A 144,179-nucleotide genomic window follows, 5' to 3' on the forward strand; every position below is an offset into this window, starting at 1 on the left:
ACACTTTTGCACTGGCATTGTCTATGTATTCTACTTGTTGGTAAGATTAAATATATATATGATCTTTTTAATAAATGGTGGGCGAGGGAGATAAGATGCAGAATGCTACAAAATGAACCAATCCCTCTTCCCATAATACAAGAGTGTTTTGAACACTGGTGTACTGTACAAAACGTTCTTATATTATGGGACGGAGGGAGTAGCTATTAATGTAAGTACATTGATAGACCACGTTCAGTCCTTACAAGAGGACTGTAGAGCTAAACCTCTTCAAAAGCATTGGGTTGATTCTAAATTTATGTAAGAGTCCATACGGATCTTATAATGTCCACCAAATGGACGATTACGAGGCTAACATGTGCAGTGATGCTACCTAATCAAACAGCTATGGAAGTAAGTATGGTCATACAGGGCAAGAGGTACTCACAAGAGCAATGTAGTGTGTAGTATAGTTGCGAGATTCTGTGATCCCTTGAGAATGAATGTTCTTCTGCTAACAGTTTTCGTACAAGTGAGACATTAAGGAAAATGCAGAAATGTAGTTCAAATTGTGATGTGATATCATAGACAGTACCTTACGTTGCAGCCGAGACCAATGTGTAACAAGATTATTCCAGTCACCGTCGGATAAATGTAGCACCGAAGACTTTACAGAAATTTCGTTCAGAGGCTTGCCATCGAAGTGCGCTTGCCTCAGGTAGGAACGATACTTCATCAACGAGTGCTTGAAAAGGGCAACCAACCCTTGCTCGTCATCACAATCCAGTTTGCTCCTCGCCTATTTAAAAGAATGAAATCTTGTGTCTTCTGTCAGCAGAAACATATGTAGTAATGACCATGAATAACATTACTACATTACTTACGCGTAAGTTGCAAAGGAAGACTGGAAATTGTTCTGTGTCTGTGGTATAATCTTTCCATGAAGGAAAGATGCGCACAAAGTTCCTGACAACAACATAAGCTTCGTCTTCTAAACTGGGAAGAAATGGAATAGGGGTCCTATTTGCTGCAATTGGGGCTCTCTCTGGTTCGAAAAGGGATTTGGCAACTGGATTTGGTGTACTCTTTGCTGGAATGGGGGTTTTGCGTCGTACAGCTAGTGCTATGTCAACTGGCATAATCATACTGTTTGCTGCAGTTGGGGTCTGCTGAGTTGGGGCATCAGAAATGACCAGTGTAGTAGGGGTAGAGTCTGCTAGAGTTGGGGTATTTTGTGGGTCAGGTGATATTGCAACTACACCTAATGGGCTATTTGATTTATCAGGTGCCACTACCTTTTCCAAATACTTTGCTTGTGATCCTCCACGATCAGCAATCGCCCTCTTCCTTTTGAACGTATGATACACAAGAATAGCATTTGAATGGATAAATATGGTATGATGACAGATGGAATATGTACTAAAAATGGATAGGCAGGGCGTATTCACATACACGATGTGTAAACTAAGCTAATGGCAGTTCAACAAAGTAGAAGTAATGCAAAACATCAGTTGCAAGATATGTGTGAGCAATGTAACCTTGGAAAGTTAGAGCAAGTACCTTGATGGGTGAATAAGATAGGGCATCTTCCTCTGACTCCTCCACTAGGGAGCTACATTGACTTAGGTCTCCCTCTAGCTCAGAATCACTGTTAGGATCATATTCTGAGCATGAATCTGTAGGTGGAGAGCGTTTGCATTGCATTACATCCAGACTTGATTTCAGTCCCTTAATGCCAAGTTTGACAGCCATGGCACTGTTCTGCTTTATTCTTTTCATGCGCGCAAGCTCATAATCATTATGATGTTGTTCAGAATCTGAGATTCATGAAAACATAAAAAGTAGTCAGATTATCTATGGAATGCATTGCGGGTTCAACTCGGAGAGTGTCTCCCTATAAACCCCTGCATATGCAAAGTTCACCTCCCCAACCATGCTAGCCAGACCGCACACAGAAATACAAACCCCTTATGTCTCTATAACAGGCAGGCACACATTTCAAAACTGAAGTAGGAACATTAGAATCATATGAAATTTGTATTTGAACAAATAAACTAAGCAATTATGAGTGGCGTAATGTTTAGCTTCAAGGGTGGAGTGTTGGTAGTGCGACACAAAGCAAGTAGGCAGATTGTATTCCATGTAAAAGATCGAAACCTATGTAAAAGCTGGAAATGACACTTTCTTTCTATACAATGCAGTGTTCGTTACCCACACATGATGGAAGAGATCACATAGAGAAATACTATTCACTCATGTCTACAGTTCCAGTATTTAGAAACAGGGTGGTCCACCCTAAAAGAATATTGACAACAAATATGACAAGGCAAGCATAGATGTAGTGAATCAATCATTTACTTGTGAGCTTACTAGGACAAGTATGCAGAATTGTAACTGCAGTAAGAGACTGTCCAAAATCTGAATGAAGAAGTTTGTCTAGCACTTATTGTTTGCAACTAATCGACGTGAATAATTGGATATTATATCGAATGAGTAAGAAAGACAAGTAAAATTGTCAACAAACCTGGCTTGTAGTAGTAATCTGGGTCAATGTCACTACGACCAACAATCCAAAATGACTAGTTTCTGTTCCGAGGGCCGGAATTTTGAAAACCCTGTGAACTTTAGAGGTACTAAAGATTACCGAAATACATCTGAACCGTTAAGTGTAGGTAGCACTGAGCACACAACAAACCCTAATGATAGTCCTGCCTAATGAGTAATGAATCAATTAGAAAATGGGTGATGAGGAGTGGCTGCTGAGTGTTGAGGACGTATCTCAGGATAAATTGGTTTGGCTTGGTGGGTGCTGCACGCCTGAGCCCTGAACGGACTGGGAAGGTAGGCATGGCGGCGCGCCCGGGCAGCGGTGACGCTGTTGGGCGAGCGGCTCCTAGCCTCCTGTTAGTCCGGCGTCTCCTCCTAGAGTCATGCCGTCCGGGGACGGCAAGTCGCCGGCGAGGCAGGCGGCTGGGGGCGAGTAGAGATCGGAAGCACGTAGCAGAACAGAGGGGAATCGGGGCCTGGGACGACCCAAAATCCCAGGGTGGGCCGGCCCACCGTGGGCACCCTATAGAGATACACACCCGGGCGACGAACATCCATTTTCGAAACTAATTTAGGAACATTTAGCTGACCAATTAAACAACTCTGTTTTAATAATATCAGATTCGTATTTGAACAACTAAGCTTGTTTAGCTTGATGGGTGGAGCAGTGTTATTATGACACGAAGCATGTATTCTGATCGTATAGTGATCATTAAAGGGGGAAACTCTAAGCATATTTTTTTTAGCAAAAGAGGGTTTCCCCTGCGATTTCTATTAAAGAAACCACCACAGAACCAACATGATCAATTAAAACCTAAGCATGATCAATTAAATTGTATTATGGCTGTGCCATGGCAGATTTGAAGCTGCAAACCGGAGAAATGATATTTAGCATCCATTGTTTGCTTCGAACTAAGAACTAAATTCTAAGAGCTGAAAAGAAAGTAGAGTAACCAAGTTAAGATCTATTTTCTGGTTGAGATCAAAAAGTTGAGGAGATATGAAGTACCACCTCTCTTGCGGCGCCATGTAGGCATCGGGGGTGCAATGGCCGTCGGTGGCGTTGAAGCAGATCTGCGATGGTAGAGGGGTGCATCGGGGGATAAGTCCCGTTGCGGTGGAAGAGAAGGTCGTGTGAGCGGCCCCGGCAAAGAGGACGACGGTGCCGATGAAGTGAGAGGACGCGGTGCAAGGCTATTGGTCCGTCGCCATGGATGAGAAACGTCCATCTCTAGCAGTGGACGACGCGTTCTTAGTAGGCGCTCAGGCATGGTGGAGGACGGTGGCGATGGATGTGGTGGAGGACGGCGGCGATGGATGGGGTGGCGGACGGAGGCTGGTGTGGGGATGGGGTGTTCTAGCGCGGACGGTGTATGAATGGGAAAATGGAGGGAGAGGTACGGGGAACCATGTTTTTGGGACGCGCCTGTCTGAAATATGGGAAAGTTACGAACTTAGCCCCCGTTTAAAATTTGGACGTCTCGTCGGTTGGGGATAGGATGGTAATCTTGCATCTCGCCAATATTTGCCTAGAGCGATTTCGGGCGAGGAGAGGGTGGTTGGCGCCCATGGTGTATGAACGGGGCTGACAGGTAGGGCGGTTGTGTCATGTCTGAGTGAAGTTACAAACCTGCCCCTATTGAAAATATTTGCCTACATCGATTTCGGCCGAGTCGAGTTTGTTTTGCCGCCCACCGTGTATGAATGGGGAATGGAGGGAGAAACAGAGGTCTTTCGGACGAGCTTGAATCAAATGAGTTTTGCCGCCCATGTTTGACGCCCACCGTGTCGGAATGGGCTCAGAGGCGGTCGTGTCACGTCTAATTGAAGTTACTAACCTACCCCTATTTAGAGCAGTGGAAATCGGGCCAATGGATTGTCTGTGTAATGGGTAGACAGTAATTTCCATCTCCCAAACACTTGGATTCGGGCAGCCGACGTGGGAGTGGACATTTTGCTACTTCTTTCGAATTTTGGGACAATAAGCATCGATGTTTACCCTGGCAACTAAATTCGAATCCATTTTGTATTCCTATATGAATCTTTATAAATCATTCTATGTGTTTTATATATCTTCAAAAGGATGACAAAGATGTATTCCACTGTCATATATGAATATGGTTTACAAATGCCGATACTCAAATTAAGAAAATAGAATCCAGTTTAAGGTGAATTTGAATATTTGGAACACTTCATGTCCAACTCAAATGTCACACGCAGCATAATGTGTACTCCCATTTAGATATGTACACAAGCGATGTATCAAGATTCAAATACCGAGTCAATCAACCAAGAATGTACAGAACTAACAGACATATAAACACTTATAGAGTATATGGATCAATAATATCAACTAACATACATAAGCCAGGCCGCTGTACTTTTTTTTGGCTACAACAACATCCTTTTTAGCCAGCATCTTGGCCCTTTCCGATGCGTGCCACTTATGGTCCATCTATACTACTACTATTGCTGAATGCACATTCAGCCCGATTGGCATATTTGTAGGTCTGGCACAGCAATCCAAATGAAATGTCTCCGAGTCTTATCAATTAATACAGACTTGTGCTCAAATAAAATTACAAACCAAAAAAACAATTATTACATGATCTCTAAAACAAATGGTTTGATTGATTACATGAACAGACAACAAAAAGGTTATTCAACCATGGAAAGAACATTTCACCTATGATTTACCAAGTAGGAATTTAATTTCCTTTTTTCCTTCAGGACCTTAACAATCTGGTCAGTCTCAGCTTGCTTCGTTTTGAAATCCACCAAATATTTAATGGTTGTCTTGAGTACTGCTTGTGATTGTGCTATTTGCTTCCTCAACATGTCAACTTCATCTCTAAGTGCAAAAGCAGAATCTCTTTCTACCACTAGTTTAACCTCTAGAGCATCAGCAGTTGGCAATTCATAATGCACGATTGGGCCGGTGCCACTGCTGTGGGATGATGCAACGTCCATGGGGACCTCACTCTTTGATCTTGGGCTAACCTGTTTTGCCATTAAAGTTCCGATTGGATTCAGAAAAGTTGAAGTTAGCAAAACATCTCAACTGGGAGTTATAACAGCAAACCAGTTAAACAAACAAGGAATTAAAGAGTTTCAATTGGATGCTGAAAAGTAGTTATTAACATCATTGTAACCTGCTGTTGCAGCAGCAAAGCAGTTAAACAAACAAGTAGATATTTAAGTTAAGGCAAACAGGTAATTCTTAACAGTAAGTATCAAACACATAGATAGGCGCAGTCTACAATATGATTAACAGGCTATGCCATTATGTAATCAGTAGCAAACTAAATTAAGCCAAGCAACATAATTGAACAATTTTGCAATAAGTGGCTAACTAAAATTCCGAGAAGTAGGTAACTGAACTTATGCTAGTTCTTTGTACAGGCACACTGCAACTTCTTTTTCGCTTACAAGGTTGTACGAAGGAGTCCATGGCATCAATTGCTTGGATACGCATTCCCAATACTTCTTTCTTCCCACACTGCATGGGTAAGTCGAATGGTTAATCTGGTAAGATGGTGCGTCCTTGATATGTTATATGAGGACGTGTAGTTAGACTAGTTGTAGCCAAACACATCACACTGGCTTTTACTATATATTTCATGCGATTACTTTTGGCATATCGAGATCTAAGCAATCTACAATAGGATGAAAAGACTGGCATCCTTCACATTATTGGTGAACTCAGTTCATAGAAACAAGCAATTCAACCATTCTGTGGGTAAATCAAAAGCGCCACTGGAATATTTTTCACTATCCAATCATACACGCAAAAAGGGGCGACGCCACCATAGGGGCTAGTATGGGCGGCCACCTCAGGTGGTTGGAAAGTGTGCACATAGTTTGAGTCGTCCAGGTTGGCCCATGCTAGTTTTGTTCGTCCCAACGCACAAGAAGGCAATGTAAAAAATGAAGAAAAATGTTTCAATTTGGATGGGCCAATAACATAAGTGCAAGGCAGGCCCTATAGCAGGCTCGCGGCCCAAACGAGCGCCTCCCATATCGATCGACAGCAGGAAAAATCCCAATTCATTCGCTCCAGCCTCTAGTTTGGTTCGCTCCTAACCTAGCCACTGCTGGACAGACCGACACATCACTTCCTCACGCCCTCGTTGGAGGGCGGTCGTCGGGCTTCAAGCGAACGGAAGGACAAGAAGATGAAGATCCAACCCTGGGTGTAGCCTGCATGGGAGGCAGCGGCGGCAGCACGGGCATGGCATCGAGCTTGCGCAAACGGACAGTCGCAGCTTGCAAGAGTAGCATGCACAACGAGCAGGTACATCACATCCCTGATTATATCTAATTGAACTCTTCAATTTCTGGCTAATAGTTAAACCTGACGGTGTTGTAAAACTGCTTGTATGTAGGGAATCTATGGGAAAATGAAACCAATTTCTACTTATTTTATAACTCCCCCAATCAATACTGAACTGACTGAATCTGATGTATCTAATCAAGTTTCCGGTGCAAACATACAAGTTCATGTTGTTCTTGAGCCTGAAGTGTCTAATGAATAGACTGCTAATGAAGGATTTGATGCAAACATTTTACATGCTCCTGGTGATGAACATATAGTGTCTAATGAGGGATCTAATGCAAGCATTTTGCAAGCTCATTGAAGGATTTAGTGTCTAATGATGATATACTATGTTGATAGAGACAGAGATTTGCAGGCATTGATGACAAGCAAATTATACTGCATTTTCATAGCTTGAGGAAATGTCGAGGCCATCTACCAGAAAGTCCCCGTATCATGACAATATAGCATAAATACTTTTCTAATCTATTTTTTGAAACTATTGGCATACTCGTGCAGGATAGATATATTGATATGCAGTTTGCGCACTGGTTATACGTGCAATTACACTTCGATATTTTCAGCCAGAGAACGAATAATTCAAGCTGGTACAGACCATATTTGTAGTCCTTGTACACCATGTTGCATTTTGTGTTTTTTGGTGCTTGCATCATTTAGTGTTTATAATCTGAACTACTTTGGATCATTAGCTGGTTTTCAAAGTGCATGTAGCTTCACATTTCTCAAGTTATGTTGATTTCCGGAGTGCAAGTGCCTTCGTATTTTTTAAGTTAAATGTTCGCCCCTGGTAACTTGAATTCATGGATCAGCCACTGCACACAAATCATACATGAATGCCAGTACGAATTAAATGAAATGCAGGGACTTACGCTAGCTCATTGTACATGCTCACTGCAGCTCTGCTTGCGCTTGGGATGTTCCATGTACAAGTCCATGTTACCACTTGCTTGGATGTGCAAGCCTTGTGCTCCTTGCATCCACCTCTGCATTTTTGACACGACGAATGGTTGATCAAATAAGAGGAATCGACCTTGATGTTGTACCGGAGGACAGATACTTACAAGGTTATATGGGCGTGCAGGATGTGTACCGGATCCCGTTGCGCCGTCATGCTTCGCTAAAAATGGATTTACTTGTTTCAGATGATATCTCCAGAAGAAATAAGAGTTAAAGTCAGAGTTGCATAGGCGTGTAAGCTAAGAGAGCAGTGATAGGATATCCAAACATCGTCGGAACAGTGCACAAGGGAGTGATGTGTGGATACCTAGTTCGGGCCAGCGTTTGGGCATGCTCGCCTAGCTAGAGTGCGGGTCACTTCAGAGCCGTTGAGGGTGATGCGCTGGCTGGCCGCGCACGAATGCAGATCTTGAGTGGAAGTGGAGCGCTACGATGCGGTGGACGAGACCATTGGTGAAGCCCCAACGGCCTCGGGGGGCGGAGGTGCGACGATGTGCTCGGTGAAGTAGCCCCGGTGAGCTGGGAAACGGCGTCGGTGAAGCACACCTGATGCGGTGGAACTCGGTGTCTGTGAGGTACGTCGGTTGCGGCGGCCGATGTTGTCGGTGGACCACCCGGTGCGGTGGACGAGGGCGTAGATGAGGTAGCTCAGGTGCGGTGGTGAAGCGCGACCGTCGTCTTCGTCGTCGTCGTCCGGCACAAAGGTGGGGAACGGTGGGGAAAGAGACGAGACGAGGGGCGATTCGAGGGTTGGCGGCGAATTAGGGATTTGAGCAATCTGGGCGCGGAAGGGGACGGTGGAGAAGAGAGATTTTGCAGGGCTGGAATTGGGGGCTCCAGATATTTCAATCCGAAACGTGGAAGCGCGAACTTATATTGTCGTCGTGGCGCCGAAGCATAGTCCTGTCGGGGTGGTCGCATGTGTCGGACGGACGCGTAGCACCCAGCCACCCACCCCCCTCCCCCCCCAAAAAGGACGATGACAATATAAGTTCGCGCTTCCATGTTTCGGACTATGCTTCGGTGCCTTAAGGCACCTGCCTTTGTGTCCATGCCATGTGGGCCCAACAGGTGGCTGGCCCACATGTCAGTGACCCAAAGGCAGTTGCCTTTAAGGCACCGAAGCAGCGTCCACCCCGACACAACCCTGGTCTGCCTGGTGCACCTACATTTGAGAATGCAAACGAATCTTCTTTCATTTCCAAACGAATCTGTATGTATTACCATGCCCGCGTTTTCCTTGCAATAATTAGTCATTCGAAACGAGATACTCCATCCGTTCACTTTTGTAAGTCGTTTCAGACAACTTAAAATGAAGTTTTGCACATTGTCTGAAATGTCTTCAAGGTCTTATAAAAGTGAACAGAGGGAGTACTATAAATTAATTAATCAGGAGTTATTTGAAAAAAATTCGAAACGGTACCCACGCTAACGTGGATTAGAGTGTGTGTCACATAATTAGTTATTTGAAATAGAGTGTGTGTCACGTAGTTAGTTATTTGAATTAGAGTGTGTGTCACGTAGCAATCTCCAATTCTAACGTGGATTTCGCATTTCACCGTATCCACGCTACTTTTTTAATACAAATTCATATGTATATGATGAACACCATGGTAGTGAGAAAACTTTTGGATGGATTCAAACATATGGCCTACAAAATAGCACAACAAACTGAGTCAATGTCAACTTTTCGAAACTTAGTATGGCACGAATTTGAAATAATTACCCGTATGCCTTACAATGTACACCGAATTGAAACATCGATATTAAGTCTCGTACTATGTACATTCAAATGTTGTTTTTAGCCCCCAAGCACAAACGCTACATACTTCTTGTATCGGTCAATCTTCCTCTCCTAACCACCTTAGGAAGCTATCGGTTTGCAACACACGTTCATTCTTTCTCTCCATGTTTCGATCTCTAAGTCTCTCAACTACACAACCCCTTTTCCACTCTGTTACCAAATGTACTTACCTCACACACCCGCCATTGCACCCCATGCCGAGCTCTCTCTCTCCCCCTCTCCCTCTCACCCTCTCACGCTAAATACATGCATTGCCTATCTAGCCCCCCAACCTCTCGTGCACATGCACGCACGTTGTATATCTAGGTCACTCCCTCGAGACTGCCTCACTCTTTCTTCCGCACGGCGGGCCACATTCGCTCAATCTCGCTCTCTTTATCTGAGTCTCGTTTAACCTCATTTTCTTTCACACACAAATGATATATCTCCCTGTTCGGGCCTCGATCGACACACTCTATACTCTCTCACGCAGATTGTCTATCTAGGCCAGTCCATCCAAGCCGCCGCCACTCTTTCGACCTCATGGTGGGCCACACTCACTCAATCTCTCTCTCTCTCTTCGTATGTCTCGATTGACCTCGCTCTTTCTCGGACAAAAACGATATATCACCATGTTTGAGCCCAATTCGACCTATTCACATTGTATACTCTCTCATGCACATCGTCTATCTAGGTCACTCTCTCCAACCCGTCTCACTCTTTCGATCGCATGGCGACCCTATGTGATCGGTTGACCTTGCTTCCTCCCACCACAAAATATATCTACACGTCTGTGACTGGATCATCTCTCAAGCTCTATCTTACAACCCTCACCCTTTCCAAAAAGCTCAATCGGACAATATCTCTCCAGAGCATATATATTTGTTCAATGAATGTCGGACCACACTCACTTTGTCTCTCTATCTATATGTCTCTCGATTGACCTTGATTTCTCACACCGTATCTTACACGCGTTGAAGCTACTACCTCTCCACCCCTCGCAAAGCCGGAGCTATTTACATTGTGAGGGGCACTCTAACCTTGGATTAATTTGTGTAGGCATTTGTTCCGGTCGGTTTAGATTATATTTTTGTAGCATTCGGCCCACAACTACTCCAAACACCGTTGCAACCCACGCAACTCCCCTAGTTGATTTCCCTCTGGCTCGGTCATCGCTCTCTCGCACGTCCTTTCTCGCCTTCAACGTCGCACCATGGTATTATTGAAAAAACTATGTTGTTCTCTTTAATTATTATAAATAAGCTACAAAACTACACACCGATAGTCTACTTGGAATGGAACAAATTTCGACCCACAAATTAAAGTGCTACAAACTACACACCGAGGGGCCCACATGTCATGAAAAAAATTTGGACCCATATACAAATTAAAAAATAAAGGACGAGGATCGAACATGCGACCGGGCCTTGAAGCCGCACGTCAATAGGCAACATACGTAGAATAGCAATGTTTGTTGTACCCCCTCTGTTCACATAATGTTTTTATATTACCGCAGCCTAATTAATGGATAACATGTAATATTATTTTTAGTACTATTCGCCTTCACTTACTGGTGGGTTCCATGTGTGCTCTCTCTCTCCCCTCCCCTTCTGCGTTTAGACGCACGGGCAAACATGAGGAACTCGCGGGCGATGTTGCCATTGACCATATCTAGACGCATTCACAAGTCACGGCACCAGTTTCACGTACTAGCAGCACTAGTCAGTGTGTATGTGCAATGCATGTTAATTTGGAAGTATATTAAGTGCATGCGGATATTAACTACTAGGATATTATTTGCGTGTTGTCATGTGATTAGCACTATTTTTGGCATGAAATTAACTGCATGCTAAACGTGTTGAGCGCTCGACATTGAAGCAGTCTAGGCCGTTGGATGACAAGGAATACATGTGGCTTGATGACGTTTTATATTTAATTTGATACGGCTCTAGCAGAACATTCAATCGATCAAACCATACATTTCGTTCAGTCTGACTCCGACTTTAAATTATACGACGATTGATATAAAATAAATGGAAATGATAAATGTTAGGATTTTAAGCATGGCAATCCGAACGTTTTTCATGGAAAATTTAGATTACAGGCGGCGGCGGGGGCGTCTCGCGATGGGAAGCGGCTCCTCTGCCGTGCTTTGTGTATCGTCGGGCCACTGACCGACGGCGACGACGACGTCTTGCGCCGTTGTTGGCGTACTCCTGGACGTTGGCCTAGCTTCAAGGAAGGCCAAAACGTTCTGGACTTCGGAGCGAGTCAACTAGCTAGAGGAGGCGACTGGAGTTGGTGCAAGGAAGCGGTCGACGGCGGCCATCCATGTCGCTGAGGGGGGCACTGGCACCCGCGCGGGGACAGGCGCTGTCAACGGCGCGGCGGAGACATTCGTGTGCACGGGCACCGGCACGGGCGCGCACGTCAGTGCACGCACAGGCGCATGCGCTAGCAGGTGCACGGGCACCAGCACGGGCGTGCGCGTCAGTGCACGCGCAGGCGCATGCGCTGGCAGGTGCACGGGGATGGGCGCTGGCGTAGTCGGGGCGACGGGAGCCGGAACGGGAGCGGGGACATGCGCGGCGTCTCCCCGCAAGGCCAATTCAAGCTCGTCCCAAAGCGCCTTATGTTCTTGAGACTCCGGCTGGGTGTCTTCCTCAGGAAACTGGAACACTAAGGGCAGACCAACGTGATGCGGCATGGCGTACGTTTAGGTCAGGCTAGTTGGAGGTAGACGACAGGAGAATCGGAGAGGAAGAGAGAGGATTGTAGTGATACCGGGTAGTGCGGGGTTGATTTTAAACTGCGGCACCGGCAACATTAAAAGTGGGAGCAGTTGGGACGACGGTGGGCGACGGAGCCTGGTTAAAGGGCTCGCCTCCCGGTGAGCCTGCACAGCGGTCTGCTCGCATGCCTCCCTGACAGCTGGCGCAGCGGTCTGCTCGCACGCCTCCCATCGACTCACGCGCTTACTCGGATGGCACCTGCTGATGAGAAGCGGGGACTCGTGGCAGCATGTAAACGCCCACGGTTTCAATAGTGAAAGCGTTCGCCTTAACATGACAGGTCTTTGTTCCAAAATACCTTGGCTCTTCATTTGTGCAACTTGTCATAAGCAGCTTGTCTCAAATTGAAGAAAAAACTTACCAAGTAATATTTGTGCCATATCACGTGACCATGCTTAGTTTCAAGAATTTATGCTCACTTTTGGATTTTCTGAAATTTAAGATCCAGGATTCAAAACAATATCATAACCTGCATCATGCAATAAATTTTCAAGTCGTACATCTGTCCTGTTGTATTTCTTAAGAAAGGATTTGGTTAAACATTTTGCTTAGTTAGACTTCAGACAAGTTATATATGCAGAGTAAAAGGATAATCCCTCCGTACCAGTGCATTGCATGATATATTAACTCAAGTACTAGGCACGAACAAACGGGCTCAATTCCGTAGTAGTAGTACGTACTAGGCAATGCAGTTGACGGGTGACCTTGACGAGCGGCGACCGAGGAAATTGAACCATGCTCGGCACGGTAGGTAACGTTGTCTAGTTACTAAAGCATCCCTCCGTTGTTCATCGGTAGTCATTATGGACCGGGGACATGAGGGGAATTTCCTAGGGCTGGAATTCTGGCCACCAGATATTTCGACTGAAACGCTGAGGCTCGACTGGTTGGGGTTGCCTAATATGCATACCACGCATGCCACCGAAGGACACGGGCCCAGTTTTTTTAGGATCAACACGAGCCAAGGTCTGGCTGGTACGCCATTGGATCCTACCATTCGAGAATACGAAAGGAACCTTTTAAATTGCCGAACGAATCTATGTGTATTACAATACCCGTATTTTCCTTGCAAATACTAATCTCAACGTGGTAATTGATTTATGACAAGTTGTTGAATTAGAGTGAGTTTGTGATATAGTGATCTCAACGTGGATTTCACATTTCATGGTATCCCTAGTAAGTTCTCCAATGCAAATTCAAATTTAAAAGATGAACACTATGGAGGTGAGAAAACTTTGTATGTATCAAGCATATGACCACACACACACACACAGAGACACACACGCACGAACACAACAACAATCCAATAAGTATAGTGCATCTATTTTTCCAAACCATGCATGTATGACACGAATTCAAAAATACTCCTTCTATTCCTAAATATTAGTCTTTTAGAGAGTTCAACAAGTGACTACATACGGAGCAAAATGAGTGAATCTAGACTCTAAAATATGTCTATATACATCCGTATGTGCCAGTCCATTTGAAGCCTCTAAAAGACTAATATTTAGGAATGAAGGGAGTAAAATGTAAGACATCCATGGTCCTTAGTTCAATATTTAAAATGAACATGAAACTAAAACATGAATATTAAGTCTAGTACTACAGTACATGCAAATGTTGTGTTTAGGCGGAGGTATGATTGTCGGGGGTCAACCCCTCGACCTTAGATAAAATTGTGGAGCTCTGTTTAGGGTTGTTTAGATTATATTTGTCCCCACCCTCCCAATCACCGATTGGTTGTGCACCCCCACCCCTCCTCCCCGGGAGAATATCATGTGCCCCCATACCTTAGATGCTATATGCCGATACGAGTTGCTTGGAGCTTGTAGATCTGAGATATAGCAGCTCACATGATGTGTCTTAATATTTTTGCAGGAAACCTTGATGAGTTTGAGAATTGCACACAATTTCTACAAAAACTACTTAGATGCCCTTTGATCCCATATCCAACGACCTCGAAGCTCGTATCACCGTAGCATCTAAGATGAAGGAGGACATCATATTCTCCTGTATGTAAGAATATCATGTGCTACCACACCTTAGATGCTTTGGTGATACAAGCTCTTCGGAGGCGTTGGATTTGTGACCCAACACCTCCTCGGTGGTTCGAATGGTTTTTTGCAGAAAATCCCCAAAAGAGTTCCGCCACTGCTTACAAGCACAAAGACTGCTCAGATGCCATTGGATCTCAGATCAAACGACCTCCAAGCTCGTATCACTGTAGCATCCAAGCTGCGATAGCACCTTATGTTTTCTCGCACGGGAGAGTATGAGGTGCTCCCGCACCGTAGATTCTATGGTGATACGAGTTCACTGAGATCTAACGGCCCATAGTAGGAGGTTTGAATGTTTTTGCAATATACGACTGATAGAGTTTGGGAAATGCGCATAAAGTACAATTACTACGCATGTGCCATCTGATCACTGATCATACGACCTAGATGCTCATATCACTGTAGAGGGTAATTAAGCTACGAGGAGCACCTAATATGAGCACCGGGGAGCCGTTGGATCAAAGATGCAGCGGCACACATGAGGCCTAAATGTTTTATTTGCAAAAAAACCTTTGGAGAGTTTGGAAATTACGCATAATTACAAATACTACTCCCAACCTATTGGATCTCACTTCCAACGGTGTAAAAACTCGTATCACCATAGTATCTAAGCTGCAGGGTGGATGTGATATTCTATGCCGCTGTCATTTTTGTTCGTAAACTTGCAAAATACGTGTAACTCGTGCCATTACTTGTCTAATCGCGCAAAGTGTTTGTTCAAAAAAACCATCCGACACTGAAATATCGGAACAACACACGGGGATCCCACTTGTCATTAATCAAATTTGGACCTAAAACTAACAAATCTGAAAGACGAGATTCGAACTGGCAACCTGGACTACGAAGCGTAAGTCAATAGCCTGAAAAAACGAACGGTTGTTGGCTTTGTCCCATAACTTGATTTTATACAGTACTTGCGTTGAGTAGAGTAGAGGGAGTGCCTCGTCAACACTTGCATGACCGTTGTCTCACTTACTGGTGGGTCCCAGGTCTGCGATATCAATCTCTCTTCTCTCCATCGTCTAACCTTTGCATGGGCACACACACGAAGAGCGGCGCTAGCTTGCCGTGGTGTTATTACAACTAAAAAAGTCTTGGAAAATAGAAGAATCGCCTAGAACAAGAGACGTTGTGGCTGGTCGAGACGGAGCTAACCACATCTATCCTTCATGCCATGTTTGCATGATGAAGCTGTGTGGCTAGTGGGGTGTTTTCGACCGACTGGCTGGGTCCCGAGGTTGAACCATAGGTACTACGTCTAATATAGTATATTTTTTCACGCACATTTTTCCTCCGTGCCGAGACGTGGCACACCCTACCACACGGTTTCGGGGTCCTCCCGGGTGGTGCACGCATATATTCTTCCTGACGTGGGACGCCCTACCGCGTGTTTTCTGGGTCCTCCTCGGTCGTAGCGCCGAAGCAAGTAAATGAGTCATCAAATCACGAAAGACCACCTTTCCCGCCGAGTACATCAGTGAAGCACGGTGGCTAGCTAGTTGGGCTAGTTCGACCGATTAGCTAGGCCACCGCCACATTTGTTTTTTCACCCCTTTTTTATCTACTTGCCGGCAAGTAAATTCAAATATCCACCGCGGCGTTGCTCTGGTGTTTGGGTGCGGCAGGATTTTTAATTTTTTGATTGACGGGAGCAGGCGCGGCAGGATTTTTAATTTTTTGATTGACGGGAGCAGGCGTGGCAGCAATTAGTCACGATGACTCCGCGTGTAAAAACCCACTGCTCCCTGATGTGAGAAGTCGTCGACTGGTGTTTTACCGTGGTGAAAACCAAAAGATTCCCCGCTCCCTCCGCCTTCCCGTTGATTGCATTGCCTTTCAGCCGTTTCGCCCCCTTTGCTTCCTCTCCCCATTGCTTCTACCTGGTGCCATGGCGGCGCAACAGATCACGGAGTCCGAGGTGAGGCGCTTGACACTGGCTCCCGTTGACCGGGAGCGGGTGGTTGCACCCTACATCACCAACGTCATGCGCCTCGAGAAGCAGAGGGACTTCGGTGGTGTTTAGGTGCCCTCTGCATGGGCATGTCCATGTCTCGGCGCAACATGACCGGTGGATCAAACTCAGACGGTGCAGATTAGTCACTGTAGCACAAATCGCGTGGGTGTGTTTGGTTGCATTCTCATCTCAATATAGTTGTTTCCTCTTCGTGTATTTTTGTCAACCTACTAGTGTGGACTCATGCACCCTTCATGCACTCTGCCAAACACCCAAAAGTGGGTCGAGAAGGGAACTTTTGCTCCCATCCCGTGCACCCTTCATACACCCTGCCTAACACTATTCGTGCTTCATATGGTTCATGTTTCTGGAGTACTGTAGCACCGTACTCTTCGTGCGCTGTGGACCTAGTTCTGTTAACATTGATCTCACCGTTCATTCTCGACCGAACAGTCGAAAAAGCGGTACTATGTTACATATAGGAGTAGTTGACATGCGCACAACATCATTTGTTATCGTCATATCTTACTACACTAGCAACAAGATTGTGTAGTACTGACGTATGAACCACTGCACATGCCTAGTAGTAGGAGCACTGTGTATGTTCAAGTGGCTGCTGTGTTTCGCACTCCTCCGTCGTAAGAGTGGAAACACTTATTGTAATCATTTTTTTCTTCAGAAAAATAGTGGACACGCTCTACCGTGCGGATCCTCCTCCAGCCATGCACTAAATTACTCACTTTCACTGACGTGTGGGATAGCCAACACCTGGGTCCACCAGCCATGCACTAAATTACTCCGTAGTAGAGTGACGGTAGACTACCCCAATCGAACCACTGCAGTAATGCCCAATGAGCCATCAAATCACAAAACCCCCTCCTTTCCAGCAGTAAGTTGGACGGATGAAGCAACCATCATTTCACTCTTCTCTCTCAGCTTTCTCTCTTGAAGAAAACCCCCACTTGCTTCGCTTCTTCCTCATCTCGTTCCTCCTTTCACTCTTCTCTCTCAGCTTCCTCTCTTGGATGGACGCCGGAGCACCGGCCGATGTGATGTCTATGGCTCTGGCCAAAACCGTCGAGGCTCATGGTATGAAGAAGCGCAAGCACCCCGCCGAGACTACCGCAGACAAGCTCAAAGCCATCGCCCTGTCCAAGCCCCCCTCTCCGGGATCCCCCATTAAGCAAGTCCAGGTAATGTCTCTTGTTGACGATCTTTTTCTCGATCTTGATCGTGTTTTTTCATCTAACACGCAATACTAGTACTGGTAGTACAACTTTCTGGGTGATCTTGCATGTGATTTTAGTGTGCCAAATGACGGTTCTAAATTCCTCTTTTGACCAAAACATGCAAGAGGTTGACACTGATTTCTTATAGACTACTTTCAACTACTCCCTCTGTCCCATATTTCTTGTCTTAGATTTGTCTAGATACGGATGTATCTAATACTAAAATGTGACTTGATACATTCGTATCTAGACAAACCTAAGACACGAATTTTGGGACAGAGGGAGTACTTTATGAACATCAATGCTACCTTTTAAGAGGGTATATTTGCCTCAGTAACTTGTGTTATGGATATTGCATGTAATCCCTCTGCTCTCATGCCTTTGAAGACATGTTCTAGTGTCTTTGTTCACTCATTTCTGTGCGTATATGTAGTCATATATGGAGTATAATATCAAAAATCATCTTATATTTCTGAACAGAGGTAGTAAAAAATATGGTTTCTGTTTGAATTAGAACCAGGTCCGCGGTGGAGATGAAGTTCTCAAAGTCATGCCGTGTGAACTGGAAGACCTGATGATGAGTTCTGTTGCTGAACTATCCAGCTGCTGTGTCCTTGTCGCCACGTGTCCTGAACTAGTGTTTTCCTGTAGCATTGTTGTCAGGCGTGTTCTCGAGGCTGTACTTGACCACAACAATTTCCTGGCTCTGCCTTCGATTACGAATGGTGTGGTTCTTGTAAAGCTTCCCAACAAATCTGATGCGGCCTGTCTTCATCATCATGTTTATGAGTGGAAAGACCACTCTGTTAGGTTCTCCAAGGTTGACAAGATGGCGATGGTGCATGTAGACATCTCACACGAAGTCCATGGCCTAGTCAGTTATGCGGGGTTCATCCCGTAGGTCGGTGGCAAGAAATAGTCTGCAGAGTTTAGTTAGTGCAACTTTGCTTGTCTGTAGTAAGTACTATTGTTCAATACTTGATTTGTGTTTGTGAACCCTGTATTGTTTATTAGTACTGCCGCTTTTGGTGTGTGGTCAGTCCTGAGAACGGTCTATGTTAATGTCTGTCCACTCAATTCAGTCTGTATATTTTGAAGTATCCAGATCATATTTTTTGTGAGGACGGTTTATCAATTATGGTCACACTCCAATATCTGTATGCATTGCAGGGTTTATCGCACCCACCAGGATTTCCAGTCCCATGGATGTTCGGTCCATACGATTTGTCACTACCTTTGGACTGTCCTGCTTATGGGAGTAGGCGGGGCCCCTGCATGCCACGCGTAGTTGGGTGATCAATCTTCTGTTTAGTACTTCAACATAGTGATTTCCTGGTAAGGATTCACTTGTGTCACATCAAGTAAATCTTATTGATTTACTGTCTCAATCTTATTGATTTAATGTCATGTTTTCTTTCTTTTCCTGCAATTTTACGATGCAGGTTTTGCCATGTGACATTCATCATAGAATAAACCGTTTGGTTTGCTCTACGATGGCTATTTTTGCAGGTTTCACTTCTTATGTCGTGTCAGTAACGAAGGCACTGTCCATCACTTATATTACTGGAAAAAATTGGATCAGTCTGTTGTCTGAGTACAAGCTGAATCCCTATGATGAACTGCAGTTTGGTTTAACAAAAACGCCACAATTAGTCCTTCTCGCGTTTAAAAGAAATGAAGAAAAAGACTGGATCACGGTCACGGATCCTAGTCAAGTTAGAAAGCTGATCATAGCAGAGCAGACACAATCGCTGCTGTCTCGCACAGATCGAGCACCGACAGTTGCTCTAGCACTGACAGCGGCAGCAGCTCAGTCTGATCCAGCTGAGGATTGCGCACTGACCGCATCAGCGGATCAGTCTGATCTACCGGAGGATCGGGCATCGACACCGGCACCTGCTCCGACACCGGCACCAGCTCTACAAGGAGCACCATCCCTGGCAGCAACAGCGACTTCGGCACCTGCACCAACACTTGCACTTGCATCTGCTCCGGCCCGTGCAGTTGCACCGGCAACAGACTAGGCTGCAGTTCGCACTTCATATACCAAAGTCCTTACAAAAACCGACATGTCCACCTTCTTGGTAAGCATTGGCCGCCCAAGTGCTTCGTTCTTTTTTCTTTCCATGTTGTTTCACATGATTCACTGTGTTGATCTAACTGTTTGGATATGTCTTCTTGTTTGCAAATAGAGAATTCCTAGAGCAATGAGGGAGTTGTTCAACAATCCGGGCGACCGCGGCCAAGTTTCTCTTACCATGCGCAGCCTTGGTGTGAATGAACCTGCTCAATATACTGTAAGTACAAAGGATGGTCGCATGATGATTGATGCTAAAGGACGGTCAATGTTCAAATCTAAATCATATCTTGCGGTAGGGGGTGATGTAAAAATCGAACTTTGTTGGCAAGGAGAGCTGGTCCAAATCAACTTTGAAATTCTTCAGTAGCAGCACGCAACTGCCGAACTGATCCATCCTCCGAGAGATTTTGATGTAATAATCTGGCATGGTGAAACAAGTGTCCTGTGTGTATAAGTAGTACGACAATATTATTTATCACATGGTATATCGTTGATAGAATCGCAACTCTGATTGCTGGTTAGGAACTGTCGTTCGATTTCATTCCAACAGCTGCCGTGCTTTATTCAATTTTGTGTATTCGCCTTGCGACAGCATCTAAAACCAGCGCCGTACCGATCGCTTGCAATATGAAAAGCGCTGAGGTAGAACACATGGGCCCCCAAACATGCAGGGTCAGCCCGCGGCCCAAAGTCTAGAACCGTGAGCCTATCTGAGTATTATATTCTCAGCTGAACCCCATAAAAAAAGCTGAACCCCCATAATGCCCGTGCGTTGCAAAGGGAGTATATTTCTCGGCAAGGTGAGCCCGTGATATAAAAGATTTGTATATTTCTTTACAGAGGGAGTATCTCTCTGTCAAAAAATATATTTATGTGTAACTAGTTACTTCTGTCTTTCTACTTCCTTTCGCTAATATGTGGGGCAACCTGCAACGGGGTCCACGTGCCATATGCACAAATTAGAGTGCACAACTTCACGGTAGACACACCCCGGTCGTAGCGCCGCAGTAATGCCTAATGAGCCGTCAAATCACAACCCCCTTTCCAGCTTTAGCAGTAAGCTGGACGGACGAAGCGACAATATTTCACTGGGCCTGAATCCCCTTCTCCCTCATCTGCTTGTTCAAAGAAAACCCCCTCTCGGCGATTGCATAGGGTTTTCTCATGGAGAACTAGGTACGAATTCTTCATCCATCCCCGATAAATCCAAGTACCATGGTGGCAGGTAATCCTAGGATGACAGCCACCGCCGTTGATGCATTTTTCTTCCTACTGAATCTAGTGTGTTTCATTTGCAGTGCCCAAAGTGCGAGTACCCTACATGTTTCTGCGCCCTCGGCGAGACGCCACACTTGTTCCTTCTCATCCTAATACAACATTTTGAAACGCGCACAGTATGTTCCTAGAATCCTCTTTTCTATCCGGGAGGGTGGGTTTTTTTTTGAATATGCTGTGTTCTCATATTATTTTTCCTGCAGTGTATTATTTGCTCTGCCAGAACACATGTACTCAAGATGCTCGGCCTTGCCGTAACTGAATACACTAGTTTAATGGTCACAATGAAGACAAGCCATGGATATAAGTTCCGAGTTGGGTTCATGAACCAAGAAGATCGCTGCTTTTTTTATGGCCGAACTTGGATAAACTTTCTCAAGTGTTACGGACTGAAAGCTGGCACACGAATCTTGATGGAAATAGCAGAACCTGGTCTCATCTTCACTGCGATCTTCCACCCCGACATTGTTCCAATTGTTCATCCATGTTAGTTTTGTATCTGGTTCTTTCTTGTTGCCTCGATTACTTCTTAATCCACCTATTCTGTCTAACTAATCACAATTTAACTTTATAAGTAGCAATGAATCTCTCACGAAGATGCTACTTTTAACTAATATTTTCTTATAATTGGTGGAACGTGTAGGTTTTTTCAGAGTTAAACAGTCTGCTCATTTGTTACTCTATAATAACTCGGCTGTTACTAATGGCACTGAAGTTGACTGGATCGACATCCACAAGTTCCTACACTTTATTGATCGTCTTGAGGTCCTTGTGGGGCGTTTCAATGGTGGAAGGCCACGTGGGATATGTGTGCCACTGCTGCACTCATTGAACAGGTCCAACTGTGTCGAGAAACTTATGGTATGAACTGTTTTCTGTTATATATGTTGTTCATAAACTATTGCTTATACACAGTTTTACAGCTGTGATCTTCTTGAAACAGGAACTGCCGAGTTCTATTGTTCCTATATAGATGCCTGACCATGGTCGGGTCAGACTTGCGCTTGGTCACAACATGATGTTTATGTCGACCTACTCAATTCCCCTTGGAGGTGAAAAGATACTTATTCATGGGTGGTCTCAAATAATGAAGGCCCGTCCATCTTGGAGAATAGGACAGAAGATTATGTTCATGCTTTTCCATGGCTCTAAAGCGAATATCCTATTTATTGACCATGTTGCGAGATGAAGCCACTTTTAGAAGGTTGTGGATGTACGGGGTGGCGCCTGGGCCTTGTCCTGGGGCTTGGCGGCCTCACCCTTGGTTAACTGTAGGCAAAGTAGCACTGTTCGAGGCGTGCTTTGTACGGTTGAACCTGTATAAGTACTCATACTGCTTTCAGCTTTGGTTGTTAAGTGCCCCTGCTGGTTTCAGTTAAGGTTGTTAGTACTCCTGCTGCTTTTACAGTCTGTCGTGTTTCTTCAGTCCTATCTTCGTCCAGCCGCCAAAACCAAACCAGCGCCGGCGGGGCCGCCTGCTTCCGCCCCCCACGGCTGGCTGCGCCTCAGCGCACGCATGGCCGCCCCACCGTCTCCAAAATCGTTAACACCGACGTCCTCCACGCGCTTTGGTGCGCTTGCCGCGGCGCTGCCCTCTCGCATTGTCAACATGGTCAACAAACAACAGGAATCGGCAGAAGTACGTGGAGAGGATGACAGTAGGGGCCCACCACGTCAGCGTATGGAAAAATAAAATGCTTCCTCCTAGTGTTTTCCTAACATCTGGGACCCACGACATTGTGAGCGTATATAGTCAATAGACAAGAGAACAACACAAGATCGGCTGACACCTGGGACGTAGCTACTCGAGCAGTATTTTTTTGTTTGGTATTGTTGAGACGGAGTAGGGTTTGAACTGGGCTGTGGCCCGTCTTGCCCAGGCTTATATTTTATGTTCACCATGTGACCAGCCCAACTATTTTTTCTTTGTGAAAATGAGCCCAGTTTATTTTTTCTGAAGAATACCCAATCCAGGCCTACTTATTTTTCTACGCCCTGATGGGCTGCAACTCTTTCAAGACGCCAACAAATCTTGAAAGTAATATGAAATGGGTTGTAAATATAAAAACAGATGACAAATTAGCAATTACTTTATAATTTCTGAATTTTTTCACATTTTCAGATTCCTATTTCACTGGGCATTAACCTAAGTTAAATATATCTTCAAAGTACTTTAAATCTGGCTCGACATTTCGGTATTAAAAATAGTTTGGAACCCACAGAAATATGCGAAATTGGCCCTGGCCAAACAAAAAAAACGACTGCAATAAATTGCATAAGAAGTTGCCATAAGCTATATATAAATTATTAAAAAAAGAGGGAGTGGTATGACTTGTGGGCCTGTTTAGTTGACGCCTATGCAAGATTTTTTTAGTTATTATATACATCAACAAATGATTCTAGCAGACGTAACCGTTGGATGTCAATCCAACGACCGTCGTGTTTCTTCAATCTGTGATCTTCTTGCTCCAGCCGCCAAAGCAGCGCCGGCAGGACCGCCTACTCATGCCTCCCGTGGCCGGCTGTGCTGCCGCGCAGGCCTCAGCGCCCCCTACTACTCCCACCACTGGCTAGGGCATCCCTGTACTCACCCGCACCCCCTGTTATTCTATGGCGACGGCAGCCTCACACCGCAGCCGAACCGGTGAACCCTCATACTCCTCTCCGCGCGGGCTTCCACTGCCGCGTCTTCCCCTGCTCCACATCGTCCCCTTCCTAGGCCTCGCCGTCGTCCACCGCCGTGGTGCTCTCGGCGCGGCGTGGTCAATGTGGTGAATGACCGACTTCCATCGGAAGAGTACTGTACGTGGAGAGGCTGACAGCTGGGTCCACGGTAGCCGCAAGGAAGTGCCTCCTTATTACATGGAAAATAATTATTCCTCCACCTGATAGCAGGGACCCACCGGACGTGCCACCAGTATTTCGTGAAAAAAACGTTTCCCCCTGACTGTTGGGACCCACAGGACGGGCCACCGTATTTCGCGAAAAAAACATTCGCCCCGCTGTCAGCTCGGACCCACCGGAAGTGCCTCCTTATTACGCACAAAAAAATGAATACCCCCTGGTACCTGGGACCCACCTTGGTGGGAGGCTGACTTGTGGGCCTACTAAGTTGACTGGGACGGAGGCCTTTGTCAAATTTAGTCAATATATGAATGATTCTAGCTCCAGTGACCGTACGATGTCCATCCAACGGCCGCAGTGCTTCTTCAACCTCTGGTCTTCTTGCTCCAGCCGCCCAAAGCAACGCCGGTCGTGCCGCCTGCTCATGCCGCCCGTGGCCGACTGTGATGTCGCGGAGGCCTCACCGCCCCTTACTACTCCCACCGCTTGCCAGGCCATCCCTCTATGCACCCACACCCCCTGTTATTCTGTAGTGACGACAGCCTCACACTGCAGCCAAACGAGTGAACCCTCATACTCCTCTACGCGTGGGCATCCATTGTCGCGTCTTCCCCGGCTCCGCGTCGTCCCCTTCCTAGGCCTCTCCGTTGTCCACCGCCCTGGTGCTCTCGGCGCGGCGTGGTCAATGTGGTTAAGGAATGGCTTCCATCAGACGTGGACTGTACGTGGAGAGGCTGACAGCTGGGTCCACGGCTGCAGCAAGGAAGTGCCTCCTTATTATGCGCAAAATAATTATTCCTCCACCTGACAACGAGGACCCACCGGACGGGCCACCGTATTTCGTGGAAAAAAGTTTCCCCCTGACTGCTGGGACCCACCAGCTACATCTTCGCACGCAAGGAAGTGCGTCCGAAAAAAACGATTCACCCCCCTAACTGCTGGGACCCACCAGCTACATCTTCGCACGCAAGGAAGTGCGTCTGGGCAAAAAAAATGATTCCCCCATGACTGCTGGGACCCAGCAACTACATCTTCGCACGCAAGGAAGTGCGTCCGGGCAAAAAAAAAACAAAATGATTCGCCCCCCCTGACTGCTGGGACCCACCAGCTACATCTTTGTAGGCAAGGAAGTGCCTGACAGTCGGGACCCACCTAGTCGAAGCGTACGTAGCGTTGTCATTCTGGTCGCGAACGTGTACATACATATATACTGGTCGATGTAGAGGCGCGCACGTGTCGTAGTAGAGGCGCGTACATGTCGTAGTAGAGGCGCGCACGTAGCATGTACACGTACGTACGGCGGCCAGGGTGCAAGAAAGAAAATACAGCCACGTACATACATACGGGCAGGGTCTCGAACGCCTAATCGCGCATACGTACGGCCAGGGCTCGTGTACATGGCTGGGTCGGAATGGAGAAACATCGTCGTCGTCGTGTTCATGGGGAGGCAACGGAATGTGTCGTGTTCATGGGGAGGCAACGGAATGCGTCGTGTTCATCGGGAGGCAACGGAACGCGTGGGAGCCAACTGGCTGGGTCGGAACGGAATGCGTGGTCGTGTTCATCGGGAGGGCTTGGACGGAATAGGCGATGGAAACAAGGCCTAGCGTACCGCACAACAGAGGAAATAGACCTCCTACGTTCGGAACGGGGTCCTGTTGATCGGGAGGGGTCTGGCGTACCGCAAAACGGAGGAAACGGACCTCCTACGGTCGAAACGGGGGTCCTGTTGATCGGGAGGGGTGTGGCGTACCGCAAAACGGACGAAACGGACCTCCTACGGTCGAAACGGGGGTCCTGTTGATCGAGAGGGGTGTGGCGTACCGCAAAACGGACGAAACGGACTTGTGTTGGAGCGCTACGGTCGAAACGGGGGTTCTGTTCATCGGGAGGGGTGTGGCGTACCGCAAAACGGGACTCCACGGGATACTGTTCATCTCCACCGTCGACCTCCTCCAGCCTCCACGGGCTACCGTCGACCTCCTCCAGCCTCCACGAGCTCCTGTTCATCCAGCCTCCACCGCGCGCTACTCCACCGGCTACTGTTCAACCACCCCTCCACCATCTACTGTTCATCCAGCCCTCCACACCACGGGGTCCTGTTCAACCACCCCTCCACGGGCACCCCTCCACCGTCTACTGTTCATCCAGCCCTCCACCACACCACGGGGTCCTGTTCATCGAGAGGCAATGCCACCGCTCACTGTTCATCCAAACCCCCCGCAACGCTCACTGTTCATCCCAGAGGCAGCATCGATCGGCTTCAGTTAGCAGCAGTAGCGAAGGAATCGCTCGATCGGGTTCAGTTAACATCCATCGATCGATCGCTCGGGTTCAGTAACGCGTAGCCTGCAGTGCAATCGCTCGGGTTCAGTTAGAGCCCAACGCATCGCTCGGGTTCAGTTAGAGCCAACGCCTCGCACACACGCGGGTACAAGTACGAGAGAAACGCGCATCGCTCAGCCCCCGACCTCCCACCGTAACCGGGAACTCTCCTAAATTTTCCTCCCCCTCGCTTCTACCATGGTTTTTTCCGTCATGGACGGCCCAAAGAATGTCATGCAGCTGCGTCTCCGGCCCACCCAGGACGAAAAGCCCATTTTCTGTCATGATTTTTTTGTCATAGAAGTAGGAGCCCACCACATCTATGATGATACCGGGTTTTGTCACAATTATCGTCATAGAAAGTGCCATATGTATGATAGAAATTTTATTTGTTCGGCCCAAAATGTCACGGATGTGTCTTTTTTTGTAGTGATAAATGGATCACTGGAGCTTGCTGATACGTCTCCAACGTATCTATAATTTTTGATTGTTCCATGCTATTATATTATCTGTTTTGGATGTTAATGGGCTTATTTTTACACTTTTATATTACTTTTGGGAGTAACCTATTAACCGGAGGCCCAACCCCAATTGTTGTTTTTTTGCCTATTTTAGTGTTTTGCATAAAAGGAATATCAAAGGGAGTCCAAACAGAATGAAACCTTCGGGAGCGTTATTTTTGGAACAAACATGATCCAGGGGACTTGGAGTGGACGCCAAGAAACAATCGAGGAGGCCACGATGCAGGGGGGCGCGCCCACCCCCCTGGGTGCGCCCTCCACCCTCGTGGGCCCCTCATTGCTTCACCGACCTACTTCTTCCTCCTATATATATCCATATACCCCGCAAACATCCAGGAGCACCATGAAACCCTATTTCCATCGCCGCAACCTTCTGTACCCAAGAGATCCCATCTTGGGGCCTTTTCCGGAGCTCCGCCAGAGGGGGCATTGATCACGGAGGGCCTCTACATCAACTCCATGCCCCCTCCGATGATGTGTGAGTAGTTTACTTCAGACCTTCGGGTCCATAGCTAGTAGCTAGATGGCTTCTTCTCTCTCTTTGGATCTCAATACAAAGTTCTCCTCGATTCTCTTGGAGATCTATTCAATGTAATCTTCTTTTGCGGTGTGTTTGTCGAGATCCGATGAATTGTGGGTTTAAGATCAAGTCTATCTATGAACAATATTTGAATCATCTCTGAATTCTTTTATGTATGATTGGTTTATCTTTGCAAGTCTCTTTGAATTATCAGTTTGGTTTGGCCTACTAGATTGATCTTTCTTGCAATGGGAGAAGTGCTTAGCTTTGGGTTCAATCTTGCAGTGCTCGATCCCAGTGACAGAAAGGGAAACGGCATGTATTTTATTGTTGCCATCGAGGATAAAAAGATGGGGTTTACATCATATTGCATGAGTTTATCCCTCTACAACATGTCATCTTGCTTAAGGCGTTACTCTGTTCTTATGAACTTAATACTCTAGATGCATGCTGGATAGCGGTCGATGTGTCGAGTAATAGTAGTAGATGCAGAATCGTTTTGGTCTACTTGTCTCGGACATGATGCCTATATACATGGTCATACCTAGATATTCTCATAATTATTCGCTTTTCTATCAATTGCTCGACACTAATTTGTTCACCCACCGTAATACTTATGCTATCTTGAGAGAAGCCACTAGTGAAACCTATGGCCCCCGGGTCTATTCTCCATCATATAAGTTTCCAATCTATTTTATTTTGCAATCTTTACTTTCAATCTATATCATAAAAATACCAAAAATATTTATCTTATTATTGTTATCTCTATCAGATCTCACTCTTGCAAGTGGCCATGAAGGGATTGACAACCCCTTTATCGCGTTGGTTGCGAGGTTCTTATTTGTTTGTGTAGGTACGAGGTGACTCGCGCGTGGTCTCCTACTGGATTGAGACATTGGTTCTCAAAAGCTGAGGGAAATACTTACGCTGCTTTACTGCATCACCCTTTCCTCTTCAAGGGAAAACAAACGCAGTGCTCAAGAGGTAGCAAGAAGGATTTCTAGCGCCGTTGCCGGGGAGATCTATGCCAAGTTAAGACATACCATGTACCCATCACAACTCTTATCCTTCGCATTACATTATTTGCCATTTGCCTCTCGTTTTCCTCTCCCCCACTTCACCCTTGCCGTTTTATTCGCCCTCTTTTCTGTTCGCCTCTTTTTCACTTGCCTCTTGTTGCTTGTTGCCCTTATGGCTTTACCAAAAGGTGTTGATCCTCACCTTAGAAGGTTCGAAGAAATCGAAAACAACGTTAGAAGTTTTATGTCCTTGCAGTTTGAGCATAATAATTTCTTTAGAAATGAGCTTAAAGAACAAAAAGGTTTTATCGGTTTCATGAATAAAGAGCTCGATGATATGTATAAGGAATTTTATGGTTTGAAATCTCAGTTTTCTCATCTTGAAAAATTAATTGCCCAAATCTCTGATAAGCAGGCCACTTTAGTTAATAAGATGGCCGCTAAACTAGAAGAGTTAGATAATAAGGATGAAGATCTAAAAGTGATTTATGTGTCCCCTATTAAATCTTTGTTTTGCAATATGAATCTTGATAATGATGGGACTGGAGATGAGTCAACTTTAGTTAGAAGGCGTCCCAATGAATCGGAGTTTTTAGATCTTGATGCAAAAATTGTTAAAAATGGGATTGAAGAGGTCAAAACTTTAGATAGAAAAGAACCCACTATCTTGGATTTCAAGGAATTTAATTATGATAATTGCTCTTTGATAGATTGTATTTCCTTGTGGCAATCCGTGCTAAATTCTCCTCATGCTTCTAGTCAAAATAAAGCTTTTACTAAACATATCCTTGATGCTTTGATGCAATCTTATGAAGAAAAACTTGAGTTGGAAGTTTCTATCCCTAGAAAACTTTATGATGAGTGGGAACCTACAATTAAAATTAAAATTAAAGATCATGAATGCTATGCTTTGTGTGATTTGGGTGCTAATGTTTCCACGATCCCAAAAACTTTGTGTGATTTGCTAGGTTTCCGTAAATTTGATGATTGTTCTTTAAACCTGCACCTTGCGGATTCCACTATTAAGAAACCTATGGGAAAGATTAATGATGTTCTTATTGTTTCAAATAGGAATTATGTACCCGTATATTTCATTATTCTTGATATAGATTGCAATCCTTCATGTCCTATTATTCTTGGTAGACCTTTCCTTAGAACGATTGGTGCAATTATTGATATGAAGGAAGGGAATATTAAATTCCAATTTCTGTTAAGGAAAGGCATGGAACACTTCCCTAGAAATAAAATTAAATTACCATATGAATCTATTATGAGAGCCACTTATGGATTGCCTACCAAAGATGGCAATACCTAGATCTATCTTCGCTTTTATGCCTAGCTAGGGGCGTTAAACAATAGCGCTTGTTGGGAGGCAACCCAATTTTATTTTTATTCCTTGCTTTTTGCTCATGTTTAGTAATAAATAATTTATCTATCCTCTGTTTTGGTTGTGTTTTTTTGTGTTTAATAAGTGTTTGTGCCAAGTAGAACCGTTGGGAAGACTTGGGGAAAGTCTTTTTGATCTTGCTGTAAAAAACAGAAACTTTAGCGCTCACGAGAATTGATGCCATTTTTTATTGGAGAGTGATATTTAATTATTTATTTTTGAAGATGATTAATATATAAATTCCTAACGTCCATAAATTTATTTTAGAATTTTTGGGGTTCCAGAAGTTTGCGTTAGTTACAGATTACTACAGACTGTTCTGTTTTTGACAGATTCTGTTTTTCGTGTGTTGTTTGCTTATTTTGATGAATCTATGGCTAGTAATAGTCTTTATAAACCATAGAGAAGTTGGAATACAGTAGGTTTAACACCAATATAAACAAATAATGAGTTCATTACATTACCTTGAAGAGGTGTTTTGTTTTCTCTCGCTAACGGAGCTCACGAGATTTTCTGTTAAGTTTTGTGTTGTGAAGTTTTCAAGTTTTGGGTAAAGATTTGATGGATTATGGAACAAGGAGTGGTAAGATCCTAAGATTGGGGATGCCCAAGGCACTCCAAGGTAAATCCAAGGACACCAAAAAGCCTAAGCGTGGGGATGCCCCGGAAGGCATCCCCTCTTTTGTCTTCGTTCATCGGTAACTTTAGTTGGAGCTATATTTTTATTCGCCACATGATATGTGTTTTGTTTGGAGCATCTTGTATGATTTGAGTCTTTGTTTTTTAGTTTACCACAATCATCCTTTCTGTACACACCTTTTGAGAGATACACACATGAATCGGATTTTATTAGAATACTCTATGTGCTTCACTTATATCTTTTGAGCTATATAGTCTTTGCTCTAGTGCTTCAGTTATATCTTTTAGAGTATGGTGGTGGTTTTATTTTATAGAAATAATTGATGTCTCATGCTTCACTTATATTATTTTGAGAGTCCTTTAGAACAACATGGAAATTTGCTTTTAGGCATACTAAAAACTTTCATATAAGTGCATTGAATACTAAGAGAAGTTTGATACTTGATGGTTGTTTTGAGATATGGAGATGGTGATATTAGAGTCATGCTAGTTGAGTAGTTTTGAATTTGAGAAATACTTGTGTTGAAGTTTGTGATTTCCATAGCATGCACGTATGGTGAACCGTTATGTGATGAAGTCGGAGCATGATTTATTTATTGATTGCCTTCCTTATGAGTGGCAGTCGGGGACGAGCGATGGTCTTTTCCTACCAATCTATCCCCCTAGGAGCATGCACGTAGTACTTTGTTTCGATAACTAATAGATTTTTGCAATAAGTATGTGCGTTCTTCATGACTAATGTTGAGTCCATGGATTATATGCACCCTCACCTTTCCAGATTTGCTAGCCTCTCTAGTATCGCACAACTTTCGTCGGTACCATACACCCACCATATACCTTCCTCAAAACAGCCACCATACCTACCAATTATGGCATTTCCATAGCCATTCCGAGATATATTGCCATGCAACTTTCCACCATCCCATTTTTTATGACACGCTTCATCATTGTCATATTTCCATGCATGATCATGTAGTTGACATCGTTGTCGGTGTCAAAACCGGCGGATCTCGGGTAAGGGGTCCCGAACTGTGCGTCTTAGGCGGATGGTAACAGGAGGCAGGGGACACGATGTTTTACCCAGGTTCGGGCCCTCTTGATGGAGGTAAAACCCTACGTCCTGCTTGATTATTCTTGATAATACGAGTAGTACAAGAGTTGATCTACCACGAGATCGGAGAGGCTAAACCCTAGAAGCTAGCCTATAGTATGATTGTATGTTGTCCTACGGACTAAAACCCTCCGGTTTATATAGACACCGTAGGGGGCTAGGGTTACACAAGGTCGGTTACAAAGGAGGAGATATACATATCCGTATTGCCTAGCTTGCCTTCCACGCCAAGTAGAGTCCCATACGGACACGGGGCGAAGTCTTCAATCTTGTATCTTCATAGTCCAACAGTCCGGCCAAAGGATATAGTCCGGCTGTCTGGAGACCCCCTTATCCAGGACTCCCTCAGTAGCCCCTGAACTAGGCTTCAATGACGATGAGTCCGGCGCGCAGTGTTGTTTTCGGCATTGCAAGGCGGGTTCCTCCTCCGAATACACCATGGAAGAGTTTGAATACAAGGATAGTGTCCGACCCTGCAAAATAAGTTCCACATACCACCGTAGAGAGAATAATATTACCACAAATCTAATCTGCTGACACGTTTTGGCAGCATGACATCACGCCACGACCCAGTAATTATTTGAACTGTTTTCCTTTAACCAGCCCCGCACATAACGCGAGGCGGTTTCTTAACACGTCTTGTCAAAGCAGAGATCGTGTTTCCCCTTATTACGGGATTCTCATCAATACGGACGTGGGTAACCCAACCGCGCCATCAATTACGGCGCTTGGTGGATAAGCGAGTTTTACCAGGCTAGTGGGGGCGCATAATTTAGTCCGCCCACGCGTTCTTCCTCCTTGCTCAACCATTCTCACGCACTCAAGCTCCAGCGCCCAAGTCTGCATCTTCCTCCTCAACTCTCTCCAAAACATGTACGGAGCGGGAGGCAAGTGGATGGCCTCCTCCGTCACGGAGGGGCACATCAAAAAGTTACGCGGAGCCGGATACTTAGCCATGGATATCGCGCACCGGCTGCCAGCCGCGGGGCAGGTCATCCCTACCCCAGAACCTCACGAGAGGGTGGTCTTCCTCCCCCACTTCGTCCGCGGACTGGGGTTTCCCCTCCATCCATTTGTCCGCGGCCTCATGTTTTATTATGGGCTGGACTTTCATGATCTGGACCCGAACTTCATCCTCAACATCTCGGCGTTCATCGTCGTGTGCGAGGCTTTCCTCCGCATCCGGCCCCACTTTGGCCTGTGGCTGAAGACCTTTAATATCAAGCCGAAGGTGGTGGGCGGCCAACAAGCGGAATGCGGCGGAGCCATGGTGGGCAAGATGCCCAACGTTACATGGCTCAAGGGCTCCTTCGTGGAGACCATAAAGGGGTGGCAATCGGGGTGGTTCTACATCACCAAGCCACGCGACACCAATTGGGTGGCGGCCCCCGAGTTTCGATCCGGATTCCCCACGCGGCTCACTTCCTGGAAGGAGAAGGGCCTGTCCTGGGGTTCATTGGTGGAGCTGGACGGACTCCAGAAATGTATCTGGAACATGACAAGCAAGAAACTCAAGCTTGTCAACATAGTCCAGGTCATGCTCTTCCGCCGGATCCTCCCGTGTCAACAACGGGATTTCAACTTATGGGAGTTCGACCTGGCCCAGCACCAGACTCTAAGCGAGCTCTTCGACACGACGCATAAAGACGTCTGGAGGGTGCTGTTCAAGGGCGCCGAGGTCCCTCCCTCTCTTACCGAGGACCGCGGGCTAAGCGCGAAGCGCCCTGCGAATCCGGTAAGTTTTGTACATCTGGTAAGATATTTATTTCCCATAGCTTAGCCATGTGCGGGGTCTGAGTTCCCATGCCCTTGACAGGACTGGGTGGAGGCATCGGAGCAGATTAACTGTCCGGCCCCCCTGCCCGAAGACACCGCGGACGCTCTCCTGACGGAGATGCTGATTCCGGCTCCTTATAAGGTGCCGGAGAAGACCAAGAAGAAGGCCAAGGGAACCCGAAAGAGTTCCCGGCGCCAGGTGGTATCGGACTCATCGTCCGATAACTCCGCAACGCACTCCTCCCATGAAGACGAGGAGGAAGATGAAGATGCTCCCCCTCCAGCCGGGGGAGACAAGAAAAGGAAGGCCGCCCCAACTGGGGAGGCCGAAGGGTCCAAGAAGGGAAGGACTCTTCTTCCGGACTGCTCCACCACCGCCGCCGAAGGCGAAGACGAGTGGCTGCTCAGGGCCAAGCCCCTGGCGAAGTCGTAAGTATTCGGATACCAGAGTAACTCCTAGCATACCGTTGCCGCACTGCTTTTTCCTAACGCCGAATATGATTATGCAGACCGCCCCAAGCCCGTATCGACGTATCTTTGTCGGACGGTTCCTTGGACTCGTCGGATATGGATAGCGATCCACTTCTGACCGCCTCCTCCCCCTGCCCTACGGACAATGCCAAGGTATTGTCTCAAGGGGCACCGAGCCGGGGGGAGACAGTCCCGGAGGCGCCTCAAGGCGACCTTCCGGACTCCAGGAGCAAAGGGAGCAAGGCTCCCGGGGGCTCCAAGTTCGGCTCTCAGCCGAACACCGCGCCGGAACCTCCAGTGGTTCCGGACTCGGGCAGGCGGCTCCCTTCCCAAAGGGGCAAGACGCCCGTGCCGGTGACCTCTGTCCATCCAGAGGCACCGGACAACCTGCTGGGAGCGCTTCGCGGCGCTTCTACCGACGAAGAGCACCGCACTATTATGAGTGCGGTGATCAAGAAGGTTCAGTCCACCAAGAGCGGACTGACTAAAGCCTGTGCCAGCCTTCTAATAGGCTTTGAGGTAAGTATTTAAAATATAGGAAAAATGTTACCGCATAGACAGTAGCCCCTGATGCTCTGTATGGTGTTCACAAAGAAAAGCTGAATAGAGGATCAAATAATACCTGCATGAGTCTAATATAAGTATGTCTATATGCGTATGCAGGCTTCGTTGCTGACCTCTGCCGCACTGACTGCGGAGGTCACCGCACTGAAGCAGGACTTCGAGGGGTCCGAGAAAGAGCTCGGCCTTGCTAAGAGGCAACTCGAGGAGGGCAAAGGTAAGTAATACCTAGTATATATATATATATATAAAAGATGCGATTGCAAAATGACAGGATCATCATGAATTTGCCAGGGGCCACGACCGAAGTGGCAACCCTGAAGCAAGCGCTGTCCGAGGCCGAAAACAAAGCGGCCCAGGAGCGCACCGAGTGGGAAAAGCAAGAGGCACGGGTGGACGAGGTGCAGCAAGAGCTCCAAGCTCTCGTGACGAAGCACGAGGCGTTGGAGCTTGACTCGAAGATGCAAGAGTCAGAGCTTGCCGCGGCCCTTGAGAGCGCAAAGAATGCCAAGGCTGAAGCCCAGAAGGCCCTCCAGGAGATTGAGGCGATGAGGAAGATAGCGGTGGGTAAGGCATTCAATATGCAGAGCAAGCATGTGCACGTAAATTACTTGTTACTTACCCGAGTCCGGAGCTCTCCAGGAGCATTCACAGATTTGCCCCGCAGCATGTCGGATGCCGCAAAATTTTACTGGGCCGAGGAGGGAAGCTCGATGAAGAAGTTGTTCTGGTCCCAGTATACCGGGACTGAACACCCGGTGCCTATGAGCGACCAGCTGAAGCAATTGGTCGAGCTACACAAGGCGGCCGAACAGGCGATGAAGGGCTTTATAGTCCGGATGTGGCCTGGCGACGCCCTTCCCAACAGCTACTTCGGCCTGGTGAGGTGGCTTGTGGATGCCTGCCCACAGCTGGAAGTCGTCAAGCGGTCTGTCTACATCGAAGGCGCACGCCGGGCTTTCGCCCGTGCGAAGGTGCACTGGGCCAAGATGGACGTCGTGAAGCTGGTGAAGGAGGGGCCGCCGCAGGGCAAGGAGCATCGCCACCCCGAGATGTATTATGAGGGTGTCCTAAAGGGTGCCCGTCTTGTAGCGGACGAGTGCGCGAAAGATGTAATATTTGAATGAACTTGCTCGTGTGATCCTGTATTATGAAAACTTGTTCATATGCGCTATGCAACGCTTGTTTGAATTTAAAACATTACCTTCTGTTCGGCTGTTTATCAAATCTGAGAGATGGCTAGTCATCGGCTTCTGCCCCCATGCCACGAGTGCTGGGGTGTTCGGGATAAACCTGAGCACTCTTGTTCCCATTTTTGGGTCCTTCGAGGGAGGTGCTCAGCACAACGAACAAGGCAATCGGACTATAATGCTTTATCACTCTCACTTAGCCATAGAATTCTATAATTTTAAATTTTGGCGAAGCCCCTAGTATTCGGAATTCCGAATTCGGGGCGCTATACACGCCTTAAGCCGGACAAAGCCGACTCCTCGCTCTAAGCGGCACAAGTCTTTAGGGACTCGAAACCTCTCGAACAGTGACCAGTCTCTCACCTTATCATGACAGTCAATTTTAGCTTTCTCTACTGAGGTGCTTAGCCCAGTAGAACCGGGGTACAATCGCAGTAGTTCTCCCAGTGCCACCTTAGCTGATATAGAGGAACGTAAGGTACCAAAACATGGGAGCCGGGCAAACCCAACTATTGACCCAAGACATGATTCGGAGCTGATGCATATAATGCTATAAGTTCGGGGTGCCGCACTGTCGAAAGTGTTCGGACTTCTCACGCCGTATTGTGGGGTATGCTTAAGCCCCTAGCGTATTGGCCGTACCAGAGTGTACGGGTGCTGGATGTCATGAATGAACACACACACACACACATATATATATATATGAGAAGAATGCAATAATAGTCTTAGTGCTATGCATTGTTTATTCATAAAGGTGCGTTAAAGCAGAATGATACAAGTAGTGCGATAAGAAAAAAGTAGGACTATTTGAAATGTCCCCTCCAAGGGCAAGCTGAGGTATGGTATTAAAGCAAGTATTTCACTCGTTATCGTAATCCACCTGGGAGTTCCGTGGTGCGATGTAGCTTTCTGCCTCCTTGGTTGCTGCATCATGTGTCCGGCAATCATGCTGCCGGACAGGGTTTCCAGAGATTAAAGTCCCGAAAGAGAAAAATAACAAAGCGGGAAGCCCCTAGTGCGGTTGAGCCGCGTCCTGGGGCGTGCCGTAGTCATGCCCCCCTCCCCACCTATGCCCATGGTATTTTTAATGCGTAATTATGTACGCATGGCACGGATTTCGCTGTTTCGCTGGGACCGGGGTGGGGGCCGCATTGCTATGCGAGCTCGGAACGTGCCAGGCGGTCTTGTTGCCGATTACCCCGGGCACGCTTGAAGGTGTCCGGGTCTTGAATCGCCGAGCTGGTGGATTGCCTTAAGAGGCTGCTTTGTGCTTCTACTGCGAGGGCCGCAGTGTGCTCCTCCATTCGGAGAGAGCGCTCTGTATTTCCATTGACTGTGATGACCCCTCGAGGTCCTGGCATCTTGAGCTTGAGATATGCTTAGTGCGGTACCACATTGAATCTCGCAAATGCGGTTCGCCCGAGCAGTGCATGATAGCCACTGCGGAACGGGACAATATCGAAGATTAACTTCTCGCTTCGGAAGTTATCCAGGGATCCGAAGACCAATTCCAGTGTGACTGAGCCTGTGCAATGGGCCTCTACACCTGGTATGACGCCTTTGAAGGTCGTTTTTGTGGGTTTGATCCTTGAGGGGTCTATGCCCATTTTGCGCACTATGTCATGATAAAGCAGGTTCAGGCTCCTACAGCCATCCATAAGGACTCGAGTGAGGTGAAATCCGTCAATGATTGGGTCTAGGACCAGTGCGGCAAATCCGCCATGACGGATACTAGTGGGGTGGTCCCTACGATCGAAGGTGATCGGACAGGAGGACCATGGGTTGAACTTTGGGGCGACTGGCTCCAACGCATATACGTCCCTGAGCGCACGCTTCCGCTCTCTCTTGGGATGTGGGTTGCGTATATCATGTTCACCGTCCGCACTTGTGGGGGGAACCTCTTTTGTCCTCCGGTGTTCGGCTGCCAGGGCTCCTCCTCGTCATCACTATGTGACTCCTTATCTTTGTTTTTGGCATTTAACTTGCCGGCCTGCTTGAACACCCAACAATCCCTGTTGGTGTGGTTGGCTGGCTTGTCGGGGTTGCCGTGTATTTGACACGAGCGATCGAGTATATGGTCCAAACTGGACGGGCCCGGAGTGCTTCTTTTGAATGCCTTTTTCCGCTGACCGGGTTTAGAGCCTTTGAATCCGGCATTGACTACCATATCCTCGGTATTGTCGCTGTTAATGCGGCACTTGTGTTTGTTGCGACGTGACCTGCCATTGCCATCCTTGGTATCTGAAGTACCATGGTTCTCTGATATGTTATTGCTGCGAGCCAGCCAGCTGTCTTCCCCCCCACAAAAGCGGGTCATGAGTGTCGTGAGGGCTGCCATAGATTTCGGCTTTTCCTGGCCAAGGTGCCGGGCGAGCCACTCGTCGCGGATGTTGTGTTTGAAAGCTGCTAGGGCCTCCGCATCCGGACAGTCATGATTTGGTTTTTCTTTGTTAGGAACCATGTCCAGAATTGCCTGGCCGATTCCTCTGGCTGCTGAATTATGTGGCTCAAGTCATCGGCATCTGGTGGTTGCACATAAGTGCCCTAGAAGTTGTCGAGGAATGTGGCTTCCAGATCTTCCCAACAGCCAATGGATTCTGCTGGCAGGCTGTTGAGCCAATGCTGAGCTGGTCCTTTGAGCTTGAGTGGGAGGTATTTGATGGTGTGTAGATTGTCACCGCGGGCCATGTGGATGTGCAAGAGGAAGTCCTCGATCCATACCGCAGGATCTTTTGTGCCATCGTATGATTCGGTATTTACGGGTTTGAAACCCTCAGGGATTTGGTGATCCATTACTTCGTCTATGAAGCATAGGGGGTGTGCGGCGCCTCTGTACTGGGCTATATCGCGCGCAGCTCAAATGAGTCTTGTCCGCTGTGTTCGGCCCAGCCGGATTTACTTTTACTGTATCCGGCGTGACGGTTATCGTCTCTCATAGTGGCACGCCCTCGTGATCCATAGATTGATCTTGCGTGTTTTGCTTTGTCCTCCAATACGTCTCGCAGGTCTGGCATATTTCCCCATGCCTTAATATTTTTATTTGAATGGCGTCGGGGTGCGGGCTGAGCTTTTGGCTGGAATGCCTCTCTGTCGCGGCCACGAGGTGGCCGATCAGCCGCGTCATACGCGGGAGATGTAGGTTTTGGTGCTTCCTCCTCCAGTTGGGGTAGCAATTTGCGCTTTGGGTTATTCTTGGAGGGACGTTCGAGTTTATATTCCTCGGCCGCAAGGACTTCAGTCCATCTGTCGGCTAGCAAATCTTGATCAGCTTGAAGCTGTTGTTGCTTTTTCTTAAGGCTGTTTGTCGTGGCTATAAGCCGGCACTTGAAGCGCTCTTGTTCGACGGGATCCTCAGGCACGACGAATTTTTCATCGTCGAGGCTTGCCTCATCTTCGGAGGGAGGCATGTAATTATCATCCTCCGCCTCTCCATCTGCCACTCTCTCTGGAGGGCTGCTTCTCCATCCTCCTGCCCTAAATCTTGCTGGAGGGGATTGTTGTCGTCTTCGGCACTGCCCGGAGTGCTATTATCTCCTGTGCCGGGGTCACCGCTTTTGCTTTGGCGAGACTTAGAGCGGCGCCGCCGACGCCGGCACTTGGGTTGCTTCTTGGAGGGGTCATCCTCCACTGTCTCGTCGCCATTGCCTTCTTTGGGTGTGTCCACCATGTATATATCATATGATGAGGTGGCTGTCCAGTGCCCTGTGGGAAGTGGTTCCTCTTTGTCTCTCGCATCGTCGTCCATACCGTCGATGTCTTCCGAGTCGAAGTCGAGCATTTCGGTTAAGTCGTCGACAATGGCTACTAAGTGGGTGGTGGGTGGGCGACGAATTTCTTCGTCATCCGCATCCCAATCCTGCCGGAGATAGTTCGTCCAGGACTCTCCTGACAAGGAGAGAGACCTTAATGAGTTCAGTATGTCGCCGAAGGGTGAGTGCTGAAAGATATCCGCAGAGGTAAACTCCATGATCGGCACCCAATCGAATTCGATAGGCACGGGCGCAGGTGGTTCGGAGTCCGTGGCCGAGGAAGAATCCGATAGTTCGGCATCCCGGCTCCCGTGAAGGGTAAGGTCGATCCTCGGCTCGATCGTCGCTGAGAGTACGGCCTCCGTGGCAGGGTCTATCCACCCGTCCATGGATGGCGTGATTGGCTCCGAATTGAGGGTCGGAGCAGTTGCCGGTGCGATCTCCTGAACACTGTGCGATGGTAGAGCTAGATCATGCTCATCGAGACCGTGTAGCGCACTTGGCAGGGGCTCGAATCCGTCGAAGATCAAGTCTCCACGGATATCGGCCGTGTAGTTTAAGCTTCCAAACCTGACCTGGTGGCCAAGGGCGTAACTTTCGATCTGCTCCAGATGGCCAAGCGAGTTGGCCCGCAGTGCGAAGCCGCCGAATACAAAGATCTGTCCGGGGAGAAAAGTCTCACCCTGGACTGCATCGCTATCGATGATCGAAGGAGCCATCAAGCCTAATGGCGACGACACAGAGGAACTCTCAATGAAAGCACCAATGTCGGTGTCAAAACCGGCAGATCTCGGGTAGGGGGTCCCGAACTGTGCGTCTTAGGCGGATGGTAACAGGAGGCAGGGGACACGATGTTTTACCCAGGTTCGGGCCCTCTTGATGGAGGTAAAACCCTACGTCCTGCTTGATTATTCTTGATAATACGAGTAGTACAAGAGTTGATCTACCACGAGATCGGAGAGGCTAAACCCTAGAAGCTAGCCTATGGTATGATTGTATGTTGTCCTATGGACTAAAACCCTCCGGTTTATATAGACACCGGAGGGGGCTAGGGTTACGCAAGGTCGGTTACAAAGGAGGAGATATACATATCCGTATTGCCTAGCTTACCTTCCACACCAAGTAGAGTCCCATCCGGACACGGGACGAAGTCTTCAATCTTGTATCTTCATAGTCCAACAGTCCGGCCAAAGGATATAGTCCGGTTGTCCGGAGACCCCCTTATCCAGGACTCCCTCAATCGTATTTGTGGCAAAGCCACCATTCATAATTTTTTCATACATGTCACTCTTGATTCATTGCATATCCCGGTACACCACCGGAGGCATTCACATAGAGTCATATTTTTTTCTAAGTATTGAGTTGTAATTCTTGAGTTGTAAGTAAAAAAGAAGTGTGATGATCATTATTAGAGCATTGTCCCAGTGAGGAAAGGATGATGGAGACTATGATTCCCCCACAAGTCGGGATGAGACTCCGGACGAAAAAAATAAGAAAAGAGGCCAAAAGAAAAAAAAGAAAGATGGCCCAAATATAAAAAAAGAGAAAAAATGATAGAAAAAGATAGAAGGGACAATGTTACTATCCTTTTTCCACACTTGTGCTTCAAAGTAGCACCATGATCTTCATGATAGAGAGTCTCCTATGTTGCCACTTTCATAAACTAGTGGGAATTTTACATTATAGAACTTGGCTTGTATATTCCAATGATGGGCTTCCTCAAATTGCCCTAGGTCTCCATGAGCAAGCAAGTTGGATGCACACCCACTTAATTTCTTTTGTTCAGCTTTCTTACACTTATAGCTCTAGTGCATCCGTTGCATGTCAATCCCTACTCACTCACATTGATATCTATTGATGGGCATCTCCATAGCCCCTTGATATGCCTAGTTGATGTGAGACTATCTTCTCCTTTTTGTCTTCTCCACAACCACCATTCTATTCCACCTATAGTGCTATATCCATGGCTCACGCTCATATATTGCGTGAGGATTGAAAAAGTTTGAGAACATCAAAAGTATGAAAGAATTGCTTGGCTTGTCATCGGGTTTGTGCATGATTTAATATTTTGTGTGATGAAGATAGAGCATAGCCATACTATATGATTTTGTAGGGATAACTTTCTTTGGCCATGTTATTTTGAGAAGACATGATTTCTTAGTTAGTATGCTTGAAGTATTATTATTTCTATGTCAATATTAAACTTTTATCTTGAATCTTTCAGATCTGAACATTCATATTATCTGTCAACGTATCTATAATTTTTTATTGTTCCATGCTATTATATTATCTGTTTTGGATGTTAGTGGGATTATTTTTACACTTTCATATTATTTTTCGGACTAACCTATTAACCGGAGCCCAACCCAAATTGCTGTTTTTTTGCCTATTTTAGTGTTTCGCAGAAAAGGAATATCAAACGGAGTCCAAATGGAATGAAACCTTCAGGAGCGTTATTTTTGGAACAAACGTGATCCAGGGGACTTGGAGTGGACATCAAGAAACAATTGAGGAGGCCACGAGGCAGGGGCGTGCCCTCCACCCTCGTGGGCCCCTCGTTGCTCCACCGACCTACTTCCTCCTCCTTTATATATCCATATACCCCGCAAACATCCAGGAGCACCATGAAACCCTATTCCACCGCCGCAACCTTCTATACCCAAGAGATCCCATCTTGGGGCCTTTTCCAGAGCTCCGCCAGAGGGGGCATTGATCATGGAGGGACTCTACATCAACTCCATGGCCCCTCCGATGATGTGTGAGTAGTTTACTTCAGACCTTCGGGTCCATAGCTAGTAGCTAGATGGCTTCTTCTCTCTCTTTGGATCTCAATACAATGTTCTCCTCGATTCTCTTGGAGATCTATTCGATGTAATCTTCTTTTGCAGTGTGTTTGTCGAGATCCGATGAATTGTGGGTTTATGATCAAGTCTATCTATGAACAATATTTGAATCTTTTCTGAATTCTTTTATGTATGATTGGTTTATCTTTGCAAGTCTCTTTGAATTATCAGTTTCGTTTGGCCTACTAGATTGATCTTTCTTGCAACGGGAGAAGTGCTTAGCTTTGGCGGTGCTCGATCCCAGTGGCAGAAAGGGAAACGACACGTATTGTATTGTTGCCATCGAGGATAAAAAGATGGGGTTTACATCATATTGCATGAGTTTATCCCTCTACATCATGTCATCTTGCTTAAGGCTTTACTTTGTTCTTATGAACTTAATACTCTAGATGCATGCTGGATAGCGGTCGATGTGTGGAGTAATAGTAGTAGATGTAGAATCGTTTTGGTCTACTTGTCTCGGACGTGATGCCTATATACATGATCATACCTAGATATTCTCATAATTATTCGCTTTTCTATCAATTGCTCGACAGTAATTTGTTCACCCACCGTAATACTTATGCTATCTTGAGAGAAGCCACTAGTGAAACCTATGGCCCTCGAGTCTATTCTCCATCATAAGTTTCCAATCTATTTTATTTTGCAATCTTTACTTTCAATCTATATCATAAAAATACCAAAAATATTATTATTATTATTATTATTATTATTATCTCTATCAGATCTCACTCTTGCAAGTGGCCGTGAAGGGATTGACAACCCCTTTATCGCGTTGGTTGCGAGGTTCTTATTTGTTTGTGTAGGTACGAGGTGACTCATGCGTGGTCTCCTACTGGATTGATACCTTGGTTCTCAAAAACTGAGGGAAATACTTACGCTGCGTTACTGCATCACCCCTTCCTCTTCAATGGAAAACCAACGCAGTGCTCAAGAGGTAGCACTTGCACACTTTGTTAGCACCTTTTGGATCGACAAAACCTTCTGGTTGCATCATATACAACTCTTCTTTAAGATATCCATTAAGGAATACAATTTTGACATCCATTTGCCAAATTTCATAATCATAAAATGAGGCAATTGCTAACATGATTCGGACGAACTTAAGCATCGCTACGGGTGAGAAGGTCTCATCGTAGTTAACTCCTTGAACTTGTCGAAAACCTGTTGCAACAAGTCGAGCTTGTAGACAGTAACATTACTATTAGCGTCAGTCTTCTTCTTGAAGATCCATTTATTCTCTATGGCCTGCCGATCAACGGGCAAGTCAACCAAAACCACACTTTGTTCTCATACATGGATCCCATCTCAGGTTTCATGGCCTCAAGCCATTTTGCGGAATCTGGGCTCATCATCGCTTCCTCATAGTTCGTAGGTTCGTCATGGTCAAGTAACATGACTTCCAGAATAGGATTACCGTACCACTCTGGTGCGGATCTCACTTTGGTTAACCAACGAGGTTCAGTATTAACTTGATCAGAAGTTTCATGATCATCATCATTAGCTTCCTCATTTACCGGTGTAGGAATCACTGGAACTGATTTTTGTGATGAACTACTTTCCAATAAGGGAGAAGGTACAATTACCTCATCAAGTTATACTTTCCTCCCACTCACTTCTTTCGAGAGAAACTCCTTCTCTAGAAAGGATCCATTCTTAGCAAAGAATAACTTGCCTTCAAATCTGCGATAGAAGGTGTACCCAACAGTCTCCTTTGGGTATCCTATGAAGACACATTTCTCTGTTTGGGTTTGAGCTTATCAGGTTGAAGCTTTTTCACATAAGCATCGCAACCCCAAACTTTAAGAAGCGACCACTTGGATTTCTTGCCAAACCATAGTTCATAAGGTGTCATCTCAAAGGATTTAGATGGTGCCCTATTTAACGTGAATGCAGCCTTCTCTAAAGCATAACCCCAAAACGATAGCGGTAAATCAGTAAGAGACATCACAGATCACAACATATCTAGTAAAGTATGATTGCGACGTTCGGACACACCATTACGCTGTGGTGTTTCGGGTGGCGTGAGTTGCGAAACTATTCGGCATTGTTTCAAATGAAGACCAAACTTGTATCTCAAATATTCTCCTCCACGATCAGATCGTAGAAATTTTATTTTCTTCTTACAATGATTTTCCACTTCACTCTGAATTTTTTTAAACTTCTTAAATGTTTCAGAGTTATGTTTCATTAAGTAGATATACGCATATCTTCTCAAATCATCTATGAAGGTGAGAAATAACGATATCCGCCGCGAGCCTCAATGTTCATTGGCCCACATACATCGGTATGTATGATTTCCAATAACTCTGTTGCTCGCTCCATTGTTCCGGAGAACGGAGTTTTAGTCATCTTGCCCATGAGGCATGGTTAGAAAGTACCAAGTGATTGATAATCAAGTGATTCCAAAAGTCCATCAGAATGGAGTTTCTTCATGCGCTTTACACCAATATGACCCAAACGGCAGTGCCACAAATAAGTTGCACTATCATTATCAACTCTGCATCTTTTGGCTTCAATACTATGAACATGTTTATCACTACTATCAAGATTTAGTAAAAATAGACCACTCATCAAGGGTGCATGACCATAAAAGATATTACTAATATAAATAGAACAACCATTATTCTCTGATTTAAATGAATAACCGTCTCGCATCAAACAAGATCCAGATATAATGTTCATGCTCAACGCTGGCACCAAATAACAATTATTTAGGTCTAAAACTAATCCTGAAGGTAGATGTAGAGGTAGCGTGCCGATGGCGATCACATCGACTTTGGAACCATTTCCCACGCACATCGTCACCTCGTCCTTAGCCAATCTTCGCTTAATCCGTAGCCCCTGTTTCGAGTTGCAAATGTTAGCAACTGAACTAGTATCAGATACCCAGGCACTACTACGAGCATTAGTAAGGTACACATCAATAACATGTATATCAAATATACCTTTCACTTTGCCATCCTTCTTCTCCGCAAAATACTTGGGGCAGTTCCGCTTCCAGTGACCAGTCCCTTTGCAGTAGAAGCACTCAGTCTCAGGCTTAGGTCCAGACTTGGGTTTCTTCACTTGAGCAGCAACTGGCTTGCTGTTCTTCTTGAAGTTACCCTTCTTCCCTTTACCCTTTTTCTTGAAACTGGTGGTCTTGTTGACCATCAACACTTGATGCTACTTCTTGATTTCTACCTCTGCAGCCTTTAGCATTGCGAAGAGCTCAGGAACCGTCTTATCTATCCCTTGCATATTATAGTTCATCACAAAGCTCTTGTAGCTTGCTGGCAGTGATTGAAGAACTCTGCCAATGACGCTATCATCAGGAAGATTAACTCCCAGCCGAGTCAAGTGGTTGTGGTACCTAGACATTCTGAGTATATGTTCACTGATAGAACTATTCTCCTCCATTTTGCAGCTATAGAACTTATTCGAGACTTCATATCTCTTAATCCGAGCGTTTGATTGAAATATTAACTTCAACTCCTGGAACATCTCATATGCTTCATAACGTTCAAAACGTCGTTGAAGTCCCGGTTCTAAGCCGTAAAGCATGGCACACTGAACTATCGAGTAGTCATCAGCTTTGCTCTACCAGGTGTTCACAACATCTGGCATTGCTCCTGTAGCGGGTTTGTCACATAGCGGTACTTCCAGGACGTAATTCTTCTATGCAACAATGAGGATAATCCTCAAGTTACGAACCCAGTCCGTGTATTTGCTACCATCATCTTTCAACTTAGCTTTCTCTAGGAACGCATTAAAATTCAACGGAACAACAACATGGGCCATCTATCTACAACAACATAGACATGCAAAATACTATCAGGTACTAAGTTCATGATAAATTAAAGTTCAATTAATCAAATTACTTAAGAACTCCCACTTAGATAGATATCTCTCTAATCAAATAAGTGATCACGCGATCCATATCAACTAAACCATGTCCGATCATCACGTGAGATGGAGTAGTTTTCAATGGTGAACATCACTATGTTTGATCATATCTACTATATGATTCACGCTCGACCTTTTGGTCATAGTGTTCCGAGGCCATATCTGCATATGCTAGGCTCGTCAAGTTTAACCCGAGTATTCTGCGTGTGCAAAACTGGCTTGCACCCGTTGTATGTGAACGTAGAGCTTATCACACCCAATCATCACGTGGTGTCTTGCCACGACGAACTGTAGCAACAGTGCATACTCAGGGAGAACACTTATACCTTGAAATTTTGTGAGAGATCATCTTATAATGCTACCGCCGAACTAAGCAAAATAAGATGCATAAAGGATAAACATCACATGCAATCAATATAAGTGTATGATATGGCCATCATCATCTTGTGCTTTTGATCTCCATCTCCAAAGCACCATCATGATCACCATCGTCACAGGCTTGACACCTTGATCTTCATCGAAGCATCATTGTCGTCTCGCCAACTATTGCTATTACGACTATCGCTACCTCTTAGTGATAAAGTGAAGCAATTACATGGCGATTGCATTTCATAAAATAAAGCGACAACCATATGGCTCCTGCCAGTTGCCGATAACTGTGTTAGAAAACATGATCATCTCATACAATAAAATTTAGCATCATGTCTTGACCATATCACATCACAACATGCCCTGCAAATACAAGTTAGACGTCCTCTACTTTGTTGTTGCAAGTTTTATGTGGCTGCTACGGGCTGAGCAAGAACCGTTCTTACCTACGCATCAAAAAACCACAACGCGGTATAGTGATTGCTTTTTGATCTTCAGAAAGAACCCTGTTCATTGAATCGCATTCAACTAAAGTTGGAGAAACTGACACCCACGAGCCACCTGTGTGCGAAGCACGTCGGTAGAACCAGTCTTGCATAAGTGTACGCGTAATGTCAGTCTGGGCCGCTTCATCCAACAATACCGCCGAATCAAGAATCAACTAGTGACGGCAAGCAATATGTATATACCCACGCCCACAACTCCTTTGTGTTCTACTCATGCATATAACATCTACCCATAGACCTGGCTCGGATGCCACTGTTGGGGAACGCAGTAATTTCAAACAAATCCTATGCACACGCAAGATCTATCATGGTCATGCATATCTACGAGAGGGAAGAGTGTTGTCCACATACCCTCGCAGACCGTAAGCGGAAGCATTATGACAATGCGGTTGATGTAGTCGTACGTCTTCACAATTCGCCCGATCCTAGTAATGAAAGTATGGCACCTCCGCAATCTGCACACGTTCAGCTCGGTGACATCCCACGAAATCTCAATCCAGCTGAGTGTCGAGGGAGAGTTTTGTCAGCACGACGGTGTGATGACGGTGATGATGACGCTACCGACGCAGGGCTTCGCCTAAGCACTACGATGATATAACCGAGGTGGATTATGGTGGAGGGGGCACCGCACACGGCTAAGATAATGATCAACTTGTGTATCTATGGGGTGCCCCCACCCCCGTATATAAAGTAGTGGAGGTGGGGGGAGGGCCAGCCCTCTATGGCGCGCCCTAGGGGAGTCCTACTCCCACCAGGAGTAGGATTCCCCCCTTCCAAGTAGTAGGAGTAGGAGAGAAGGAAGGGGAGGAGAGGGGGAAGGAAAGGGGGGCTGCCCCCACCCAATTCGGATTGGGCTAGGGGGGCGCGCCTCCCACCTTTTCCCTTCCTCTCCTCTATTCCACTAAGGCCCAATAAGGCCCATATACTCCCCGGGGGGTTCCGGTAACCTCCCGGTACTCCGGAAAATGGCTGAACTCATTCGGAACCATTCCGATGTCCAAACATAGGCTTCCAATATATCGATCTTTACGTCTCGACCATTTCGAGACTCCTCGTCATGTCCATGATCATATCTGGGACTCCGAACTACCTTAGGTACATCAAAACACATAAACTCATACTACCGATCGTCACCGAACATTAAGCGTGCGGACCCTATGGGTTCAAGAACTATGTAGACATGACCGAGACTCATCTCCGGTCAATAACCAATAGCGGAACCTGGATGCTCATATTGGTTCCTACATATTCTACGAAGATCTTCATCGGTGAAACCGCACAACAACATACGTTGTTCCCTTTGTCATCGGTTTGTTACTTGCCCGAGATTTGATCGTCGGTATCTCAATACCTAGTTCAATCTCGTTACCGTCAAGTCTCTTTACTCGTTCCGTAATGCATCATCCCGCAACTAACTCATTAGTCACATTGCTTGCAAGGCTTACAGTGATGTGCATTACCGAGAGGGCCCAAAGATACCTCTCCGATACTCGGAGTGACAAATCCTAATCTCGATCTATGCCAACTCAACAAACACCATCGAAGACACCTGTAGAGCATCTTTATAGTCACCAGATACGTTGTGACGTTTGATAGCACACCAAGTGTTCCTCCAATATTCGGGAGTTGCATGATCTCATAGTCATAGGAACATGTATAAGTTATGGAGAAAGCACTAGCAACAAACTAAACGATCATTGTGCTAAGCTAACGGATGGGTCAATTCAATCACATCATTCTCTAATGATGTGATCCCGTTAATCAAATGACAACTCACGTCTATGGTCAGGAAACATAACAATCATTGATTCAATGAGCTAGTCAAGTAGAGGCATACTAGTGGCACTCTGTTTGTCTATGTATTCACACATGTACTAAGTTTCCAGTTAATACAATTCTAGAATGAATAATAAACATTTATCATGATATAAGGAAATATAAATAACATCTTTATTATTGCCTCTAGGGCATATTTCCTTTAGTCTCCCACTTGCACTAGAGTCAGTAATCTAGATTACATTGTAATGATTCTAACACCGATGGAGTCTTGGTGCTGATCATGTTTTGCTCGTGAGAGAGGCTTAGTCAACGGGTCTGCAACATTCAGATCCGTATGTATCATGCAAATCTCTATGTCTCCCTCCTTGACTTGATCGCGGATGGAATTGAAGCGTCTCTTGATGTGCTTGGTTCTCTTGTGAAATCTGGATACTTTTGCCAAGGCAATTGCACCCGTATTGTCAAAAAAGATTTTCATTGGACCCGATGCATTAGGTATTATACCTAGATCGGATATGAACTCCTTCATCCAGACTCCTTCATTTGCTGCTTCCGAAGCAGCTATGTACTCCGCTTCACACGTAGATCCCGCCACGACGCTCTGCTTGGAACTGCACCAACTGACAGCTCCACCATTTAATAAAAACACATATCCGACTTATGACTTGGAGTCATCCAGATCAGTCTCAAAGCTTGCATCGACGTAACCGTTTATGACGAGCTCTTTGTCACCTCCATATATGAGAAACATGTCCTTAGTCCTTTTCAGGTATTTCAGGATGTTCTTGACCGCTGTCTAGTGATCCACTCCTGGATTACTTTGGTACCTCCATGCTAAACTAATAGCAAGGCACACATCAGGTCTGGCACACAGCATAGCATACATGATAGAACCTATGGCTGAAGCATAGGGAATGACTTTCATTTTCTCTCTATCTTCTGCAGTGGTCGGGCATTGAGTCTGACTCAACTTCACACCTTGTAATATAGGCAAGAACCCTTTCTTTGCCTGATCAATTTTGAACTTCTTCAAAACCTTATCAAGGTATGTGCTTTGTGAAAGTCCAATTAAGCGTCTTGATCTATCTCTATAGATCTTGATGCCCAATATATAAGCAGCTTCACCGAGGTCTTTCATTGAAAAATTCTTATTCAAATATCCTTTTATGCTATTCAGAAATTCAGTATCATTTCCGGCCAACAATATGTCATCCACATATAATATCAGAAATGCTACAGAGCTTCCACTCACTTTCTTGTAAATACAAGATTCTCCAAAAGTTTCTATAAACCATATGCTTTGATCACACTATCAAAGCGTATATTCCAACTCCGAGAGGCTTGCACCAGTGCATAAATGGATCACTGGAGCTTGCACACTTTGTTAGCACCTTTTGGATTGACAAAACCTTCTGGTTGCATCATATACAACTCTTCTTTAAGATATCCATTAAGGAATGCAAATTCGACATCCATTTGCCAAATTTCATAATCATAAAATGCGACAATTGCTAACATGATTCGGACGGACTTAAGCATCGCTATGGGTGAGAAGGTCTCATCGTAGTCAACTCCTTGAACTTGTCGAAAACCTTTTTCAACAAGTCGAGCTTTGTAGACAGTAACATTACCGTCAGCGTCAGTCTTCTTCTTGAAGATCCATTTATTCTCTATGGCCTGCAGATCAACGGGCAAGTCAACCAAAGTCCACACTTTGTTCTCATACATGGATCCTATCTCAGATTTCATGGCCTAAAGCCATTTTGCAGAATCTGGGCTCATCATGACTTCCAGAACAGGATTACCGTCCCACTCTGGTGTGGATCTCACTCTGGTTGACCTACGAGGTTCGGTAGTAACTTGATCAGAAGTTTCATGATCATCATCATTAGCTTCCTCATTTACTGGTGTAGGAATCACTGGAACTGATTTTAGTGAAGAACTACTTTCCAATAAGGGAGTAGGTACAATTACCTCATCAAGTTCTACTTTCCTCCCACTCACTTCCTTCGAGAGAAACTCCTTCTCTAGAAAGGATCCATTCTTAGCAACGAATAACTTGCCTTCGGATCTGTGATAGAAGGTGTACCCAATAGTCTCCTCTGGGTATCCTATGAAGACACATTTCTCCGATTTGGGTTCGAGCTTATCAAGTTGAAGCTTTTTCACATAAGCATCGCAGCCCCAAACTTTAAGAAACGACAACTTGGGTTTCTTGCCAAACCATAGTGCATAAGGTGTCGTCTCAACGGATTTAGATGGTGCCCTATTTAACGTGAAGGCAGCCGTCTCTAAAGCATAACCCCAAAACGATAGCAGTAAATCAGTAAGAGACATCATAGATCGCACCATATCTAGTAAAGTACGATTACGACGTTCGGACACACCATTACGCTGTGGTATTAACTTCAACTCCTGGAACATCTCATATGCTTCATAACGTTCAAAACGTCGTTGAAGTCCCGGTTCTAAGCCGTAAAGCATGGCACACTGAACTATCGAGTAGTCATCAGCTTTGCTCTACCAGGTGTTCACAACATCTGGCATTGCTCCTGTAGCGGGTTTGTCACATAGCGGTACTTCTAGGACGTAATTCTTCTATGCAACAATGAGGATAATCCTCAAGTTACGAACCCAGTCCGTGTATTTGCTACCATCATCTTTCAACTTAGCTTTCTCTAGGAACGCATTAAAATTCAACGGAACAACAACACGGGCCATCTATCTACAACAACATAGACATGCAAAATACTATCAGGTACTAAGTTCATGATAAATTAAAGTTCAATTAATCAAATTACTTAAGAACTCCCACTTAGATAGATATCTCTCTAATCAAATAAGTGATCACGCGATCCATATCAACTAAACCATGTCCGATCATCACGTGAGATGGAGTAGTTTTCAATGGTGAACATCACTATGTTGATCATATCTACTATATGATTCACGCTCGACCTTTTGGTCATAGTGTTCCGAGGCCATATCTGCATATGCTAGGCTCGTCAAGTTTAACCCGAGTATTCTGCGTGTGCAAAACTGGCTTGCACCCGTTGTATGTGAACGTAGAGCTTATCACACCCAATCATCACGTGGTGTCTTGCCACGACGAACTGTAGCAACAGTGCATACTCAGGGAGAACACTTATACCTTGAAATTTTGTGAGAGATCATCTTATAATGCTACCGCCGAACTAAGCAAAATAAGATGCATAAAGGATAAACATCACATGCAATCAATATAAGTGATATGATATGGCCATCATCATCTTGTGCTTTTGATCTCCATCTCCAAAGCACCGTCATGATCACCATCGTCACCGGCTTGACACCTTGATCTTCATCGAAGCATCATTGTCGTCTCGCCAACTATTGCTACTACGACTATCGCTACCGCTTAGTGATAAAGTGAAGCAATTACATGGCGATTGCATTTCATACAATAAAGCGACAACCATATGGCTCCTGCAAGTTGCCGATAACTGTGTTACAAAACATGATCATCTCATACAATAAAATTTAGCATCATGTCTTGACCATATCACATCACAACATGCCTTGCGAAAACAAGTTAGACGTCCTCTACTTTGTTGTCGCAAGTTTTATGTGGCCGCTACGGGCTGAGCAAGAACCGTTCTTACCTACGCATCGAAAAACCACAACACGGTATAGTGATTGCTTTTTGATCTTCAGAAAGAACCATGTTCACTGAATCGGATTCAACTAAAGTTGGAGAAACTGACACCCATGAGCCACCTGTGTGCGAAGCACGTCGGTAGAACCAGTCTCGCGTAAGGGTACGTGTAATGTCGGTCTGGGCCGCTTCATCCAACAATACCGCTGAATCAAGAATCAACTAGTGACGGCAAGCAATATGTATATACCCACGCCCACAACTCCTTTGTGTTCTACTCGTGCATATAACGTCAACGCATAGACCTGGCTCGGATGCCACTGTTGGGGAACGCAGTAATTTCAATAAATTTCCTACGCACACGCAAGATCTATCATGGTGATGCATAGCTACGAGAGGGAAGAGTGTTGTCCACATACCCTCGTAGACCGTAAGCGGAAGCATTATGACAACGTGGTTGATGTAGTCGAATGTCTTCATGATCCAACCGATCCTAGTACCGAAAGTACAGCACCTCCACGGTCTGCACACGTTCAGCTCGGTGACGTCCCATTTATGTTGTGACGTTTGATAGCACACTAAGTGTTCCTCTGGTATTCGGGAGTTGCATGATCTCATAGTCATAGGAACATGTATAAGTTATGGAGAAAGCAATAGCAACAAACTAAACGATCATTTTTCTAAGCTAACGGATGGGTCAAGTCAATCACATCATTCTCTAATGATGTGATCCCGTTAATCAAATGACAACTCATGTCTATGGTTAGGAAACATAACCATCATTGATTCAACGAGCTAGTCAAGTAGAGGCATACTAGTGACACTGTTTGTCTATGTATTCACACATGTACTAAGTTTCCGGTTAATACAATTCTAGCATGAATAATAAACATTTATCATGATATAAGGAAATATAAATAACAATTTTATTATTGCCTCTAGGGCATATTTCCTTCACTCCATTCATATAAAGAGCTAATATCAAATAACCTCTTTTCACCAGCAAGTTTGAAATCATAATTGAGTTCTTTTATTGCCCAATATGCTTTATGTTCTAACTCAAGAGGCAAATGACAAGCTTTTCCATAAACCATTTTATAAGGAGACATACCCATAGGATTTTTATAAGTTGTTCTATAAGCCCAAAGTGCATCATCTAATTTCTTAGACCAGTTCTTCCTGGACCTATTGACAGTCTTTTGCAAAATTAATTTTATTTCACTATTGCTAAGTTCAACTTGACCACTAGACTGAAGATGATAGGGTGATGCAATTTTGAGGTTAACATCATACTTGGCAAGCATTTTACGGAAAGCACCATGAATAAAGTGTGAACCACCATTAGTCATTAAATATCTAGGGACTCCAAACCTTGCTAAAATAACTTCCTTAAGCATTTTAATAGAGGTGTTGTGATCAGCACTACTGGTTGGAATGGCTTCTACCCATTTAGTAACATAATCAATAGCAACCAAAATATGTGTATACCCATTAGAGGAAGGAAAAGGTCCCATGTAATCAAATCCCAAAACATCAAATGGTTCAACAACAAGTGAATAATTCATAGGCATTTCTTGACGCTTACTGATATTACCTGTTCTTTGACATTCATCACAAGAAGAGACAAACTTACGGGCATCCTTGAAGAGAGTAGGCCAATAAAATCTAGATTGCGATACCTTGTGAGCAGTTCTATCTCCAGCATGATGCCCTCCATAAGCCTCAAAGTGACATTTCCGTAGGATTTGTCCCTGTTCATGCTCAGGTACACAACATCTAATGATACCATCTACTCCTTCTTTATAAAGATGTGGGTCATCCCAAAAGTGATGTCTTAAATCATAGAAGAATTTTTTTGTTTTGTTGGTATGTAAAGCTAGGTGGTAAATATTTAGCAACAATGTAATTAGCATAGTCAGCATACCAAGTAGTACTATTAGCAACATTTATTGCAGCTAACTGCTCATCAAGAAAACTATCATCAATAGGTAGTGGGTCATCAAGCACATTTTCAAGCCTAGACAAGTTATGAGCTACAGGGTTCTTAGCTCATTTTCTATCAATGATGTGTAAATCAAATTCTTGCAACAAGAGAACTGTCGGCGTTCTGGAAACGGGGGTCCCCAGATTTGCCTGCCTGCGGCGTGGCTCGAGTGGGGGCCCAGTGCGGCCCAGCTTCATCAGCTCAAGCTCAAGACCCTCACAAGGGGCCAAGCCTTATGGGGTGGATGATGGGAGGCTTCCTCAGGCGCAGCCTCATCAGGCAGGCTCGCGAGGAGGCGGAGAGATCAAGGCAGGGGTGCCTCGTGAGGAGCCCGTGACGCAAGCCATGATGATCGAGATTAGGCGGGCGCCAGGCGGGCGCCGGCCTGCGCAGTGTCCTTGTTTCCCCTTCGGTGCAAAGGGAGCAAGCACAAGCCAAGGCATCGGGCAAAGGTTACCATTCCGGTGCAACGAGACCAAGACCAGCAGAGCGGCATGATGGAGGTCACCGTGGAGCCCAAGACGGCGTCATCACTAGTGCTTTAGGCAGCCGAAGACCACCTTTGGTCAGGATAACTTGTACTAGTTGTTCCCCTTCAAAATGGACAATTGTTGGCGCCCTTCCCGCTCATTATTTGGGAAGAGGACCAAGGCCTCTATAAATAGGATTAGCCCCCGAGGAGGAAAGGAGAGAGAAAAAAGAGAGAAAAGAGGGAAAAGAAGAGAGAGAAGAGAAAGAGAGATCCAGACCGAGTAGGACACACCGCACCAGCTCAAGAACACCTCTCGCCTGGCCGTTCTTCCCCTATATTGTTCATCATCAGCCCCTGAGGCAATACACCACACCACACACTGGAGTAGGGTATTACACCACATCGATGGCCCGAACCAGTATAAACCTCGTGTCCCTTGAGTGTTCTTCTTTCCGGCCTAGATTTCTTGTGAGTCATAGAAGCGCGAGTCGGTAGGGGAAAGATCTCCGTGCGCACCCCAGAGTTCGAACCTTAAGGGTCTGCCGGAACCCGAAGTCCGACATTTGGCGCGCCAGGTAGGGGTGCGCCGGAATCTTTCTTCCGCTGTTCGCATGTGATCTTCTGTCGTGTCCATGGCTGACGCTCGTCGGGCTCGTGCCGGGCTGCTCTCGCCACCCGCGTCGCCCAGACGGCGCCCGTGGGCGGACGCCCTTGTCGTTCCCCGTCTCCTTCCGCCAACGCTGCCACCGGCCCGGTGGGGAACGAGCAACAGACCTCGTCGCAGCATCCTTCGGTGCGGCGGGAGGGCCGCACCGCAACCCCGTCACTGACTCCAGCCGGTTCGTCGTCCCACGCCCGTCGCGCCCCCACGGACGCATGTGCTGCGCTGCTCCTGGCAAGAGAGCTCCTGCACTGCCGCCCCGTCGATGACCTCTACGAGGACTGGCTCGCCCGCATCACCGAGCTCGTCAGCGCCACAGGGGGCTCTCCTTTGTCGTCCTTCTCGCTGCCTCGCTCTCCATTCCGCGTAGGGGGCAAGGATCAGGAGGCACCTCTGCCACCTCCTCCCCAAGAAGGCACCCTGGCTCCAAGGTACGCAGCCCCAGGGCGAGACCCTCCACGTCCGGCGCCTGTGCGGCAAGAAGGGAGCTGCCAAGAGATCCCTCGTCCCCAAGAAGGTGCTCGCGCGCTCCCAGCACCGGTGCGCCAAGATTGCGTCCCTGTGCCTCCACGCCGAGACCCCGCGCTGCTCCAAGCGGCGGCGCGTGGTAATCACCAGGAGCAGGCCCAGCACCCGCAAAGGGCGCCGGTGGCCACAGCAGGCTGCCGCGCCTTCACCCCCGAGCTACGCGGCGTCACATGGCCAGGCAAGTTCAAGCCTGATCTGCCCCCTCGTTATGATGGCACGACGGACCCCGTGGAATTCCTACAGCTCTACGAGCTGGGCATCGAAGCCGCCAACGGAGACGAAAAGGTCATGGCGAACTGGTTTCCCATGGCGCTCAAGGACGAGATGCGCACGATCTCCTCTTGGAACGAGATGCGCACTCGCTTCATCGCCAACTTCCAGGGCACTCGCGACCGGCCCCCGGCCATAAGCGACCTGCGCCGCATCAAGCAACAGCCAGGGGAAATGTAACGCCCTCGATGCGGCTATATCTCCCACGTGTCGAAGCACGACATAGAGGCATAACCGCATTGAAAGCAATGTCACAAGTGAGGTGATCTTCACACAACCCATGTAATACATAAGGGAAAAAGATACATAGTTGGCTTACAATCGCCACTTCACACAATACATGAATAAAGCATTACATTCATCCAAATACATGCAAGGTCCGACTACGGAACCAAAATAAAAGAAGACTACCCCAAAAGCTACACAGATCCCCGATCGACCCAACTGGGCTCCACTACTGATCAACTGGCAATGGAACAATATAACGAACACGAACTTCATCGAGCTCCTCCTTGAGCTTGGTGCGTCACCTTCACGGTATCATCGGCACCTGCAAGCTGGTTTTGGAAGTAATCTGTGAGTCACGGGGACTCAGCAATCTCACACCCTTGCAATCAAGACTATTTAAGCTTATAGGTAGGGTAAAAGGTATGAGGTGGAGCTGCAGCAAGCGACTAGCATATTTGGTGGCTAACATACGCAAAAGAGAGCGAGAAGAGAAGGCAAAGCACGTTCGCGAAACTATGATCAAGAAGTGATCCTAGAACAACCTACGTCAAGCATAACTCCAACACCGTGTTCACTTCCCGGACTCCGCCGAGAAGAGACCATCACGGTTACACACGCGGTTGGTGCATTTTTAATTAAGATAAACTTTAGGTTTTCTACATCCAGACATTAACAAATTCCCATCTGCCCATAACCGCGGGCATGGCTTTCGAAAGTTCAAATCCCTGCAGGGGTGTCCCAACTTAGCCTATCACAAGCTCTCACGGTCAACGAAGGATATTCCTTCTCCCAAGACAATCCGATCAGACTCGGCATCCCGGTTACAAGACATCCTCGACAATGGTAAAACAAGTCCAGCAACACCGCCCGAATGTGCCGACAAATCCCAATAGGAGCTGCACATATCTCGTTCTCAGGGCACACTCAGATGAGCGCTCCGTACAACTAAAACCAAACCTTGAGTTTCCCCGAGGGGGCGCTGCACAGGGCTCTAGTTTGGACTAACACTCAGAGGAGCACTGGCCCAGGGGGGTTTAAATAAAGATGACCCTTGGGCAGGCCTACCCAAGGGAAAAAAAGGCTAGGTGGCAAATGGTAAAACCAATGTTCGGCATTGCTGGAAGAGTTTTATTCAAGGCGAACTGTCAAGGGGTTCCCATTATAACCCAACCGTGTAAGGAACGCAAAATTTGGGAACATAACACCGATATGACGGAAACTAGGGCGGCAAGAGTGGAACAAAACACCAGGCATAAGGCCGAGTCTTCCATCCTTTACCAAGTATATAGATGCATCAATATAATAAGAGATATGGCGATATCCCAACAACAATCCATGTTCCAACATGGAACAACTCCAATCTTCACCTGCAACTAACAACGCTATAAGAGGGGCTGAGCAAAGCGGTAACATAGCCAAACAACGGTTTGCTAGGACAAGGTGGGTTAGAGGTTTGGCTTAACAATATGGGAGGCATGATAAGCAAGTGGTAGGTATCGCAACATAGGCATAGCAAAAGAGCGAGCATCTAGCAAGCAAAGATAGAAGTGATTTCGAGGGTATGGTCATCTTGCATGAGATCCCGCAAGGAAGAAGAACGAGTCCATGAAGAAGACAAACGAACGAAGTCGAACGAATCCTCACAAACGCGATGTTACCGGATCCAAACCGAAGAAGCAACACCGGAAAGAAGCAAACAACATAGTAAACAAACATCACATAAGCATGGCACGATGCACAACCAAGTATGATGCATGTCCGGATTAAAGAGGCATGGCATGGCAAGGTGCACAAGCAATTCTACAAATTAAGTGGAGATCAATATGCAACGAGTTGCATATTGACGAAACAACACAACAAGTTATTTAGTTCGATCTTGCTTATGTACTCAACAATATTCAATGTCGTTTAGCATGGCAAGGGGGTGAAGCAAAACAACACTACCTATCTAGGCAAGTTTAAATGAGGCCGGAAACAACGAACAACAATTCCGGTAAATCCCCATATGCATATATTAGGTTTGGTACTGTTCTACCCTAAACCATATTTTAGTTGTTAAACATGAAAAGTGATGCCACCATGTTAAACTAGGCATTTTTCTACCCCATTTACATATAAAGTTTGTTAAATTTGGAGCTACGGTTATTTAGTTATGAATTAAATCATTTTAACATTGCATAGGAGCAAATTTGAACAAACAGCATTTTAAACATTTTAAACATAGATGAAAGTTGCATATTATTAAACCAGACAAAATTCTAAGCAACTTTCATATTAAGTTTGTTTTAATCCGATGCACGGTTATTAAGTTATTATATGCATGAAGTTTAGGGACCTTTCTGTAAAACAGCAGTTTTCTGGATAAAAGCTAAATTCGTAGATCCAAGAAAAAAACATGAATGGGCCGAAATTAACAGGTCCAGAAGTGCACAGGGGAGGTGCTGGAACTGGCCTCACCCATGGGCTTCGGCCCAGGACGATGGAGCAGTGGGCCGGCTGGTTCGCTGGGTGGTGCTGGGCCAGAGGCGTGGCTGCGGTCCACGTAGGCGAAGGAAGATGCGGTCAACGCGGCGCTGCTGGAACTGGGCTTCGCATGAGGCAGAGGAGGGGGTCAACGCAGACGGTCGAGGGGACTTGTCGCTATTCGTCGTCGTTTCCGTCCGCAGAAGCAGAGGCCGACGACGAGGACTTGCAGCGGCGTCTAGGCGGGTCTTGGCGCCCGGAGGAGGTCCGGCCGGTCTTGGAGGAGATCGAGGCGCGGACGGCAGCTTGAAGCAAAGGGCGACGGTGGAGGAGGAGGTCGGGACGACGTGGAAGGCACATGAGCTCGCGACGACTAGGTCGAGCTGGGGGAGCTCGGGCCTCAGGTGCGGGAGCAGAGGGGATCGAGGCGCCGTGGCAAGGGAATGACATCAGCGGCGGGGAAAACTTGGCGGCATCCATGGACGGCGGCGCGGTACGGTTCTTGCAGAGACACGGTAGAGAGAGGGAGCACGCGGTGAGAGAGAGGAGAGAAGGATGGGGAAGGGAGAGGCAGGGGCGCAGGGAGCTGCTGGACCGGCGACTGAACTCCGGTGAGTCGCCCCTGGATCGGGACGAGGAGGTTGTGGCGCGGGACTGGTCCTGCTGGTGGTGCTCGCTGGCTGGTGGATCGAGGGGATCCGCAAGAGAGCACTGATTGGGGGGGATTGGATGGATCAGATCTGGGGAAATCCCGAGAGAGTGGCGGCGACGCTAGGTAAGATCCCTAGAAATTAGGGATTTGGTCTCGGTTTAGACTAGTATATATAGCGGGTAGGTTAGTCTAGGGGCTATCTCGTCCCTCCGATCGTAATCAGACGGACGGAAAAAAAATATGTTAGGAAGTCCAATTAACAAAACGGAGACGTTTTGTAGATGTTTGGGGTTGATCCGGATTCAACGGTGATGACTGTCCGGGTCGGGTTCGGGTAAGTTTCGGACACACGCAAGGTGTTGATGCACTGTGCAGATTGGGTTTTGGGGTCTGGCGGTTGACAACGGACTGTGCAAAAAGCTTTGGGCTGAGAAGAGAGACAGGCCCGGCGACTGTTTCCGAAGACCGAAAACGTCCGACGTTTGACCGACTATAATGTCGCTATAGTTATCTGTTGGGCTATCAAACGAACTCCGAATGTGATGAAACTTGACAGGCGGTCTATCTACACTATAATAAGACAACACGCCAACTTTCAGCCCAATCCGAGAACATTCTCCGGCCACTTATAAAATAATATTTCGGACATGCCGCAGGCGCGTGCAGGTGTGTCTGGGCTCAGAACGGACAACGGACGGAACGAGGAGACCGGGACGTATGCAAGTTTTGAAAACATGATGATGCAATGCAGATGATGACATGGCAATATGCAACATGCAAGCACATGACAAGGCAACAACAGCGAATAACTGGAGGACACCTGGCACAACGGTCTCGGGGCGTTACAACACTCCACCACTACGAGAGGATCTCGTCCTGAGATCTAGAATGGCACCGAAGGAAAAAACGGAAGAGAAAGAGAAGAGGTAAAACTAAGTTGCTTCTTTAACAAATGAGTGGAACGAAAGAACCTTGAGATGATGAACATATTGTAGAAAGAATGCAATGGAGAAGAACAAAGTTGAAAGCACTCCGGTAGGGAAGGGGATCAAGGAAGACCAAATTCGGGCAGCACTCCGGTTGAAAAATGATAAGAAACTTTATAAGATGAAAAGAACTTGAGCAGAGGACACGACACTCTGGATAAATGGATAAGCACAAACATAACATGATCCTCAATTCGCGATGATGAGTGAAGAGAGCAACATCACAATGCCTCCGGAAGAAATGAGAGGATAGAATGGAATGAATGGAGGAGAAAACAATATCTTCTATCTCAAATGATATTGAAAATCATCTTTAGGGGAAAGTTCGAGCGGAGTCATTGGAAAAACCAACAACAAAAGACAAGGTTGTAGTGGGCTTATGGAGAACATTTCAAAACTTTGAGGTGAAATTCTGCCACTGATGGAAACAAAAGATTGGATTGATATGAACAAGAAGACGAGAAAACTTATTTCACCGGGAGGATAAAAGAAGAACTTGGATCATTTATAAGCACCATAGATAGCAAAAATCCTTAGGGAAGGCTATAGGTGAAACATGACACAAGATAACTCCAATGAAGAGGTTGATGGATTTAAAATACCTCATTCTTAACAACATGCGAATCCTGAAACATGAACTCAAATTGTCAAGAATGACATAATACCACCTCCAATGATACGGAAGAAAGAATTGCGCTCCGGATTGCAAGATGAAGAATGCTTGAACTCCTCTGAAAAGAATCTCAATGAAAAACTTCTAGAAGGAATTAAATCCTTGATGAACCTTCAAGTAGAGCCTCCATGAATAACTCCGGTAAACAAAAGGATAACGAAAAGAAAGAGAAGTTGAAAACACAAGGTGAAACCTTGTAATGATTTAGATGGATCTCCGTGACGAGGTAATTGAGAGAACTTGGAACTCCGGGAAAAGAAAAGATGAATCAAGTTCAACCGAGAATTTTGACGAGGCTCCGGAATAAGGAATTGAGTTCACTTGATGAAACAAGAATAAGAATTACATTATGCTTATCCTTCACCAATTAAATTGATGACAATCAACGTATTTGGCATATTACTTATTCTCATAGAAAAGATCAAGAGAGATATAACATAAACTTGAGAATTTCTACAACGAATCACCGGTCGGGATTGGAAAGAAGGAAATAATTGATATGATAACAGCGGAAGAGAAATCTGGAAGAACCACCGTAAGAATTGAAAATGAACGAAGTAAAGGGATTAATCACTGGGTAAGAATTGTGAAATCAACGAAGATACTTGAGACAATATAAACACATGAGAACGAAGGGATCACGAACTGATTAGAGATCACTTAACCGAAGCACCGGTAAGATTTGGAGAACCATAGCTGAAAGCTGAGAATGAATAAATCTTAGATGATGGGCTCCGGATAATCAAACTGAACAGAATCTTGAATTGTTCCGATTAGGTGAAAAGAATTCTGACAATCGAAAACAATTATGAGAGGATGGGCTCGAACTAGAACCATGAATCTCTGAGAGAGCGGATAAGATATGGAGGTAAAACTCTTCTTCGGTCTTCAAATGTTGAGAATGACGACGAGAAACACCACCAAGAATTATTGAGGCACACCGGAATGAAGAATGGAAAAGTTGAGCCAACGATGAAAAGAATTTGAAAGATCTTGGTGAAAGACATTTGACTGATGATGATTCATTCTTACGTCAAACTTTGAAATGAATTTGAGAATAACTCCGGGGAGATTAGAAGAGTCAGGTAAGATCCTGGGAAAAAACTGTGAGTTAGGGCCCACTCAAGATAAACACCATTGAACGATTATTTGAAAGATATTGCACCGGTTGAATTAAATGGCTTGAATGATATAACCATCTCGCAATAGCTTGAACGGATTGAATGAGATAATATCTCGGAATAAGTTGATCGAATGCAGAGTGGAAACATGAATCTTCGAGATATCTTCAGCACTCCGGATACAAATAGCAAGGTGTGGATGATTAAGATGTGCGTCGGCATGAGACAACATTTGAACCAAGGAAAAGGGATATGATCAACACCAAAAGCTTGATTTGAATCCACCGGAAAATAAAAAGAATGAATAATGATGAACTTGAGGTTCCGTTAGAATCTTCATGAGAATCACCGGATAAGAACATTGACGGAAAGAACGAAGAACTTCACATCCATAAAATGATACTTGAGTAAAAATTCTGAGTCCTCGGAGAAAACAAGGGAGGGAGGGCGGGAAAAACAAAGGCACCTTTGGACGAATGAAATGAACACTGTTGAGAAGAACTGATAATTGATCTTGCTGATGTTGAAATGATAGGATCATCTTGAAGAGAATCACACTGGTTGGAAAGGATTGACATGACAACCTCGATTATTAGGACGGATTAGTATTCACATCGGAGTATGAGAACACCGTTTAGGAAAGGTATGGAATCAACACTTGACATTGAAGCAACTCGAATACCACAACTGAAAACAAAACAAAGAATTGGCTTGCAAAATAAGATGGAACAAACATATGATAGAGATTTCATCCGAAGTTTTCGTGGTGGGGCCTACACGGGCTCAATCGTACAACACCATCATGTACAAGGCAGTGCACATGACATACGAAGCGTCCCCGAGTCAGCATAGCCAAGGACTCTTTAAGACACAACGAGACCACTGTAAAACCAACCGTGGATAGGCGGACCACTAGACGTCGAACCCCAATTTCATATCATACATCTGTCGGAAAGATATCCTAAGAGCTACTTGAATTCCCACTTATAAACTCCCGAAACTTTTCGATTATGCAATCATGTGTTGGGGATACAGGGGAAGCATAATATCTCACCCAAATCTAGCAAATCCTACATCCAGCTGTATCCATCCTTCAACACATAATCAAGAAACCTTCGGAAATCATTTACCTCAACCTTCGAAAAGCATCAGTTATACGAGTTATGGCAATACTCCCGAACTCCCGCCCCAGTACTGGGTGGCGTCGAGGTTATCTCACTAACAACTGCATAAAAGAGATTTTCGATGTCGGCGGAACTCAGGTATTCCAGAATCTCAACGATAAAATTGTGACGACAACACCTCGGAGCTCAACTCCCCGGGACACTGCCACAACCCCTAATTGTCAGGAGGCACCAAGAACAATGTTCTCGTCACAAAACCATCAGAACGATTCCAAGATACCCGCGTGATCCTAATTTTTTTAGTGAAATTTGAGAAGAGAAGAGTCAAAACTCTACGTCAGGATGCCTCACCAGAGCGATGAAGGGACTGAGGAGTAAAAAGAATCCTACTCTCCGATATATATAATCCTAAAAGACTCAAAATATTTTTCTAGACTCAACAACTCCAGCGATTCGAGCAAGCAGGGGGCTCCTAAGGTCGGGGAAGGCTCTGATACCAACTTGTAACGCCCTCGATGCGGCTATATCTCCCACGTGTCGAAGAATGATTTAGAGGCATAACCGCATTGAAAGCAATGTCGCAAGTGAGGTAATCTTCACACAACCCATGTAATACATAAGGGAAAAAGATACATAGTTGGCTTACAATCGCCACTTCACACAATACATGAATAAAGCATTACATTCATCCAAATACATGCAAGGTCCGACTACGGAACCAAAATAAAAGAAGACTACCCCAAAAGCTACACAGATCCCCGATCGACCCAACTGGGCTCCACTACTGATCAACTGGCAAGCAAGCGACTAGCATATTTGGTGGCTAACATATGCAAAAGAGAGCGACAAGAGAAGGCAAAGCACGTTCGCGAAACTATGATCAAGAAGTGATCCTAGAACAACCTACGTCAAGCATAACTCCAACACCGTGTTCACTTCCCGGACTCCGCCGAGAAGAGACCATGACAGTTACACACGCGGTTGGTGCATTTTTAATTAAGATAAACTTTTGGTTTTCTACAACCGGACATTAACAAATTCACATCTGCCCATAACTGCGGGCACGGCTTTCGAAAGTTCAAATCCCTGCAGGGGTGTCCCAACTTAGCCCATCACAAGCTCTCACGGTCAACGAAGGATATTCCTTCTCCCAAGACAATCCAATCAGACTCGGCATCCCGGTTACAAGACATCCTCGACAATGGTAAAACAAGTCCAGCAACACCGCTCGAATGTGCTGACAAATCCCGATAGGAGCTGCACATATCTTGTTCTCAGGGCACACTCAGATGAGCGCTCCGTACAACTAAAACCAAACCTCGAGTTTCCCCGAGGGGGCGCTGCACAGGGCTCTAGTTTGGACTAACACTCAGAGGAGCACTGGCCCAGGGGGGGTTTAAATAAAGATGACCCTTGGGCAGGCCTACCCAAGGGAAAAAAGGCTAGGTGGCAAATGGTAAAACCAATGTTGGCCATTGCTGGAAGAGTTTTATTCAAGGCGAACTATCAAGGGGTTCCCATTATTACCCAACCGTGTAAGGAACGCAAAATCCGGGAACATAACACCGATATGACGGAAACTAGGCTGCAAGAGTGGAACAAAACACCAGGCATAAGGCCGAGCCTTCCACCCTTTACCAAGTATATAGATGCATTAATATAATAAGAGATATGGTGATATCCCAACAACAATCCATGTTCCAACATGGAACAACTCCAATCTTCACCTGCAACTAACAACGCTATAAGAGGGGCTGAGCAAAGCAGTAACATAGCCAAACAACGGTTTGCTAGGACAAGGTGGGTTAGAGGTTTGGCTTAACAATATGGGAGGCATGATAAGCAAGTGGTAGGTATCGCAACATAGGCATAGCAAAAGAGCGAGCATCTAGCAAGCAAATATAGAAGTGATTTCGAGGGTATGGTCATCTTGCATGAGATCCCGCAAGGAAGAAGAACGAGTCCATGAAGAAGACAAACGAACGAAGTCGAACGAATCCTCACAAACGCGACGTTACCGGATCCAACCCGAAGAAGCAACACCGGAAAGAAACAAACAACATAGTAAACAAACATCACATAAGCATGGCACGGTGCACAACCAAGTATGAAGCATGTCCGGATTAAAGAGGCATGGCATGGCAAGGTGCACAAGCAATTCTACAAATTAAGTGGAGATCAATATGCAACGAGTTGCATATTGACGAAACACCACAACAAGTTATTTAGTTCGATCTTGTTTATGTACTCAACAATATTCAATGTTGTTTATCATGGCAAGGGGTGAAGCAAAACAACACTACCTATCTAGGCAAGTTTAAAGGAGGCCAGAAACAACGAACAACAATTCCGGTAAATCCCCATATGCATATATTAGGTTTGGTACTGTTCTGCCCTAAACCATATTTTATAGTTGTTAAACATGAAAAGTGATGCCACCATGTTAATCTAGGCATTTTTCTACCCCATTTACATATAAAGTTTGTTAAATTTGGAGCTACGGTTATTTAGTTATGAATTAAATCATTTTAACATGGCATAGGAGCAAATTTAAACAAACAGCATTTTAAACATTTTAAACATAGATGAAAGTTGCATATTATTAAACTAGACAAAATTCTAAGAAACTTTCATATTAAGTTTGTTTCAATCCGATGCACGGTTATTAAGTTATTATATGCATGAAGTTTAGGGACCTTTCTGTAAAATAGCAGTTTTCTGGATAAAAGCTAAATTCATATGTAACACCCCGGATGTAACTTTCCCAATTTGTATTCCAACTCTTGCCGTTTCCGGCGTTAAGTTATATTTATTTTCTCGGGTTCGGGTCCTTGTCTCCGTGTGTTGTTATCGTTGTCATGCATCTCATATCATGTCATCATATGCATTGCATTTGCATACGTGTTCATATCATGCATTCGAGCTTTTTCCCCGTTGTCCGTTTTGCATTCCGGCGCTTCGTTCTCCTCCGGTGGTCATTTCTAGCTTTCTTTCGTGTGTGGGGACTAAACATTTTCGGATTGGACCGAGACTTTCCAAGCGGCCTTGGTTTACTACCGGTAGACCGCCTGTTAAGTTTCGTATCATTTGGACTTTGTTTGATACTCCAACGGTTAACCGAGGGACCGAAAAGGCCTCGTGTGTGTTGCAGCCCAACACCCCTCCAATTTGGCCCAAAACCCACCAAACTCTGCTCCATCATCTAGAGCGTTCGATCACGATCGCGTGGCCGAAACCGCACCTCATTTGGACTCTCCTAGCTCCCTCTATGCCTATTTAAACACCCCCCCCCCCGATTTTCGGATCTCCTTCCTCCCCGAAACCCTAAAAATCGTCCCCGCGCCACGCCGGACAAAAATCCTACCGACGGACATGTCCGGACGCTCCACCGACGCCGCCCCAGGCCAATAGGCGCCCGCCATGTGGCACCCGGCCACCGCCGCCGCCTCGGCCCGCACGGGCTCGTAGCCGGCCCCCGCAGAGCCCATCGCCGCGCCGCCGCCCGCCTCCTCTTCTCCGCGGCCGAGCCGCCTCCCTGCCGACGAGCCGCCGCGCTGCCGCCTCTCCACGCCGCCCCGCCGCGCCTTCGCCGCCCGGCCACCGCGGTCGTCGCCGCCCCGCCGCGAGGTCGTCGCCGCCACCACCACGGCCGGCCCGAGCCGCCGCCGCCACCGCCTTCACCATCGCCGGCCCCGGCCATCTCCCCCTCCGGCCGCCGCCTTGCCCGTCTCCGGTGAACAGTGCCTGCGCCGCCGCTACAGTGTTTAGCCCGATCCAGATCTGGAAACCCTAGGTCATTTTTTTTCTCTCCAAGTCCCGGGGATTTTCAGTCCAAGTGCTCATGTTCGTAGCTCCATAACTTTGCATCCGTAGCTCCGATTCATGCTTATAGCATATCAAAATGTTCATCTCAGAGAGTACATCATTTCATTCCATTGCATCATTTTCATTTGAGTTCATCTTGATGCCCGAAATGCTATTAGAAGAGGGCTACTTGAGTTAATTGTCAGATCTGCTACTCCGTTTAACACTTTTGTCATTTTTGCCATGATTATTGTGTGCATGATATGCCCATGAGTTCTACATATGTTTTTTAAGGGTTTTGTCATCTTTCCAGAGGTGCAACCCATATTTTTTTTTGATGTGTGTGGTGACTTGTGCAAGCTTGCAAAGTGGTGCACTTGCTAAGTCTATTTTCAGGGACTTAGTAATTTCACTAAGTCCTTGAGCTGGTTATCTCATGTTGCCATATGTTCATGTTGTTTCCTAGTGATCCGTGCCTCTTTTGAGGATGATCAGTAAGGATGACTTGTAGTGCTCTATCCATGTCTTTTTTTGCAATTATGGAGCACCCTAGCTTGAGTCAATCGAGCTCTACTTTTGCTACTTCGTGAATCTGGGCAGATTGTCAACTTGTTTGCAATTTTGCCGGGGATGTTGTAGTTGATCCATGCATGCTGTGCTATTGTTCTTGCCATGTATAGCTTGCATTTTGTGCCTTCTTGATGGGTGTATGCTTGGCTTGCCATGACTTGTACCGTAGTGAGTGCATCGAGCTCGTAAACATGCCTACTTGAGTTATATTTCAGCATGTGTCAGTTTTTCACTAAGTCTGAAAACTGATTATGTTTTTGCTATGTTCACATGCTTGCAATTGGATTTTCTGATCCCTTTTGGCTCAAGGTCACTAAGGGACTTTTGTTAAGCTCTTTGAGTAGCTCCATGCCATGTTTTACTTTGCCATGTTCTTATCCTGTATCATGTAGTTTTGTGGCTCCAAAGAGTGCTACCTGATCTGAAATTCCAGACAAGTGTTAATTTCACTAAGTCTGAGATCTGTTTGCCATATGCATTTTTGCCATGCTTGTTTGAACCTGTTAGTGGATGAATTGGCCGTAGCTCAGTGCTAGAATTTTGTTACGCATCTTGTGTGCATCTCTGCCATGCATTTTGTTGTCATGTTTGGTTGCTGTAGCATGTTCACCTCATTGCATTTAGTTGGCTACTTGTTGTAAATCGCAGACCGGTGTCATTTTTGAATCCCTTGCCATTTCCAAACCGTAACTCCAATTCCGGCGTTCTTTATATCGTTTTCAAGCGATTTCATCCCATCTTTCCAGTGGCACACTTGGATTTCCAAGTTGAGGCCAGGTTCTTGCATTTCCTATCATATCTTGCATTTTGCATCCCGCATCGCATCCCGCATAGCATATCATCATTGCATCATATTGCTTGATTCTTGCACGTGGTTGATTGTGTCCTTGTTGCTTGTTTGTCTTGTTTGGGTAGAGCCGGGAGACGAGTTCGCTAATGAGGAGCCCGTTGAGTTTTCTTTTGAGGATCCAGTCAACTCTGACAACTGTGCAGGCAAGATGATCATACCCTCGAAATCACTACTATCTTTGCTATGCTAGTTTGCTCGCTCTTTTGCTATGCCAATGCTACGATGCCTACCACTTGCTTGAAAGCCTCCCAAATTTCCATGTCAAACCTCTAACCCACCATTGTCCTAGCAAACCATTGATTGGCTATGTTACCGCTTTGCTCAACCCGTCTTATAGCGTTGCTAGTTGCAGGTGAAGATTGGAGGCCGTTCCTTGTTGGAACATTTATTTTACTTGTTGGGATATCATTATATTATCTTGTTATCTTAATGCATCTATATACTTGGTAAAGGGTGGAAGGCTCGGCCTCTCACCTAGTGTTTTGTTCCACTCTTGCCGCCCTAGTTTCTGTCATGTCGGTGTTATGTCCCCGGATTTTGCGTTTCTTACGCGGTTGGGTTATAATGGGAACCCCTTGATATTTCTCCTTGATTAAAGCTTTTCCAGCAATGCCCAACCTTGGTTTGACCATTCGCCACCTAGCCTCTTTTTCCCTTGGGTTTCCGGAGCCCGAGGGTCATCTTATTTTAAACCCCCCCGGGCCAGTGCTCCCTCTGAGTGTTGGTCCGAACCGGGCAGCCTGTGGGGCCACCTCGGGGAAAATTGAGGGTTGGTTTTACTCGTAGCTTGACCTATCTGAGTGTGCCCTGAGAACGAGATATGTGCAGCTCCTATCAGGATTTGTCGGCACATTCGGGCGGTGTTGCTGGTCTTGTTTTAATCTGTCGAAGTGTCTTGAGTAACCGAGATACCGAGTCTGATCGGAACGTCTTGGGAGGAGGTCTATTCCTTTGTTGACCGTGAGAGCTTGTCATGGGCTAAGTTGGGACTCCCCTGCAGGGATTTGAACTTTCGAAATCTGTGCCCGCGGTTATGGGCAGATGGGAATTTGTTAATGTCCGGTTGTAGATAACTTGAACCTTAACTTATTTAAAATGAATCAACTGAGTGTGTTACCGTGATGGCCTCTTCTCGGCAGAGTCCGGGAAGCGGACACGGTGTTGGAGTAATGTTTGCGCAGGTTGCTCTCTAGTTTCTCGCTCGCGCTTTGCCTCCTCTTCTCGCTCTCTTTTGCGAATAAGTTAGCCACCATACTTGCTAGTCGCTTGCTGCAGCTCCACTTATATTTACCTTGCCATACCTATAAGCTTAAATAGTCTTGATCGCGAGGGTGCGAGATTGCTGAGTCCCTGTGACTCACAGATTACTATTACACCAGATGCAGGGCCTGATGATTCCGCTCCAGGAGACGCGTATGAGCTCAAGTGGGAGTTCGACGAAGACTCTCAACGTTACTATGTTTCCTTTCCCGATGATCAGTAGTGGTGCCCAGTTGGGGGTGAACGGGACCGTTGTCGCATGTTGGGTTCTCTTTTATTATGGCGCCGTAGTCGGGCCAAGTGTGTTTGGATGATGTAATGTTATTTATGTACTTGATTGACGTGGCGAGTGTAAGCCAACTATGTTATCTCCCCTTTCATTATTATATTACATGGGATGTTGTGAAGATTGCCTAACTTGCAACATATGCCTTCAATGCGATTATGCCTCTAAGTCGTGCCTCGACACGTGGGAGATATAGTCGCATCGAGGGTGTTACAAGTTGGTAATCAGAGCCTTCCCCGACCTTAGGAGCCCCATTGCTTGATCGTTATTAGCGGCCGAGTTGTGTCTAGAAAAATGTTTTGAGTCTTTAGGAATTATATATCGGAGAGTTTAGGAATTCTTTTTACTTCCCAGTCTCCTCATCGCTCTGGTAAGGCATCCTGGCGTAGAGTTTTGACTCTTCTCTTCTCAAATTTCACTAAAAAAAATTTAGGATCACGCGGGTATCTTGGAATCTTTCCGATGGTTTTATGATGAGAACATTGTCTTGGTGCCTCCTGTCAGGGGTTTAGTGGAAGTGTCCCGGGGAGTTGAGCTCTGAGGTGTTGTCATCATAATTTTAACGTTGCAGTTCTGGAATACCTGAGTTTAGTACGCCGACATCGAAAATCTCTTTTATGCAGTTCGTTGGTGAGATAACCTCGACGCCACCCAGTACTGGGGCGGGAGTTCGGGAGTATCGCCATAACTTCTATAACGGATGCTTTTCGAAGGTTGAGGTAGATGGTTTCCGAAGGTTTCTTGGTTATGTGTTGAAGGATGGATACAACTGGATGTAGGATTTGCTAGTTTGGGTGAGATATTATGCTTCCCCTGTATCCCCAACAACTGATTGCATAACCGGAAAGGTTCGGGAGTTTCATAGGTGGGAATTCTAGTACCTCTAGTTCTTCTTCCACGGATATTGGTTTGAGATTGGGATTTCTTACCGATTATTCGTTCTTGATCCGTACCTTGTTGATTTATTTCTCTACCTTAATTCTACGTGGCTTCTCAATTTCTGGATATGTGACCATTTCAAGAGGAATGCATTCGTTCATTTTGTTCGGATGTGAAGACTATATGTTGCAATTTTCATTCCGTTGGATTCAGCTTCAATATTTCTCTGTCAATGTGCTAATGGTGGTCAACCTCTTCAGGATGGCTCCTCCAACGCGCACGACTCTGAATCCTGATCCGCCACCACCTCCACCTCCTCCGGAGGCATGGCAAGCTGTTATGGCCGCAACCAATGCAAACACACAGTTGATCATGCAAATTCTTCAAGAGCGCAATCAAGGCAGCCAAGGGAATCAAGGCAGCAATCAGAATCACTTTGCTTCACTCAACCAGTTCCTTGCTAACGGGCCAAAGACTTTCAGCAATTGTGTTGAGGCAACCGATGCTGACGATTGGCTTGTGGATCTGTGCAAGCATTTTGAGTGCAGTAACGTCAGGCCTGAGGACTTTGTCAAGTTCGCTTCCTTCCAACTCAAAGATCAAGCTGCAGAATGGTTCCAGCAGTACAAGGATTCCAGAGGTGGACGTGTTATCACTTGGGATGATTTCCATCGAGATTTCCGAGCTCATCATATTCCCCAGAGCGTGGTTGAAAGCAAGCGTGAGGAATTCCGCAACCTGAAGCAAGGCTCTTTGTCTGTCTATGACTACAACAAGTTGTTCCAGAAGCTCGCCCGCTTTGCCAAGCAGGACGTCCCTGATGAGAAGAGCATGATATATCAGTTCAGGGGTGGTCTCAGAGAAGAAATTCAGCTAGCTCTTGTTCTCTTTGAGCCCTTGAGATACGATGAGTTCTACAACATGGCATTGAAGCAAGAGGCTGCTCAGTTGAAGTGTGATGCTTCCAAGAAGCGAGTCAGAGATGTTACTCCTTCTTCCTTTACTCAAGTGGCCAAGCAGCAGAAGTATTGGCTTCCTCCTCCTCCGTTCCGTCAGCCGTATCAGCAGAAGAGCAAAGGTGGCAGTGGTTCTTCCCACCCACCCAACCCTGGCTTTCAGAACAAGACTTCGTCTCAAGCTCCAAGATCGAGTGCTCCGTATCACCGCCCGCTTTTAGAGGTCACGTGCAACAAGTGCCAACAGAAGGGTCACTATGCCAACAAGTGTTTCAACTAGAGGCGTCTTCTCCTCCTCCTGTCAGATCGGCAAGTACAGCTGTGGTCAAGCATAACCCCAAGTCCGCCAAGGTCAACTTGCTGAATGCAGCTCAGGCAGAGGACTCGTCAGATGTCATCATGGGTAACCTTCCTGTTAACGACATTCCTGCAAGAGTTCTTTTTGACATGGGTGCATCGCATTGTTTCATGTCAAAGCCATTTTTTACCAAGCATGAGTTCGTTTCTTCTCATTTGGGTAAACAAATGGATATCGTTTCTCCTGGCAAACGTTTGAGTGCTAGTCTGGAGGTGCCAGATGTTGCTATCACATTGGGCGACTACAAGTTCCTTTCTTCCCCAATGGTTCTTGGTAACTCGGATATTGATCTTATTCTCGGAATGGATTGGCTTTCTAAGCACAAGGCTCAACTTGATTGTGCAGCCAGGCAGATTCAATTGACTCATTCGTCTGAGGATGTAATTGTCTTTGCCGCTCGTGATGATACCATTCGTCTGTTTTCTCTCAATGAGAAGGGTGAATTGGATGCCATCTCGCAAATTCTAGTCGTTTGCGAATATCAAGACGTCTTTCCAGAAGAGCTTCCAGGAATGCCTCCGCACCGGCCAGTTGAATTCGTTATTGATCTTGAGCCTGGTACGGAACCTGTGTGCAAACGTCCTTACAACCTCGGACCTGAAGAGTTGAAGGAGCTGAAGAAGCAACTCAATATTCAAGAGAAAATGGGTCTCATCCGGCCTAGTTCTTCTCCGTGGGGTTGTGGTGTTCTTTTTGTGAAGAAGAAGGATGGAACGGACCGACTTTGTGTTGATTACCATCCAGTGAACAAGAAGACTATCAAGAACAAATATCCACTTCCCAACATCAATGAGCTGTTCGAACAACTCAAAGGTGCTCGAGTATTCTCCAAGCTTGATCTCCGTATGGGTTATCATCAGATTCGAATCCGTGAGCAAGATATTCCCAAGACGGCTTTCAGGACAAGCTTTGGTTCATATGAATACACTGTCATGTCTTTTGGCCTCGTCAACGCTCCTCCGACGTTCTCTTGCATGATGAACTTCATCTTCAATGCCTACACCAATGACTTCGTTTTGGTCTATCTCGACGACATTATGGTTTTCTCGAAGAACAAGGAAGATCATGCCAAGCACTTGCGTTTGGTTCTTGATAAGCTCAGAGAACATCAGTTCTACGCCGAGTTCTCCAAGTGTGAATTTTGGCTCGATGAGGTTCTTTATCTTGGTCATATCATCTCTGCCAAGGGCATTGCCATGAATCCTGAGAAGGTCTCTGCAATTGTGAATTGGGAACCTCCTCAGAACGTGAAGCAACTCCGTAGCTTCCTCGGTCTCGCAAGCTATTGCCGAAGATTCATTGAAAACTTTTCTAAGATCGCGAAGCCTCTCTCGAATCTTCTTCAGAAGCACGTCAAGTACGTTTGGTCTCCGGAGTGTGATATTGCTTTCAACACTTTGAAAGAGTAATTGATCACTGCTCCAGTTCTGACTCCGCCTGATGAATCCAAGCCGTACAAGGTCTTTTGTGATGCCTCTCTCCAAGGTCTTGGCGCAGTTTTGATGCAAGAGAAGAAAGTTGTTGCTTATACATCTCGCCAGTTGAAGCCTAATGAGAAGAACTACCCCACTCATGATCTCGAGTTGGTGGCAGTTGTGCATGCTCTTTTGACTTGGAGACATCTTCTTTTGGGAAGAAAAGTGGACATTTTCATGGATCACAAGAGTCTCAAGTACATCTTCACTCAGCTTAATCTCAACCTCAGGCAAACTCGATGGGTCGAAATGATTCAAGAGTATAATCCGAGTATTGAGTATACTCCAGGCAAGGCCAATGTGATTGCTGACGCTTTGAGCAGGAAAGCTTATTGTAACAATCTGATTCTTAAGCCTTATCAACCCGAGCTTTGTGAAGCTTTCCGCAAACTTAATCTGCAAGTTGTTCCTCAAGGTTTCCTCGCCAACCTTCAAGTCTCTCCTACCTTGGAAGACCAGATTTGCCAAGCCCAGCTTCTTGATGCTATGGTGAAAAAGGTGAAGATTGGGATTGCCAAGAGCCAGTCCAAGTACAAGTGCTACCGCCTTGATGACAAGGACACTCTCTTCTTCGAGGATCGTATTGTGGTACCCAAAGGTGACCTCCGTAAAGTGATCATGAACGAGGCTCACAATTCTCTCCTCTCCATCCACCCCGGGAGCACGAAGATGTATCAGGATCTTAAGCAGGCTTATTGGTGGACTCGAATGAAGCGCGAGATTGCTCAATTCGTGAATGAATGTGATGTCTGCAGAAGAGTGAAGGCAGAACACCAAAGGCCAGCTGGTCTCCTCCAACCTCTTGCCATTCCAGAATGGAAGTTTGACCACATTGAAATGGACTTCGTGACTGGGTTTCCTAAGTCCAAGCGTGGCAATGATGCTATATTCGTTGTCATCGACAAACTCACCAAAGTGGCTCACTTTCTGCCTATCAAAGAGTCGATCACTGCAGCTCAATTGGCGGAACTCTATACCTCTCGAATTGTCTCTCTGCACGGTATTCCACAAGTGATCTCTTCAGACCGTGGCAGCATCTTTACCTCGAAGTTTTGGGATTCTTTCCAGAAGGCCATGGGCACGAACATCCGCTTCAGCACAGCTTTCCATCCTCAAACTAGCGGTCAAGTCGAGCGCGTCAACCAGATTCTTGAAGATATGCTCAGGGCTTGTGTGATCTCCTTCGGCATGAAGTGGGAGGATTGTCTTCCCTATGCTGAATTCTCCTACAACAACAGTTTTCAAGCAAGTTCGGGCAAGGCCCCATTTGAAATTCTGTATGGCAGGAAGTGTCGTACCCCTCTCAACTGGTCTGAAACCGGTGAACGTCAGCTTTTGGGTAATGACTTAATCACAGAGGCAGAACAAATGTGCAAAGTCATTCGAGATAACCTCAAAGCAGCCCAATCCCGTCAGAAGAGCTACTATGATAGTAAGCACCGTGATTTGGCTTTCGAGATCGGAGATCATGTTTACCTCCGCGTCTCTCCTATGAAAGGTACTCGTCGCTTCGGTATCAAAGGGAAGCTTGCCCCAAGATACGTGGGACCTTTCAAGATTGTCAGCAAGAGAGGCGACCTCGCCTATCAACTCGAGCTTCCTTCAAACTTTGCAAATGTTCATGACGTGTTCCATGTCTCTCAGCTTCGAAAGTGCTTCAAGACTCCTGACCGCACCGTCAACTTCGAGGACATTGAGCTCCAAGAAGATCTCTCTTATCGTGAACACCCAGTTGCTATTCTCGAAGAGACTGAACGCAAGACTCGCAACAAGTCAATCAAATTTCTCGAAGTCAAGTGGTCACACCATTCCAACCGTGAAGCTACCTGGGAACGCGAGGATCACCTCCGTTCTGAGTACCCGGCGTTCTTTCAGTCCTAGATCTCGGGACGAGATCCTTTCATAGTGGTGGAGTGTTGTAACACCCCGGATGTAACTTCCCCAATTTGTACTCCAACTCTTGCCGTTTCCGGTGTTAAGTTATATTTATTTTCTCTGGTTCGGGACCTTGTCTCCGTGTGTTGTTATCGTTGTCATGCATCTCATATCATGTCATCATATGCATTGCATTTGCATACGTGTTCATATCATGCATTCGAGCTTTTTCCCCGTTGTCCGTTTTGCATTCCGGCGCTTCGTTCTCCTCCGGTGGTCATTTCTAGCTTTCTTTCGTGTGTGGGGACTAAAAATTTCTGGATTGGACCGAGACTTGCCAAGCGGCCTTGGTTTACTACCGGTAGACCGCCTGTCAAGTTTCGTATCATTTGGACTTCGTTTGATACTCCAACGGTTAACCGAGGGACCGAAACGGCCTCGTGTGTGTTGCAGCCCAACACCCCTGCAATTTGGCCCAAAACCCACCAAACTCTGCTCCATCATCTAGAGCGTTCGATCACGATCGCGTGGCCGAAAACCGCACCTCATTTGGACTCTCCTAGCTCCCTCTATGCCTATTTAAACCCCCCCCCCCCAATTTTCGGATCTCCTTCCTCCCCGAAACCCTAAAAATCGTCCCCGCGCCACGCCGGACAAAAATCCTGCCGACGGACATGTCCGAACGCTCCGCCGCCGCCGCCCCGGGCCAATAGGCGCCCGCCACATGGCACCCGGCCACCGCCGCCGTCGCGGCCCGCACGGGCCCGTAGCCGGCCCCCGTAGAGCCCATCGCCGCGCCGCCGCCCGCCTCCTCTTCTCCGCGGCCGAGCCGCCTCCCGCCGACGAGCCGCCACGCCTCCGCCTCTCCACGCCGGCGACGAGCAACGCCGCCCCGCCTCCCGCCGACGAGCCGCCACACCTCCGCCTCTCCACGCCGGCGACGAGCAACGCCGCCCCGCTGCGCCTTCGCCGCCCGGCCACCGCGGTCGTCCCCGCCCCGCTGCGAGGTCGTCGACGCCACCACCGCGGCCGGCCCGAGCCGCCGCCGCCTTCACCATCGCCGGCCCTGGCCATCTCCCCCTCCGGCCGCCGCCCTGCCCGTCTCCGGTGAACAGTGCCCGGCCGCCGCTACAGTGTTTCGCCCGATCCAGATCTGGAAACCCTAGGTCGTTTTTTTTTTCTAAGTCCCGGGGATTTTCAGTCCAAGTGCTCATGTTCGTAGCTCCGTAACTTTGCATCCGTAGCTCCGATTCATGCATATAGCATATTAAAATGTTCACCTCAGAGAGTACATCATTTCATTACATTGCATCATTTTCATTTGAGTTCATCTTGATGCCCGAAATGCTGTTAGAAGAGGGCTACTTGAGTTAATTGTCAGATCTGCTACTCCGTTTAGCACTTATGTAATTTTTGCCATGATTATTGTGTGCATGATATGCCCATGAGTTCTACATATGTTTTGTTAAGGGTTTTGTCATCTTTCCAGAGGTGCAACCCATATATTTTTGTGATGTGTGTGGTGACTTGTGCAAGCTTGCAAAGTGGTGCACTTGCTAAGTCTGTTTTCAGGGACTTAGTAATTTCACCGAGTCCTTGAGCTGGTTATCTCATGTTGCCATATGTTCATGTTGTTTCCTACTGATCCGTGCCTCTTTTGAGGATGATCATTAAGGATGATTTGTTAATCTTGTAGTGCTATATCCATCCATGTCTTTGTTTGCAATTATGGAGCACCCTAGCTTGAGTCAATCGAGCTCTACTTTTGCTACTTCGTGAATCTGGGCAGATTGTCAACTTGTTTGCAATTTTACCGGTGATGTTCTAGTTGATCCATGCATGCTGTGCTATTGTTCTTGCCATGTCTAGATTTCATTTTGTGCCTTCTTGATGGGTGTATGCTTGGCTTGCCATGACTTGCACCGTAGTGAGTGCATCGAGCTCGTAAACATGCCTACTTGAGTTATATTTCAGCATGTGTCAGTTTTTCACTAAGTCTGAAAACTGATTATGTTTTTGCTATGTTCACATGCTTGCAATTGTATTTTCTGATCCCTTTTGGCTCAAGGTCACTAAGGGACTTTTGTTAAGCTATTTGAGTAGCTCCATGCCATGTTTTACTTTGCCATGTTCTTATCTTGTATCATGTAGTTTTGTGGCTCCAAAGAGTGCTACCTGATCTGAAATTCCAGACAAGTGTTAATTTCACGAAGTCTTAGATCTGTTTGCCATATGCATTTTTGCCATGCTTGTTTGAACCTGTTATTGGATGAATTGGCCGTAGCTCAGTGCTAGACTTTTGTTAAGCATCTTGTGTGAACCTCTACCATGCATTTTGTTGTCATGTTTGGTTGCTGTAGCATGTTCATCTCATTGCATTTAGTTGGCTACTTGCTGTAAATCGCAGACCGGTGTCATTTTTGAATCGCTTGCCATTTCCAAACCGTAACTCCGATTCCGGCGTTCTTTATATCGTTTTCAAGCGATTTCATCCCATATTTCAAGTGGCACACTTGGATTTCCAAGTTGAGGCCAGGTTCTTGCATTTCCTGTCATATCTTGCATTTTGCATCCCGCATCGCATCCCGCATAGCATATCATCATTGCATCATATTGCTTGATTCTTGCACGTGGTTGATTGTGTCCTTATTGCTTGTTTGTATTGTTTGGCTAGAGCCGGGAGACAAGTTCGCTAACGAGGAGCCCGTTGAGTTTTCTTTTGAGGATCCAGTCAACTCTGACAACTGTGCAGGCAAGATGATCATACCCTCGAAATCACTACTATCTTTGTTATGCTAGTTTGCTCGCTCTTTTGCTATGCCAATGCTACGATGCCTACCACTTGCTTGCCAGCCTCCCAAATTGCCATGTCAAACCTCTAACCCACCATTGTCCTAGCAAACCGTTGATTGGCTATGTTACCGCTTTGCTCAGCCCCTCTTATAGCGTTGCTAGTTGTAGGTGAAGATTGGAGGCCGTTCCTTGTTGGAACATTTATTTTACTTGTTGGGATATCATTATATTATCTAGTTATCTTAATGCATCTATATACTTGGTAAAGGGTGGAAGGCTCGGCCTCTCGCCTAGTGTTTTGTTCCACTCTTGCCGCCCTAGTTTCTGTCATGTCGGTGTTATGTCCCCGGATTTTGCGTTCCTTACGCGGTTGGGTTATAATGGGAACCCCTTGATATTTCGCCTTGATTAAAGCTTTTCCAGCAATGCCCAACCTTGGTTTTACCATTCGCCACCTAGCCTCTTTTTCCCTTGGGTTTCCGGAGCCCGAGGGTCATCTTATTTTAAACCCCCCCGGGCCAGTGCTCCCTCTGAGTGTTGGTCCGAACCGGGCAGCCTGTGGGGCCACCTCGGGGAAACTTGAGGGTTGGTTTTACTCGTAGCTTGACCTATCTGAGTGTGCCCTGAGAACGAGATATGTGCAGCTCCTATCAGGATTTGTCGGCACATTCGGGCGGTGTTGCTGGTCTTGTTTTAACCTGTCGAAGTGACTTGAGTAACCGAGATACCGAGTCTGATCGGAACGTCTTGGGAGGAGGTCTATTCCTTCGTTGACCGTGAGAGCTTGTCATGGGCTAAGTTGGGACTCCCCTGCAGGTATTTGAACTTTCGAAAGTCGTGCCTGCGGTTATGGGCAGATGGGAATTTGTTAATGTCCGGTTGTAGATAACTTGAACCTTAACTTATTTAAAATGAATCAACTGAGTGTGTTACCGTGATGGCCTCTTCTCGGCGGAGTCCGGGAAGCGGACACGGTGTTGGAGTAATGTTTGCGCAGGTTGCTCTCTAGTTTCTCGCTCGCGCTTTGCTTCCTCTTCTCGCTCTCTTTTGCGAATAAGTTAACCACCATACTTGCTAGTCGCTTGCTGCAGCTCCACTTATATTTACCTTGCCATACCTATAAGCTTAAATAGTCTTGATCGCGAGGGTGCGAGATTGTTGAGTCCCTGTGACTCACAGATTACTATTACACCAGATGCAGGGCCTGGTGATTCCGCTCCAGGAGACGCGTATGAGCTCAAGTGGGAGTTCGACGAAGACTCTCAATGTTACTATGTTTCCTTTCCCGATGATCAGTAGTGGTGCCCAGTTGGGGGTGAACGGGACCGTTGTCGCATGTTGGGTTCTCTTTTATTTTGGCGCCGTAGTCGGGCCAAGTGTGTTTGGATGATGTAATGTTATTTATGTACTTGATTGACGTGGCGAGTGTAAGCCAACTATGTTATCTCCCCTTTCATTATTATATTACATGGGATGTTGTGAAGATTGCCTAACTTGCGACATATGCCTTCAATGCGATTATGCCTCTAAGTCGTGCCTCGACACGTGGGAGATATAGTCGCATCGAGGGTGTTACATCATAGATCCAAGAAAAAAACATGAACGGGCCGAAACTAACAGGCCCAGAAGTGCACAGGGGAGGTGCTGGAGCTGGCCTCACCCATGGGCTTCGGCCCAGGACGATGGAGCAGTGGGCCGGCTGGTTCGCTGGGTGGCGCTGGGCCGGAGGCGTGGCTGCGGTCCACGTAGGCGAAGGAAGACGCGGTCAACGCAGCGCTGCTGGAACTGGGCTTCGCACGAGGCAGAGGAGGGGGTCAACGCAGACGGTCGAGGGGACTCGTCGCTGTTCGTCGTCGTTTCCATACGCAGAAGCTGAGGTCGGCGACAAGGACTTGCAGCGGCGAGTGGGCGGGTCTTGGCGCCCGGAGGAGGTCCGGCCGGTCTTGGAGGAGATCGATGCGCGGACGGCAGCTCGAAGCAATGGGCGACGGTGGAGGAGGAGGTCAGGACGATGCAGAAGGCACATGAGCTCGCTATGACTAGGTCGAGCTGGAGGAGCTCGGGCCTCAGGTGCGGGAGCAGAGGGGACCGAGGCGCCGTGGCAAGGGAATGGCAGCAGCGGCGGGGAAAACTTGGCGGCATCCATGGACGGCGGCGCGGTACGGTTCCTGCAGAGACATGGTAGAGAGAGGGAGCACGCGGTGAGAGAGAGAGGAGAGAAGGATGAGGAAGGGAGAGGCAGGGGCGCAGGGAGCTGTTGGACCGTCGAATGAACTCCGGCGAGTCGCCCCTGGATCGGGACGAGGAGGTTGCGGCGCGGGACTAGTCCTGCTGGTGGTGCTCGCTGGCTGGTGGATCGAGGGGATCCGCAGGAGAGCACTGATTGGGGGGGGATTGGATGGATCAGATCTAGGGAAATCCCGAGAGAGTGGCGGCGGCGCTAGGTAGGATCCCTAGAAATTAGGGATTTGGCCATGGTTTAGACTAGTATATATAGCGGGTAGGTTAGTCTAGGGGCTATCTCGTCCCTCCGATCGTAATCGGACGGACAGAAAAAAAATATGCTAGGAAGTCCAATTAACAAAATAGAGACGTTTTGTAGATGTTTGGGGTTGATCCGGATTCAACGGTGACGACTGTCCGGGTCGGGTTCGGGTAAGTTTCGGACACGCGCGAGGGGTCGATGCACTGTGCAGAGAGGGTTTTGGGGTCTGGCAGTTGACAGCGGACTGTGCAGAAAGCTTTGGGCTGAGAAGAGAGTGAGAGACCCGGCGACTGTTTCCGGAGACCGAAAACGTCCGACGTTTGACCGACTATAATGTCGCTATAGTTATCCGTTGGGCTATCAAACAAACTCCGAATGCGATGAAACTTGAAAGGCGGTCTATTACACTATAATAAGACCACACGCCAACTTTCAGCCCAATCCGAGAACATTCTCCGGCCACTTATAAAATGATATTTCGGACATGCCGCGGGCGCGTGCAAGTGTGTCTGGGCTCAGAACGGACAACAGATGGAACGAGGAGACCGGGACGAATGCAAGTTTTGAAAACATGATGATGCAATGTGGATGATGACATGGCAAGATGCAACACACAAGCAAATGACAAGGCAACAACAGCGAATAACTAGAGGACACCTAGCACAAGGGCATTACAGGAAACCCTGCAAAAATACATCCAGCGCTTCAACAATGCTCGCCTCAAGATCCCTAGAGTGATTGAGGAAGCCATTATCTCATACTTCTCTGATGGCGTGCGCAACATCAAGATGGAGGAGCTGGCAATCCATGAAGACCTGTGCACATCCCTGGAGCTGTTCAACTTGGCGACCAAGTGCGCCAGGGCTGAGGAAGGACGCCTCTCCCTCCTTGAGCTCCCGGCTGCCGACCCAGAAGAGAAAAAGCCCAAGGCCAAGGACGTGAAGCGTAAGGGAGTTGCCGTGCTCGCAGCGGAACCAGACACCAAATGAGGCAGGGATCAGCCTGAGCCATCCAAGGGCAGCCGATACTGCGTGTACCACGACCTCCACACCCACAACATCAACGAATGCCAAGAGCTCAGGGTCGTGCGAGATGGGCGTATCGGCCGACGCCCCGAGCGCAACGACAGGGGCTATGGCCGAGGAGGAGGAAGAGGTGGAGGACGATGGGAAGACCGTGGCCCTCGCCAAGGGTGGCGTGACCGACCTCGCGAGGATCGCTGGCAGGACCAGCCTCGCGAGGGAGGCTGGAGGGATCAGCCTCGTGAGGATCGCCCGCACGGCAACGCAGGCCTCCCTCCTCTACTGCCACCACCAAGAAGGAACAAAGACCAACATCAAGACGAGGGGACTGGGGGCTTCCAGGAGCCGTGCGCAATCGCTTGCATCTTGGGTGGCGCCCAGGCCCCAGCATCACAGCACATCTTCCAGCAGTTTGCTCGCGAGGTGAATACAGTCCTCCCCAAGCTTGAGTCCACGCGCCCTCTCAGGTGGTCTGCGTGCACCATCACGTTCAGCTCAGCGCATTAGCTCAAGTGCGCGGAGATGGCCGGAGTCCTCCCGATGCTTTGCTCCCCAGTCATCAGCAATGTGCAGGTCACCAGGACCCTCGTTGATGGCAGAGCAGGACTCAACGTCCTGTCCGTCGAGACGTTCGACAATCTCCAAGTGTCGTATGATCAGCTCCAGCCGACCAAGCCTTTCTCACGAGTCAATGATAGGGAAAGTTCGCCTGCCAGTCACCTTCGGGCAGCGCAACAACTACCGCACCGAGCTCATCGACTTCGACGTCGCCCACATTCGCCTGCCATACAACGCCATCCTCAGGTACCCAGCCCTAGCCAAGTTCATGGCAGTGACTCACCATGGCTACAATGTCCTCAAGATGCCAGGAAGCGGTGGAGTCATCACCATACCCTGTGAGGAAAGGGACGCGGTGTGTTCACTTGAGCATGCGTTCCAAGCCGCAGCAATCGAAGACCCAGATCATAGGAGCGGAAGACTTCCCGAGGCGACCCTTAAGAAGACCAAGGCTTCGCCTGGCCCAAGCCATAAGGAGGCAGGAGCCTCCAAAGGCGTTGCGTCAGGATTTGCGCCCGTTCAGGGAGCGCCACCCTCTGTCGCATAGGAAAGCGTGCCTGGCGCCCTCCTCAGGCAAGGCTCGGGGGCTCTTTCTTGGAGAGCCACCTACTTTGCCAAGGTCACGAGGGAGGCACTCGGGCACCACTTGGAGGGGTGCTTCCAGGCACGTTTCCCTCAGGAAGGTACAAGGCAAGGAAGACCAAACCCTCAGGAGTTCATCGCAGGAAACACCCAGGAGCTATAGGAGTCGAGAGTCATGCGCGGCAGCCGCCGCTTGCCCGCCGTGGCCCCACATCCAGGCGAGGATGGTGGGCTGCACGTCTGCAACGATGTGCCAGGGCTCAACGGAGCCGCGTCTCAGGAGCGCCTCTGGCCTTCGCGCGTGGGGCGTTGCGAGGGTCCACCTCACAGCTACATTCGCATGCCTTTCGGCCTGCCGAACGCGGTCGTCGCTCATCAGCGCCTGCTGAGGAGCATTCTGGAGGCTTAGGAGGTCAGGCATTGTGCGGTCCTGGCGGAGGTGGAGATGGCCCTCGAAGACCTACCCGTGCCCCCGGAGCCTCTCGAGGCTCCTGGGCCTGGGGGCTCGTGAGGGTCGACGTCTTCACCGCGCGCCGCCCACTTCTTCGGCATCACTTCATCTTCAATGGCATCAGGTGACATCTTTCAAGTTCCATTTTTAGCTGGGAGAGCCCACAGGGCCACGTCATTCCCAGGTCGCGTGGGTCCGTCCCTGCGGCATGTATCCGTTTTGCTTACGCTCTTTACCTACCTTGCTGGGGGTGCCCCTGGGGCTGCATGATCCCCAAGCTGCTCAGGCCTGGCCCGGCAGCGTCTGCTTTTCCTGCATCTACCTGAAATGGATTTGCTCCTTTGTACTTAACATACCTGACCTAATCGCCTGCTCGATTGACACCTACCCATGGAGCCGCTCGCTCTGGCATGACGTCTGCGTACGGGTCCATCCCTGCAACGCCGATAAATCTGAGTGGTCGAGCTCTGGCCGCGGCAGCCCCGCAAGGCGCCACCTCACCAGGCCCTTAGTGCCCCAATCACTCCCTCGGAGCGACCAATGGTTGGCTGGCAACCGAAGCGACAGGTCTTGTCTCTCCTTATGATTGGTATGCAGGACCCACTCCAGGAGCAACGTTGGGGACATCGCGGGCTATCTCTCCCTCTCTACGGCACGGACCGCTTGCACGTTAAAAGGGGGTGCCTGAGCATCGCGACTCATGGGCTCCTACTGGCTCTCCAGCCCTCACCCCCTGGCCTTGACCCACGGCATCGCGACCTATCATACCGGCGGTGGCTGAGCTCGCTCGAGGGTCGGGACCTGAGGACGTAGAGCATTAAGGAAAGTGTGGGGAAGTGGGAAGAAGCTCACGAGGACCTAACCCAGCAGCACCTTAGCTACCGCCACTCGGGTTGGGCGCCCCATCGAAGAACTATCCCAAACTCAAAAGATAAGTCACGCCCTTACAGGAGTTGGACCAACGCAGCACCAAACCCTCGCCTAGTGCAGCTCTGTCACGACGATGTTGCCTTCCTTTCTCACCCAGCGAGGGCTACTCGAGCGCTAAAGGGACCTCCCGAGCATCGCGACGTGGGGGCTCTTACCGGACCTCAGGCTGCTCACCTCCTGGCCTTGACCACGACATGGCGACCTGGCATACCAACGACGGCTGAAGCCTGCCTGGGGACTGGGACCTGTCAGCATAGAGCGCTAAGTCCTCGTGAGGGTAGAAAGGGGGAGCCGAGCCGGGACAGGACAAGCATCTCGCATCGATTCATATTAGGGATATAATGTTCGCAAAAGACATGGCAGGTGCCTTACATACCCCCGCGGGGTGTTGCTTCGATTCCTCACAGGGAACAAAAGGTGCTAATCCTAAGGAACGCTAATTGCCCACGCCTCGGCAAGCGACGCCATCTTCAACAATGGACTGCCCGGCGCCGGCGCCAACCCCACCCAGATCAGTGGCATCGGCGGCCCAATGCAGTTGCCCTACTCCGAGCACGGCGCGAGCTCGAAGGCTCGTAGCTGTCGTCGCTCGTCTCCGGAGTCACGAGAAGCTCGGGGGAGCCGCTGGATTCCCCAGCTCCTCCGCTGCAGCCTGAAGAGCTGCTGGAGGGCCGATGGGCAGGCCAAGTCCTCGCCAGTCCGATGCCCCTGCCGCTTTCCTTGGGGCAGCACTCCAACCGGCGTCCTTTAGCATCGAAGACCTTGAAGAACATCAGGGAGGCGCCATCGTATTCAAGATGAATTACGAGGGCACCCTCCGTCCGGTAGACCCGAGCGATCTCACCCCAGCCCCGGGTCATGTAGACCTTGCCCGGAGCAACGACCGCGACCTCCGCTCCAGTCGCGAGGGTGCTGCAGTTGGTGTGCTACAGCCAGAGCTCCAGAGACCTGCTCGGCGGCATCTCGAAAGCGAAGGAGGGAGGAAGGCGGGTCCAAGAGCATGGGGGCATGGCGGCGTGAAGCACGAGCTCATAGGAGGAGCCCTCGGTGTGGACTCCAGGAGGAACGCCGAGCACCGCCGTGAGTCGCCAGCGTCGGTGGCGGCACCGTCAGTGTCGCTCGACGCCCTCTTCCCCAGGGCCCTCGATTCGGGCATACAAGGGTAGTGGAAACCCAGGCGGTGGCCGCTCGTACTAGGGCCTCGATGCCTCCTGCCAAGCACCCTCATCTCGGCGGCAGGGGACTAGCCATTTCTTCGGCGGAAGAGGGTCAGGACCTTCTCGAGGGGCCTTTCCCTTCTCTTCTGCAGAAAACCGGCGGATTGGTGCCATTGGCGTAAGGAGAAGCAAGGACGAGGAAGAAGAAGGAAAGGAGTAGCAGGCAGGGATAAGCTAACGAGGCTCACACGGCCCCGTACTTATAGCAGGAGAAGGCCAACCGCCAGCCACCACGATCGCAGGAAATCATGACCCATTTCTCTGCATGCAGGGACTTGTCAAGTCAAGCGGTTGCCGAGGCATCGTGGGGAAGCACAGACGCCCACGTCCAATCAATCGCCACACGGCGCCCAAGGCCGTAGGCTATTGGGGCCCGCGGCGCTTCGCGCTTGCCCCTTTGCTTCTCTGCTAAGCCAAGCCCAGGCGCGCCTTGGGCCCCGGGGCTACCACCGGCGTTCTGGGAACGGGGGTCCCCAGACTTGCCTGCCTGCGGCCTGTGGCGTGGCTCGAGTGGGGGGCCAGTGTGGCCCAGCTTCATCAGCTCAAGCTCAAGACCCTTGCAAGGGGCCAAGCCTTGCGGGGCGGACGACAAGAGGCTTCCTCAGGAGTAGCCTCATCAGGCAGGCACGCGAGGAGGCGGAGAGATCAAGGCAGGGGTGCCTCGCGAGGAGCCCGTGACACAAGCCATGACGATCAAGATTAGGCGGGCGCCAGGCGGGCGTCGGCCTGCGCAGTGTCCTTGTTTCCCCTTCAGTGCAAAGGGAGCAAGCACAGGCCAAGGCATCGGGCAAAGGTTACCATTCCGGTGCAACGAGACCAAGACCAGCAGAGCAGCAGGATGGAGGTCGCCGTGGAGCCCAAGACGGCGTCATCACCAGTGCTTTTGGCAACCGAAGAACACCTTTGGTCAGGATAACTTGTACTAGATGTTCCCCTTTAAAATGGCCAATTGTTGGCGCCCTTCCCGCTCATTATTTGGGAAGAGGACCAGGGCCTCTATAAATAGGACTAGCCCCCGAGGAGGAAAGGAGAGAGAAAAAAGAGAGAAAAGAGGGAAAAGAAGAGAGAGAAAGATCTAGACCGAGTAGGACACACCGCACCACCTCAAGAACACCTCTCGCGAGGCCGTTCTTCCCCTGTATTGTTCATCATCAGCCACTGAGGCAATCCACCACACCACACACTGGAGTAGGGTATTACACCACATCGGTGGCCCAAACTAGTATAAACCTCGTGTCCCTTGAGTGTTCTTCTTTCCGGCCTAGATTTCTTGTGAGTCATAGAAGCGCGAGTCGGTAGGGGAAAGATCTCCGTGCGCACCCCAGAGTTGGAACCTTAAGGGTCTGCCGGAACCTGAAATCCGACAAGAACCCAACGAATAAGTCTAGGTTTAGCATCTTTATTTTCCATAAGATATTTAATAGTAGCATGGTCTGTGTGAACAGTTACTTTGGAATCAACAATATAAGGTCTAAATTTATCACAAGCAAACACCACTGCTAAGAATTCTTTTTCAGTAGTAGCATAATTTCTTTGAGCACTGTCTAGAGTTTTACTAGCATAATGAATAACATTAAGTTTCTTATCAACTATTTGTCCTAGAACATCACCAACAGCATAATCACAAGCATCACACATAATTTCAAAAGGCAAGTTCCAATCAGGTGATTGAACAATAGGTGCAGATATTAAGGCTTCCTTGAGTGTTTCGAAGGCTTCAAGACAATCATCATCAAAAAGAAAAGGAATATCCATTTGCAAAAGATTAGTAAGAGGCCTAGAAATTTTAGAGAAGTCTTTGATAAATCTCCTATAGAAACCAGCATGACCTAGGAAACTATGAATACCTTTGATGTCCTTAAGACATGGCATTTTCTCAATGGCATCAACCTTAGCTTGGTCCACTTCAATACCTCTTTCAGAAATTTTATGACCCGAGACAATGCCTTCATTAACCATAAAGTGGCACTTCTCCCAATTCAAGACAAGATTTGTTTGTTCACATCTCTGCAGAACTCGCTCAAGATTGCTTAAAAAATTATCAAAAGACTTCCCATAAACAAAAAAGTCATCCATGAAAACCTCAACAATCTTTTCACAAAAATCAGAGAATATAGCAGTCATACATCTTTGAAAGGTAGCAGGTGCATTACATAAACCAAAAGGCATACGTATGCAAGCATAAGTTCCAAAGGGACAAGTAAAAGTGGTCTTTTCTTGATCAGGTTGAGAAACAGGTATTTGTGAAAAGCCAGAGTATCCATCAAGGAAGCAAAAGTGTGTGTGCTTAGATAATCTTTCAAGCATTTGATCAATAAAAGTCAAAGGGTAATGATCTTTTCTAGTTGCTTTATTTAATTTTCTTTAATCAATTACCATTCTATAGCCTGTAACAATTCTTTGTGGAATAAGCTCATCCTTATCATTAGGAACAACTGTTATACCTCCTTTCTTAGGGACACAATGAATAGGACTTACCCATCTACTATCAGCTATTGGATAGATTATACCTGCTTCCAGAAGTTTTAATATTTTTGTTCTTACCACTTCTTTCATCTTCGGATTTAACCGACGTTGGTGATCAACAACTGGTTTAGCATCAGGCTCCATATTAATCTTGTGCTGACATAGAGTGGGACTAATGCCCTTTAAATCATCAAGAGTATATCCAATAGTAGCTCGGTGCTTCCTTAGAACTTCCAATAATCTTTCTTCTTCATGTTCTGAAAGGTTAGCACTAATAATAACAAGATATATTTTCTTCTTATCAAGATAAGCATATTTCAAAGTGTCTGGCAATTGTTTTAATTCAAACACAGGATCACCTTTAGGTGGAGGAGGACCTCCTAGAGTTTCAATAGGCAAATTGTGTTTAAGTAGAGGACGTCATTCAAAGAAAATCTTATCTATTTCGTTTCTTTCATGCATATGTCAATCATTTTCATGGTCTAGCAAATATTGGTCTAAAGGATCAGTAGGTGGAACAGCAATAGAAGCAAGACAATTAATTCATCCTTACTAGGCAATTATTTTTCATGATGATTTCTACTAAACTTGGAAAAATTAAACTCATGAGACTCATCACCAAAGCTAACACCAAAAGTTTGTTTCTTACAATCTATCTTAGCATTAACTATGTTCAAGAAAGGTCTACCAAAGATAATGGGAGAAAAGTCATCTTGTGGGGAACCAAGAACAAGAAAATCAGTAGGGTATTTAATTTTCCCACACAAGACATCAACATCTCTAATAATCCCAATTAGTGATATGGTGTCTCTATTGGCAAGTTTAATAGTAACATCTATTTCTTCTATCTCAGTAGGTGCTATGTCTTTCATGATTTCTTCATATAAAGTGTAAGGAATAGCACTCACACTAGCACCCATGTCACATAAACCATGATAATAGTGATCTCCTATTTTAACTAAAATAACAAGCATGCCAACCACAGGTCTATGTTTATCTCTTTTGCCAGGTTTAGCAATTCTAGCAGATTCTTCACAAAAGTAAATAACATGCCCATCCATATCTTCTTCCAAGAGATCTTTAACCATAGAAATACTAGGTTCAACTTTAATTTGTTCATCGGGTTTAGGTGTTCTAATATAGCTTTTGTTAACCACAGTTGAAACTTTAGCATGTTCCTTTATCCTAACATGGAAAGGTGGTTTCTCAATATAAGCAGAGGGAACAATTGGATCAACATTATAAAGTATAGTTTCTTCTTTAACTAGCACTAGTTTTTTAGTTTCTTCTTTAATAGGTGGGTGATATTTAAACCACTTATCCTTAGGGAGTTCAACATGAGTAGCAAATGATTCACAAAAGGAGGCTACTATCTCAGAGTCAAGTCCGTATTTAGTGCTAAACTTTTGAAAAGCATTGGTATCCATAAAAGATTTAACATAATCATATTTAATTTTAATACATGTCTCTTTACCTTCGTCGAGTTCCTAATCTTCAGAGTTGCGTTTAATTATTTCCAAAAGATCCCACTGGAATTCAATAGTCTTCTTCATAAATGAACCAGTACAAGAAGTATCAAGCATGGTTTGATCATTATGAGAAAGCCGAGCATAAAAATTCTGAATAATAATTTCTCTTGAGAACTCATGATTGGGGCATGAATATAACATTGATTTAAGCCTCCCCCAAGCTAGAGTTATACTTTCTCCTTCACGAGGACAAAAATTATATATAAAATTCCGATCACGATGAACTAGATGCATAGGATAATTTTTTTGGTGGAACTCCAATTTCAAACGATTCCAATTCCATGATCCAATATCATCACATAGCCTATACCATGCCAATGCTTTTCCCTTCAAAGATAAAGGAAAAACCTTTTTATCACTTCATCCCTGGGTAAACCTGCAAGCTTAAACAATCCACAAATTTGTGCCACATACATCAAGTGCATATCAGGATGTTTGGTTCCATCTCCTGCATAAGGATTAGCTAGTAGTAGTTCTATCATACCCGAAGGAATTTCATATTCAATATTTTCAGTAGGTGCATTAGGTTGAGGGGTGGCTAATTGTGGTTCCGGACGAGGTGAAGATACCCCGAACAAACCCCTCAAAGGATTGTTTTCTATAGTAACAAGTGACAATAAATTTCAGCACACTATATAAATGTTTCCTTACGAAATTCCACTTACCAAAGGCGCTTCACTCCCCTGCAATGGCACCAGAAAATAGCCTAGATGACCCACAAGTATAGGGGATCAATTGTAGCTCTTTTCGATAAGTAAGAGTGTCGAACCCAACGAGGAGCAGAAGGAAATGACAGGTAGTTTCCGATAAGGTATTGTCTGCAAGTGCTGAAATTGTAAGTAGCAGAGTAGTTTGATAGCAAGATAATTTGTAACAAGCAAGTAACGATAATAGTAATAAAAGTGCAGCAAGGTATCCCTATCCTTTTGAGGCAAAGGAAAGGACAAAACGGTCTCTTATGATAAGCAAAGCGTTCTTGAGGGTACACGGGAATTTCATCTAGTCACTTTCATCATGTTGGTTCAATTTGTGTTCGCTACTTTGATAATTTGATATGTGGGTGGACCGGTGCTTAGGTGTTGTTATTGCTTGAACAAACCTCCTACTTATGATTAACCCTCCCGCAAGCATCCGCAACTACGAGAAAAGTATTAAGAATAAATTCTAACCATAGCATTAAACTTTTGGATCCAATCGGCCCCTTACGGAATAGCGCATAAACTGGGGTTTAAGCTTGTGTCACTCTCGCAACCCACCATCTAATTGCTACTCCACAATGCATTCCCTTAGGCCCAAATATGGTGAAGTGTCATGTAGTCGACGTTCACATGACACCACTAAGGGAATAACAACATACATACTATCAAAATATCGAACACATATCAAGTTCACATGATTACTTGCAACATGATTTCTCCGGTGACCTCAAGAACAAAGGTAACTACTCACAAATAATAATCATGCTCAAGATCATAGGGGTATTAAATAACATAATGGATCTGAACATATAATCTTCCACCAAATAAACCATATAGTAATCAACTACAAGATGTAATCAACACTACTAGTCACCCACAAGCACCAATCTATAGTTCTGGTAACAAGATTGAACACAAGAGATGAACTAGGGTTTGAGATGAGATGGTGTTGTTGAGGATGTTGATGGAGATTGCCCTCCCCAAGATGGGAGAGTTGTTGGTGATGATGATGACGATGATTTCCCCCTCCGGGAGGGAAGTTCCCCCGGCGGAATTGCTCCGCCGAAGTTCCGCCTTGAGGCGGCGGCGCTCCGTCCCGAAAGTCTCCTTATTTTTTCTAGGTCAAAATCACTTATATACCAGAAGATGGGCACCGAAGGTTGGCCGAGGAGGCCACAACCCACCAGGGCACGCCTGGGGGGCCTGGCGCGCCTAGGTTGGTTGTGCCCACCTGGTGGCCCCCTATGGTGGATATTGGCTCCATTATTTCTTAAATATTCCATAAAAAATCTCTGTGAAGTTTCAGCTTATTTGGAGTTGTGCGGAATAGGTAGCCTGATGTAGCTTTTTTAGGTCCATATTTCCAGCTGTCGAAATTCTCCCTCTTGGTGTGTTCCTTGCAAATTATGAGAGAAAAGGCATTAGAATTACTCTAAAAAGCATTATTATGGATAAAAACATTATAAATAATAGTAAGAAAACATGATGCAAAATGGACGTATCACTGCACGAGCTTGACTCTCCCTTCTCCGAGGAGGTCATCGAGGCGATAAATAGCATGCCTAGCGAGAATGCGCCTGGGCCGGATGGCTTCACCGGACTCTTTTTCAAGAACTGTTGGGGCATCATCAAGCATGACCTCATGAGGGTGATTCAACGCTTTGACTCCCTCCACACAACAAATCTTCACTAGCTCAACTCTACGAATATTGTGTTGCCTCCCAAGAAGGATGGGGCAAAGAGCATCGTCGACTATAGGCCCATCAGTCTCATTCATGGAATCACCAAGTATTGCGAAAGTGCTTTCCATCAGGCTCGGACCGCACATGTCCGCCCTCGTATCCAATGCTCAAAGTGCTTTTATCAAAACATAGAGCATCCACGACAACTTCATGTATGTTCGAATCCTCGCGCGGCGCCTTCACCAGAACAAGACCCCCTCTCTCCTATTCAAGTTGCACATGCACAAGGCCTTTGAATCTGTCAAATGGGAGTATTTGCTTGACCTCCTTCGGAGGCAAGGTTTCACAAGCAAATTTCGAGAGTGAATTGTGGCTCTCCTATGTTCCTCATCTTTTAGGATCCTCTTGAATGGGGTACCTAGTGCTCTCATCAAGCACGGCCAGGGGCTACGGCAAGGAGACCCCATCTCGCCCCTCTTGATTGTAATTGCTATTGACCCTCTACAACGAATCCTTGATGTAGCGACAAGAAAGGAGTTGCTTCATTGAAGGAAATATAACCTAGAGGCAATAATAAAGTTATTATTTATTTCCTTATATCACGATAAATGTTTATTATTCATCCTAGAATTGTATTAACCGGAAACTTAGTACATGTGTGAATACATAGACAAACAGAGTGTCACTAGTATGCCTCTACTTGACTAGCTCGTTGAATCAAAGATGGTTAAGTTCCCTAGCCATAGGCATGAGTTTTCATTTGATTAAACAGGATCACATAATTAGAGAATGATGTGATTGACTTGACCCATTCCGTTAGCTTAGCACGATGATCGTTTAGTTTGTTGCTACTGCTTTCTTCATGACTTATACATGTTCCTCTGACTATGAGATTATGCAACTCCCGAATACCGGAGGAACACTTTGTGTGCTACCAAATGTCACAACGTAACTGGGTGATTATAAAGGTGCTCTAAGGTGTCTCCAATGGTACTTGTTGAGTTGGCATAGATCAAGATTAGGATTTGTCCCTCCGATTGTTGGAGAGGTATCTCTAGGCCCTCTCAGTAATGCACATCACTATAAGACTTGCAAGCATTGTGACTAATGAGTTAATTGCGGGATCATGTATTACAGAACGAGTAAAGAGACTTGCCAGTAACGAGATTGAACTAGGTATGAGGATACCGACGATCGAATCTCGGACAAGTAACATACCGTTGACAAAGGGAACAACATCTGTTGTTATGCGGTTTGACCGATAAAGATCTTCGTAGAATATGTAGGAACCAATATGAGCATCCAGGTTCCGCTATTGGTTATTGACCGGAGACGAGTCCCGTTCATGTCTACATAGTTCTCGAACCCGTAGGGTCCGCACACTTAAAGTTCGGTGACGATCGGTATTATGAGTTTAGGTGTTTTGATGTACCGAAGGTAATTCGGAGTCCTAGATGTGATCACGGACATGACGAGGAGTCTCGAAATGGTTGAGACATAAAGATTGATATATTGGACGGCTATATTCGGACACCGGAAGTGTTCCGGATGGTTTCGGAGAAAATCGGAGTGCCAGAGGGGTTACCGGAACCCCCCGGGGAAGTATTGGGCCTTAGTGGGCCTGAGGGGAGAGAGAGGGAAGCAGCCCAGGAGGTGGCGCGCCCCCTCCCATGAGGAGTCCGAATTGTACTAGGGGAGGGGGCGCGGCCCCTCTTTCCCTCTCCCTCTCCCTCTCTTTCCTTCCCCCTTCCCCCTTCCTAGTAGCACTAGGAAAGGATGAATCCTACTCCTACTAGGAGGAGGATTCCTCCTCTCCTTGGGGTGCACCAAGGCCGGCCGGCCTCCCCCCTTGCTCCTTTATATACGGGGGCGGGGGGCACCCAAAGACACACAAGTTGATCAATTGATCTTTAAGCCGTGTGCGGTGCCCCCCCCTCCACCATAATCCAACTTGGTCATATCGTAGCGGTGCTTAGGCGATGCCCTGCGTTGGTAGCATCATCATCACCGGAATCACACCGTCGTGCTGACGGAACTCTCACCCGAAGCTCTACTGGATCGGAGTTTGTGGGACGTCACCGAGCTGAACATGTGCTGAACTCGGAGGTGTCGTACGTTCGGTACTTGGATCGATCGGATCATGAAGACGTACGACTACATCAACCGTGTTCTCATAACGCTTCCACTTACGGTCTATGAGGGTACGTGGACGACACTCTCCCCTCTCGTTGGTACGTGGACAACTACAATGATCTTGCATGTGCGTAGGATTTTTTTGAAATTACTGCGTTCCCCAACAGTGGTATCAGAGCCAGGTTTATGCGTAGATGTTATATGCACGAGTAGAACACAAAGGAGTTGTGGGCATGGGTATATACATATTTCTTGCTATCACTAGTTGATTCTTGATTCAGCGGCATTGTTGGATGAAGCGGCCCAGACCGACACTACGCGTACGCTTACGTGAGACTGGTTCTACCGATGTGCTTCGCACATAGGTGGCTAGTGGGTGTCTGTTTCTCCAGCTTTAGTTGAATCGGATTTAGTGAACAGGGTTCTTTCTGAAGATCAAAAAGCAATCACTATACCGCGTTGTGGTTTTTGATGCGTAGATAAGAATGGTTCTTGCTCAGCCCATAGCAGCCACATAAAACTTGCAACGACAAAGTAGAGAACATCTAACTTGTTTTTGCAGGGCTTGTTGTGATGTGATATGGTCAAGACGTGATAAGATATAAGTTGTTGTATAAGATGATCATGTTTTGTTGAAGTTATAATGGCCATATCATGTCACATATTTTGATTGCATGTGATGTTTATCCTTTATGCATCTTATTTTTCTTAGTTTGGTGGTAGCATTGTAAAAAGATCTCTCACTAAATTTCAAGGTATAAGTGTTCTCCCTAAGTATGCACCGTTGCGACAGTTCTTCGTGCTGAGACACCACGTGATGATCGGGTGTGATAAGCTCTATGTTCACATACAACGGGTGCAAGCCAGTTTTGCACACGCGGAATACTCGGGTTAAACTTGACGAGCCTAGCATATGCAGATATGGCCTCGAAACACAGGAGAACGAAAGGTCGAGCGTGAATCATATAGTACATATGATCAACATAGTAATGTTCACCATTGAAAAGTACTCCATCTCACGTGATGATCAGACATGGTTTAGTTGATATGGATCGCGTGATCACTTAGATGATTAAAGGGATGTCTATCTAAGTGGGAGTTCTTAAGTAATATGATTAATTGAACTTTAATTTATCATGAACTTAGTCCTGATAGTATTTGCATAACTATGTTGTAGATCAATAGCTCGCGATGTAGCTCCCTGTTTATTTTTATTTTTTGATATGTGCCTAGAGAAATACTATGTTGAAAGATGATAGTAGCAATGATATGGACTAGGTCCGTGATCTGAGGTTTATACTCATTGCTGCACAGAAAATTATGTCCTTGATGCACCGCTAGGTGACAAAACTATTGCAGGAGCAGATGCAGACGTTATGAACGTTTTGACAAGCTCGGTATGATGACTACTTGATAGTTTAGTGCACCATGCTTTGCGGCTTAGAATCGGGACTTCAAAAATGTTTTGAATGCCATGGAGCATATAAGATGTTCCAAGAGTTGAAATTAGTATTTTAGACTCATGCCCATGTCGAAAGGTATGAGACCTTTCAAAAGCACTTTTCCTACAAGATGGAGGAGAATAGCTTGGCTAGTGAGCATGTTCTTAGAATGTCTGAGTATTACAATCACTTGAATCAAGTGGGAGTTATTCTTCCAGATAAGATAGTGATTGACTGAGTTCTCTAGTCACTATCACCAAGTTACTAGAACTTTGTGATGAACTATAATATGCAAGGGATAACAGAAACGATTCCCAAGCTCTTCGTGATGCTGAAATCGAGAAGGTAGAAATCAAGAAAAGCATCAAGTGTTGATGGTTGACAAGACCACTAGTTTCAAGAAAAGGGCAAAGGGAAGAAGGGGAACTTCAAGAAGAACGGCAAGCAAGTTGCTGCTCAAGTGAAGAAGCCCAAGTCTAGACCTGAGCCTGAGACAAAGTGCTTCTACTGCAAAGGGACTGGTCACTGGAAGCAGAACTACCCCAAGTATTTGGCGGATAAGAAGGATGGCAAAGTGAACAAAGGTATATTTGATATACATGTTATTGATGTGTACCTTTCTAGTGTTTATAGCAACCCCTTGGTATTTGATACTAGTTCAGTTGCTAAGATTAGTAACTCGAAACGGGAGTTGCAGAATGAACAGAGACTGGTTAAGGGTGAAGTGACGATGTGTGTTGGAAGTGGTTCCAAGATTGATATGATCATCATCGCACACTCCCTATACTTTCGGAATTAGTGTTGAACCTAAAATAAATGTTATTTGGTGTTTGCGTTGAGCATAATATGATTGGATCATGTTTATTGCAATACAGTTATTCATTTAAATCAAAGAATAATTGTAATTCTGTTTACATGAATAAACCTTCTGAGGTTATACACCCAAGGTGAATGGTTTATTGAATCTCGATCATAGTGATGCACATATTCATAATATTGAAGCCAAAATATGCAAAGTTAATAATGATAGTGCAACTTATTTGTGGCAGTGCCATTTAGGTCATATTGGTGTAAAGTGCATGAAGAGAATCCATGCTGATGGGCTTTTGGAATCACTTGATTATGAATCAGTTGATGCTTGCGAAACCATGCCTCATGGGCAAGATGACTAAAACGACGTTCTCCGGAACTATGGAGCGAGCAACAGATTTGTTGGAAATCATACATACTCATGTGTGTGGTCCGATGAATGTCGAGGCTCGCGGTGGGTATCGTTATTTTCTCACCTTCACAGATGATTTGAGCATATATGGGTATATCTACTTGATGAAACATAAGTCTGAAACATTTGAAAAGTTCAAAGAATTTCAAAGTGAAGTGGAAAATCATCATAACAAGAAAATAAAGTTTCTACGATCTGATCGTGGAGGAGAATATTTGAGTTACGAGTTTGGTCTTCATTTGAAACAATGTGGAATGGTTTCGCAACTCATGCCACCCGGAACACCACAGTGTAATGGTGTGTCCGAACGTCGTAATCGTACTTTACTAGATATGGTGCGATCTATTATGTCTCTTACTGATTTCGCGCTATCGTTTTGGGGTTATGCTTTAGAGACGGCGGCATTCACGTTAAATAGGGCACCATCTAAATCTGTTGAGACGACGCCTTATGAATTGTGGTTTGGCAAGAAACCAAAGTTGTCGTTTCTTAAAGTTTGGGGCTGCGATGCTTATGTGAAAAAGCTTCAACCTAATAAGCTCAAACCCAAATTGGAGAAATGTGTGTTCATAGGATACCCAAAGGAGACTGTTGGGTACACCTTCTATCACATATCCAAAGGCAATACATTCGTTGCTAAGAATGGATCCTTACTAGAGAAGGAGTTTCTATCGAAAGAAGTGAGTGGGAGGAAAGTAGAAATTGATGAGGTAACTGTACCTGCTCCCTTATTGGAAGGTAGTTCATCACAGAAATCTATTCCTGTGACTCCTACAACAATTAGTGAGGAAGCTAATGATGAAGATCATGTAACTTCAGATCAAGTTACTACCGAACCTCGTAGGTCAACCAGAGTAAGATCCGCACCAGAGTGGTACAATAATCCTGTTCCGGAACAATGGAGCAAGCAACAGACTTGTTGGAAATAATACATATTGATGTATGCAGTCCGATGAGTTTTGAGGCTCGCGGCAGGTATCGTTATTTTCTGACCTTCATAGATGATTTGAGCATATATGGGTATATCTAGTTGATGAAACATAAATCTGAAACATTTGAAAAGTTCAAATAAATTCAGAGTGAAGTTGAAAATCATCGTAACAAGAAAATAAAGTTTCTACGATCTGATCGTGGAGGAGAATATTTGAGTTACGAGTTTGGTCTTCATTTCAAACAATGTGGAATAGTTTCGCAACTCACGCCACCTGGAACACCACAGCGTAATGGTGTGTCCGAACGTCATAACCGTACTTTATTAGATATGGTGCAATCTATGATGTCTCTTACCGATTTGTCACTATCGTTTTGGGGTTATGCATTAGAGACAGCTGCATTCATGTTAAATAGGGCACCATCTAAATCCGTTGAGACGACACCATGTGAACTGTGGCTTGGCAAGAAACCAAAGTTGTCATTTCTTAAAGTTTGGGGTTGCGATGCTTATGTGAAAAAGTTTCATCCTGATAAGCTCAAACCCAAATTGGAGAAATGTGTCTTCATAGGATACCCAAAGGAGATAGTTGGGTACACCTTCTATCGCAGATCCGAAAGGCAATATCTGTGTTGCTAAGAGTGGATCCTTTCTAGAGAAGTTTCTCTCGAAAGAAGTGAGTGGGAGGAATGTAGAACTTGATGAGGTAATTGTACCTTCTCCCGAATTGGAAAGTAGTTCATCACAGAAATCAGTTCTAGTGATCTCTACACCAATTAGTGAGGAAGCTAATGATGATGATCATGAAACTTCAGATCAAGTTACTACCGAACCTCGTAGGACAACCAGAGTATGGTCCGCACCAGAGTGGTACGGTAATCCTTTCTGGAAGTCATGCTACTAGACCATGAAGAACCTACGAACTATGAGGAAGCGAGGATGAGCCCAGATTCCATGAAATGGCTTGAGGCCATGAAATCTGAGATGGGATCCATGTATGAGAACAAAGTATGGACTTTGATTGACTTGCCCGATGATCGGTGAGTCATTAAGAATAAATGGATTTTCAAGAGGAAGACGGACACTGATAGTAGTGTTACTATCTACAAAGCTCGAAATGTCGCAAAAGGTTTTTGACAAGTTCAAGATGTTGACTATGATGAGATTTTCTCACTCGTAGCAATGCTTAAGTCTGTCCGAATCATGTTAGCAATTGCCACATTTTATGAAATCTGGCAAATGGATGTCAAAACAACATTCCTTAATGGATTTCTTAAAGAAGAGTTGTATATGATGCAACAAGAAGGTTTTGTCAATCCTAAAGGTGCTAACAAAGTGTGCAAGCTCCAGCGATCCATCTATGGACTAGTGCAAGCATCTCAAAGTTGGAATATATACTTTGATAAAGTGATCAAAGCATATGGTTTTATACAGACTTGCGGTGAAGCCTGTATTTACAAGAAAGTGAGTGGGAGCACTACAACATTTCTGATAAGTATATGTGAATGACATATTGTTGATCGGAAATAATGTAGAATTTTCTAGAAAGCATAAAGGAGTATTTGAAAGGAGTTTTTCAAAGAAAGACCTCGATGAAGCTGCTTACACATTGAGCATCAAGATCTATAGAGATAGATCAAGACGCTTGATAATTTTTTTACAATGAGTACATACCTTGACAAGATTTTGAAGTAGTTCAAAATGGAACATTCAAAGAAGGAGTTCTTTCCTGTGTTGCAAGGTGTGAAGTTGAGCAAAGACTCAAAACCTGCCCACAGCAGAAAATAGAAAGAGAATGAAAAGTCATTCCCTATGCCTCAGTCATAGGTTCTATAAAGTATGTTATACTATTTACCAGTCCTATTGTATACCTTAGCATGATTCTGGCAAGGGAGTAAAATAGTGATCTAGGAGTACATCACTGGACAGCGGTCAAAATTATCCTTAGAGGATTAAGGAAATATTTCTTAGTTATGGAGGTGATAAAAGAGTTCGTCGTAAAGATTTACGTCGATGCAAGCTTTTTACATTGATCTAGATGACTCTAAGTCTCGGTCTGGATACATATTGAAAGTGGGAGCAACTAGCTAGAGTAGCTCCGTGCAGAGCATTGTAGACATAGAAATTTGCGAAATACATATGGATCTGAATGTTGCAAACCCGTAGACTAAACTTCTCTCACAAGCAAAACATGATCACTCTTTGGGTGTTAATCACATAGCGATGTGAACTAGATTATTGACTCTACTAAACCCTTTGGGTATTAGTCACATGGAGATGTGAACTAATCACATAAAGATGTGAACTAGATTATTGACTCTAGTGCAAGTGGGAGACTGAAGGAAATATGCCCTAGAGGCAATAATAAAGTTATTATTTATTTCCTTATATCATGATAAATTTTTATTATTCATGCTAGAATTGTATTAACCGAAAACTTAGTACATGTGTGAATACATAGACAAACAAAGTGTCACTGGTATGCCTCTACTTGAGTAGCTCATTGAATCAAAGATGGTTAAGTTTCCTAGCCATAGACATGAGTTGTCATTTGATTAAACGGGATCACATAATTAGAAAATGATGTGATTGACTTGACCCATTCCGTTAGCTTAGCATGATAATCGTTTAGTTTGTTGCTACTGCTTTCTTCATGACTTATCCATGTTCCTCTGACTATGAGATTATGCAACTCCCGAATACCGGAGGAACACTTTGTGTGCTACCAAATGTCACAACGTAACTGGGTGATTATAAAGGTGCTCTACAGGTGTCTCTAATGGTACATGTTGAGTTAGCACAGATCGAGATTAGTATTTGTCACTCCGATTGTTGGAGAGGTGATATGTCTCCAACGTATCTATAATTTATGAAGTATCCATGCTATTATATTATCAACCTTGGATGTTTTATATGCATTTATATGCTATTTTATATGGTTTTTGGGACTAATCTATTGACCTAGAGCACAGTGCCAGTTTCTGTTTTTTCCTTGTTTTTTGATGTGCCAATTTTTGACGATTTTTTATGGACCAAAAGAAGACCCTGGAGTAAAAGAGTTGGGCCAGGAGAGTCCCGGGGCGTCCACGAGGGTGGGGGCGCCCCCCCCCCCCTAGGTGTGTGGGCCTACCTCGTGGACACCTCGGGCACCTCCTTGACGTGAGACCGACGCCAAAAATTCCTATAAATACAGAAACCTCGGAAAATTAACCTAGATCGGGAGTTCCGCCGCCAGAAGCCTTCGTAGCCACTGAAAACCAATCTAGGCCCTCTCTGGCACCCTGCCGGAGGGGGCCATCATCACCAGAGGGCATGGAGGAGGATCCCGGAGGGTCCATCATCACCATGAAGGCCAAGGACCAGATGGGGAACCTCTCCCCATCCAGGGGGGGCATGGAGGAGGAAGCACAAGGGGGAGAACCTCTCCTCCTCTCTCTTGGTGGCACCAGAGTGCCATCGAGAGGGGAATCATCGCCACGATGATCGTCTTCATCAACATCACCATCATCATCACCATCCTCATATCTTTTACGCGGTCCACTCTCCCGCACCCCGCTGTAATCCCTACTTGAACATGGTGCTTTATGCCACATATTATGATCCAATGATGCGTTGCCATCCTATGATGTTTTGAGTAGATATCTTTTGTCTTTGGGTTGATTGATGATCTAGATTGGTATGAGTTGTATGTTTTACTTTGGTGCTATCCTATGGTTCCCTCCGTGTCACGCAAGCGTGAGGGATCCCCGCTGTAGGGTGTTGCAATACATTTATGATTCGCTTATAGTGGGTTGCGTGAGTGACTGAAACACAAACCCGAGTAAGGGGTTGTTGCGTATGGGAATAAAGAGGACTTGATGCTTTAATGCTATGGTTGGGTTTTACCTTAATGATCTTTAGTAGTTGCGGATGCTTGTTAGAGTTCCAATCATAAGTGCATATGATCCAAGTAGAGAAAGTATGTTAGCTTATGCCTCTCCCTCATATGAAACTGCAATAGTGATTATCGGTCTTATTAACGATTGCCTAGGACAATTCCGCACACCGATCCACCATTATTCCACACTCGCTATTTATAATATTTAGTAATATATTCTAACTTAATGATAACAGCACCTACTTTTATATTTTCGCTCTCCGATACCATACAAAGTTATCCTCTTCATACCCACAACATAGTTTTATTTCTCGTTGCTAGTTGGAAGCAAACGTTCGGTGTATGTAGAGTCGTATCAGTGGCAGATAGGGCTTGAGAGAATATTGATCTTACCTTTAGCTCCTTGTGAGTTCGACACTCCATACTTATCACTTCCACCTTTGGAAATTGCTATGATGATTCCTTGCACTTGGTATTATGAGTTTATGTGTTTTGATGTAATGAAGGTAGTTTGGAGGCCCGGATGTGATCATGGACATGACGAGGAGTCTCGAAATGGTCGAGAAGTAAAGATTGATAAATTGGATGGCTATATTCGGACACTGGAAGTGTTTCGGATGGTTTCGGAGAAACCGGAGTGCCGGAGGGGTTACCGGAACCCCCTGGGGAAGTATTGGGCCTTAGAGGGCCTGAGGGGAGAGAGAGGGCAAAAGCCCAGGAGGTGGCGCGCCCCCTCCCATGAGGAGTCCGAATTATACTAGGGGAGGGGTGCGGCCCCTCTTTCCCTCTCCCTCTCCCTCTCTTTCCTCCCCCTTCCCCTTCCTAGTAGGACTAGGAAAGGATGAATCCTACTCCTACTAAGAGGAGGATTCCTCCTCTCCTTGGGGCGCATCAAGGCCGGCCGGCCTCCCCCCTTGCTCCTTTATATACGGGGGCGGGGGGCACCCAAAGACACACAAGTTGATCAGTTGATCTTTTAGCCGTATGTGGTGCCCCCCTCCACCATAATCCACCTCGGTCATAACGTAGAGGTGCTTAGGCGAAGCCCTGCGTCGGTAGCATCATCATCACCATCATCACACCATCGTGCTGACGGAGCTCTCCCTCGAAGATTTGATGGATCGGAGTTCGTGGGACGTCATCGAGTTGAATGTGTGCTGAACTCGGAGGTGCCGTATGTTCGGTACTTAGATCGGTCGGATCGTGAAGACGTACGACTACATCAACCGCGTTCTCATAACGCTTCCGCTTACAGTCTACGAGGGTACTGAAGGAAATATGCCCTAGAGGCAATAATAAAGTTGTTATTTATATTTCCTTATATCACGATAAATGTTTGTTATTCCTGCTAGAATTGTATTAACCGGAAACTTAGTACATGTGTGAATATATAGACAAACAGAGTGTCACTAGTTTGCCTCTACTTGACTAGCTTGTTGAATTAATGATGGTTACGTTTCCTAACCATAGACATGAGTTGTCATTTGATTAACGGGATCACATCATTAGAGAATGATGTGATTGACTTGACCCATCCGTTAGCTTAGCACGATGATCATTTAGTTTGTTGCTATTGCTTTCCTCATGACTTATACATGTTCCTATGACTATGAGATTATGCAACTCCCGAGTACCATAGGAATACTTTATGTGCTACCAAACGTCACAAGTAACTAGGTGATTATAAAGGTGCTCTACAGGTGTCTCCAATGGTGCTTGTTGAGTTGGCATAGATCAAGATTAGGATTTGTCACTCCGATTGTCGGAGAGGTATCTCTGGGCCCTCTCGGTAATGCACATCACTATAAGCCTTGCAAGCATTAAGGCTAATGAGTTAGTTGTGGGATGATGTATTACGGAATGAGTAAAGATACTTGTCAGTAACGATATTGAACTAGGTATTGAGATACCGACGATCGAATCTCGGGCAAGTAACATACCGATGACAAAGGGAACAACGTATGTTGTTATGCGGTTTGACCGACAAAGATCTTCGTAGAATATGTAGGAACCAATATGTACATCCAAGTTCCGCTATTGGTTATTGAACAGAGACGATTCTCAGTCATGTCTACATAGTTCTCGAACCCGTAGGGTCCGCACGCTTAAAGTTCGGTGACGATCGGTATTATGAGTTTATGTGTTTTGATGTACCGAAGGTAGTTTGGAGTCCCGAATGTGATCACGGAGATGAAGAGGAGTCTCAAAATGGTCAAGACGTAGAGATTGATATATTGGACGGCTATATTCGGACACCCGAAGTGTTCCGGATGATTTCGGAGAAAACTGGAGTGACGGAGGGGTTACCGGAACCCCCCGAGGAAGTATTGGGCCTTAGTGGGCCTGAGGGGAGGGAGAGGGCTGCGGCCCAAGAGGTGACGTGCCCCCTCCCATGGGGAGTCCGAATTGGACTAGGGGACGGGGGCGCGGCCCCTCTTTCCCTCTCCCTCTCCCTATCTTTCCTTCCCCCTTCCCTCTTCCTGGTTGGACTAGGAAAGGATGAATCCTCTTCCTAGTAGGAAGAGGATTCCTCCTCTCCTTGGGGCGCACCAAGGCTGGACGGCCTCCCCCCTTTCTCCTTTATATGCGGGGGTGGGAGGGCACCCAAAGACACACAAGTTGATTGTTCCAAGCCATGTGTGGTGCCCCCCTCCACCATAATCCACCTCGATCATATCATAGCAGTGCTTAGGCGAAGCCCTGCGTTGGTAGCAACATCATCACCGTCATCACGCCGTCATGCTGACAGAACTCTCACGTGAAGCTCTGCTAGATCGGAGTTCGTGGGACATCATCAAGCTGAACGTGTGCTGAACTTGGAGGTGCCGTGCGTTCGGTACTTGGATCGGTCGGATCGTGAAGACGTACGACTACATCAACCGCGTTCTCATAACGCTTCCGCTTACGGTCTTTTAGGGTACGTGGATGATATTCTCCCCTCTCGTTGCTATGCATCACCATGATCTTGCGTGTGTGTAGAAATTTTTTTGAAATTACTACGTTTCCCAATAGTGGCATGATAACCCACAACTATAGGGGATCGCAATAGTTTTCGAGGGTAGAGTATTCAACCAAAATTTATTGATTCGACACAAGGGGAGCCAAAGAATATTCTCAAGTATTAGCAGCTGAGTTGTCAATTCAACCACACCTGGAAACTTAATATCTGCAGCAAGTGTTTAGTAGCAAAGTAATATGATAGTAGTGGTAACGGTAGCAAAAGTAATGTTTTTGGTATTTTGTAGTGATTGTAGCAATAGCAACAGAAAAGTAAATAAGCGAAGAACAATATATGAAAAGCTCGTAGGCAATGGATCGGTGATAGAGAATTATGCCGGATGTGGTTCATCATGTAACAGTCATAACCTAGGGTGACACAGAACTAGCTCCAATTCATCAATGTAATGTAGGCATGTATTCCGAATATAGTCATACGTGCTTATGGAAAAGAACTTGCATGACATCTTTTGTCCTACCCTCTCGTGGCAGCGGGGTCCTAGCAGAAACTAAGGGATATTAAGGCCTCCTTTTAATAGAGTACCGGACCAAAGCATTAACACATAGTGAATATATGAACTCCTCAAACTACGGTCATCACCGGGAGTGGTCCCGACTATTGTCACTTCGGGGTTGCCGGATCATAACACATAGTAGGTGACTATAGACTTGCAAGATAGGATCAAGAACTCTCATATATTGATGAAAACATAATAGGTTCAGATATGAGATCATGGCACTCGGGCCCTAGTGACAAGCATTAAGCATAGCAAAGTCATAGCAACATCAATCTCAGAACATAGTGGACACTAGGGATGAAACCCTCACAAAACTAACTCGATTACATGATAAATCTCATCCAACCCATCACCGTCCAGCAAGCCTACGATGGAATTACTCACGCACTGCGGTGAGCATCATGAAATTGGTGATGGAGGATGGTTGATGATCACGATGGCGATGGATTCCCCTCTTCGGAGCCCCGAACGGACTCCAGATCAGCCCTCCCGAGAGAGTTTAGGGCTTGGCGGCGGCTCCGTATCGTAAAACGCGATGAATCTTTCTCTCTGATTTTTTCTCTCCGAACACGAATATATAGTGTCGGAGTAATGGGCCATAGGTAGGCCAACCCGAGCCCCATAACCTTTCGAGACATCGGGGCAGGCTGCGCCCCTCAAGACCACAAGGCGAAGAGCCACCTCCTGGGAAGTCTACGACAAGGCGGCCGACTGCCCGCACACGGCCGAGTCCCAGGGGAAACTTCCAGAGAAGCCGACTTTGGGGAGTCGGCCGGCGACTCCAACAAACCGTGACCTCATCGAGGGGGACGGGGCAGGGGCGTGGCTACAATGAAGCCCACTCCCCGCCCCTTACCAAGGGCAGGCATGGCTACAGCGCGCCGTACTTGCGAAGATCTCCCTATGGCGTGGCACTGTTGCCCAGCCGGCCCTGACATCAGCACCACTGTACCTGGTCCTGCACCCACGACGGCTTGTCTGTACGGCCTGGAGGCAGCGGGGCCCACAAGCCAGCGAGACCTCGGGAGGCGGGGGGAGAACCGCCAGTCGGACCCGTCGGGAGTCGGCCTGGGGGAGTCGGCCGAGCCCTCCCCCAGGGCCCACGCGCCATTAATCAAGAAGAGATGGGGAGTGGCCACAATGATCGCCCGCCAGGCGGCGGGGCTGTTGCCACGACCCCATGACCAAGCCTGCATCATCAGGAGCACGGCTACAGTAATCAGCAGCCGGCAAGACCCGCCCGCGGCGGACGTGGCCTGTCGGCTCCGTACCAGACCAGTCGGCGGAGAAGTCAAAGGTCGGAGGCACTGACAGCTGGGCCCACACCCAGTCGAATTACCATTGTACCCCTGGGGGTAGGCCTATATAAACCCCCCAGGGCACCCATGCAAAGGGTTGGATCCCAGTAGTTCTATACCACACCAGATAGAGGGAGAGAGCTAGCCTTGCCCTCTCCTACCACCAGACACAGCTCAAGGAGCAACCGTGTAAACACTTGACCATAGTGATCATGCGGAGACCCCGCAGAGCAGCAGTAGGGGTATTATCTCCCCGGAGAGCCCCGAAGCTGGGTAAGATTCGCCGGCGTGCATGTCTTCGCCTCATCCCGTTTCCAGGCACCGGCGACGTTCTACTCGCCCCCACCATGATAAGCCATCCGTTGGCATATGTCGCACCAAACCCCCGACATTTGGCGCCCACCGTGGGGCCTGGTGCATCGCTGTCCGGAGATCTGTTCTGGACGGGAACCCTTTTCCTCCCTGGCGAGCGCAGCCAGCCAGGCACGCCAGACGAAGTCTGCGTTGATGCGCTGCGCGGCGTTGAGATCGCCTGCGCGGCCAGCTCCTTGGCCGAACTTGTCGGCGAGGTCCGCCTCTCCGACGAACCTGCGTCCGGCAGGCGCAGGCGGCCCCGAAAACCTCCTTGCGGGCCTCCTCGATCAACTCCACGTTTCCGGCGAGCCGGCCGTAGACTTGGAGTCCGTAGGCTCCACCGACCCGATGCTGGTCGACTCCGACACCGCGTCGGTCGACGTGTTCCCCACCAACGTGGTGGTCTACGACGAACCTCTCCCCCACGCGGAGAGCGACGGGAGCACCGTCACTGAGGTGTTGGTCATCAGTCAGGACGAGTTCCCTGGTGGAAGGGCGCCCGACTCACTCGGCGCGGCGCTACAAGACCTAGCTGCGCCCATTCCGGAAGATGCTGACGCAGAGACTCTAGAAGCGCGCCGCCTTCAGCTTGTTGAAGGCGTGAAGAAGCTAGCCAGCATGAGACGCTTGTCAGAAGCTTACCAGCGAGAGATGGATCGCGCTGTTGGCGGCTCGCCGACCCCGGCAGGGCCCAGCCGCCTTGGCGCGATTCAGCAACGCGGCGTAGCCATCGCCAGCCTGTTTGGGGCTAGCCGCCCCGTGTATACCACGCCAGCGGAGAACATCCGAGCCGCCCAGCCAGCGGCGGATGAGCTGGACAATTTCGAGGGCGAAGAGCGCCGCCTCATGATGGAGAGAGTCCAGCGGCTCCTCGACGTGGCCGCCGCGCAGAACGAGGCCGGCTACCGCACGGAGGCGCCGCAGCGGCCAAACGACGACCCGCACCGAGATCAAGACGCGACGTCTCGGACGCCGACTGGCGGTGCCCAAGGAAGGAAGGACAAGGAGCCGACTGTCAGCCACAGTCGGACTCGGATTACCATAGAGCGCAGCCGAGACGGCCGCCCAAGAGTAGTGGAACGACGGGACGACTGTCCGCCTCCCCCTCCCCGCAAGGAGAGGCGAGTCTCCCCGCCGCCTGTTGACCATCCGACTCTCGGTGACCGCCTTGGCCGCCGAGAGGGAGTTGGAGAGAATGACACCCGCCACCGGATCGACCGACTTCACCGGTCCCTGGCGCTGGAAGGAGAAGATGAGCTGGGTCCGCCTTGTTTCGGGCCCCGCATTCGGGACGAGCCCTTTCCCAAAGGGTTCACGCTCCCAAAAGACACGCCCAAGTATACCGGCTCCGTGAAGCCGAAAGACTGGCTAGTCGACTACTCCACGGCTGTCAGCATAGCAAACGGCAACAAGCGTGTTGCCGTAAAGTACGTTCCGCTCATGCTCCAGGGCACGGCCCGGACATGGCTGAACTGCCTAAAGCCCCGCAGCATCAACAGCTGGGTCGACTTCACCGAAGCGTTCGTCCGCAACTTCACCAGCACATACAAGCGTCCTCCCAAGCCTCGTCAGCTCTCCTTGTGCGTGCAAGGTCCTGACGAGTCGACGCGTGACTACCTCACGCGTTGGGCTGAGCTCCGGAACTCCCGCGAGGGCGTGCACGAGGTGCAGGCCATTGAGTACTTCACAGCCGGGTGCCGAGAAGGCACCCTCCTCAAGCACAAGCTCCTCTGCGACGAGCCAGAAACCCTCGACGAGCTGCTGATCATAGCGGACAAGTACGCTACGGCCGACTCTTCCATGAAGACGGAAATTCAAATCAGCACGACTGGCAAAGTAGCTCCTCAGGCTCCAAGAACTCCGGCAGCAGACCCCGGCCAGCGGCAACAGCAGGGCGACAACAAGCGCAAGGCCCCGCAGCCGGCTTCCAGCATCCGGTAGGACGCGACCGTCGAAGCCCAGCAGCCAAAAGAGCAGCCTCCGCCCAGGCGACAAAAAGGCGGCAAGCCGAACTGGTTGCCGGCCTTCTCCTACGAGCAGACCTTGGATGGACCTTGCAAGTTCCACAGCGGCGCGAAACCGTCGAATCACACCACCCGGAAGTGCCACTGGTTCACCAGGATCGCCAAGGGAGACGGCCTCCTGCCACCCCCGCCTGCTGGGCAGCCGCCTCCGCCTCCGCCCCAGTAGCCGGCAGTCAGGCCAGTCGGCGCGATACAAGACGAGTACCCTGAAGAGCACGAAGCCTACGTGGTGTTCACCAGTGTGGCTGATGATCGACGCAGCAGGCGGCTGCAGCGACAAGAGGTGAATGCAGTAGCATCAGAGACGCCAGAGTTCATGCACTGGTCAGAGAGGCCCATCAGCTGGAGCAGGGCTGACCACCCAGAAGTGATGCCAAGTCCGGGTTCCTACCCCTTGGTCCTGGACGCCACCTTTGCCACGGACAAACGGGTTGCGCGTTTCTCGCGAGTTCTGATAGATGGGGGCAGCAGCATCAACATCCTGTACAAGGACACCATGGAGAAGTTAGGAATCAAGCAGAGACAACTTCAGAACAGCCGGACTGTGTTCCACGGCATTGTTCCTGGGCTTTCCTGCTCACCAATCGGCAAGATCCTGATTGACGTCCTCTTTGGGGACAAAGATCACTTCTGAAGAGAGTCTATTTGGTTTGAGGTAGTGGACCTTGAGAGCCCATACCATGCACTACTTGGCCGGCCCGCTTTGGCCAAGTTCATGGCGGTCCCCCACTACGCCTACCTCAAGATGAAGATGCCCAGTTCCAGGGGAATTCTGACTGTGGCCGGCGACTACCGAAAGTCATCCGCTTGCGCAGCCGAGAGCAGTCGGCTGGCTGAGTCCCTGGTGATTGCAGCCGAGAAGTGACTCCTTGAGCGAGTTGTGGCGATGGCCGGCAAGCAGCCGGAGATATCGCCCGACCCAAAGGAGTCGGAAGCCAAAGGTTCGTTCAAGCCGGCCAAAGAGACAAAGAAGATACCCTTGGATCCGGAGCACCCAGAGAGGTACGTCGTCGTAGGTGCAAACCTCGACGGCAAATAGGAAGGCGAGCTCATCGATTTCCTCCGTGAGAATTGGGACATCTTCGCATGGTCTCCCAAGGACATGCCAGGTGTACCGACAGATTTCGCCGAGCACAAGTTACACGTCCGATCTGATGCAAAGCCGGTCAGGCAGCCCCTGCGCCGCTTATCAGAAGAGAAGAGAAGAGTTGTCGAAGAAGAGATAGCCCGACTCCTAGCAGCCGGCTTCATTATGGAAGTTTTCTTCCCGGAGTGGCTGGCAAATCCGGTACTGGTGCTAAAGAAGAACAAGCAATGGCGAATGTGTATTGACTACACGAGCCTCAACAAGGCCTGCCCCAAGGACCCGTTTGCTCTGCCGAGAATTGATCAGGTGATAGACTCCACAGCCGGATGCGAGCTGTTGAGTTTCTTGGATGCGTACTCAGGATATCACCAGATAAAGCTGAACCCAGCTGACAGATTGAAGACCGCCTTCATCACACCGTTTGGAGCATTCTGCTACCTCACCATGACGTTCAGCTTGAGGAATGTCAGCGCCACCTTTCAGCGTTGCATGCAGAAGTGCCTCCTCAAGCAGCTCGGCAGGAACGCCCATGTTTACGTGGACGACGTAGTGGTGAAGACGGAAAAGCGAGGAACATTGCTGGAAGACATCAAGGAGACCTTTGAGAACCTGCGCCGGTTCCAGATCAAGCTCAACCCCGAGAAGTGTGTCTTCAGAGTACCAGCCGGCCAGCTGCTAGGTTTCCTGGTCTCTGAACGCAGCATAGAATGCAACCCAGTAAAAATCAAGGCCATCGAGAGAATGGAGGTACCTAGCCGACTGCTGGATGTGCAGAAGTTCACCGGCTGCTTGGCATCCATCAGCCGATTCATCAGACGGCTGGGCGAGAAAGCTCTCCCCTTATACCAACTCATGAAGAAGACCACTTTTTTCGAGTGGAACCATAAGGCGGACGAAGCTTTCCACTAGTTGAAGAAGATGCTGACTACTCCACCCGTCCTGGCGGCTCCGACTCCCAAGGAAGCTATGCTCCTGTACATCGCCGCCACCAGCCGAGTAGTCAGCACAGTCATTGTAGTAGAGCGCAAGGAGGAAGGCAAGGCGCTACCTGTCCAGAGACTAGTATATTACCTGAGCGAGGTACTGTCGACCTCCAAGCAGAACTACCCCCACTACCAGAAGATGTGCTATGGCGTGCACTTTGCTACCAAGAAATTGAAGCCTTACTTTCAAGAACATCCAATCACGGTGGTCTGCACGGCTCCACTTGCCGAGATCATCGGTAGCCAAGATGCCTCTGGTCAAGTGGCCAAGTGGGCCATAGAGCTGGCTCCTTACACCATCTACTACCAGCCCCACACCGCTATCAAATCACAAGCACTGGCCGACTTCCTCGTCGACTGGGCCAAGACCCAGTACCTGCCTCCAGCGCCTGACTCCACCCATTGGCGGATGCACTTCGACGGCTCCAAGATGCGCACCGGCTTGGGAGCCGACGTCGTCCTCACCTCTCCCAAAGGCGACAAGCTCAAATATGCACTGCAAATCCATTTTGCCGCCTCCAACAACGTGGCCGAGTACGAGGCGCTCATTCACGGGCTCCGGCTTGCCAAAGAACTTGGCATCCGCCGGATCTCGTGTTATTGCGACTCGGACTTAGTGGTCCAGCAGTCGTCTGGCGACTGGGACGCAAAATATGCAAACATGGCGAGCTACCGTTTCCTCGTGCAACAACTCAGCGGGTATTTTGAAGGGTGCGAGTTCCTCCATGTGCCAAGAAACGACAACGACCAAGCAGACGCCTTGGCACGAATCGGCTCTACCCGCCAAGCAATACCATCTGGCGTTGCCCTTCAACGCCTCCTCAAGCCGTCTGTCAAGCCTTCACCAGAATCAGACTCCATCTTCGTACCGGCTCCTCCCGAAGATGACGGATCCGACTCCAGAGCTCCGGTAGTCGGAACGGGGACTTTGGCGGGCGACTCCAAAGCTGCCACAGTCGGGCCCGACCCGGGGACTACGGCGACGGACTCAAAGATTCCAGAACTCGGCCCAAGGGCCGCGCCAGTCGGCCTGGGGACTTCATCAGCCCAGCAAGCGGCTATTGACTCTAGCCCACCGCCTCCCAGCCCAGCCGCCCTCGTCCAGGTCGCAGTTCTGATAGTCGACGAAATAGCAGCACCCTCATGGGCCCAGCCCATCCTCAAATTCCTGGTGAACAAAGAGCTACCAACTGATGAGACCTCAGCTCGGCAAGTACAACGTCGGGCGGTGGCCTATACCATAATCAACAGAGAGCTGGTCAGGCGCAGCGTCACTGGTGTCTACCAGCGCTGCATAGAGCCAGAACAAGGCCAGGCGATCCTCAAAGACATCCATCAAGGCGAATGCGGCCACCATGCGCCTTCAAGAGCACTCGTCGCCAAAGCTTTTCGGCACGGTTTCTTTTGGCCGACTGCCTTGGAAGAGGCCAAGGAGTTGGTCCAAAAATGCAAAGGGTGCCAGAAGTTCAGCTCCAAGCCGCACCAGCCGGCTTCCGCGCTCAAGACCATCCCCATTGCTTGGCCTTTCGCAGTTTGGGGTCTAGACATGGTGGGACCGTTCAAGACAGCACGAGGTGGTCTAACTCACCTACTTGTCGCAGTGGACAAGTTCACCAAGTGGGTGGAAGTAAAGCCAATTAAGAAACTGAACGGTCCGACTGCCGTGACCTTCATCACCGATATCACAATTCGGTACGGCATACCACACAGCATCATCACCGACAACGGCACAAATTTTGCCAAAGGCGCCTTGGCCCGTTTCTGCGCAACATAGGGCATCCAACTGGACCTAGCGTCCGTCACCCACCCGCAGTCAAACGGCCAAGTGGAGCGAGCAAACGGCCTCATCCAGTCCGGCATCAAGCCTCGGTTGATCGAGCCTCTGGAGCGCTCGGCTGGCTGCTGGCTCGACGAGCTGCCAGCCGTCCTCTGGAGTCTGCGCACGACTCCAAACAAGTCAACCGGCTTCACGCCCTTCTTCCTCGTCTATGGTGCCAAAGCCGTCATCCCAACAGACATAGAGTTCGACTCCCCACGAGTCACCATGTACACCGAGGAGGAGGCAGAAGAAGCACGACAAGACGGCGTCGATTTGCTGGAAGACGGCCGGCTGCTGGCACTCAGCCGGTCCAGCATCTACCAGTAGAGCCTGCGCCGATACCACAACAGGAAGGTCAGGCCAAGATCTTTCCAAGAAGGCGACCTTGTGCTCCGGCTGATCCAGCGAACAGTCGGCCAGCACAAGCTGTCGCCGCCTTGGGAAGGCCCTTTCTTCATCAGCAAAGTACTAGGCAACGACTCCTACTACCTGATCGACGCTCAGAAGCCCCGAGCACGCAAGAGGGACGACTCTGGCAAGGAGATAGAGCGGCCATGGAATGCAAATCTTCTCTGAAGATTTTACAGTTGATGCAGTATGTACCACGCTACCTTTTGTATTAAAGTACCAAGACTTCAGGCCCCCCGAGAGGAGCTCGGGGACTGCCCTCTTTTGTCTGTATGATAAAAATTATGCCTACAAGTATGTTACTCTTTGTCATGCCACTTGGCACTGGGCTCGACAAGTCGGCCCGGGGACTTGCCGCCTTGCACTATGAAATGCTTCCTGCAGCCGGACAAGTAGTGTGTAGCACCTAAGCCGTCTTCTGCCAGAAGCCGCAGCTCGCAGAGCGACTGTACGGTGGGCAGAGGTAAGGTAGAATGGGTGCTCGCACGAAAAATGGCTAAGGACTCAAAGCATAAAACATAGCTCAAGCCGACTTCCAGCCTTTCTCGCAAACCGACTCTCGGACAGTCGGATTGTCGTTTTCTATCCAACTTGCTCAAACAATCTTGAAATTGGCTAAGTACTTGCTTTCCCAAAGTAGCCTAGCACTTGATCCAGCAACAGTCCGCAGAGCGGCTGTCCGATTGGCAAGGCAGGAAACTAGGAGAAAGCGGCAAAGGAAAACAGCCAGAAGAACAATGAGCAAGAAAAGATAGATATATACATATAACATAGGCCCTTGGCCGAATTGTCGAATAGAGGTTCAAAATACACCCCGCAGGTGGAATTGTGCCAGTTAACAAGTTCTTCAAAAGACTACTGAAGCAGATAAAACAAAAGACACAGCGGCGGCTTAGGAGGCGGCAGATGGATTCGGGGGGTCGGAGGAGGCGCCAGCGTCAGGCGCCGGGGCGGTCGTCCGGCTAGTCTCGGCTTGATCGCCTCCGGCAGCAGTCGGGTCGGTCGCACGCGGCTCGTTGCTGGAGGCGCGGTTGGGCTGAGGCTGGCCGTCTGCTCCGTCTTCTGGTGCCTCCGCCTCGCCTCATCCTCTGCCTCGTCCTCCTCCTCGACGCTAGAGCCAATCACCTCCGCGGAGTCTTCGCCGTAGTCTGGGTTCATCCCAAACCACTCCGGCGGTACCTCCTCGCCGTCTTCAGACCGCTCGGGGACGAAGATGCTTGTGTCAGTGTACTCGGCGATCACCGCAGCACGCTTGATGAGGGCGTCTTCCGCAGCCGCCAGCTCCGGCTGGGCCTCCGACCGAAGCGTGGCCAACCGGTCTAGATCCAGCCCCGGGCACCACGCCTTGACGAACTCCAAGGCCCGGCGTGCTCCAGCCCGGGCCGAAGAGCCCTTCCAGGCCTCGAGGCGACCAGCCGCGACCTCCAACCAGTTGGCCGTCAGGCTGGGGGTGCGTGGAGCCTGCATATCTGGCCAAAGGGCGGAAATCGCCTGGGCACCGACGCGCTGAAGCCGGCGCAGCATCCGGTGAGCCAGCCGGAGGCGAGCCTCGATGCTCAAGATGTGCTCATCGAGAGTTTGGGGGGCATCGGCGGCGATCTCCACGCCCTCCGCCCTCCGACTTTCACGATCGGCCTCGATGGCTTGGATAGCGGCCTGCGACTGCCCAGGGAAGAAGTCTGCAAAAGACACAAAGAAATGAAAAAGCAAGTCAAAACCAAGAGTCGGCACGATCTAAGTCGGCAGCTCGAAGAAAGAAAATAAAGAGACTCACCATCAACGATGTCTTCAATCTCGTGGAAGCCGGAGGACAGCAGCACCTCCTTGTCAGACCAGGCGGAGCGCTCGCTCGCGAACTCGGCCAAGAGGGCGGTTTCCGTCTCCTCCGCCTCCCTCTACGACTTCGCAAGCAGCTCCTTCTGCTCTGCCAACTGAGTGGCCAGCAGATCGCGCTCTATGGCGAGCCTGCTGCACTCCTCCCCTTTGGCGAGCAGGGCGGAGTTGGCTTCGCTCAGCTGCTGTTGAAGAGCAGCGTTGGCTCCTGAAGGAAAGGAAGAAAGACAACAGTCGTCAATAAAGTAAGTCGCCGGGGAGATCCGGCCCGACTGCTCAGCAGTCGGCCCGAATCTCGGGGACTATAGCCCACGAGTGCGCTAGCGCGCCCCCGCAGAGAAGAAAAAAGAGGGAAGGACTTACTCCGGCTCCCCGCCAAGTCGGCGGTCCGCTTGCCCAGCTCTTCAACATTGCGGTTGAAGGCAGTGACGCGGAGGTTGTGGTAATCCTGCAACAAGCATCTCAGACAAAGTTAGTACCCAGAAGTTCACCAATTGGAGTTCCGGGCCGCCTGCTCAGCAGCCGGCCCGAAACTCGGGGACTACACCCAGTGGGTGCGCTGGCGCGCCCCCACAGAGAGGAACAAGAAAAATAAAGGCCCAAAGAAAAGACATACCCGGACGGCCGCCCGCGACGCCAGGAACGCCTTGGTGCAGCTCTGGAGAGCGTCGCCCTCAGCGCGGAGCTTCACCTGGACGTCCAGGAGCGCCCGGTTCAGCGGCCCTGTGCCGCCTCCCCGCACCCACCCAACAGGTGCGGCGCTCGTCGCCTCGGCGTCTGGAGCCGCCGAGCTGGCGGTGCCGGCTTCCAGGGGGCGGGGTGCCGAAGTCGCCTTCTCCAGATGACGGTGCGCTGGCGAGCCGACCTGGAGGAGTAGCCTCGCCACGGCCTCATCTTCGGTCGGCGGCACCAGAGGGTCCGCTGGCTGCTCGCCTTGCACGCCTTCAGACGGCGGCGGAGGCGGCGGTGGAACGTTCGCGCCCGGAGTAGAGGGCTTGCCGCCTTCCCTCTCCTCGACAAGGTTCTCCCCGCCGGATCCTCCAGTCTGCCCCATGAACTCCGGCGGCGGCGGCGCAGAGTTCAGCGGGGTAACAAGCAAGGCCGCCTGGCGGCATGTGGCTTCCTCAGCCTGCTGCTTCGCCGCGGCGGCGGCTTCGGCCTCCGCTACTTTTTTCTTGGCGGAGGCCTCCGCCCTGTCGGCCTCCGCCTTCTCCAGGCGGAGGGCTTCTTCTTCATTGTGCTTCTCCTGCGCATTCCGCTCCATTGCCTCTCGGAGGTTGGCAGCGGGGTATATCTGCCGAGTGGCGGCAGGCGTCTCTGCCGACCCCATGACGGAGGCGGCGGCGACCCGCTCAAGAGAGAGGGGAGCCCTGAAGAAAGAGGGGCGAGCAGAGACTCAGAAAAGACATGAAGAAAGAATAAACTTCGAAGTCAGAATACTTACGCAGAGACCAACGGCGGCTTCTTCACTTCCTTACGGAAGCAGATGGCCTTCGCGGCTGCCTCATCCCGCCGGGTCGCCGCAGCCGAGCCCTTGGGCTTCTTCGGTCGGCTACCGAACAAAGTCAGCGCAGCCCGGCGCTTCTTCCCGCCGCCTGGAGCGCCCGACACGGCGGAAGAGCCCGCGCCCGGCTGGCTGGCTCCTGGCCGATGGCGAGGGGCGACTCCTCCCTTGGCGTCGTCTTCAGGCCAGTCGGCAAAGGTAGCCGAGGGCCTGAAGTCGCCTATCGTCCCTCCTCCTCCCTCAGCGTCATCTTCCAGAGCCGCCGCCCCCAGATCGGGGTCGTCGACGTCGCTCTCCGCCCGGTCGGTGGCAAACTCACGGGCCGGCCTCGAGGTGCCGGCTGGTGGGTGAAGAAGGGGATTCTAACCAAAGGTGACTGATCAGAACAAAACTCGGCAAGAAGAAGACAATCCAAAGAAAGAAAAGAAAGGCGGCTCACCACGGGTGGGGGGTTGACGCGGGAGTATGGCTCCTTGCCGAATCGCCAGTCCTCCGGGAGCCTGCTGTCCGAGAGGTAGTTCACCATCAGGGCCACCTCTTCGTGAGGCATGTCCTTGGTGCACATCCAACTCGGGTCGCGGCCCCCGCTCATCTGGCATATCAGGTGAGGGCGGCCTTGGAGTGGGAGAACTCGGCGCGAGACGAAGGCGCCAGTAGGTCCGGGCCAGTCAGACCCTCCGACTGCGTCAGCACTCGGAGTCGCGTGATGGCGCCGGCTCCCGCAGGCGTCAGCGACCTGGCCCGGTACGACCAGTTGGGCGGTCTGCCAGCCAGCGGGCCAGCTTCGAAAGCCGGCAGATTGACCCAGTCGCCCCTCGTGGCGACGTTCCTGACGTAGAAGTAGGACCACTGCCACATCTTCACCAACTTCAACAACGTGATGGAGGGGAAGTGATTGTCGGCTCCTGTCCTTCGCACGGCGATGAAGGCGCCACACTGAGCCGGCACGCCCGCGGCCTGGGTGCCGAGCTTGGAGAATAAGAACTCCCCCCAGAGCTGGAGGGTGGGGAGGACTCCGAGGAAGCCTTCGCAGAGAGCCACGAAGGCGGACAGCAGCACCACTGTGTTGGGGGTGAAGTGGTGCGGCTGGAGTCCGTAGAACTCCATGAAAGACCGGAAGAAGCTGCTCGCCGGCAGCCCCAGCCCGCGCAGGCAGTGCGAGCGGAAGATGACCCGCTCGCCCTCCTGCGGGGCGAGGGAAATCTCCCCCTCCGGCGCGAGGCGCACCTGCACGCGGTCCTCACCGGGAAGCCGACGAGTCTGGCGGAGGAACTTGATATGGTCCTCATGGACTTCGGAACCGTCCCAGGTGCCGGAGCGCACCGGGGGAGGCGCGGCAGCGGAGGAGGAACTCATCGCGAGTTGTTGCTGCGGTGATCGCCGGAGCTTGGGCGTGCGGCGGAGCAAAGAAGAGAAGAGGAAGCAGGAGAGCGAGGAACTGCGAGGAGGAAGAAAGCAAGGGGTAGTGGGAAGAAGGGGCGCGCGTTCTCCCCTCTTCCCCCTACTTATAGCCCTCGGGGCTGCGAAGCCGAGGGGGCGGACGTGGGGATTTACTGCACCCACAACCCCACGCCCCCCACGATCCCTGCAAAGTTACTGCACGCAGTAACTCCACAGGAATCCTAACCGTCCACCGGGGCCACAGCGGATCCGCTCGGGCGCCAAGGCGCGGTAGTGGCGGGCCCCGCCTACGGGCATGTCTCGTCGCGTGCGTGGGCTGGCAGGATGGCCTGGCCACGTGCCCTCGCGTGACAGGCCAAGAATGGGCGGCGGCCTGCAAGTTTAGCTAGCACGCCACTTGAAATCCCGCCGCGACGTTCGAACTTCTGAGCAAGTCGGAATTGAGTGAGACCGAGTTGGGCGAGTCCGACTCCTTCTAGTCAGCCCGGCAGAAGTCAATCAAGACCGTGTGTTGAGCACCCGGAAAGAGAAACTGCTGAGGCTTCTCGGCCGATCGTCCACGGCGCCTCACTAGCTTCGGGGACTACTGTCGGAGTAATGGGCCACGGATAGGCCAACCCGAGCCCCATAACCTTTCGAGACATCGGGGCAGGCTGCGCCCCTCAAGACCACAAGGCGAAGAGCCGCCTCCTGGGAGTCTACAACAAGGCGGCCGACTGCCCGCACACGGCCGAGTCCCAGGGGCGACTTCCAGAGAAGCCGACTTTGGGGCGTTGGCCGGCGACTCCAACAAACCATGACCTCATCGAGGGGGACGGGGCAGGGGCGTGGCTACAATGAAGCCCACTCCCCGCCCCTTACCAAGGGCAGGCATGGCTACATCGCGCCGTACTTGGGAAGATCTCCCTGCGGCGTGGCACTGTTGCCCAGCCGGCCCTAACATCAGCACCACTGTACCTGGTCATGCGCCCACGACGGCTTGTCTGTACGGCCTGGAGGTAGCGGGGCCCACAAGCCAGCGAGACCTCGGGAGGCGGCGGGAGAACCGCTAGTCGGACCCGTCGGGAGTTGGCCTGGGGGAGTCGGCCGAGCCCTCCCCAGGGGCCCACGCGCCATTAATCAAGAAGAGATGGGGAGTGGCCACGGTGATCGCCCGCCAAGCGGCGGGGCTGTTGCCACGACCCCATGACCAAGCCTGTGTCATCAGGAGCACGGCTACAGTAATTAGCAGCCGGCAAGACCCGCCCGTGGCGGACGTGGCCTGTTGGCTCCGTACCAGACCAGTCGGCGGGCCCCAGCAGTCGGCGGAGAAGTCGGAGGTTGGAGGCACTGACAGCTGGGCCCGCACCCAGTCGAATTACCATTGTACCCCTGGGGGTAGGCCTATATAAACCCCCCAGGGCACCCATGCAAAGGGTTGGATCCCAGTAGTTCTATACCACACCAAATAGAGGGAGAGAGCTAGCCTTGCCCTCTCCTACCACCAGACACAGCTCAAGGAGAAACCGTGTAAACACTTGACCATAGTGATCATGTAGAGACCCCGCAGAGCAGCAGTAGGGGTATTATCTCCCCGGAGAGCCCCAAAGCTGGGTAAGATTCGCCGCCGTGCATGTCTTCGCCTCATCCCGTTTCTAGGCACCGGCGATGTTCTACTCGCCCCCACCATGATAAGCCATCCGTTGGCATATGTCGCACCAAACCCCCGACATATAGAGTTGGAGTTGACGTCGGAGGAGCTCCAGGGGGCCACGAGGTAGGGGGCGCGCCCCCCACCCTCGTGGCTAGGGTGTGGGCTCTCTGGTCTTGATATTTTGCCAGTATTTTTTATTATTTCCAAAAATAATCTCCGTGAAGTTTTAGGTCATTCAGAGAACTTTTGTTTCTGCACATAAATAACACCATGGCAATTCTGCTGAAAACAGCGTCAGACCGAGTTAGTTCCATTCAAATCATGCAAGTTAGAGTCCAAAACAAGGGCAAAAGTGTTTGGAAAAGTAGATACGACAGAGACGTATCAACTCCCCCAAGCTTAAACCTTTGCTTGTCCTCAAGCAATTCAGTTGACAAACTGAAAGTGATAAAGAAAAACTTTTACAAACTCTATTTGCTCTTGTTGTTGTAAATATGTAAAGCCAACATTCAAGTTTTCAGCAAAGATTATAAACTAACCATATTCACAATAATGCTTAGGTCTCATGTTTACTCATGTCAATGGCATAATCAACTAGCGAGCAATAATAATAAATCTCAGATGACAACACTTTCTCAAAACAATCATAATATGATATAACAAGATGGTATCTCGCTAGCCCTTTTTAAGACCGCAAAACATAAATGCAGAGCACCTTTAAAGATCAAGGACTGACTAGACATTGTAATTCATGGTAAAAGAGATCCAGTCAAGTCATACTCAATGTAAACTAATCAGTAATGAATGCAAATGACAGAGGTGCTCTCCAGCGGGTGCTTTTTAATAAGAGGAGGATGACTCAGCATAAAAGTAAATAGATCGGCCCTTCGCAGAGGGAAGCAGGGATTTGTAGAGGTGCCAGAGCTTGGTTTTGAAATAGAGATGAATAATATTTTGAGCGGTATACTTTATTGTCAACATAACAACCAAGAGATGGTGATATCTTCCATGCTACACACATTATAGGCGGTTTTCCCAAACAGAATGGTAAAGTTTATACTCCCCCTCCACCAACAAGCATCAATCCATGGCTTGCTCGAAACAACGAGTGCCTCCAACTAACAAGAGACCCAGGGGGAGTTTTGTTTGCAATTATTTTGATTTGATTTGCATAAAGCATGGGACTGGGCATCTCGGTGACCAGCCATTTTCTCGTGAGTGAGGAGCGGAGTCCACTCCTCTTGAGAATAACCCGCCTAACATGGAAGATACGGACAGCCCTAGTTGATACATGAGCTATTCGAGCATACAAAACAGAATATTTATTTGAAGGTTTAGAGTTTGGCACATACAAATTTACTTGGAACGACAGGTAGATACCGTAAATAGGTAGGCTATGTGAGTGCAAGCATGACTAGAATATAATCCACCATGCATTAAAGTCAATGAACATTGAGTGCAAGCATGAGTAGAATATAATCCACCATGAACATAAATATTGTGAAGGCTATGTGATGACCCACAAGTATAGGGGATCTATTGTAGTCCTTTCGATAAGTAAGAGTGTCGAACCCAACGAGGAGCAGAAGGAAATGATAAGCGGTTTTCAGCAAGGTATTCTTTGCAAGCACTGAAATTATAGGTAACTGATAGTTTTGTGATAGGATAATTTGTAACGAGCAACAAGTAACAAAAGTAAATAAAGTGCAGCAAGGTGGACCAATCCTTTTTGTAGCAAAGGACAAGCCTGGACAAACACTTATATGATGTAAAGCGCTCCCGAGGACACATGGGAATATCGTCAAGCTAGGTTTCACCACGTTCATATGATTCGCGTTCGGTACTTTGATAATTTGGTATGTGGGTGGACCGGTGCTTGGGTGCTGCCCTTACTTGGACAAGCATCCCACTTATGATTAACATCTATTGCAAGCATCCGCAACTACAACAAAAGTATTAAGGTAAACCTAACCATAGCATGAAACATATGGATCCAAATCAGCCCCTAACGAAGCAACGCATAAATGAGGGTTTAAGATTCTGTCACTCTAGCAACCCATCATCTACTTATTACTTCCCAATGCCTTCCTCTAGGCTCAAATAGTGGTGAAGTGTCATGTAGTCGACGTTCACATAACACCACTAGAGGAGAGACAACATACATCTCATCAAAATGTCGAACGAATACCAAATTCACATGACTACTAATAGCAAGACTTCTCACATGTCCTCAGGAACAAACATAACTACTCACAAAGCATAATCACGTTCATAATCAGAGGGGTATTAATATGCATATAGGATCTGAACATATGATCTTCCACCAAATAAACCAACTAGCATCAACTACAAGGAGTAATTAACACTACTAGCAACCTACTAGTACCAATCCCGGACTTGGAGACAAGAATTGGATACAAGAGATGAACTAGGGTTTTGAGAAGAGATGGTGCTGGTGAAGATGTTGATGGAGATTGCCCTCTCCCGATGAGAGGAGCGTTGGTGATGACGTTGACGATGATTTCCCCCTCCCGGAGGGAAGTTTCCCCGGCAGAACAGCTCTGCCGGAGCCCTAGATTGGATCTGCCAAGGTCCCGCCTCGTGGTGGCGGAGTTTCATCCGAGAAGATGGCTTATGATTTTTTCCCATCGAAAGACTCCATATAGCAGAAAATGGCCATCGAAGGGCCACCAGGGGGCCCACGAGGTAGGGGGCGCGCCCAAGGGGTAGGGCACGCCCCCACCCTCGTGGGCAGGGTGTGGCCCCCTGGTGAACTTCTTGCGCTCAGGATTTTTTATATATTCTGAAAACGTCTTCCGTGAAGTTTCAGGACTTTTGGAGCTGTGCAGAATAGGTCTCTAATATTTTCTCCTTTTCCAGCCCAGAATCCCAGTTGCCGGCATTCTCCCTCTTTATGTAAACCTTGTAAAATAACAGAGATTAGGCATAAGTATTGTGACATAATGTGTAATAACAGCCCATAATGCAATAAATATCGATATAAAAGCATGATGCAAAATGGACGTATCAACTCCCCCAAGCTTAGACCTTGCTTGTCCTCAAGCGAAAACCGAAATCCAAAAATATGTCCACATGTTTGGAGATAGAGGTGTCGATAAAAGTAAAATACGGATATGAGGGCATCATGCTTGTTCTTAGAACAACAACTTACATAATTCTTGTCATATGATTTCTTATGCTAGAGTAATAATCCAATCACCATTTCAAGTATGAATCGTAAACTTCATTGAAAACTAACAAAGTATAATCTCGGTCATTGGAGCAATTGCAATTTATCATAACATAGGAAAGAGTCAATATATAAGAGCTTTTCAGCAAGTCCACATACTCAACTATCATATAGTCTTTCACAATTGCTGACACTCACGCAATACTTATGGGTATGGAGTTTTAATCGGACACAGAGAAAGATAGGGGCTTATAGTTTTGCCTCCCAACGTTTTACCTCAAGGGTAATGTCAACAATAATAGTTCATGAAAACTCACATCCAATTAGCCATATATACCAGGATCTTTCCAACATACTGTGCTTGCCAAAGGATAAAATGTAAAAAGGAAGGGTGAAGATCACCATGACTCTTATGCAAGGTAGGAGATAAAAGTAAAAGAAAAGCCCTTTGCAGAGGGAAGCAGAGGTTGTCATGCGCTTTTATGGTTGGATGCACAAAATCTTAATGCAAAAGAACGTCACTTTATATTGCCACTTATGATATGGACCTTTATTATGCAGTCTGTCGCTTTTATTTCTTCCATATCACACGATCGTATAAAGCTTATTTTCTCCCACACTAATAAGTCATACATATTTAGAGAGCAATTTTTATTGCTTGCACCGATGACAACTTACTTGGAGGATCTTACTCAATCCATAGGTAGGTATGGTGGACTCTCATGGCAAAACTAGTTTAAGGGTATTTGGAAGCACAAGTAGTATCTCTACTTGGTGCGATGAATTTGGCTAGCATGAGGGGGAAAGGCAAGCTCAACCATGTTGGATGATCCATGACAATATAATTTATCTCAGATGTAAGAAAACATAACCCATTACGTTGTCTTCCTTGTCCAACGTCAACTCTTTAGCATGTCATATTTTAATGAGTGCTCACAATCATAAAAGATGTCCAAGATAGTATATTTATATGTGAAGACCTCTCTTTCTTTATTACTTCCTATTAATTGCAACGATGACCAAAACTATGTTTGTCAACTCTCAACAGCTTTTATTCATCGTACTTTTTCTATGTGAGCTCATTACTCTCCATAAGATCCATATGATCTCTTTGTTTCCTTTTTTATTTATTTCTCTTTTCTTTTATTCACTTAGGATCATGGCAAAATAATCAAGCCCTTGACTCAACACTAATCTTTATTATATATAGCTCACGGACTCGATTACATAGAGGGATCATAAAGCAAAACTCAAAACTATATCATGCCATAAACTTTATTCTACTAGATCAAGATATTACCAAAAGGATCGAACTAAGAAAAACGGTAAAGATAAAAGTGATGGTGATACGATACCGGGGCACTCCCCCAAGCTTGGCAGTTGCCAAGGGGAGTGCCCATACCCATATGATTATGTCTCTCTTTTCGGGGATGGTGATGTGATATTCTTGGCGATGATGCACCTCAAGATACAATTCTCCTCCTCGAGCTTATTGACTTGCTGCTTGAGGTCCATTATTTCCTTTCGGAGTTTTCCTGTAACAGCCAAAGCTCCCTGCACCCAAGGGTGCTGCATAGCTGCGGGAGAACCAGTGACACTCTTTTTCATATTCTCATAAGAAAGAAATCTAACATTGGAAGGGATAACCGAGTTTGGGATAGCCGATCTCGGTAGTTCTCCCATTGTGAATCTAGCTCGGAGGCGGGAAGTGACTTCTTGATCCTCTTCCATGGCATATATCCTCTTCAAATCAGCCTCCATCTCTTCCTCCGTTGCTGGCCCAAATAGGTCAACATTGTTGTTTGTCATTGATCTCGGTGCCGGATGAGACACCTGGCTCTCCCCGACTGACTCTTGCGAAGACATCTTGCTCTAATCTGTAGTAGCAACAGCTCGAAACACAAACAGAGGATAATTGCGTGATACGGGAGTCAAAACCCCCAGGAGATTATATAATGAATTTTTACCGACCAAAATACGTGTCGTGTAAGAAAACGGAGTCCGGAAAGCACACGAGGTGCCCACGAGGTAGGGGGCGTGCCCTCCACCCTCGTGGAGGCCTCGTGTCCTTCCCAGACTGCTTCTTATTTTTCTATTTTTCTAAATATTCCAAAACGGAGAAATATTGCCTGAAAACAGTTTTGGAGTCAGTTTACTTACCGTACCACATACCTATTCCTTTTCGGAGCCTGAAACGTTCTGGAAAGTGTCCCTTATGTATTCCTCCGGGGTTACGGTTTCAATAACATTGGTTTCAACATTTATGGGATTACCTGAGATATAATGTTTGATTCTTTGATCGTTCACCACCTTCGGATTTGTGCCTTCGAAGTTGTTGATTTTATGGCACCAGAACGATAGACCTCCTTGATAACGTAAGGACCTTCCCATTTAGAGAGAAGTTTTCCTGCAAAAAATCTTAAAAGAGAGTTGTATAGCAATACATAATCACCTACATTAAACGCGCGCTTTTGTATCCTTTTATCATGCCATCTTTTAACTTTTTCTTTAAACAACTTGGCATTTTCATAGGCTTGGGTTCTCCATTCATCGAGTGAGCTAATATCAAATAACCTCTTCTCACCGGCAAGTTTAAAATCATAATTGAGCTCTTTAATAGCCCAATATGCCTTGTGTTCTAGTTCGAGAGGTAAGTGACATGTTTTTCCATAAACCATTTTATACGGAGACATACCCATAGGATTTTTATATGCAGTTCTATAGGCCCATAATGCATCATCAAGTTTCTTGGACCAATTCTTTCTAGACCTATTGACAGTCTTTTGCAAAATTTATTTGAGCTCTCTATTACTCAATTCTGCTTGACCACTAGACTGAGGGTGATAAGGGAATGCAATTGTATGATTAACATCATACTTAGCAAGCATTTTACGGAAAGCACCATGAATAAAATGTGAACCACCATCAGTCATTAAATATCTAGGGACTCCAAATATTGGAAAATAACTTCCTTAAGCATTTTAATAGAAGTGTTATGATCAGCACTACTAGTTGGAATAGCTTCTACCCACTTAGTAACGTAATCAACAGCAACTAAAATATGTGTATATCCATTAGAGGCAGGAAAAGGTCCCATGTAGTCAAAGCCCCAAACATCAAATGGTTCAATAACGAGTGAATAGTTCATAGGCATTTCTTGACGTCTACTAATATTACCAATTCTTTGACATTCATCACAAGATAAGACAAACTTATGGACATCCTTGAAGAGAGTAGGCCAATAAAAACCAGATTGCAATACCTTATGTGCAGTTCTATCTCCAGCATGGTGTCCTCCATAAGCTTCGGAGTGACACTTGCGTAGGATCTGTTCTTGTTCATGCTCAGGTACACAATATCTAATAACACCATCTACTCCTTCTTTATAAAGATGTGGGTCATCCCAAAAGTAATGCCTCAAATCATAGAAGAACTTTTTCTTTTGCTGGTATGTGAAACTAGGTGGTATGAATTTGGCAACAATGTAATTAGCATAATCAGCATACCATGGAGCAGTATGAGAAGCATTTATGACATTTAATTGCTCATCGGGAAAGCTATCATCAATAGGTAGTGGGTCATCAAGCACATTTTCTAACCTAGACAAGTTGTCTGCAACGGGGTTCTCAGCTCCCTTTCTATCAACAATATGTAAGTCAAATTCTTGTAGCAAGAGAACCCATCTAGTAAGTCTAGGTTTAGCATATTTCTTTTCCATAAGATATTTAATAGCAGCATGATCAGTGTGAATAGTTACTTTAGAATCAACAATATAAGGTCTGAACTTATCACAAGTAAATACAACTGCTAAGAATTCTTTCAGTGGTAGCATAATTTCTTTGAGCATTGTCTAGGGTTTTACTAGCATATTGAATAACGTTTAATTTCTTATCAACTCTTTGCCCTAGAACAGTACCTACGGCATAATCACTAGCATCACACATAATTTCAAAGGGTAAATTCCAATCAGGTGGCTGAACAATAGGTGCAGAGATCAATGCTTTCTTAAGTATTTCAAATGCTTCTACACAATTATCATCAAAGACAAATGGTATATCTTTTGTAATAAATTAGTCAGAGGCCGAGAAATTTTTGAGAAGTCCTTAATGAACCTCCTATAAAATCCAGCGTGACCAAGGAAACTTCTTATACCTTTGATGTCCTTGGGGCATGGCATCTTTTCAATAGCGTCAACCTTGGCTTTATCAACTTCAATACCTCTTTCAGAAACTTTATCCCCCAAGACAATACCTTCATTAACCATAAAGTGGCACTTTTCCCAATTCAAGACAAGATTAGTTTCTTCACATCTCTACAAAACTCGATCAAGGTTGCTCAAGCAATCATCAAAAGAAGATCCATAGACGGAGAAATCGTCCATGAAAACCTCACAAATCTTTTCACAAAAGTCAGAGAATATAGCCATCATGCATCTTTGAAAGGTAGCAGGTGCATTACATAAACCAAAAGGCATACGTCTACAAGCAAAAGTACCAAAAGGGCAAGTAAAAGTAGTCTTTGATTGATCCTTGGCTGACACGGGTATTTGAGAGAAACCAGAATAACCATCTAGAAAGCAGAATTGTGTATGTTTAGATAATCTTTCTAGCATTTGATCGATAAAAGGTAAGGGGTAATGATCCTTTTTAGTGGCCTTATTTAATTTGCGGAAATCAATTACCATCCTATAACCTGTAATAATTCTTTGAGGAATCAATTCATCTTTATCATTAGGAACGACAGTAATACCTCCCTTCTTAGGGACACAATGGACAGGACTTACCCACTAACTATCAGCAACGGGATAGATTATACCTGCCTCAAGGAGCTTTAGTATTTCCTTTCTTACCACTTCTTTCATTTTAGGATTCAGCCATTGTTGATGATCCCGAACTAGTTTAGCATCTTCTTCCAAATTTATTTTATTATGACATAGAGTGGGACTAATGCCCTTAAGATCATCAAGAGTATACCCAATAGCATCACGGTGCTTCTTCAGAGTTTTCAATAATCTCTCTTCCTCATGCTCTGAAAGGTTAGCACTAATAATAACAGGATATATCTTTTTCTCATCAAGATAAGCATATTTAAGAGTATCAGGCAACGGTTTAAGCTCAAACACGGGATCACCCTTGGGTGGAGGAGGATCCCCTAGGATTTCAACAGGCAAATTGTGTTTCAGAATAGGTTCTTGTTTAAAGAATATTTCATCTATTTCCCTTCTTTCATTCATAAACATATCATTTTCATGGTATAGCAAATATTGTTCTAAAGGATCACTAGGAGGTACGGCAATAGAAGCAAGACCAATAATTTCATCCTTACTAGGTAATTCTTCTTCACGGTGTTGTCTACTAAATTTAGAGAAATTAAATTCATGAGACGTATCATCTAAACTGATAGTAACAACATCCTTTTTGCAATCTATCTTAGCATTAACAGTGTTTCAGAAGGAACTACCGAATATAATGGGACAAAAGCTATCTTGTGGGGAACCAAGAACAAGTAAATCAGCAGGATATTTAGTTTTCCCACACAAGACTTCAACATCTCTAACTATTCCGATTGGTGACATAGTATCTCTATTGGCAAGTTTAATTGTGACATCAATATCTTCTAACTCAGCGGGTGCAATGTCATGCATAATTTCTTTGTATAAGTCAAAAGGTATTGCACTAGCACTAGCACCCATATCACATAAGCCATGATAACAATGATCTCCTATTTTAACAGAAATAACAGGCATGCCTACCAAATATCTAGGTTTATCTTTAGCACAAGGTTTAGCAATTCTAGTAGTCTCATCACGGAAATGAATAACATGCCCATCAATATTATCAGACAAGAGATCTTTAGCAATAGCAATATTAGGTTCAACTTTAATTTGCTCAGGAGGTGTATAAGTTCTAATATTGCTTTTATGAACCACAGTTGAAGCTTTAGCATGATATTTTGTCCTAGCAGGGAAAGGTGGTTTCTCAACATAAGAAGTAGGAACAATAGGATCATTATAAGTGATAGTCTTTTCTTCAACTTTAATAGGTGCAGCTACTTTTACTTCTATGGGAGGATGATATTTAAACCACTTCTCCCTAGGGAGATCAACATGAGTAGCAAAAGATTCACATAAAGAAGCTACTATCTCACAGTCAAGTCCATATTTAGTGCTAAATTTACGGAAAACATCGGTATCCATAAAAGATTTAACACAATCAAACTTAGGTGTCATACCAGACTCCTTACCTTCGTCGAGGTCCCAATCTTCAGAGTTGCGTTTAATTATTTCCAATAAATCCCATTTGAATTGAATAGTCTTCGTCATAAAAGAGCCAGCACAAGAAGTATCGAGCATGGTGCGATTGTTATCAGAAAGCCAAGCATATAAATTTTGAATAATCATCTCTCTTGAGAGCTCATGATTGGGGAATGAATATAACATTGATTTAAGCCTCCCCAAGCTTGAGCGATGCTTTCTCTTTCGCGAGGCCAAAAATTATATGTATAATTGCGATCACAATGAACAAGATGCATAGGATAAAACTTCTGATGAAATTCCAATTTCAATCGTTTGTAGTTCCATGACCCCGTATCATCACATAGCCTATACCATGTCAATGCATCTTCCTTCAAAGATAAAGGGAAGACCTTCTTCTTAATAACATCTCCGGGTACACCTGCAAGCTTAAATAATCCACAAACTTCATCCACATATATTAGGTCTTCATCAGGATGCATTGTTCCGTCTCCTGCAAAAGGATTAGCTAGCAGTTTTTCTATCATACCCGAAGGAATTTCAAAGCAGACATTTTCATTTTCAGTAGATTCAGTAGGTTGAGGAGCAACTCTTTTCTCTACTGGTCGGGGTGAAGATACCCCGAAAAAGCACCTCAGAGGATTACTTTCCATAGTAACAAGTGACAGTAAATTTCAGCACACTATATAAAATTTTCCTTACCAAATTCCACCTACCAAAGGCGCTTCACTCCCCGGCAACGGTGCCAGAAAAGAGTCTTGATGACCCACAAGTATAGGGGATCTATCGTAGTCCTTTCGATAAGTAAGAGTGTCGAACCCAACGAGGAGCAGAAGGAAATGATAAGCAGTTTTCAGCAAGGTATTCTCTGCAAGCACTGAAATTATAGGTAACAGATAGTTTTGTGATAGGATAATTTGTAACGAGAAACAAGTAACAAAAGTAAATAAAGTGAAGCAAGGTGGCCCAATCCTTTTTGTAGCAAAGGACAAGCCTGGACAAACTCTTATATGATGTAAAGCGCTCCCGAGGACACATGGGAATATCGTCAAGCTAGGTTTCATCACGTTCATATGATTCGCGTTTGGTACTTTGATAATTTGGTATGTGGGTGGACCGGTGCTTGGGTGCTGCCCTTACTTGGACAAGCATCCCACTTATGATTAACCTCTATTGCAAGCATCCGCAACTACAACAAAAGTATTAAGGTAAACCTAACCATAGCATGAAACATATGGATCCAAATCAGCCCCTTACGAAGCAACGCATAAACTAGGGTTTAAGCTTCTGTCACTCTAGCAACCCATCATCTACTTATTACTTCCCAATGCCTTCCTCTAGGCCCAAATAATGGTGAAGTTTTATGTAGTCGACGTTCACATAACACCACTAGAGGATAGACAACATACATTTCATCAAAATATCGAACGAATACCAAATTCACATGACTACTAATAGCAAGACTTCTCCCATGTCCTCAGGAACAAATGTAACTACTCACAAAGCATAATCATGTTCATGATCAGAGGGGTATCAATATGCATATAGGATCTGAACATATGATCTTCCACCAAATAAACCAACTAGCATCAACTACAAGGAGTAATTAACACTACTAGCAACCTATTAGTACCAATCCCGGACTTGGAGACAAGAATTGGATACAAGAGATGAACTAGGGTTTTGAGAGGAGATGGTGCTGGTGAAGATGTTGATGGAGATTACCCTCTCCCGATGAGAGGAGCGTTGGCGATGACATTGGCGATGATTTCCCCCTCCCGGAGGGAAGTTTCCCCGGCAGAACAGTGATACGTCTCCAACGTATCTATAATTTTTGATTGCTCCATGCTATATTATCTACTATTTTGGACTATATTGGGCTTTATTTTCCACTTTTATATTATTTTTGGGACAAACCTATTAACCGGAGGCCCAGCCTAGAATTGCTGTTTTTTGCCTATTTCAGTGTTTCGAAGAAACGAAATATCAAACGAAGTCCAAACGGAATAAAATCTTTGGGAACGTGATTTTCTCACCGAACGTGATCCAAGAGACTTGGACCCTGCTCCAAGGAACAAAAGAGGCGGTCACGAGGGTGGGGGCGCCCCCCCTAGGGCGCACCCCCTGCCTCGTGGGCCCCTCGTTGCTCCTCCGGCGTACTTCTTCCTCCTATATATACACACGTACCCCGAAACAATCAAAACAGGAGCCAAAACCCTAATTCCACCACCGCAACTTTCTGTATCCACGAGATCCCATCTTGGGGCCTGTTCCGGAGCTCCGCCGGAAGAGGGCCGTCATCACGGAGGGCTTCTACATCATCATAGCCTCTCCGATGAAGTGTGAGTAGTTTACCTCAGACCTTCGGGTCCATAGTTAGTAACTAGATGGCTTCTTCTCTCTCTTTGAATATCAATACAAAGTTCTCCCCCTCTCTCATGGAGATCTATTCAATGTAATCTTCTTTTTGCGGTGTGTTTGTTGAGACCGATGAATTGTGGGTTTATGATCAAGTCTATCTATGAATAATATTTGAATCTTCTATGAATTCTTTTATGCATGATTGGTTATCTTTGCAAGTCTCTTCGAATTATCCATTTGGTTTGGCCAACTAGATTGGTAGTTCTTGCCATGGGAGAAGTGCTTAGCTTTGGGTTCGATCTTGCGGTGTCCTTACCCAGTGACAGAAGGGGCAGCAAGGCACGTATTGTATCGTTGCCATCGAGGATAACAAGATGGGGTTTATTTCATATTGCATGAATTTATCTCTCTACATCATGTCATCTTGCTTAAGGCGTTACTCCGTTTTTAACTTAATACTCTAGATGCATGCTGGATAGCGGTCGATGAGTGGAGTAATAGTAGTAGATGCAGAATCGTTTTGGTCTACTTGTCACGGACGTGATGCCTATATACATGATCATGCCTAGATATTATCATAATTATGCTCAATTCTATCAATTGCTCAATAGTAATTTGTTCACCCACCGTAGAATATTTATGCTCTTGAGAGAAGCCACTAGTGAAACCTATGGGCCCCGGGTCTATTCTCATCATATCAATCTCCATCACTTTAATATTGTTTTGCTATTTACTTTTCTTTTACTTTTTACTTTGCATCTTTATACCAAAAATACCAAAAATATTCTATCTATCAGATCTCACTCTCGTAAGTGACCGTGAAGGGCTTGACAACCCCTAATCACGTTGGTTGCGAGTAGCTATCGTTTTGTGCAGGTACGAGGGACTTGAGCGTGGCCTCCTACTGGATTGATACCTTGGTTCTCAAAAACTGAGGGAAATACTTATGCTACTCTGCTGCATCATCCCTTCCTCTTCGGGGAAAACCAACGCAAGCTCAAGACGTAGCAAGAAGGATTTCTGGCGCCGTTGCCGGGGAGTCTGCGCAAAAGTCAATATACCAAGTACCCATCACAATCCCTATCTCTCGCATTACATTATTTGCCATTTGCCTCTCGTTTTCCTCTCCCCCCAATTCACCCTTGCTGTTTTATTCGCCCTCTCTCTCTATCCTCCCTCTCTTGCCTCTTTTGGCCGTTTGCTCCTATTTGCTCATGTGTTAGATTGCTTGTTTGTCGCGATGGCTCAAGATACTACTTGTAGGATCTAGAAGTAGATGTGTCTAGAGGGGGGGTGATTAGACACTTAGTGCTAAAGTTGCAATTTTAGGCCTTTTTGGTTTGAGTGGAGTTTTAGGCACAATTTCAACATACACAATACATATCAAGCAAGCATGCAAAGAGTATATGAGCAGCGGAATCTAAAGCATGCAACTTGCAAGAATGTAAGGGGAAGGGTTTGGAGAATTCAAACGCAATTGGAGACACGGATGTTTTTCCCATGGTTCGGATAGGTGGTGCTATCCTACATCCACGTTGATGGAGACTTCAACCCACGAAGGGTAACGGTTGCGCGAGTCCACGGAGGGCTCCACCCACGAAGGGTAATGGTTGCGCGAGTCCACGGAGGGCTCCACCCATGAAGGGTCCACGAAGAAGCAACCACCCACGAAGGGTCCACGAAGAAGCAACCTTGTCTATCCCACCATGGCCATCGCCCACGAAGGACTTGCCTCACTAGTGGTAGATCTTCACGAAGTAGGCGATCTCCTTGCCCTTACAAACTCCTTGGTTCTACTCCACAATCTTGTCGGAGGCTCCCAAGTAACACCTAGCCAATCTAGGAGACACCACTCTCCAAGAAGTAACAAATGGTGTGTAGGTAATGAACTCCTTGCTCTTGTGCTTCAAATGATAGTCTCCCCAACACTCAACTCTCTTTCATAGGATTTGGATCTGGTGGAAAGAAGGTTTGAGTGGAAAGCAACTTGGGGAAAGCTAGAGATCAAGATTCATATGGTAGGAATGGAATATCTTGGCCTCAACACATGAGTAGGTAGTTCTCTCTCAGAAATAGGATGCTGGAAGTGTAGGCTTAGTCTGATGGCTCTCTCTGTGAATGAAGAGGAGGTGGAGGGGTATATATAGCCTCCACACAAAATCCAACCGTTACACATGATTTACCAATCTCGGTGGGACCGAATCAACAAACTCGGTCAGACCGAAATAGGAAACCTAGTGACCGTTAGAGATTTTCGGTGGGACTGACATGCAACTCGGTAGGACCGATATGGTTAGGGTTTGGGTATAACGTAATCTCGGTGAGACCGATTACACAAACTCGGTGAGACCGAGTTTGGTAATAAGCTAACCAGAGAGTTGGTCAGGTAAACTCGGTGGGACCGATTTGCTCTTTCGGTGAGACCGAAAAGTTACAAAAAGGAAACGGAGAGTTTACACTGCAATCTCGGTGGGACCGAGTCGCTCTTTCGGTGAGACCAAAAAGTTACGAAAGGGAAACAACAGAGAGTTTGCAATCCCATCTCGGTGAGACCGAGATCCCTATCGGTAGAACCGAATTGCTAGGGTTTGGCAGTGGCTTATGACAAGTGAAACTCGGTGGCGCCGGATAGAAAGAATTGGTATGACCGAGTTTGGCTTAGGGTTTAGGTCATATGTGGATATGGGAAAGTAGCTGAGGTTGGAGCATATCATTAAGCACATGAAGCAAGAGGCTCATTAAGCAACACCTCATCCCTCCTTGATAGTATTGGCTTTTCCTATGGACTCAATGTGATCTTGGATCACTAAAATGTAAAATGAAGAGTCTTGAGCTTTAAGCTTTAGCCAATCCTTTGTCCTTAGCATCTTGAAGGAGTTCCCACAACCTTTAGTCCATGCCACTCCATTGTTGAACTTATCTGAAACATGCTAGATAGAAATGTTAGTCCAACAAGAGATATGTTGTCATCAATTATCAAAACCACCTAGGGAGCACTTGTGCTTTCAACAATCTCCCCCTTTTTGGTAATTGATGGCAACATACATCAAAGCTTTAGATAAGGATATAAAGAACAGCAAGTAAAGCTTTGGAAGGACATGCAACAAGCATAGGCTCCCCCTACATGTATGCACTCATGTAAATATGAAATATAGAGGCATGTGAGAGCATAACCATGACAGAGTAGGCAATGTGTTACATGTATCTTGGCCATATGCATCAGAGCAAAAGATTATCAAGGAAAATACCTTCATGCTCATGAGTCCTTCTTGCAAACAGTATGTACATAAGCAAGAACTCCTCATACTCATGATTTTGATGCATATACTTACCTTGTGGTCTTGAGTTGGCTTAGGATGGAATGAACCTGCACAAACAAAGTTAGATAACACGGGTACATCCACTAGCCAGAGCAAACAAAAGAAACCACAAGAATACCAAGACTGGGATGACATGTAGAGAGTGAGTACAAGGTACCACATTGGATTCAACATGTCCCCAAGAATAAAGATATGCAATGAATTTGACTTATTTCTTTCCCTTAGGTGTCTTGCTCCCCCTAAATCTTACATGGGATATTGGGAGAAGATAGGGAACAGAAAATCAGAGCTGAAAGATACAAATGGATAGAACTTAATGCAAATACATGTCTTTCCCCAAAAAAGGCATGTGACATCTCTCCTCTTGAACATCAAGCATCTGGGATCCTTGAGTATTCTCTCCCCCTGGAAATCTCTTTCTCCCCCTTAATACTTTCTCTCTTGTAGGTTTAGTTCTTTAGTTCTTGAGACTTTTTCTCTCCCTTGATGTGATCTCTCTCTCCTACAAGCTTTGATGTGATCTCTCTCCCCCTTTGACATCAATTTCCAAGAAGGGCTTTCTGGAATCCGTCGTATAGGTTTGGTCCTTGAGACTCAGCACAAAGCAATGGATAAAACTGTGATGCTTGAAGAGGACAAGATTCATTGAGTAGAGCTGGATCAGAAGAAATATAGAACAAGTGGCAAATTTTTTTTCCTGTTGCGAAGTCGGTGGCACCGAGTGGAATGTTTCGGTGGTACCGAAAGGATTCGGTTGGACCGAAAATTACAAGTCGGTGAAACCGAGTTTACACAGAGAAAAACATTTGTCACCTCAGCTCACTAGACATGTAGGATCTCACAAAGATTTGCAATGAATTACCTGAAGGATTTGCAAGGAATTGAATGCAGAAAATGCAGAACAAAAACAAAGAGAAAAGAGAAGAAACTGAAAGATCTAGATGAAGTTTTTTTTAAATAAACATGCATGAGACAAATGCAATAATACAGAAAAGAACACAAGAGAACTTCATCTAGAGTTGGGCAGTGACATAGTCACCTATGTTAGAGTATATTGACTTAGGAGTCAAGTGAGAACACTTGATCATAGGTCATACTCATCATTTAAGCTCAAAATGGGGTTACCATTTTTCGTTTAAGCATCTTGATGTATTCACATCTTGTTGAGTTGCTTTGACTCATGTCTTGGAGTAAAGCTTCTCTAAGATGGAATAACATACCTTGGGTGGTGGTGTGGTTCTTGCTCATGTAGTTGAACTTGTGTGGGTGCTCAAGGTTGATGTAGCTCATCAAGAGTTGGGAGCACCACTTGGAGTTTGAGTTCATCTACCTACATGGGTTAGTTCTTGCAAGGAAGAGCACTTGTGTATCCAAAAATGACAATCATGAAGCTCAACATAGAATTTGTCAAAGGATGTGTTTGAATGGTTTTGTGCTTCCTTGTCTTCAACCGCCATTGTGTAGAGACTTGGTGATGTAGAGATTGCTCAAGATGTGAGTGAGTCGCAATCTCACGGAATTAGATTCAACCAAGCACCTACATGGGTTAGACAACATGCAAGGTACAAATATATCCAGGACATAAGATAGTCATCATAAGAGATATATCATGGATTAGTCATAAGCTCATGTCTTGCATGTATCCAATGGAGTTTCTACTCCAAGTTCGAAGCATCAATGATGTTCAATTCACCTCTCAACCTGCAAAATACTTTCTCATCAAGAGGTTTAGTAAATATATCCGCTAATTGCTTATCGGTGCGAACGTGCTTAAGATTAATGTCACTCTTAGCAACATGATCTCGAATGAAATGATGGCGAACTTCAATATGCTTAGTTCGAGAATGTTGTACAGGATTATGACCAATTTTGATAGCACTTTCATTGTCACAAAGCAGTGGAACATGTTTCACATAAATCCCATAATCTTTAAGAGTTTGGGTCATCCAAAGTAATTGAGCACAACATGAACCAGCGGCAATGTATTCCGCTTCGGCGGTGGATAAGGATACCGAGTTTTGTTTCTTGGAAGACCAAGACACAAGAGATCTACCAAGAAATTGACAAGTACCCGAAGTGGACTTTCTATCAACCTTGTCTCCGGCATAATCCGAGTCGGAATAGCCAACAAGATCAAAAGAAGACCTCTTAGGATACCAAATGCCAAAATTTGGTGTATGGATTAAATATCTCACTATCCTTTTCACATCCTTAAGATGGCATTCTTTAGGAGCAGCTTGATATCGTGCACACATGCACACACTTAGCATAATATCGGGACGTGAAGCACATAGGTATAACAATGAACCAATCATAGAGCGATAAACCTTTTGATCAACCGGTTCACCATCTTTGGTCAAATCATTATGTCCACTAGTAGGCATGGGTGTAGACATACCTTTGCATTCTTGCATATTGAACTTCTTGAATAAGTCCTTGGTGTACTTCGTTTGAGAGACAAATGTACCTTCCTTAGTTTGCTTGATTTGCAAACCGAGAAAGAATTTGAGTTCACTCATCATAGACATCTCAAACTTCTCTGACATTAGCTTTCCAAACTTTTCACTAAAGAGAGGGTTAGTTGAACCAAATATGATATCATCGACATAAATTTGGCATACAAATAGTTCTCCATTAACCCTTTTAGTAAAAAGAGTAGAATCAATTTTACCAATTTCAAAACCACTTGTATTAAGGAACTTGGTCAAGCATTTATACCATGCTCTAGGAGCTTGTTTAAGACCATAAAGAGCTTTGTGAAGTTTGTAAACATGATTTGGTTTCTTAGGATTGATAAAGCCGGGAGGTTGTTTGACATAAACTTCCTCCTCTATTTCACCATTTAGAAAAGCACTTTTAATGTCCATTTGGTACAAGGTGATATTATGGTGATTAGCATAGGCAAGTAAGATGCGAATGGACTCAAGTCTAGCAACGGGAGCATATGTCTCACCATAGTCCATACCTTCGACTTGTGTGTACCCTTGGGCGACGAGACGTGCTTTGTTGCGAACCACTTGTCCATCTTCATCTTGCTTGTTGCGAAACACCCATTTGGTACCAATGATGTTGTGGTTGTTGCCGGGCTTCTCAACCAATGTCCAAACTTGGTTTCTCTCAAAATTGTGTAGCTCTTCATGCATAGCGTTTATCCAATCCGGATCTTCCAATGCTTCTTCAACCTTCATAGGTTCAATGCTAGAGATGAATGAATAGTTTTCACAAAAGTTAGCTAAACGAGTTTTTGAGCGAGTGATTCTCCCGGTTTGTATATCATTGAGGATTTGCTCGACGGGATGATCTTTGGCAATTCTTGCTCGAACTCGTGAGAGCTTTTGCTTGGGTCTTCGTTGAACATCTTCTTCATCTTGTTCTTCTTCTTGGCCTTCTTCATTGTTGACGTCGCCGTTCTCTTGTCGTGGTGGAGAAAGAGGTTGTTGATGTTCGTCTTGATGCATTTCCTTGTCTTCTTCATCTTGGTGTGTCCCACTTGTGGATGCTTCCGTGTCGATTCTTGGTTCACCTTGTCGTGAAGTAGAAGCTTCCACTTGGACGGATGAAGTACTCTCCTTCACCTCCGTTGGACGAATTTTGCCAATGGACAAGTCTTGGATTGCTTCTGAAGGGTCTTTGTCTCCTACATCAATTGGCAATTTCTCTACTTGCGAGCCATTAGATTCATCAAACTTCACATCTACCGTCTCTTCAACCTTTCGGGTGAAATTGTTGTAGACACGGTAAGTGTGAGAGTTTGAGCCATAACCAAGTAGAAAACCTTCATGAGATTTAGGAGCAAACTTTGAATGACGATGCTTATCAAGAATGTAGCACTTTGAGCCGAATACTCGAAAGTATCCAACTTGGGGTTTGTTACCGGTGAGAAGCTCATATGCCGTCTTGCCGAGTAGCTTGTGAAGATATAAGCGATTTGTTGCGTGACAAGCTGTCTCAACCGCTTCTGCCCAAAAGTGCTTCGGTGTCTTGTATTCATCAAGCATCGTTCTTGCCATTTCGATGAGCGTCCGGTTCTTCCTCTCAACAACTCCATTTTGTTGAGGTGTGTATGTAGCCGAGAACTCGTGTGAAATCCCTTCTTCTTCAAGAAAGGTGTCCACATTTGCGTTCTTGAACTCCGTTCCGTTGTCACTCCGAACCTTCTTGATCTTCACGTCAAACTGATTTTGGGCCTTCCTAGCGAAGTTTCTGAAGATCTTCTGGACCTGCGACTTGTCATTAAGAAAGAACACCCACGTAAATCTTGAAAAATCATCAACTATAACTAGACCAAAAGAATTTCCACCGAGACTCTTGTAGGCGTTGGGACCAAAAAGATCCATATGAAGTAGCTCGAGTGGCCTTCTTGTGGTCATGATGTTCTTCATGGGATGCCTTCCTCCAACCTGTTTACCTGCTTGACAAGCACTGCAAAGTCTATCCTTATCAAATATGACATCGTTAACTCCAAGGATATGATTTCCTTTAATAAGCTTGTCAAGGTTTCTCATGCCAAGTGACCTAGTCGTCTATGCCACAACCAACATTTTGAGGATTTAGCAACAAAGCAAGTTTTAGGTTGTGCCTTTTTAGAGAAATCGACAATGTAAAGATCACCTCTACGCATACCGGTAAAGACCATTTTATGATTGTCTCGACGAAATACTTGGCAATCTACCTCAGTAAATAGGACATTCAAACCGAAATCAGCAAGTCTAGATACTGAAAGTAAGTTGTAGCCGAGAGATTCAACGAGCATGACATTTTGAATGGAACTATCATGTGAGATGGCCACCTTACCAAGGCCAACCACTTTACCCTTTGAATTATCACCAAAGGTGACATATTTTCGAGGGCCATCATTTTCAGCAAGCTCACGAAACATCTCTTCATCTCCGGTCATATGATCAGTACATCCACTATCAAGAACCCATTCCTTTCCTCCTGATTCATATCCCCGAAGATTTGCCATAAGACCAAAATGTCTCATTGCACCATCAAGATCGAAGTCACTATCATCATCATCATCATCATAGTATCCATGTTCATCATGATCTTGTGACTCATCATTTCCTAGAGAGGGTAATTCATTAGATAAATGATCATCAAAGTGGTCACTTTTATGAATTCTTATAGCTTCGAATATGATATCACTAATGATTCCAACATCTCCTTTAGCATGCTTAAGATTGGTAAGTTCAAATAGACAATTACCAAAACTAGGATCACTAGAGTTCATCTTACTCAAGGCAATAGATTTATGGAGAATTTCATCCAAAGTTTTCAAGGAATGATCGGAAAATCATTCCTCAAGAAATTTCCATATAGTATAGGCACAATTAAGAGTAGGCTAACTAGCAATCAAATTTTTGGGCAATCCTCTAATGATGAGCTCAATAGTTCTAAGATTGCGAATCATGTCAATATCTTCATCTAGGGTAGGATGCAAAGGATCAATATGAGGTGCACAAGGGCTAGCAATATACTTGTTCAAATGATATTGATTGAAAATTACAAGCATCTCATTTTTCCACTCATGAAAATACTCTCCATCAAGAATAGGCACTCTATGTCTAAGACTCCCTAAGGTAGACACATCCATCTTCCTCCAATGGTGATTAAACCAAGGCAATGGAGACCAAAGCTCTGATACCACTTGTAGCATCTAGAAGTAGATGTGTCTAGAGGGGGGGTGATTAGACACTTAGTGCTAAAGTTGCAATTTTTAGGCCTTTTTGGTTTGAGTGGAGTTTTAGGCACAATTTCAACATACACAATACATATCAAGCAAGCATGCAAAGAGTATATGAGCAGCGGAATGTAAAGCATGCAACTTGCAAGAATGTAAGGGGAAGGGTTTGGAGAATTCGAACACAATTGGAGACACGGATGTTTTTCCAGTGGTTCGGATAGGTGGTGCTATCCTACATCCACGTTGATGGAGACTTCAACCCACGAAGGGTAATGGTTGCGCGAGTCCACGGAGGGCTCCACCCACGAAGGGTAATGGTTGCGCGAGTCCACGGAGGGCTCCACCCACGAAGGGTCCACGAAGAAGCAACCACCCACGAAGGGTCCACGAAGAAGCAACCTTGTCTATCCCACCATGGCCATCGCCCACGAAGGACTTGCCTCACTAGCGGTAGATCTTCACGAAGTAGGCGATCTCCTTGCCCTTACAAACTCCTTGGTTCTACTCCACAATCTTGTCGGAGGCTCCCAAGTAACACCTAGCCAATCTAGGAGACACCTATCTCCAAGAAGTAACAAATGGTGTGTAGGTAATGAACTCCTTGCTCTTGTGCTTCAAATGATAGTCTCCCCAACACTCAACTCTCTCTCATAGGATTTGGATCTGGTGGAAAGAAGGTTTGAGTGGAAAGCAACTTGGGGAAAGCTAGAGATCAAGATTCATATGGTAGGAATGGAATATCTTGGCCTCAACACATGAGTAGGTAGTTCTCTCTCAGAAATAGGATGCTGGAAGTGTAGGCTTAGTCTGATGGCTCTCTCTGCGAATGAAGAGGAGGTGGGGGGGTATATATAGCCTCCACACAAAATCCAACCATTACACACGATTTATCAATCTAGGTGGGACTGAATCAACAAACTCGGTCAGACCGAAATAGGAAACCTAGTGACCGTTAGAGATTTTCGGTGGGACTGACATGCAACTCGGTAGGACCGATATGGTTAGGGTTTGGGTATAACGTAATCTCAGTGAGACCGATTACACAAACTCAGTGAGACCGAGTTTGGTAATGAGCTAACCAGAGAGTTGGTCAGGTAAACTCGGTGGGACCGATTTGCTCTTTCGGTGAGACCGAAAAGTTACAAAAAGGAAACGGAGAGTTTACACTGCAATGTCGGTGGGACCGATTCGCTCTTTCGGTGAGACCGAACTGATTAGGGTTTCTGGCAGTGGCTATGACAGGTGAAACTCGGTGGCGCCGGATAGGAATAATCGGTAGGTCCGAGTTTGGCTTTGGGTTTAGGTCATATGTGGAAGTGGGAAAGTAGCTGAGGATTTTGGAGCATATCATTAAGCACATGAAGCAAGAGGCTCATTAAGCAACACCTCATCCCTCCTTGATAGTATTGGCTTTTCCTATGGACTCAATGTGATCTTGGATCACTAAAATGTAAAATGAAGAGTCCTTAGCATCTTGAAGGAGTTCCCACAACCTTTAGTCCATGCCACTCCATTGTTGAACTTATCTGAAACATGGTAGTTAGAAATGTTAGTACAACAAGAGATATGTTGTCATCAATTATCAAAACCACATAGGGAGCACTTGTGCTTTCACTGATACACACTATACTTCTCCATACACACCCCTATACATATTGTCAATAAGATAACCATGAAAATTAGGTGCAGTGAATGTGCTCCGTTAAGAAAATTTTCATTCTGGTGAGAAATTTCTATGTTTTTGAATTTTCAGACCTTTAAAATGTTTATTTTGGACTTGTGATATGTTTATGTTGCTCAAGTGGCATCTATGGATGGGAAATGTCCCTCACCCTTCCAACTAAAGCAAAACTGGTTGTGTGTGTCCCAAATTTTTTGCCCATTCCAACAACTCAGCCAAACGAAAAAGGTGGCTTACCCGAACCGGGTGATTCTAAGTTTTCTAAGTATTGAAAATAAATGCTCAAAATAATTTTTTATTTTAGCATTTTGAGACACATAATTTTGTTTAATATTAAAAGCACATATAGTTCATACACAACTCTAAAAAACGACATTATTAGAACATATTACCCCTTTGCAAGAGGGTTTGTGCCTCCTTTCCAAAACTCAAACAGTACATATAGCCGTTCGTTATGTACTTTTCACTCTGAGTGATCAAGACATCAAGACATAGTAATTTACATATAATCATCATCATCATCACTGTCAATCTCCTCGCAGCTATAATGTGGATACTCATGACCAGCCAAATACGCACCACTTGTGGGGTGCTTAAGGTCTCTATCTCGGATACACCCGGAACAAGAGCCTTCAAACATATCAAAAAGTGTATCAGCATTCAAGATGACCAACAACAAATGGAAGGGAAAACAATACGAATATATACATACCACAGTCACTTTGCTCCAAAGGGGTGCATAGATAAACATCCTTCTCCCCCCTACAGTAGGCATTTATCTCAGCAAAAAATAACTTTGATATGCCATCCATGTGTTTCACCAGAAAGTTAAAGTGCAGATATTCTGTTGAGCATCCAAGAATTTGAGCCCACCCTTTCACTTCCACAAACTCCAGCTCTCATCTGGCTGAAATATCAATGGCACGCCTTAATTATTAATATATCCATCTCCGTGTAGAAATTCAAAACTGCATCTGTAACTTCGAAATAAGTCGAGGCGGTAAGTTATTCCTGTGAAAAAAATGCGGGTGGCTATAGATAAAATGTAAATTGTGTTAACCTGCACATTTTTTTTGCTTGGCATAGGGGCTGAGCGCCAAAACCAATGTCTTGCGTTCACGATCTTGCTTACGTCTCTACAGATCCGCGTGGGTTGGACTCTTGGGCCGGAGGCTATTCCTAAGCCTTGTGTCTGCAATGCAGGAAGCGGTCATTTCCTCAAGAGTTTTTGTTGATGTCGACGAATGGGATCCTCCCAGGTCTCCAATCGTGTGTCGTAACTGCAAAAGGAAATAAGAAGTTGGAAAATTATAACATACTAAAGCTAGTATGGTTGCAACAAAGAGGTAGTTGAATTTGAGAGTTTGCATGAATCGTAACTGCTATTTGAGAGTTTGACTACTTTAACCATGTGATATTTAGAAATTTCAAACCAAAAATTTGAAAGAAATATGCCCTAGAGATAATAATAAAGTTGTTATTTATATTTCCTTATATCATGATAAATGTTTGTTATTCATGCTAAGAATTGTATTAACCGGAAACTTTATACATGTGTGAATACATAGACAAACAGAGTGTCATTAGTTTGCCTCTACTTGACTAGCTCGTTGAATCAATGATGGTTATGTTTCCTAACCATAGACATGAGTTGTCATTTGATTAATGGGATCACATCATTAGAGAATGATGTGATTGACTTGAGCCATCCGTTAGCTTAGCACGACGATCGTTTAGTTTATTGCTATTGCTTTCTTCATGACTTATACATGTTCCTATGACTATGAGATCATGCAACTTCCGAGTACCGGAGGAACACTTTGTGTGCTACCAAACGTCACAACGTAACTTGGTGATTATAAAGATGCTCTACAGGTGTCTCCGATGGTGCTTGTTGAGTTGGCATAGATCAAGATTAGGATTTGTCACTCCGATTGTCAGAGGGGTATCTCTGGGCCCTCTTGGTAATGCACATCACTATAAGCCTTGCAAGCATTGTGACTAATGAGTTAGTTGCGGCATGATGCATTACGGAACGAGTAAAGAGACTTGCCGGTAATGAGATTGAACTAGGTATAAGGATACCGACGATCGAATCTTGGGCAAGTAACATACTGATGGCAAAGGGAACAACGTATGTTGTTATGCGGTTTGACCGATAAAGATCTTCGTAGAATATGTAGGAGCCAATATGAGCATCATGGTTCCGCTATTG

Source organism: Triticum urartu, chromosome 5 (genome assembly GCF_003073215.2).
Source record: "Triticum urartu cultivar G1812 chromosome 5, Tu2.1, whole genome shotgun sequence".
Lineage (NCBI taxonomy): Eukaryota > Viridiplantae > Streptophyta > Magnoliopsida > Poales > Poaceae > Triticum > Triticum urartu.